Source organism: Juglans microcarpa x Juglans regia, chromosome 3D (genome assembly GCF_004785595.1).
Source record: "Juglans microcarpa x Juglans regia isolate MS1-56 chromosome 3D, Jm3101_v1.0, whole genome shotgun sequence".
In the NCBI taxonomy this organism is placed as follows: Eukaryota; Viridiplantae; Streptophyta; class Magnoliopsida; order Fagales; family Juglandaceae; genus Juglans; species Juglans microcarpa x Juglans regia.
Window position 1 is genome coordinate 3,365,118 of NC_054598.1, and position 141,852 is coordinate 3,506,969.

At 36.0% G+C, this 141,852-nt stretch overlaps 17 protein-coding genes, 1 long non-coding RNA gene and 3 pseudogenes across 25 annotated transcripts; 9 read left to right on the forward strand and 12 right to left on the reverse strand.

The window, feature by feature from the left end:
• Positions 1-6,557: 6,557 nt before the first annotated feature.
• LOC121255383 (phosphatidylserine decarboxylase proenzyme 2-like) lies at positions 6,558-39,349 on the forward strand. The gene is made up of 21 exons (XM_041155678.1): positions 6,558-6,845; positions 6,940-7,019; positions 8,631-8,655; positions 16,438-16,497; positions 17,787-17,855; positions 18,962-19,054; positions 19,137-19,187; positions 24,566-24,649; positions 25,049-25,140; positions 25,721-25,876; positions 26,093-26,177; positions 27,467-27,578; positions 28,391-28,491; positions 29,011-29,058; positions 30,361-30,507; positions 32,037-32,132; positions 32,233-32,307; positions 32,405-32,497; positions 33,233-33,319; positions 33,415-33,465; positions 39,082-39,349. Exons 1-21 carry the CDS (start codon positions 6,639-6,641, stop codon positions 39,229-39,231), a joined length of 1,962 nt encoding a protein of 653 aa, XP_041011612.1. The 5' UTR covers positions 6,558-6,638; the 3' UTR covers positions 39,232-39,349.
• A 536-nt stretch (positions 39,350-39,885) lies between these two features.
• On the reverse strand, positions 39,886-42,336 carry LOC121255519 (putative clathrin assembly protein At4g02650). Its single transcript, XM_041155884.1, has 2 exons — positions 41,682-42,336; positions 39,886-41,520 (listed from the first exon to the last, which is right to left on the reverse strand). Exons 1-2 carry the CDS (start codon positions 42,334-42,336, stop codon positions 40,406-40,408), a joined length of 1,770 nt encoding a protein of 589 aa, XP_041011818.1. The 3' UTR covers positions 39,886-40,405.
• Positions 42,337-44,681: 2,345 nt separating this feature from the next.
• LOC121255465 (peroxidase 43) lies at positions 44,682-48,273 on the reverse strand. Its single transcript, XM_041155811.1, has 4 exons — positions 47,935-48,273; positions 47,659-47,841; positions 47,397-47,559; positions 44,682-45,205 (listed from the first exon to the last, which is right to left on the reverse strand). The coding sequence occupies exons 1-4, from the start codon at positions 48,127-48,129 to the stop codon at positions 44,781-44,783; spliced, it is 966 nt and encodes a 321-aa protein (XP_041011745.1). The 5' UTR covers positions 48,130-48,273; the 3' UTR covers positions 44,682-44,780.
• Positions 48,274-49,449: 1,176 nt separating this feature from the next.
• Positions 49,450-52,137, forward strand: LOC121255471 (glycine-rich RNA-binding protein RZ1A-like). Of its 3 annotated transcripts, none has more exons than XM_041155817.1 (4): positions 49,450-49,673; positions 50,804-50,930; positions 51,260-51,804; positions 51,882-52,137. In XM_041155817.1, the coding sequence occupies exons 1-3, from the start codon at positions 49,456-49,458 to the stop codon at positions 51,782-51,784; spliced, it is 870 nt and encodes a 289-aa protein (XP_041011751.1). In that variant the 5' UTR covers positions 49,450-49,455; the 3' UTR covers positions 51,785-51,804; positions 51,882-52,137. The 3 variants fall into 3 exon arrangements, with proteins under 3 accessions (XP_041011751.1, XP_041011752.1, XP_041011753.1); XM_041155818.1 differs by having other exon boundaries at positions 50,807-50,930; XM_041155819.1 differs by having other exon boundaries at positions 49,534-49,673; positions 50,812-50,930.
• A 2,644-nt stretch (positions 52,138-54,781) lies between these two features.
• Positions 54,782-55,524, reverse strand: LOC121254195 (vacuolar iron transporter homolog 4-like). Its single transcript, XM_041154153.1, has one exon. The coding sequence runs from the start codon at positions 55,522-55,524 to the stop codon at positions 54,820-54,822; it is 705 nt and encodes a 234-aa protein (XP_041010087.1). The 3' UTR covers positions 54,782-54,819.
• A 1,772-nt stretch (positions 55,525-57,296) lies between these two features.
• LOC121255497 (vacuolar iron transporter homolog 2-like) lies at positions 57,297-58,364 on the reverse strand. The gene has a single exon (XM_041155857.1). The coding sequence runs from the start codon at positions 58,266-58,268 to the stop codon at positions 57,618-57,620; it is 651 nt and encodes a 216-aa protein (XP_041011791.1). The 5' UTR covers positions 58,269-58,364; the 3' UTR covers positions 57,297-57,617.
• A 2,065-nt stretch (positions 58,365-60,429) lies between these two features.
• LOC121254196 (SKP1-like protein 1A) lies at positions 60,430-61,016 on the forward strand. The gene is given in 2 exon segments (XM_041154154.1): positions 60,430-60,903; positions 60,906-61,016. Coding segments are annotated over 2 exon segments (477 nt in total). The 5' UTR covers positions 60,430-60,537.
• A 1,953-nt stretch (positions 61,017-62,969) lies between these two features.
• LOC121255419 lies at positions 62,970-67,620 on the reverse strand. Its single transcript, XM_041155723.1, has 2 exons — positions 66,005-67,620; positions 62,970-63,256 (listed from the first exon to the last, which is right to left on the reverse strand). The coding sequence occupies exon 1, from the start codon at positions 67,478-67,480 to the stop codon at positions 66,146-66,148; it is 1,335 nt and encodes a 444-aa protein (XP_041011657.1). The 5' UTR covers positions 67,481-67,620; the 3' UTR covers positions 62,970-63,256; positions 66,005-66,145.
• Positions 67,621-67,734: 114 nt separating this feature from the next.
• LOC121255522 lies at positions 67,735-72,154 on the forward strand (annotated as a pseudogene).
• Positions 72,155-75,051: 2,897 nt separating this feature from the next.
• On the reverse strand, positions 75,052-76,036 carry LOC121255493 (vacuolar iron transporter homolog 1-like). Its single transcript, XM_041155854.1, has one exon. It carries the CDS (start codon positions 75,924-75,926, stop codon positions 75,252-75,254), a length of 675 nt encoding a protein of 224 aa, XP_041011788.1. The 5' UTR covers positions 75,927-76,036; the 3' UTR covers positions 75,052-75,251.
• A 2,358-nt stretch (positions 76,037-78,394) lies between these two features.
• LOC121255518 (cytochrome b-c1 complex subunit 6-1, mitochondrial) lies at positions 78,395-81,903 on the reverse strand. Its single transcript, XM_041155883.1, has 5 exons — positions 81,757-81,903; positions 81,133-81,188; positions 80,496-80,580; positions 78,681-78,770; positions 78,395-78,590 (listed from the first exon to the last, which is right to left on the reverse strand). Coding segments are annotated over exons 2-5 (210 nt in total). The 5' UTR covers positions 81,135-81,188; positions 81,757-81,903; the 3' UTR covers positions 78,395-78,557.
• Positions 81,904-86,336: 4,433 nt separating this feature from the next.
• LOC121255437 (actin-7-like) lies at positions 86,337-89,492 on the forward strand. The gene is made up of 5 exons (XM_041155754.1): positions 86,337-86,490; positions 87,242-87,309; positions 87,469-87,862; positions 88,217-88,830; positions 88,990-89,492. The coding sequence occupies exons 2-5, from the start codon at positions 87,253-87,255 to the stop codon at positions 89,053-89,055; spliced, it is 1,131 nt and encodes a 376-aa protein (XP_041011688.1). The 5' UTR covers positions 86,337-86,490; positions 87,242-87,252; the 3' UTR covers positions 89,056-89,492.
• Positions 89,493-91,044: 1,552 nt separating this feature from the next.
• Positions 91,045-99,678, forward strand: LOC121255445 (fructose-1,6-bisphosphatase, cytosolic-like). 6 transcript variants are annotated; one of them, XM_041155782.1, is made up of 13 exons: positions 91,045-91,349; positions 91,443-91,677; positions 91,965-92,012; positions 92,120-92,194; positions 92,472-92,533; positions 92,650-92,716; positions 92,836-92,949; positions 93,170-93,256; positions 93,475-93,545; positions 93,616-93,681; positions 98,497-98,628; positions 98,802-98,877; positions 99,327-99,678. In XM_041155782.1, exons 2-13 carry the CDS (start codon positions 91,519-91,521, stop codon positions 99,432-99,434), a joined length of 1,065 nt encoding a protein of 354 aa, XP_041011716.1. In that variant the 5' UTR covers positions 91,045-91,349; positions 91,443-91,518; the 3' UTR covers positions 99,435-99,678. The 6 variants fall into 6 exon arrangements, with proteins under 6 accessions (XP_041011716.1, XP_041011715.1, XP_041011714.1 ...); XM_041155781.1 differs by having other exon boundaries at positions 91,466-91,677; XM_041155780.1 differs by having other exon boundaries at positions 91,046-91,349; positions 91,496-91,677.
• Positions 99,679-99,963: 285 nt separating this feature from the next.
• Positions 99,964-104,221, forward strand: LOC121255390 (kinetochore protein NDC80 homolog). Its single transcript, XM_041155689.1, has 4 exons — positions 99,964-101,422; positions 102,835-103,081; positions 103,263-103,409; positions 103,656-104,221. The coding sequence occupies exons 1-4, from the start codon at positions 100,302-100,304 to the stop codon at positions 103,884-103,886; spliced, it is 1,746 nt and encodes a 581-aa protein (XP_041011623.1). The 5' UTR covers positions 99,964-100,301; the 3' UTR covers positions 103,887-104,221.
• Positions 104,222-104,498: 277 nt separating this feature from the next.
• On the reverse strand, positions 104,499-106,761 carry LOC121255412 (2-(3-amino-3-carboxypropyl)histidine synthase subunit 1). The gene is made up of 2 exons (XM_041155716.1): positions 105,299-106,761; positions 104,499-104,960 (listed from the first exon to the last, which is right to left on the reverse strand). The coding sequence occupies exon 1, from the start codon at positions 106,691-106,693 to the stop codon at positions 105,320-105,322; it is 1,374 nt and encodes a 457-aa protein (XP_041011650.1). The 5' UTR covers positions 106,694-106,761; the 3' UTR covers positions 104,499-104,960; positions 105,299-105,319.
• Positions 106,762-108,662: 1,901 nt separating this feature from the next.
• Positions 108,663-110,107, forward strand: LOC121255421 (annotated as a pseudogene).
• A 148-nt stretch (positions 110,108-110,255) lies between these two features.
• LOC121255511 (midasin-like) lies at positions 110,256-112,473 on the forward strand. The gene is made up of 2 exons (XM_041155874.1): positions 110,256-111,929; positions 111,999-112,473. Exons 1-2 carry the CDS (start codon positions 111,714-111,716, stop codon positions 112,242-112,244), a joined length of 462 nt encoding a protein of 153 aa, XP_041011808.1. The 5' UTR covers positions 110,256-111,713; the 3' UTR covers positions 112,245-112,473.
• A 5,757-nt stretch (positions 112,474-118,230) lies between these two features.
• LOC121254197 lies at positions 118,231-120,237 on the reverse strand (annotated as a pseudogene).
• Positions 120,238-120,444: 207 nt separating this feature from the next.
• LOC121255530 lies at positions 120,445-131,710 on the reverse strand. The gene is made up of 3 exons (XR_005938788.1): positions 131,699-131,710; positions 121,348-121,357; positions 120,445-120,830 (listed from the first exon to the last, which is right to left on the reverse strand). It is a non-coding gene; the product is annotated as an uncharacterized LOC121255530 (long non-coding RNA).
• On the reverse strand, positions 123,654-129,020 carry LOC121255423 (tubby-like F-box protein 8). The gene is made up of 6 exons (XM_041155726.1): positions 128,778-129,020; positions 128,512-128,592; positions 127,326-127,799; positions 127,042-127,129; positions 126,063-126,195; positions 123,654-124,670 (listed from the first exon to the last, which is right to left on the reverse strand). Exons 3-6 carry the CDS (start codon positions 127,671-127,673, stop codon positions 123,962-123,964), a joined length of 1,278 nt encoding a protein of 425 aa, XP_041011660.1. The 5' UTR covers positions 127,674-127,799; positions 128,512-128,592; positions 128,778-129,020; the 3' UTR covers positions 123,654-123,961.
• Positions 131,711-133,800: 2,090 nt separating the features above from the next.
• On the reverse strand, positions 133,801-138,070 carry LOC121255469 (bZIP transcription factor 12-like). Its single transcript, XM_041155815.1, has 4 exons — positions 137,169-138,070; positions 136,093-136,164; positions 135,690-135,719; positions 133,801-134,361 (listed from the first exon to the last, which is right to left on the reverse strand). Exons 1-4 carry the CDS (start codon positions 137,868-137,870, stop codon positions 134,281-134,283), a joined length of 885 nt encoding a protein of 294 aa, XP_041011749.1. The 5' UTR covers positions 137,871-138,070; the 3' UTR covers positions 133,801-134,280.
• Between the last annotated feature and the right edge of the window lie 3,782 nt (positions 138,071-141,852).

Here is a 141,852-nt window from a genome sequence, read left to right on the forward strand (position 1 = left end):
TTTGGTAGTTGTCTTGTGTCACGAAGCTAAGGAACGATTTCTTTATGGGTGCCTGCTTAGGGAAGCAATGACTCACATGTGATGCAAGCATCCACACGAGTTCTAAGAATATGTTCACACGAGTACTTATCTATTTCTTTCTTTTTTTTTGTTTTTTTTCGCATCAATACATATAATATATATATATATATTTATATTTATTGCAGTTACTCTACAACTATTCTTTTAACTCTATTTAAATATTTTTGAATGAAATAGTACAATTACACTAAATTACAATTGCCTTTTCTAAATTTCTACATTTGTGGAGGCAGGCAAATAAATCCAAGGGTTGGCATCCTCAATCTCGATTTTTGTTGACTCGAGGCCGAACTTGATCAAGTCTAATTAACTTAAATAATTAAAGTATAATTAGTAATATTATAGGGGTCAAATCAGCAGCCTATACTTTAGCTTGGAGATAGGCCCAAAATCAAGCTAACAGATAAATCCAATAAGAGATAGGACAAGTTGACTCAGGCCTGGTTTGCTTTCAAGAATGAAACCCAAAACATTGAAAATTTTGAAAATATTTCATCTTATCATTACAACTTTATCAAATTTTCACACAAAATAAAATAAACAATTCAACATTTTTAAATCTCAAAACAAAAATAATATTAAAAAATATATTTTAACAATATTTTATTTAACTTTTTAACTTTAATCTTAACTCATCTCATTTCTAAAAAGAAACGAGGCTTCAGACTCCTAAGAGAAACAAAACACAAACAATCTCTTAGAAGGAAAAAATTCAGACTTTTAAAAGGAAAATGTTTCACAAGGCAATTTGGACCTCTATATATATGAGGAGATTTCCTACAAAACAGGCGAACTCTCAACAAGCTCTATACACATAAGATCTCTTCATAGAAGTTCCCTACGTGCAAACTTTACCACATATAGTGACTTCAAAAGATCTTTCTTAAATTCCTTTATTGTATTGCGAGATATGTGAGGCCATTAGAAATTGTAAAATCACATATTCAAGTGGATTTAGTCTCCAAACAATCCGTAGACGTAGACATTATACCGAACCACGTAAATCATTGTATCTCTCTTTATTTATACTTATTTATTATTTATCATATGTATGTATGCGAACGTATCGAAACCCGAATCATCTCGTGGGCTGGAAATAATTCTTTCTTCCCTTACAATCTTTTGTGTAAATTAAGGCATTAACAAACATAATTGGAGTATCATTGAAATGTTTATATAAAATAAGATAGTTCAGTTAAACAAAATGCTTAATTTACATTTTATTTGAATGATAGTTTTTCTCCTTACAAAGAAATTCTCCCAACATTTTAGAATAAGAGTCTTTCATTGCTCATGAATAATCTCGGAATTAAGCAAGGCCCAATCATCCTACCCATACTTAATTTGTTTTCCTTTAAAAAAAAAAAAAAAATTGGGTGGGGTGGTGGTAGAGGATGCTGCACATATACTCCGTACTCGATCGAAATTAAAAACAATATATATATATATATATATATATATATATATATATATTGGTGTTGCATGGCCTGAATTAAAGAGATCGATCTGAGAGGTGCCAAGTGTTGTTGGCAAATGGCAACGTCTTAATTGGGAGCAAACTATACTTTGCTTGAAAGTCGAGGTGGCGGAATAATATATATACTGGAGGTGGTCATTATGATAGCCAAGTCATGCACCCCACATCCAATGGGTTCATGTCAAAGCTGTTTGGTTATTGATAAAATACAAACACGCCATAAAAAGTAAAAAGGTGACATGTACGCATCCCAAACTTTTTTGGCCCTTGCTTGCTTTTGTTTCTGTGCACGATGATGATTTTAAATTTGCACAACAGATCAAACCAAGAAGAATGATTATGCGGCCAATAATATAAAAAGTCCATTGCTTACACACTAAAGTTCGTGGAGGATTTAATGGTTTCGGAATAGAACAATAAAAGAAAAGAGAAACAAAAGGTATTTCTATGTGGAAAAAGAAGTAAAAGGTTTTCTCCCACTAGAGAACAAAAAGGAAGCCTACATATATAACTATGGTTGTATAATGAATTTGAAGGTTTAAAGTTTACGAATAAATATATTTGTAAGTTTGTTTATTAATACATTTAATATATCTTTTATATGGGTTCTTGCCACATTTATTTACATGATAAAAAGTATTCGTATTTTAACTATTACATATATTCGAATTCTCTTGGATGTAAACAATCTCTGTGTATCATCGAATTTGAAGAAGTTTATGCTCCTAACTCATCTCATAAAACCTATTCAACAAGAGATGATTGCTCATTCCTTATAAACATGCCCAAGACCTTGTCCACAGGTAATATGAGATTATTCTTCAACACCCTCCCTCATGTGCAGACCAGTATTTTTCCTGATCTTTTCACAGGATAAGTAGTGTGGACTCTCATTCGTCCTGTGACATGCTCTGATACTATGAAGAAATTCATAGACCTAACTCGTCTCATAAAGCCAGTTCAACAAGAGAGAATTGCTCATTCTTTATAAACATGCACAAGACTTTATCCACATGTATTAATGCATGTGAGATTATTCCTTAATAGAATTGAAAGGTTTTTTTTTTCTTGAATTACCCAATATGTATTTGGGGAAAACTTCTTACTGAGGGTCTATACACTCTCAAAATTAGTTGAGACGGTGTACTCAGACACCGGATACTAATAATTTTTTTATTGTTATACATTAGACTTATAAAAAGTATAACTTATAGAGTACTGCTACATCCATAAAATGATTACATAAAATAATCTCATTAACTGACGTGGTTTCATCTGATTTGTTATATATACTTTATAATAAAAGTAACTTTATAACATAACGAACTACATCAAGTCATATTATTTTGTGGTATTACTTTTGTATAATCCTTTTATGACTAGAGCATTTCCCTTACTATTAGCTTAGCAAGTGATCCAATTAAAGACACGTTTAAAATACTTGTAATCAAGTTTGTTTCGAGAGAACTCAAAATTATGAACAAGACGAATACAACTAAAAACTGGAACATTAATATAAAAGATAGGATCATACTAGGGGTGAGTTCAAGTGTCTAACACTTCAATCGAACATGAGATTTACGACTTCGATTGATTAAGTTATAAACAACATGCAATTAAAACAGCTATTTACTACTATTGGCTACCTTCGTCTTGGTCGTGAGAAGATGGAAAGAAAACAACAGCAAACATAATAATAAATGATTTAAAAAATAAATGGGGAGGGGGAACCAACTAATTGATACCTACCGGAGCCTAAACAAAAAAGAAAGGGAATTCAGCCCCTAACAGTAACTCCAACCACAAATTAACACCCTGCCATTTGATGAAGACAGACGCGTTTTACACCTTTCGATTTCCAGCAATGTATACTAGATTACTAACTCACAGATATAGCATCTTAATCAATAACCATGGGATCTTCTCTCCTGCATGTTCATGGGATTTCGTTTCCAATGAAAGAACTGAAAGATAAAGAGAACTTTCCCTCTGCTTTAAGGGAAATCGAAGAAGGCACTGAATGAGATAGTGAAACTGGGGTAAGAAGAACTGATCAAGGTTCAAAAGATTTAATGATTGCTGCTGGTAGTCGGTCTGCCCGTCGATAAGTGAAAGGGGTTCTAAAGTGAACCAGCTTATTCCATTTCTAAGTCAGAAGAAAGGGCAAAGACAGAATGAGACTCATCAGGAAGAACTGGATTGGATAAAACATCGAGTTCGCGAATTATCTGTTGAAGCATACCCGGCCTGAAGCTAGAGCCAAAGAATATGAATATAAGATGGTGGGTAAGTCTCCTTTACTGGACCGGTTCCCGGGGATGAAGTCAACTTGCTATTGATCGAGCATGAAGAGAATCTGCTTTGAACATGAATGAGACGTGCTATCAGAGAAGGGATAAATACACATATATATAAATAATTAAACAAAAACTAAAAATAGGATTGAGAAATATTGTACAGGATGAGAGCGAGTATCGGTAATTCAAATATTATTAGAATATCTTATTATTATTTATTATTTTATTATTATTTTTTACATAATTTTTAATACTATTTACTATTATTTAATATTTTATAATTACTTTTTTATTACTTTTTTGTTATTATTTATAAAATAATTGAGAATATATCACTACATAAGAGCACTAGCATTGGTTTCTTTAGCATCTTCAAAATCACATCTTTTGAAGATTGATTTTACAAATCAAGAAAAACTCTCATATTGAATTATGCATTTTTGAATCAAATAATAAAATATTATTATTTTTAATTTTTTTCTTAAAATTATTATTTTTTATATATTTTACAATTAGTACCATGTGCTAAAAAAATACAAAATTCATATATCTAAATATTACTAATTTTATATATCAAAATGATCAATTTTATCAATAAATATTAATATGTACACAAAAATATTTTGTATCATCAACTTCATACAAATTTCATATATCAAAATCATCTTAATATAAATTCTATAAAGTTGATTTTAATGAGTAGGAGAGAAAAAAAATATTTAAAATAATGTTTGAAAAGTGAATAATATTTTTTCAAACTCGAAGAAGTACTATTCATAATTATGTAAAAATTTAGATATATATAAGATAGATGAATTTAAAGACATATTACATAAATATAAAGATAAGATAAAAGATGAAGAAAGTCCTCTAAATGATTGGAAGAGAAACGAGAATTCCTGACTGAAAATCGAAAATGAAAAGATAAAGCATTGTTTTGATGTTTTTTTATTTATTTATTTTTGGATAATTTGAAATAAAAATGTATAGCCACAAGAGTAAAAGTGTGAAGACAAGAAGAACAATCCATTTATTTTTTATTTCAGAGAATATTCAGCAATTGACACAGACAAGCAGCATTATCCCGTCGTACCGTCGTAGAGTACTCGATAAAAAAGTGGAGGAAAGAGAAGTGCGCAGAAATCATTTTTGAGATTTCTTTCGCAGAAGTTTCAAGATGATTGTAAAAATAAATAATTATTCGGACGAATTTCTTGGACTAATTAATTATTTACATAATCTTTATTCCAATTATTACTTGGCAGAGAAAACCCATTATATAATTGTTCAATCCTTCACTCACAGTCTCTTTGAAAAATGAAAGAGGGTCTACATGATATGAAGGGACTCGTTAATGGGTAAACTTTTCCTACTTCCAACATAATAGACGCGACTTGTAGTGGTCCCATGACTCCCATTACATACTTCATATTTCATAAAGAACCTGTTAATCAAATTTAAATATTTTTTAGATGTAATTTTTATTGGAGTATATAAAAATAAGTAGTTAGAATTAGGGATGTAACCGGTTCGGTTTTGAAAAAAATTTAGAATCGAACCGGTATATATCGATTCTACATTTTTAAAAACTGATTACGCTCTGGTTACCCTTCTAAACCGGTACCTTTAATTTTTTCGATTTTCAGTCTGGTTTTCTAGTTTTTTTAAAATGTAAAAAACATATAGTAAAATGTTATTTCTTATGTCAAAATGTTATTAATAATTTAATATATATATTATGTTTAAAGTATATGATCAATTAAATTTTTATTTTTAAGATTAAACTTTTATTTTATAAATTATAATAACATTATCTTATATATAATTATATTAATAACATACGAGTAAATAAATTATAAATGTTCATATTTAATATTAACATTTTATATTATAATTTATAAATTATAATATGAAATTATTTTATATATGATATATAATTATATATAAAAATTAAATATATAATTATATGACTAGAATTTGTTTTTCAATTAGAAGTGGTGCATATTGTGGTTGTTTCGGTACTTCTGTAAGCCTTGCACTTCTATTGAGTATATTATATATAAAATTTATCTATATAAATATTTTATATAATATATAAAATTAATTTTTATATACATATATTTTTCAACCGGTCTGGTTCGGTCCGGTCCGGTTCTGGAAACTATAGAACCGAAACCGGACCAAATCCGACCGGTTTTCATAATATAGGAACCGGTTTTGAATCGGACCGATTCAAAACCGGATCACGATTTTTTGATTTATCGGTTTAAATTTACACCCCTAGTTAGAATTGAAGAAGTAATTTGAATTTTTTTTTGAGTTTTTGTAAAAATGTGATTTATTTGTGTATGTTTTTCAGAAAAAGAGTAAATGATAATATAAGAAAGTTTTAGAAATGAGCTTTGCTACTCATTATTTTCACATATCATACTTATTTTTAATTTTTTTTCTTAAATTAATTAAATTCCTCTATATATATCATTTATATACATATATTTGATAAGAAAAAAATAAAAGAAAAAGATAAAAAATAGAAGGTTGTAACGGTCGCACGGGGTTTTGCAAAAGGTCGCACGGGTGAGGCGAGGGGACGACTGGACATACGCCCTTTAAAAATTCAAGAAGATGCCATAAAAGTTTTGTTGACTCTAGCTTTTTGCAAAGAGTAATAGTGTAATACCACGCTGTCCAAATAGAATTTTCCTTTCCTTCGCTTAAATAAATAAATTACATGGCGGCCAATTAGAACTGGTCACAGAGAGCGAGGGACAGAGAGGGAGAAAATGGGGCATGGAAGCTCGAAAGAGGAAGCAACGTCTGATGCTAAAGAGGAAGGATCATCGCGTTCATCTCGGCTGAAACAGAGACTTCACCACCATCGTCATGGCCGTCATAGTCGACATGGCAATGTCTCCAGCGCCTCCTCTCCTAATCCCAAACTACTCGCTGCTGATAGTTTCGCCGGAGTTGCTCTTCTCACCCTCATGCGTGTGCGTTTCTTCTTCTTCTTCTTCTTTTTTTCCTTTCATTTGAATTCGTGTTTTCTTTTTCTTTTCCTTTATTTGAATTTCTCGGGGGTTGTAGGCGGAGATGAAGTTCAAGGACAAGTGGTTCGCCTGTGTTACTCTTGGAGAGCAGACCTTTCGTAGTGAGATCTCCGACCAGTTAAGCACCACCAAACTTCGCATACATATATTTTCTTTCTTCCAAATACGCTCTCGTCATTATCGATTGATGCCATAGGATTTGAGTTTCATATTTCTTGAATAATTGCTTCATATTATCTTTATGACTAATTTAGAAGACTTACAAAAATGCCATAAGAACTGTGTATTACATTATAACTTTTTAACATGAAAAGCAATTTCGTACTGCTGTCATTGCACAACTAAATACGTTATTAAGATTAAAACCAAAAATCGGAAAATTTTCCAGCGTTCAATCACCGAATTCAGAACCCTCGTTTCCATACTTCGTTTGCTTTTGGCCCTCTTTTCTGGAATTATTGGTCAATTTTTTTCTACTGACCTCAGATCACGAATGTAGACCGGCATGTTTGGAAACAAAAAGGGTTTTATCTCATGTCATTATTACAATTTTTTCAAATTTCTACACAAAATATAATAAACAATTCAACTTTTTTAAATCTCAAAATAATAATATTAAAAAAAAAAACATTCTAACAATATTTTATTCAACTTTTAACTTTAATCTAAAACCATCTCATCTCATCTCACTGTCCAAACGGCGCCTAGTGGACGAGATCATCTTGATTTGACAAAAATGGAAAAACTGAACTTGGGAAGGGTGCTCAGCAAAAAGTTTCTTAGGAAGGGTGCTCGCTTCTTGTTGCTGAAAACCGCGCTTTCCAGTCTGCACCTACTTCATGCTTCTGTTCACTCTTCTGGAGATATGGCTAAACACTTGGAGCTTTAGAGGGGTGTGTTATGGACAGCAACTATTAACACGATGATCCATAGGTTGATCTAACCAGCATAGGCTTATGATGATTAAAACTCGGGGATGATCTACAGATATCCATTTCAATTTCTCAAAATCATAATGAAATATTTTTATTAGAGAGCGACTGCCTAATTGTCCATCCTTCATTTGCCACACTCTTTTTGGCTTTATTGAGATTCTGATTAGCGCATTGCATGTTCTCAGTTTTTCCCCCTACATACTTCAACCTTGTGGTCAAGTTTGGAATCTGGATGCCTTTGAAGAAATGCTTGTTTGCTGAGATATGATCGTGTACATAACCCTGGATTGAGATGCTTTGCCTCCAAACTTTAGATTGCAGATTGTAAACCTCTATATTCTTGGTCCTCAAGCAAAATTGGTGATCCCAAAGTTAATTAGTTCTCAGCTCACCATAATGATTTGGAATACTGAAGCTAGTAGATCAACCAAAAACAAATACAGCTTAGAAGGAGAGAATATACTAGAGTTGTTGGCTGGACTGTAAACTAGACAGGGTGACTGAAACAAGGACTCGTTTATTGCAATTCAATTTGCACTTTTACCCTAACTGTTTTGGCAATGTGAATACTCCTTTCACTTGGTAGTACACTTTGGATTGGAAACCTGTTATAGAAAATGGTCTCTAAACACCATATAATACGTTTATCTATAAAAAAAAGTTATTTACCATCTTGCTGTACTTGTTGAATAATCATTTGACAAAAGATGATATTATCTTTTTGCAGTCTGAGAAACATTTTACTTTGTTTTTGACTTTTATATGTGCTGATTTTGTCTTACTGGTGGCGCAGCACAGACAGCCCCGTTTGGAACTCTGTGAGTTTATACCCCAAATTATATCTTTTTAGAACAATAAGCAAGGCTTTCCACTTATTGTGTTTTAGTTAATTCCTCCATTGCCAAGCATATCTAAGTGGAAATTTACTCTGTATGGCACCATGTTGCTTCTACTATTATTTTCTTAAGCAACTTACTGAGCATCTTTAGGTGTAGTAATCTTGATATCCATAACTTACTAGCTTTAAATTCTTTTTGATGTTTCTTCATCATCTCTTTTTGGGAACACCAGTCTGTGGTGCCATCATGCCAACCAAGGATCTTCTGTTCTCATACTGGATTGATGTATGCAAAACCCACTAAGTACTAGAGATATTTCTAGATCAAAGAGAAAGTAATAGAGATCAAACTCACAAACCAAAGAGCCGAGAGACTAGAGAACTAGGGAAAAAGAATAAAATAACTTTCTTTGCAGGAAAGTAATCAAATATTTTTCTTTGATAAGTAAATGATAATATTATTAATAGAGATAGACAAAGCCCAAGGACACAAGATGGTATACAAGAGATAAGACCTATCTAGGTCGAAGTATTGGAAACTAGAAAGTCATGAATATTCAGGCCATTAAAATCTAAAGCTATGGCCCATAGAAATAAAGTACGGAAAAATAAAGTTTGGAGTTCCTCTGGAGACCGCTCCTTGTTTTTGAAAGTCCGATCGTTGTGCTCTTGACGTATACACCACATAATGCAGATCGATATCATCTTCCACACAACCTTGATTTGTAGGACTCCTCTCGGAAGTGTCCATCTAGCCAATAGATCAATCACAGTTGCAGACATTACAAAGGATAACTCTACTCGGCTAAACACTTCAATCCACAAGGCTCTAGTTGTCTCACAATGTAACAAAAGGTGTTTCACTGTCTTGCCGAATCTCTTGCACATGCAACACCAGTCTAGAATAACTATTTGGCGCTTCCTCAGGTTGTTGATAGTCAGGATCTTCCCCAAAACTGCTGTCCATTTAAAGAAGACCGCTTTCAGAGGCGTTGTATTCCTCCAAATGATCCTCCTTGGGAACTGAATATTTGAAGCTTGGGTAAGGGACTTAAAGAAAGATCGAACCGAAAAAATGCCCTTACCCACGAGAGTTCACCATAGCCAATCAGCTTGCTGTCTATTCGGCTTCACATGATATAATAGGCTGAAAAAAGCCTCAAAGTTGTTTGTTTGGACCAAAGCATGAGGTCCGCTACTGAAGCTTCTTGATTACGGGCCACTCGGAAAACAACTAGGAAAGAATCTTTTAAAGCCTCATTCCCACACCATATGTCCCTCCAAAACTTAATTTGGGACCCTCTTCCTCCAACACCAATTTAGAATGGCTATTAAAATCCCCCTACCACGTCTAATGTATTTCGAAACCCCCACACCATTAGCTCCATTTACCTCTTCAGTACACCAGCCACCCTACAAGTTTCCATATTTGCAATAAACCACCAGTTTCCATATGGCTTCTTGTTCCATGTTATACCTCCATAGCCACTTCCCAAGTAGAGCCCGGTTGAAGGTTCTATATTTTTTATACCCAACCCACCTGACGAGATTGGTTTACACACCTTGTCCCAGCTAACTAGGTGAAATTTGAATTCAACCCTTATCCCACTTCATAAGAAATCACGATACAATTTTTCAATCCGAGCCGCCACATGGGTAGGAATTGGAAACAAAGACAAAAAGTAGGTAGGTAAGTTAGAAAGGGTACTCTTAATTATAGTCAAACGGCCACCCTTCGACAAATACAATTTCTTCCACCTTGCCAATCTTTTTCCTATCTTTTCAATAATAGAATCCCAAATGGATGAGGCCCTTGCAGTAGCCCCCAAAGGTAGTCCCAAATAGGTAATGGGAAGAAAGGTTACCTTACACATATTACTGACGTTCCCCATTGGCACTAACTTTGACTTGTCGAAATTCACTTTCAAGCCTGATGCTGCTTCAAAGCATAATAAGAGAACCTTCAATGCCTTCAATTGGTTTCGATCTGCCTCACAGAATAAGAGTGTCATTTGCAAAAAGTAAATGAGACAAAATAATAATGCCCCCATTAGGGTTACCAATCGGAAATCCAGCCACAAACTCGTGCATAAACACCGCCGATATCATCCTACTCAAGGCCTTTATGATGATAACAAAGAGAAGTGGAGACAATGGATCTCCTTGCCTTAGACCTTGAAAGCTGTTGAAGAAACCCATAGGGCAACCATTAATCAAGACTTAGAATCTTGCCGTGGAGATGCACCAACTGATCCAATTACACCATCTAACCCCAAAGCCGCATCTCCCTAGCAAATATAGAACGAAGTTCCAGTTTACATGGTCGTATGCCTCTCCATATCTAATTTGCAAATAATCCCTGTGGAGCTAGCCTTTAATCTACTATCCAGGCCCTCATTCACTATAAGGACTAAATCAAGAATTTGTCGATTCCTAACAAACGCATTTTGTGGCTTCGTAATGATCTTGTCCAAAACCTCCCCTAATCTATTGGCAAGCACCTTGGAGATAATTTTATACACCCCATTCACAATGCTAATTGGTCGAAAATCCTTAATCTCCGATGCTCCAATCTTCTTCGGGATCAGCGCAATAAAGGTAGCATTTAGGTTTTTTTCAAACATTCTAGCTAAGGATACTTCCTGAAACACATTCATGATGTCCTCATTCACAACCTCCCAGCATGATTGGAAAAAGCCCATCGAGAAGCCATCTGGACCTAGAGCTTTATCTTTACTCATGCGTCTCACTAGATCATAAACTTCCTCTTCTTCAAAAGGCCGCTCCAACCGAGACGCTGCCTGAGGCTCAATAGTATCAAAACCGAGTCCATTCAACTTTGTCCTCCATCCCTCTCGTTCTGTAAGCAGTTGTTCATAGAAATCCACCACATGATCCCGAATCATAGGGGCCTCCTTGCACTCCATACCATTAATATTTGACATTTCAATGGTATTATTTCTTCTATGAGAGTTGGCAACTCTATGGAAGAACTTTGTACTCTGGTCTCCTTCTTTCAACCATAATGCTCTTGACTTCTGGTGCCAAGAAATCTCCTCCAAAGATAATACTTTCTCCGATTTAGAAACCAACTCTGCTTTCCGCAATAGCTCTTCCGGTGAAAGGACTCTAGTCTCAAGTATCCTCTCAAACTGTTGCAACTCCTCCACCATGAATTTCTTTCGCTCCCCTATATCTCCAAAGGAATGAGAATTCCAAAACTTAAGATCATGCTTCAAGGCTTTTAATTTACTGGCTAGGATGTATGAGGGGGCTTATCGATGGATTGGTGTTATCTATGTAAAAAGTAGGGAGAATCAGTGGATCATTTACTATTGCACTGTGAGGTGGCAAGGGTGCTGTGGGATGAGATTTTCAGAAGAGTTGATGTCGCGTGGGTAATGCCATTGAGGGTGATAGATCTACTGGCTTGCTAGAAGGAGATTCAATGTTGTACTCAAGTGGTGGCAGTGTGGAAGATGATCTCGTTGTGTATTATGTGGTGTATTTGGTCGGAAAGGAATGAGCAATGCTTTGAAGATGGAGAACACACATTGGGGGAGCTTCAGAATTTTTTTGTACACACGTTATTGTCTTGGTTTTCAGCTATTGTGCTTCATGGAAACAATGTTCATGATTTCTTGTCTTTAATTTATCGTTCCTAGAATGTTTTTAGGTGTTATTTTGTATACTCTCTGTGTACACGGGCTATGGCTATTTCATTCGTATCAATAATATTTACTTCTTACATATAAAAAGTAAAAAAAGGATGTGTGAAGGGTTACCATAAAACTGGTATGAAGATCACCATTGCCCAACCTTATCCACAAAATCTTCACTTTTCAGCCACATGTTTTCAAACTTGAAGTATCGGCGCCTGCTTTGGATGCCACCACAATCCAACAAGATGAGAAAATGATCTGAGCAAAGATGTGGTAGCCTCTTTTGGCACACCTCCTAATAGTGCACCTCCCACTCCGGTGAGATTAGAAATCTGTCCAGCTGGAACCACGTCTGATTATTTGACCAAGTAAAAGAGCCCTTATGAGAGGAATGTCTAACAGATTTAAGTCAAAGATACATTCTGAAAACTCTGTCATTGCTAGGCGCGTCCTATTGTCTCCAGATCGTTCACTAGGGAATCTGATGACATTGAAATCCCGCCCTATATGCCAAGGAAACTCACACTAGGTATGTAACCCAACAAGTTCCTCCCATAAGAGTCTTCTATCGTTGTCTACGTTTGGATAATATAAACCTACAAAAGCCCACACAAAATTATCTGCCATGTTCGTAAGAAAACATGCCACAGTATACTCTTCCACAAACTCCTCCATTTTCTCCACAGTTTTTTTATCTCACATCACTAGGATGCCACCCGAAACCCCATTCGATGCAAGATAAACCCAATCTGCATAAGTACAACTCCAAACACTTCGCACTATCCTCCTAGAAACACATTTCAGCTTGGTTTCTTGTAAACATACTATGTTCACCCTCCATTCTCGAAGCAAATTTTTAATACGAAGTCATTTATTTGCCTCATTCAACCCGCAGATATTCCAAAGACACAATTTTCGGCTTCATAATGGAGAGGCAAGCCCTTTCCCCTTGGATCTCTCACAGCTTGAACTTCCCTCATAATTCATCGACCAAGTTAGACGCTTGATCTCCCGCTGTTTTTTAGACCCTGATTTCTTAGACTGTGAATGACCCACTTCAATGGCAGTGAGTAGGCCATAAACTGCTTTTCAAAACCCACACACTCCATTCCCACACAATATTGTATTTCTTTCACCTTTCGGAGCACCCCATCCGACACATGGGATTCATTTGGTAACATACGATTCAACGGAATAGGCTCCTCCTCACTGGGAACCTACTGCAAATTAGATGTCACCCTTCTCTCTTACTCCTTGAATAAATTTCTGCCCTCCCATTCAACCACAATGCTATTAGTGGAAAACTGAGTTTCAAGGACCATCGTTTTATCACAGCCAAGCCTCTGAGAGGGTCCAACATCAACCAGCTCCATCCAAACCACCACAACCCCTCGTTCGACCCCCCCACAAGCTTCAAAGAAATCCCTTCTCGTCGAAATAAGCTCGAGATGCTCCTCAAGTTGAGTAGGGGCCTTCGTCTGGTGGTGCTTCCATCATGATCATCGGCAGTTTCTAGCCACATGGAGCTGAGGTAATGGCACATAGTGGCGAGATCTCATCTGTTTGCACATTACGCAGCCCTGCCGCTTGGTCTTCCTCCATCGCTGACACCATCTGGACCTTCGTTGGTGGATCTACAATAGGTCGCAGTGCTGCCGAAGCTGCCGTCGGCACGGTGGCTGGGCTGCCATCAGTCATGGGCCGTTGATCTCCATCCTTTCGAATCCTCCACACGGGATGGGGCCCAATAGGCTGAACTCCACCTCTAGCCCCTGTAATTCCTGCGGGCTTGGGCCCATTGGCATTAGGCCCACTAGGCCTTGACGGGCCATCTGTTGGGCCATCCTTAATGTTAAGGTTTATGGGCCCATTCACCCCCTTATAACACCTTTTTTATTCGGGCTTGCCTTCCCTGAGCCTGGGCCACCCCTGAAGTGAAGCTTAGCCTGTTCCTTAAGCTCAACATCAAGCCCGACCTTTTCCGCCATGCCCCTTTCCCCTTTAGGCTTGACACACTTTAAAAGCCACTCCACCTGGTTCTGCAGTGTGCACAACTGTACCTTCACGTCCAGCAATGCTTTATGGACATCCCCCTCTGCCACGTCACCTGCAGGTCTGCTCCCACCACCCTGCCTCTAGTCACGCCGAAAGAGACTGTCATTGTCAGTGTCATAGTTGTGGTCTTCTCTCTGCTGTACCTTGTCACCACCTCTCTGCCATGGCCACCTTGCTAGGGGCTGATGCGGATGCTCCACCAACAACACCTCATTGTAAGAGAAAAATGGTGCCTTTATCGCCGATGGTCTTGGAGCTCCCTCACTGACTGAGGTTTTCCTTTCTTGGAGAAACTCCCATAGTGCCTCCCCTAGCCGTTTCCACTTCTGCCTTCCTTCTCTTCAAGTACAAAGAGGAGGTTTCTTCTACCACCACCCCCATATTCCACCACTGCAATATAATGTCCACGACCATTCGAGCAACGCTGAGCAATGAAGCTACGATTGCCCTCCCTAATAGTGGTGAAAAAATCACTTTTCTCTTCATTCAAACAATCTGTCATAGCCTTTGCCAACCAGTGCACTGTTGAAGGACCCAGTGACAATTTCGAACTCACCCTCCAACTTCTCTCAGTGATGACTAGTAGACCCCCATCCTTAGCAAGTGAGAAAAACTTGAACTCTATCGCAATATCCTTATAAAATCCCATCCACCCTTCTTCACAAACCACCCACACTCAATGAAGAACTACGAAACATCAGATACAGAGAGATGTACGGAGAGAAAATGTTGTCCCAACTGCATTTAGACCTATCTGAATCAAAATTGGAAATTAATCAAATATGAAGATCAATATGAGTACAACCCTTGAGATGCAGGAATTTTAGAAATTAAGCACCAGATTAGGTTTCTTGGTAAATTCTTGAAGGTTTCTTGGATGTGGTATAATATTTAAGAACATGGTTAGGGTATGAAAAATGATTGAATCTTCAAGGAATGTTCATAGTAAAGTACTGAGTTGAAGGATAACAAAAGCAAAAGAAATCCTAGATAATCACCCTTGATTTCCAAGCAATCACATTGAGGTTTCCTAAGCATCTACACCAAGTAAGAAAAAGACAATCATATCTTAAAAACTTCTAATAGAAGCTGAATATTTTATTGAATTCCTCTTTGAATTTTGACCTATGAAAAAGCAAAAAAACATATTACATAAAAACCTATGCATCACTATTTCTAATTGTTTTCCAAAAAAGACTAGGATTCTTGATTATTTTGAAAATAAAACTGTAAATCAAGTAGATAAAAGAAAATAGAGAAGGACTAATAAATACAAACTAAAACTGCTGGGCCTCTTTTACAGCCCATTCCAGACAATCTTGCTTTTCTCTTGGTTTAGTAAGATTTATGTAAAGTGGAAGCAGCAAACAACTTTACCTAGTAAAAAACAAAAATAATACCTACTTTAAGTAAGACTAGCTCAGTAAAATTGCAACAGACTCCATCATTTGGAGCATTTGAATTACAGCATGGGCATTATAATTAGCTTTTCCTTACCCCTGATATATCTTTCAAGGGGAAGTCTGCGATGTTTCCTATGTCTTCCATGCAATAGAAACTTTAATCAAATTAAAATCCTTACCTTAGAAGTTAGAAAGTTGAAGCCATTTAGAATAATTTAGATAAAGGAGTGAAAAAGACACAAGGACCCCTAAATATTAAGTTGTTAAGGTCTACAATGGTGTCAACTGTACATCTACAGTGTAATGCACAGTAAAAATTGGCCTTTCTTCCATGCTTGCATCACTCTCTCGTCCTCTCTACATCATACATGCATGCTCACATACACGTACGTACGTACACATGCCCTTGGGCATGTGTCTGCACTCACATTCATTCTCTCACACATAATGAATGTGCCCTTCTGTTCACACATGCGTGCATACTTTTGCTGTCTTAATAGATTCATATTGTGAAAATGTGTTGCAATATTCTGCATACTTAGAAATTCCAGGAAGTTCCCTACAGTTTCTATCATTTATGGTATCATCAAACTGTATTTCGGAGCTTATTATTGCTGTATAACTTTTACCTTTTTTCCACAGGAAAAAAAACTTCTTTTGGAAACAGCTGGGCCACATGTTGCAAGGATTTCTGTGTTTGAGGTGCGTAATAAATTTGCTTTGATCTTACAATTTGGCTTGATATTGCAGTGTTATGCATGGCATTGCAATGAGCAAGAACTTTAGTCAATGAAGTGTCTTCATTTCATAAATTTCAGTTTATAAACAAGAAAAAGTTCCATTTATGCAGTTATGTGTAGTAATTACTGAAGAGGAAGAAGCTTGGTGCTTTCTGAAACAAGGATGAGGACATAGGTGTCCTTATCATGATAAGGGTGAATGTTGTTTCACATAAAAATGGGTGTTACCCTATGTCATGGAAGAAATGAAAATAACAATTAGTTTCACATAAAACAAGTGTCACTCAATGTCATGGGAGAAAAAGGCAAATACCAAGGCGACACAATTCTCACATTTTGGTTTGAACTTATTCAATTCATAGGATTAGCTTGTTTTTCCTATTTGATCTAAATTTAGGGGATGCTGATAAGAAATCTTTGAATAGTAGTGAAATGGTTTGTCAATAGTAGTGAAAGAGTTCATTGGTTTGAGTTATGATGTTTTATTGGGTTTTGGGAAATGAGAGAAAAAGTTGAATAAAAATATTATAAAGTTAAAATATTGTTAGAATATAATTTTTTAATATTATTTTTGTTTTGGGATTTACAAAAGTTGATTTGTTTTTTTTTTTAAGTTTGGGAAAATTGTAATGATTAGGTAATGACTAGATGAAAAAGTTGAACATTTGAACTTGAAAAGTATTTGTGTTTGAGTGATGTTTGGGAAGGAAATGAGGTGAGATGGGATGAGACGAAACCTATTCCCAAACAACCCCGTTTTATTTTAATTTTTATAGTTTTTCATTTTGTGGGTCTAAGGCCGGGTTAGTGATTCAAACACTTAGCTTGCTGTATAGGTTATGTGGACAGTTATGCAAAGGATTTTGTGTGTTGGAATTGTGTTTTCCAATTTACTGATATTCAATTTTTTGAAATCCCACTAAAAGTAGTTGTTCTTTTCATTTTTCATTTTTTCATTTTCTTCACATTTTTTTATAGGAAAATGTAACTCATGCACCCTCAAGGATTGAAATTTGTAACCTTTTCCTCCAGCTCGCATGGGTGGAGATGCCCTTTTTTCTAAAATCTGTTGGCCTTTTCTTTTGGCTTTTGAAAATAATCTCTCATTTTTGTATGCTTTCTCACAGAGATTTAAGTTTAATTTCACTCATTCCTCTTTGATTTTTATGTTAAAAGTTTAGAACTGATTTAAGTTTTGGTATCATGTCTGTATATTGTGATGTATTTAATCAATTTTTCCATATTATGCAGACCAATAGATTGTCCCGCAACAATATAATCGGATATTGTGAGATTGATCTACTTGAATTTATTACTCGGGTGAGTAACCTTCATCATATTCCTTTTAACTAGTTTACAATAATTTATTTGTAACAAACTTTGAATCAATATTTTACTGCATCATGAAACACCTTTTTTTCTCATTTTACACTGTGCATCTGATCGAGTCCTGCCAGGATCAATGGAACTGAAAGCATATAAAGGGAGAACTTTTTAGAAAACCTATTTGAAATATGACAACTAGTTGCTCCACCCTCTCAAGGCAGTGTTTTCAGACGTCATGCAACTCAGACTTTTCACTGCTTGTGTAGAAAAATTAGGAAAGCTATGTGGCTATTGTGTGGGAAAACCACTAAGGTTTTTCTAGTGAGATTATTGTGGAAATAAATGATCTCCCTTATCTTTCTGGTTGACACTCACAAAGTACTTGAAAAGATCTAGCATTTAGTCTCCCTAATTCTCTCTACGAGACATTCTCTCTCAAGGAGTTACTATTTTCTCTCAATGAACAGCTCTCTTAATTGTCAGAGAAGAAATGTCGCTGTCATGGGCAGTTGTAAATATCTTCTAGGCATGCCATTCTTTCTGCGTAATTGACCCGATTAGAGGTTCTAAATTTTCTAATTGCATCACCACCGTCAACCTCTTCATTTTTCATCTTCAGGCATTCCCTAAGGTCCCATCACTTGACGAGCTTTGAAGTTATATTATCTACTGACATTTGTGTAGAATAAACTCTTTCCATCAAATTTGAATGTGTAATAAAATTCTTATTCATCAGAAAAAAGATTATGATTTAATGAAGCTAAAGAAGAGGTCTAAGCTGGCCTACAATGGTCATTAGTTCAGGATTATACGTGATTTCAACCTTTAGTACTCTTATCACATCATAATATGAAGGTTATGCTTAGGCATGTGCATAAAATCAAGCATATAAATTTACTATCATGTTATTCTTCTATTTCTTTCTTCATTATCCTTTATTTATTTATCACTCGTATGTGTAAATTGAGATGGTCGTTCAAATACGGTTTAATTTAATTGCTTGATGCTTTTGTTTCAGATTTACATGATTTGTATCGTAGGCATGGCAGAAAATTTATTGGTCTATTCATTTGGATGGTTTTATTTTCATGGTGTTGCAGGAGGCAGATTCAGAAGTTGAGAAATATGACTTGTTAGATCCATCATCATCTGACACAGTGGTTGGAAAAATTTCTCTTTCATGTTCAGTCGAGGTGTGCAGCACGTAACAAGAATCTTATTGGTTTGTTGATTCTATGGTAAAGATTTGTGACATTTCATTGAATAAATTGACAGGATCCAATTGAAACAGAGAAGAGATTTGCAAGACGCATCTTGTCTATAGTGGTATGTTCTATATGATTTTCTGTTTTCTGCATGTATGATATTCATATCAACTCATTTTTGTTTCTGGACCCTTCTAGTTACGTTGATGTAACCCTTTTTTTGGCTGATTGGGAATGTTAAAAGGTCATTGAAAGAGCTAAATTGAAGTGAAGCTTGTGGAAAAGTGGTGAGGTTTCAAGGATAGTGAATCTTGGGAATTCTCTAGCTAAGATTTTACGAGTATGGGTATGTAGGAAACAATGCTAGAAAAGGCTTTAGATACAAGGACCTTTTTGCAACTCTTACCAGGGTATTTTGGTGTTCTTGGATTTGGGCTACCTGTTGCTTAGTTGGCCTTAGTGTTCTGGTTTGGGTCTGTCAGGAATTTATTTTTTGGACTGTCAGGGGTCCAAATTCAAATTGATTTGTTTTTCAAGCTTGCTTAGGCTGTAAATACTTGTAATATGTAGGTTCTATGCTGTCTGCGGTGAGGAAGAAAATTAGAGATCATCTCTTGATATTACTAGTTTTATTTATCTTTCTTTTCTTCTTTCACTGTTAAACAAATTATCTTTCTTTTCTTCTTTCAATTATTTTTATTTGATGTCTCCTGTATTTGAGCTTTTATTCATAACTTCTCCAACTACAAAGCACTAGTTTCTCTGGCCTAAATATGGCATAAGCATCATACCTTTTGCAGATCTACCTTATAGCTGTTGTTTTTCCTTCGAAGGACCAATCCCTAGAGTCTTAGGTATTAGCTGCTGATATGCATCAATTATAAACTTTCAAACTATTTTCTGTCCACTTGAATTAATAATTTCATGACTGCTGAGGATAGCTTAGAAATTGGATAAATGAGTTCAAATTTCTTAGTCCTAAGGATCATACACAGATTCATGCATGCATACATACATACATCGTGTTTATATATGTGTTGTCTTTGTTGGCACACACGCCATGTGTGTTTGTGCATTTCATAAAGTTTCTATGAAAGTAACTGTAAAGGGATATCGTAAGTACACAAAGGCTACTGATTAGCAATATTGCTACACCCCATATTATGATTCTATGAAAAAAAATGATCCTTGTCCACCTGTAGGGCTAGACTTTGGCTATTTATGATGCCTTATATTCTAGTTATCTTTCTTTCCATGTACAAGGCCAAAAGGAAAGAAGTTGACGGTCTGATCCTTGTACATTGAAAATCAGAAGTAGTTGACAAACATTTTCATCCTTCTGCCATTCTTTAGTACTTGGAACCCATTCAAAACTTTGTTCCCTATCACCATATTGGGGAAACACCTCTTTGAATTGACGTGCAAAATCCAACATTAAATATGTACTGTTCCATCTAGTAGGCACATCTAAAATTAGTTTCTTTGAGGGCATTGCAACCATTTCGCAATTTCACTATACTGTTTAACCTACACTTTGATGCTACCAAATATTTTATACCATCCATCACACAATCAATAATCTCCCTAATCTCCCCAAGTCCGTACTGCACAAACAAATTATTAATATGCGCACAACAACATACATGAAACAATTTTCCTCCAACAGACTATTTTTTTCAATCTAAAATCATATTTCAAGATCCTAATGGCAACATCATTAGTCTACAGTAATTGAATTAATTTTATTCTCAATTCACCAATTTTGAAAACACTTTTGTAAAGCATTAGCAATGGTAGCCCAATATGTGGCGGTGACACATTACAAAAGTTCAACACATGCCTTTGAAGATGCCAATCAATATCTATAAAATGACATGTTATTACCATATATGAAAGTTTTTGACAAGAAGTCCACATGTCAGTTGTGATATGAATGTTGTTAACAACTTTAAGCAAACCTTTTAACTTCATCTTTTTGATCTAGATGCTTTGAACAAGGTTTTGCACAATTTGCATTGAGGTTGTTTAGTACCATCTCGTTCAATTTCAACAAAATCCTTCTATACAATAGAAGTCTTATTTCTCTTCTTTCTTTTATAGGCAATTGTTTGCACTTCAGTTGAGCCCTCATTAGTGACAATATTGACAACCTTAGTATCTGCAATGTCTCCATCATCATTAGACATGAGCTCTTCTGAGCTAATCCCACTAGAGTCTTCATTTTCATACTCTTCGACCGGATCATTTTCATTCAAACCATCATCCATATTTGCTAACATAAATCATTTGTAAACTAAATAGCGGATAACAAAAGGGAAAGCTAACATAAACAAAAACTAATCAACCAACAAAATACTGTAAACAGAAATAAGTTTATAGTTAATAATGTAGCATAAACAAATAGATGTTAATAAAGAATGCTATTAATCATAGCAAAAAGCTATTTCTCAAAGCAAACAAACCGAGAGAAGTAGATAGTTGAATGGAAAAAATTAAAATCTATAAGACAAAAATATAAATGGAAAATCGAGGAGGATAAAGAACCACGGCATTGTGGACTGGAAAATTTGGATGAAGCACAAATTTGGGGCTTTTCTTTCTTCAAATGGTTCTTCTTCAATATTTTCAGTATGAATAATAAGTAACTCGTGTGTGCAAAATATAGTGCAAAGAATAGCAAGATCAAGAAAGGAAAAGACCATTTTTTGCCATTACAAAATAAAAGAAGTATTTTCATATCAATCAAAGTGATAGATAGAAGCATGGTGAGTCGCAACTCTTGAGGTAAGACAACACGGGGGCAACTAAATTTGCAAAATGAACTGCACCACCTTGGCCTACTTGGGTACAAAGAGTTACGAGAGAACCAGAGGTGATAACTGGTTCAAAATCTCCCTACCAAATGCCTAGAAACCGGTAAACAAAAGGGCGACTGAGGCCGACATTGCCCTCAAAATCTTCCACCATGTTAGATGAAAGAGGAAGAATCAGCTAAGAGACGGAAGAACGACGAAACTAGTGATTGAGTTGGTTGAGACTTATAAATTCTAGCATTTAATCTACCATCTGACCCATCTACCATCTCTGAGAGGCTTGACAATGTAAGGAACCAACTAGGGTTTCTAACTTTCTCAATCCCTCGGGTTCTAGGGGTTGTAAGTTCTAGGGCTGTCTTATAAGTTTGTAACTTGTATGTTGAGCTTCCTCAACGGCGAGATCCAAGGGCTAGCATTTGACAAATAAAAGTAATGGGTAAGCAAGTAGCAACTTAGTGTAGGAAAAAAATTTTTGAAGAAAAAGTAAAGGGTTCGGGGTTAGTGGCTGACATGTAACATGTTCACGTGTAACATTATATTTTATCTAACATTGTTACTCATAATATAATATTATAGTTATATACTGTATATTTTCTACAAACTTAGTACATTAATGTTAATACCCTGCAATCTTAAATTTGAATAACATAATATTATTATTTATGCTTATATTTATAATGTATATGTAAGAATTAATACTAGACTAACTTATCAAAAAAAAAATAATAATAATAATACTAGACTACTAGTATGAGCTTAATAATTATTAACAATGCATATGAATACTAAATATGCATACTACTTATATAAAATAATAAGATACTAGTAATAGTACTTGATAAGTGATAACTATAGGTAAGAATAAATACTTTTGTACTAATACTGTCTATATGTAAGCATAAATTTTTGTATGACATTTGATAAGTTATAGTTAATATTGTATATATATTTATATATATACACATATATCATACGTACATAACATATGTATTCATCGTAAATTCTATATGATATATATAGTATATGTAGTGGGCTATATAAATAATACATGTATAATATAATGTATATATAATTATGTATATATGTATAAATATATACGAGTCGAGCTTTATACGAGTTTGTTTACATTAAACGAGTCGGGCAAGCTTTATACGAGTTTGTATCATTTAATAATCGAGTCAATTCATAGTTCGTGAATGGCCCATTTAGTAATTGACTTGAATCCAATTCGAGCTTAATCGAGTTGAGTTCGATCTGCTTGTTGTTTAGCCGTGTTCACTTACAGCCCTAGTTGGAGAGGGCTTCAGGGTAAACCCCATATTGTTGCCATGTGGAATATGATTCATGTATGCCTTATGTGGTGCATTTAGTTGAAAGGAATGGCCGGAGTTTTGAAGGCTGGGAACACTCTCCAGAAGAACTTAGATTTTTATTTTTACATGCTTTATTTCTATGGGCTTCCGCTTTTGTTCTCAATAGGGGTAGTTTTCATGGCTTCCTTGTATCCATTTCTAGTTTACAACTTGTAATTAGGCATTATGTTATGCATACTTCCCTGTGTACTTGGAATATGCGTAGTTACGTGATTCAATGAAGCTTTATTCCTTTTAGCTAGTCGGGCTTACCAGAAGCCTTAAGTTACTTAGAGGTAGCTAATATTTGTCATTCACAAGAGCCTATACTTTAGGATGTTTTTTGATGACATGGAACCTCACCAAGTGACCCCTCCGACACACCCATGGAGAATAAATCTTGGATACATAATCCCACCCACCAAAACCGTGTATCAGGTAATCCAAGCTAATTAACTCCTAGTGTGGAATTGAACTCAAGATTTCTAAGTCTAGAGCTCATCCTAAGCCCGCTCTTTAACCACCAGGCTGCACCCTAACAAATAAATATACTTTAGGAACTTAATGCCATGTGGAAAAAATCTACAGAGGAGAGGTAGCTAGAATTTGTAACTAGAATTTCTCATTTTCAAGAGCCTATACCGTAGGAATCATTAATGGGATATTGTTCCTCTTCCAACCAGTAATTGAAACTTGAGTTTGGCCAAGCAAATCTTGTTTATTCACAGCCCTTATCCGATCCTTTGCAATATCTCAAACATTTCAGCATTCGTATCAGAAGTGCAATATATTTCATTCAGTTACAGTTTCTATATATCCAATATTTTCAGACTTTTTTCAAGCATTCTCTATGTTTCAGGCTACAATGTTGATTTGCTTGCTAGAAAACACCCAATAATGTCTTGTGGGTTGAAAAGGGCATAATTCAGGAAAAAAATGCAAGACAACTTACTATCATAAGAGTCCAATCTTTAGATTTTCATTCAAATGGTGTGGAAACAACAGGCTTGGTGCTCACTCAATGTCTTTGTATTCTCTCGATGGTTATAGATACACTTTTACATATCATTCAACGGTCTATTTTCCTTATTTTGTAAACTCCTTTCTTTGTACTAGTTTTTACATAAGCTCCTAGGCATCTAATCAAGCGTCTAGTAAACCTGGTTGATTAAGATAAATTTACTACAACGTCCCAGGCTTGGACATAATTATTAATAACTCCAACTTGCTAGGCCACGTAGATATTAATCTGTCCTGGAACTATTGAAGCAGCTGGATGCAGCACTCTATTAGGTAACATTGCAAATTCTGATCCCTTGTACTCTATGCAGGACTACAATGAAGATGGGAAACTTTCCTTCTCTGAATTTTCTGACTTAATTAATGCTTTTGGCAATCAACTAGCTGCTGACAAGGTTTGGACTTGATTATTTATTTTCGTGTTTTAATCCTATGTGACTTGATTATTTATTTTCGTGTTTTAATCCTATGTTATATTATCTCTATAAATTGGGATGCAGAATGCTGATTTTAGAGCAATATATTGTTTTTGGTTTTCTGTAGTGACAACCTTGTATTGTTCTTGTATGAGGCCAGAAAAGGAACTATTGGCTTCTGATAATACTAATTCTCATCCAGAAGTTCTGAATTGATACTTTTTGGGCAATTAACAGACTTGGGTTGTTTTTTCCCCTCCAAGTCCTCAAAGTCAAATTGCTACCTTATAATCTTTGTTTCTTAAAATAGCACTTCTAAAAAAAACTTTGTTTCTTAAAATCTTATCCATCTTACTAATATATTTTTTGGCTCACTAGAAAGAGGAGCTCTTTAAAGTGGCTGACAAGAATGGTGACGATGTTGTCAGCATGGATGAGTTGGCTGCCCTTCTTGCTATTCAACAAGAAAAGTAATGATTCATTTATAGGCAATAAGATTAAAACATAACTTTTTTACCTTTTCCCCTTTGATACCTATAGCTTTCATCTCTTTGTATGTATGTCATTTCTCATGGGGATATGAGGTAATTTGGTTATTGTTCATGATTTTCTCTACAAAAATGATCATTTCTCAGAAATACAATACCATGACTATCTTCTCTCTCCCTCTCTTTTTATTCTTCTTTGTTATTCTTCTTTTATAACACGGACTAGGATTCCATCTTAACCATTGGTGGGGTTAGCAACTTAGCATTGCCATCTCTCTGTTGGTTTTTGTCACTTTCTGTTCAGATGTTGTTACCATTACAGCTCATGCATCTTGTTTATTGTTTCAAAATGCCCCTTGTATTATTGACAATTTTACATTGTCCTCGTCAAGCCCAATTTCTTAGTTATCTAGAGTATTGGATCTTCTAAAGTTTTGATACAACTACAGAGGCCTATTTTTCAGCAGTGCATATGTATGAAGCATGCAGCCTTCTTAAGTTCATAACTTCCAGTTATTAGTCATAGATTCTGAATTTTGTATTCCATTTTCTTGCATTTCAGGGAACCACTAATGAATTGTTGTCCTGTTTGTGGTGAGATTTTTGGAGTTTCCGATAAGCTGAACACTATGGTTCATTTGGCTCTCTGTTTCGATGAAGGAACTGGGAACCAGGTCATGACTGGTGGTTTTTTGACTGAAAAGCAGGCTTCATACGGGTGAGAACCTTGTTATATACTGCTTTATCTAGCAGGGCTTTGTCAATGTTTACCCTGTAAAGTTGATTTTCAATACCTGAGAGTCGGGGGGAAGGAGGGAGGGGAAACTTTGTCAATGTTGACCTTATGAAATGTCTAATCATGCTTTATTTTGGTATGATGCCATGATTATGACTGGCAAGGTTGAATTAAAAAAATCAATTTATTTCTCTGTAGGTGGATGTTTAAACTAAGTGAATGGGCTCATTTTTCATCATATGACATTGGCTTAAACTCTGGATCAAGCGCTTCCCATATTCTGGTATGCTTTCTTTTATAGTCTTGGTTTTTCTCTGTGCAGTCTATTAATGTTTAGGGTGTGCTTATTTCATAGAGTTAAATTGGTTTTTCATACCAGTGTTGCGAGAAGAAATTTCTTGTGGCAACATTGTCTTATCTTCCCCCTTATTTTATGAACCCCCATCTCCACTAGGAAGAAAGATAATGAAACAAATATTTTCTACTAATTACTATGCTTGTCGTATCGGTTAGCTTGGTTATTGCATATGCTAGAAATTCACAGGGAAGAAAGAGATTGATTTAGAAGAGAGTGTATGTTTAGAAGAGATCTCTTGGAGGAATCACTTTAGAAGAAAGCGTATGTTTATAAGAGAACCGGGATGTGGTTTTTTTGGACCAGACTGGACCGAAACTAACTGAATCACTTACATATAAACTTTTTAAATATTTTTTTTATATATTTAATATATTATTTTATATAGTAGTTGTATAAGTTAATTATGTAATTTTCTCTAATCTATCACCATTGACTATATAAAATGTAAAATAATGTGTTATCAATTAACTACTATATCATACGATAAATCATATGATAATATATGTTATTATATGTTTATATATACTCTACTAAAGTACTAAGTTAGTAGCTATTAAAGTCATAAATATATTTATAATTAATTATTTTTTTAATGAGTTAGTTACATAATTCACTTTAAAGAGCTTACTTTATTTTGATTTTACTAATTTAATTAATTAATTTTTATTAATTTATCTACCAAAAAATGAAAAGAGGAAAAAAAATGTTCTTAGCTCATATGGACTGAATTGGACCGACCGGACCAACAGCTAATGGTCTGGTCCGGTCCAAAAAAAGGTGGACCAAAATTTTCGGTCTGTGACCCCAAATATTATGGTAAGAAACCCAAATAGAACCATAATATTTTCTTTTTACTTGTAAAAAAAAAAACCCAAATAGAACAACTTTTTTGATAAGTAAGATAAGTCTTATTGACAAGCATAACAAGGAAGTAAATGGGAGTATACATCAAAGCTCCTAGTTAGAGAAATAGAAAGGAGCGAAAGTCCTGGAAACTTAAACTAGAGGGGGCATAGAGTGGCTGACATCCAATGGGACAGTGGATTAATAACAAAAGGCTAGAATTCCTCAATAGTGGGTAAGTTGTAATATTTTGTTGTGTATCATAATTCTTTCAGCATCTACACTGTTGATATCATTTCATCACATCTCCATAATTCTGGACTCGTAGTTTACATTTTTTTTTTAATCAATTAATACTCTATTGCCTTTAGGTTTTTGATAGGAAGACAAAGAGGCTCGTGGAAGAGTTAATTGATGGAAAGATTGTTTTGTCGATGAGAGCTATCTACCAGTCAAAATTTGGTCTTGGCCTAATTAACACAGGTATTGTGTGAAGCCTGAAAATGTCATAACGAAAATCAAGTTGTGGAATATGTATTAGGATTATCTGCACCTGCCTCCAGAACTCAATGAAACCGTACCTGGATTGTTGAGGATCCCTATGCTATTATCTGCCTGCTAGTTTGCTTTAGTTGCTCCCTAAATTCTATGAAATCGCTGCCGTTAATCATCTAATTAACTCGACTAAGCTTTTATCTTAACTGCTTGGAGGTGATAGTCTTTTTGTCTTGCAATTTTTATCTCGTGCACTAGCATGACTTCTTCCTTTCAGATGCTGTCTGATCTAGTTGATGTTTCTAATCCTGTCCTTTTGCTACCTTTAATTTCTCAAAATTTTTTTTCTTCTCGTTCTTTCCAGTCTTGCCAGTCAAAATGCATGGCTTGTTATGTGGTTAAATCACTCTAGCATCTTCTTTTTTTATAGGTTGAATCACTCTTCACATCTTACTACTATCTTTTGCATTCTTGTTTGATTCTTGGCTGATAGTGGGTACTTCTTTAATTATATGTGCATAACAAAACTATATCTGCTCAGACTATGACATAAATCCATTTTTGTAAATGCCTTTTGCTATTTCAAGAGCCAACAGAAAACCACATTATATACACAATAGTTAATCTGTTGGCCTTGTAATTTATGTTTGATTGGGATTGGCCTCAATCAGATGTAAGGCTAGTTCAGCCTTGTTTTACAATCTTCTTGTTCTTTCTGGTTTTTTTTTGACATTTTCACCCTTTCTCGCATAAAAATATTTGTTGTTTGCAAATTTCCTTGAAGCGTCATTTGTTCACAGGGGCAAAGGAGCTCTTACAGAGGATCTCTGAAAAGCAGGGGAAGAAAATGAATTCTGCCGAATCTGCTAAAGATATACCGAAGTTTCTTGAGTTTTTTAAGGCATGATAATATCTATCACTCAATGAAATGTTATGATTCTTTCCTCTTTGGGAACACTACAATTTGGTTTTGTCCGCATTAAGTTTATAATTGATGCAGCCACACTTGATTCAATAACACGAGCATCCATAGTGGAGGCTGTGCTCGGTGGGGATTCCTTATGGATGCTTAAGCTTTTAAAAATCAGAGTTTACCTTTAGAGTGTTTGGTTACTGCTTCCTTTGTGGTTTTAAGGAAATGGCTTGTATGAACCATATATGAAAAAGGGTGCCTTTTGCTCTTATTGATGAAATTTCTTATCCAAGAAAAAAAGCATGAAAAAGGAAATGCCTCATTGTGGACTGAAGGCTTTAAGTGTTTTGCCTTGGCATGTATATCCTTCAACATTTTCTTTGATACATCCTTATATCAAACCTGTCACTTGCCTGGATAAATTCATTGAGCTATGGCTTGCTTAGAAGTGATTGAATTTAACTACACACTTCTTATAAACGATAGGATTTAACCATGATGTTGCAGGATCAAATAAATCGGGCTGAAATCAAGCACCCAGTGGAGTATTTCAAGGTAGGTTTGGACTTCAAAACAAATGGACTTCATTTTATTTTCACACAGTAATAAAGCCTCTGCTTCTTTCTTCACCACTAATTGAATTTTAACCTTATTTTTTTCACTTGGATTTTGTGCTGATTTCTTGGGTGAGATGTGTTAATGGATGACAGTTACGTATGAGATGTAACTTTTGTCTCTTAGCTTTTCATCGATAAACATTGATACCAAGTTTCGTCTCTTCACGACTAATATCTGTGTTGGAACCTGTTACCAATTTTTTAGAGGCAAAATAAGAGCTATTTATTTGTTCTGAGTTTTCGACAGTAACATAAGGCTGCTATTAGTACTAATTATGTTAAGCTTCTGTAAAAGGGTTTTGGCATTTGAATCTTGGATATTTTAAAGTACGTGACCACGGTGCAGAATTTGTTGATGTGTTTAGTCCATTGGCATTCTGTTGATCACATTCTACATGATCCATTTGGAGTCTTTTGAAGATTGCTTCTATTGTCTTTGTAGATGAAGTTTCCTTTGTGTTTATCTTATTTGTCAAGTCTCAATTATAGAGGATCAAGCGAGTTGGCCTCTGTTTTTTGTTTGTCATATAATAAAAGAATGCTGTTGTAAATACTCCATTCCTAAACTAAAAAATGGAGCTCCTCCTCTCTGGTGAGATCTATGTCAACCTTTTCAGAGCAGTCTTGATTGTCTGTGTTGAGAAGTCCCACATGGCTTAAGAACAAACTCAACCTAGTCTTTATAAGGAGTTACCCCACTTCTCCTATGAGGCATTTTATGGGGAGAAATTGGTGTTTCTATATGGTGTTAGAGATAGGTTAACCTATGACCGATGATGGACTTCTGCGATCTACCCACGATGATGGTACCGGAAATATTGGTCCACACGTGAGGGGGCGTGTTGAGAAGTCCCATACAGCTTAGGAACAAACTCATCCTGGTATTTATAAGGAGTTATCTCACTCCTCCTATAAGGCATTTTATGGGGAGAAATGAGTGTTTCTATAGTCTGCAACTAAATTCAATTAGTTTGGATCATTATTTTCTTGCCAGTTTTTTTCAATCCACGACTTGTTCTGCATCATCCCTTATTAACTGTATAAATCATTTTTTAAAACTGGAAACGGAATAAACTGGTGGAAAGAGAATAAGTCTTGATTTTTCCTCAGCTGCCATTGAAAGAGAATCAGCCTGTTTCTTTTTATCTAGCAGTTGAACGGTGATTTCGTAATCAGCTTTTTTAGCAGCTTTGAAATTTCAGTCTGTTGACCAACATAAATTATTGAACATTTCTTGTAGACTTTTAATGAATTTTTCATAAGAGAGTTAAAGCCTGGTGCAAGACCAATTGCCTGTGTCGGACGCGATGATATTGCAATATGTGCGGCTGATAGTCGTTTAATGGCGTTTAAATCTGCCGATGACAGTCTAAGATTTTGGATTAAGGTACTTACTACCACTTGGCATCGAAGATTTTTGCATCTAGAGGATTTATGAAGGTTATTGAGTACTTCTTGGTTCTCACATTTGGTAACAGATATTGTAGTCCATTTTTAAAAGGTTGACAATTTCTAATATTCGCGACAAAGACCAGTTTTATTAGATATATAATTTTTACCCACTTCATATTAGCTTAAATTTTTGGAATAAGTGCTAATTTATCATGTTATTAAAGTGGAACTTATAAAAAAATAGATATATCATATTTATAGATTGGATGTTCTTGAACCTTATCTTTGCTCCAATTTGAACTTTTCCAGCAAATGGTAATTTGGTTATTGTATTGGAGCTTAGCATTCCAGGTTGAAGCATTTGAGCTTCCTGATACAATGCAACACCCAGTATTATATCTAAAAATGAACAGTTAACAAAGGGTCACGTGAGGAGCCACCCAAAGTAAGTCATTTTCCAGTAAATTCAAATTATTGGGGATGGTTATAATTTATCATAATAAAAAAGAAGCTTCCTGAATATTTAGGGCCTGTTTGGGTTGCGTTAGTAGGCTTAAAAAAATGCTTAAATAGCCTTAAAATCACTTTAATAATAAAATCAAGTTGTTTGGTTGACACATATTAAAGTACTTTTTAATATAAAAAAGCAAAAAAACTACATTCCAGGAAAAATCATACACACTTTTACGGATATTGCGGAGCACAGTTACACTTTTAAAAAAATGTCAATGGGCAAAAATACCCATATAACTTTTACATAATTACAACTTTGCCCTTATCTTATGCATAATTGTATTATTGTTTTATTTATGCATCGTTGAAGAAATTTGTTCATTATACTTACTGAAAATTCTATTAGATTACTTTTGTTGTTTTTTTATTATAAAATTTGATTTCTATCAAGGATATGGTCATGATCTTTAAAAAATGAAATGATCTTTTATGTCATTTCTACATCAAAAAACACTTTTTTAAATTTGTTTCCAAACAAATATAACATGTTTGAAAGTGCTTTAGAAATATGGTTTTCAAACAGTAAATAACTTTTTAATAGTAATGCTTATTACTTGGGTTCTGCAACTATAAGCCTTAAGCTAAAAGCTAAATTATCCACCACAATCCCAAACATGCACTTAAACTCAACATGTTTTGTCCAAAAAACTTGTTTGAATGAAAGAGTTCTGCCATCTGAGGATTGGAACTACACATTTCAATGAGGCTGTATCATCGTGCTTGCAATTTTCATCATTAGGTTCCAGCATCTAATCCAGACATCTAGCCACACTTCATCTCTCCCAGCTACTTGTTATATAAATCACCAAGGAAAGTCTGGATGTTGCTTCACTAATGTGTAACTTGCATTGAGGGAGCGGGAAAACTTGTTATATACGTCACTAAGAAACTGTAACTGTAACTTGTTTATGTTCTTCAAATTGCCATACTCCATGCACTTATTCTTAATATATTTCTTGTTTAATTTGATGTCTGGGGTAATTTTGTTCTCATGTCATTGGTTAATATTAGGGTCGTAAGTTTTCAATTCAAGGCCTTTTGGGACAAGATGTATCTTCTGGTTCTTTTATTGATGGAGCCTTAGTGATATTTCGTTTGGCACCCCAGGTATTTCTCAAAATCTTTCCTTATTTACATTGTACTGTGAATGTTTCTTAAACTCAATCCAAATCAACTTTTAAACTTCAACACCTATCAATTGTTTCAGGATTATCATCGCTTTCATTTTCCAGTCTCTGGAACTGTTGAGCAATTTGTAAACATACCTGGATGCTTATATACGGTACATGGACAAATCTATACTATAAAAGCCACATTCTATTTGTATTTGTTTTCTTGTTTGTCGTCAGAAATCCTGGCTTACATTTCTTTTTACCCAGGTTAACCCCATTGCTGTGAATAGCAAGTATTGTAATGTCTTCACTGAGAACAAGCGAGTGGTATCAGTTATTTCAACCACGGATTTTGGAAAGGTTTGTCGATGCAATCATCTGTCTTTGAATTTTTTTAAATATTCTCTCATTTATGATGATAAAACCAAGTCCTACTTGAGTGTCTCCCATGTATACGTCTTGTGTGCATGGGCCATGCCTATTGACTTCATCAATAAAGTAATGATAAAACCAAGTGACTCATCAGATATAATTTCTGGTCATGTTCTATGTTATTTAAATTATTTCAACTGTAACATTGCCTTGCACATCACTTTCTTATGATCAGTTTCTAGCATTGTTTCTGCTCATCTGGTTTCAAGTTTGACCACACCCTTGTAATGTTGGTTTCATTTCCCTCAGAACTTGTTATGCTCAAGTTCTCAAAATTTGAATTGAACGTGATAAATTGGGTGGCTGCCAAGGCATTTTCCTGATACCCATGTTTGGTCACATTCTTCTGTCAATCTTATAGTTCATGGGTCTTCTCCCCTTTCATGTTCACATTTTTTTAAGCTGTGTTTGCTTGGAGAAATAAGTTGTCACCTCTACTTCAGAAGTAATTTTGAAATTGAAGGCAACTGCAGAAGTGGCAGTTCAAGCTTCATGTAGAGTTAAAGAAAGCGAACGGGTGGCAGGATCGGCTTGTGCTTTCTATATTTTTTATTACTTACAAAGAAATATAGTTATTGTTTATATAGGAGAGAAATGATCAGTTTATTCCTTGCAAATCCTGGAGAGATATATTAGAATATCAGTATCGAATTTTGGCTACAGGTGGCATTCATTGCAATAGGAGCAACTATGGTTGGCAGCATCACCTTTTCAAAGAAGGAGGGCGACCATGTCAAGAAGGGAGACGAGGTTTATGATTCATAATTTGATCCTGTTTATTTATTATTTTTGCATTGAAGTATATCATCTTGGTTTTCTGATTGGTATTTTATTGTCTTGTACAGTTCGGATATTTCTCATTTGGTGGAAGCACTGTTATTTGCGTTTTCGAGAAGGTTGGTAAAAGAATGCTTGAGTTTTAATTTTAAAGTTTATAAGTGGTATAAGTTCTATTTACTTTCATTTTTATATCCTAAGAAGAACAAATACAATTTTTTGAGACATTTGACATATTAGTCATTGATACTAACTTATAAAAAAAAAGTCATCGATACTAAGTTTTTCATTATTAGAACCATACTCAGGTTAGTACGTAAATGGGCAAAACAAAAAAAAAAAAAAAAAAAGAAAAGAAATATGCATTATGATCAGGTAGCACTCGTTTGTATTCATGAACTTGATATGTATCTCAGTTTTAATTTTTCAGCATTTGACCGAAGTTTTTGCACTTGGAGTATTGTTCTCGGTTTACAGAAATGATATTAATTTTCAATTTTATTTGCACACGTGATAAATATTTTCTCCAAAACTAATGATTTTGTTAAGTAAGCCAGATTGTAATTGGCTGAGTTTTCATAATTTTATTGTATCTTTTTCCTATTTTTCAATCAAGTGTTATATGTTATGTGTACTTGGGCTATGCTTTTCGTGTTTCTAACAATAAAATTTTCTACTACTAAAAAACAACAAGGCTGTTCTGAGGAATTATATTATTGACTACATTTTGTTGTCCCATCCCTCGTAAATGTATTTGTAGAATCCTGTGCAAATCGCAATCATCTTCATATGTTCTCGCTGTCTTGCCAAAATATGCCTCCCATACATTATTATGATTTAGTTTTAAAGATATTAATATGTCTCATTTTCTTTATATGATACTTTATATGTTAGTTTCAAAACCTAGAGCATTCATTTATATATGTGTATATATATTTTTTTTTCTTTTTTAATTTTCCTTTTTCATTTGTTATGGTGATTCTCTCAACACATTTTATTGAAGAATTAATTGCACAAAGTAAGAGTGGTTGAAGAATAGATTTAAACTGAAATGTAGAATCCTTTACTCGTCACCCTACAAGACAATGTTGATTCAAGAATGGCCTTGTATTAGGAAACTTAGGAAAAGAATACTGTGTTCCCTTTAATTTTAGAGTACAATATTTATAATGGAATTTATAGCTTTCTAGGTGAAACTTCTGCGATATCGGGAACTTAATAAATAACTTTTGTGTAATAATGGTGATGACTTATGGCGTCTATTTAATGTTAAAATAGAAATTGTTAAAACTTTCTTCTCGTCTTCCTATCAAAAACTTTCTTCTTGTCTTGAATTTTGTCATAGTTCAGTTTACAGTGACAGTAGAGGGTCGAAGCCCTGGTGGGCTTGGGTAGGTTGCTGGAGTCGGCCTGTGGCCTTTAGTATGTAATTAGCTTGATAAGTGGGGGTTGGGACATGGCCCACTTTCTACTTATTACGTCTGTTATGCTTATGTCCTTTTTTTTTTTTTTTCTTTTTTAGTGTGTTGGCCCTTGGCCCATGAGTTTGTTAAGGGTTCTTTCTAGTGGAACATCTCTCTTGTAATGGCATGCAAAAATTGAATCAAAGTTATTTTCTCTTTCCTCATTTTCTTCTTCTTCTTTTTTCTGGAGGTGCTCCCCTCGAAGTGAGCTTTCCTTTGTGTATTTTTGCCAAACACTTGGGGTGTGTTACAAATTGATATCAGAGAGACACCGGTCTCCATGCTATCAAGAATTTACAAAAATATGCAAGAAATTCTTGCATCACTCTAGAAAATCATGGAACTAGTAGAGCAAACAGTGTTATGGCGGATGGAGATCTAGGGACGATCTAGAAGTAGAGTAGCGGAAACAGACAACAACAAATTCGACAATTACATGAAGAACACCAAGATATAAGTGGTTCAGCTTGAACAATAGCCTACGTCCATTGGCGGATTTGATCACAAGGAATTCACTAACACAAAAATGGAGTACAAGAGAGAAATTACTCCTCAATCCTAAAACCCCAATACACCTAATGAGCTCTCAAATCTCACAAAAGGAGTTCTCTCTCTTTTCTCTCTGTTTTGGCCACAGCTCTCACATCTCTCTCTTTTCCTAAAGGTAATAACATTACATATATATAGTGGGCGGCGTGAGAAGACCTAATTTCCATAAGTTCTCTTGAACGGAGTGTCGAGCGTGCATCGAGCAAACATTCTATTTGACCTTTGCTCAAGCCCACTTTTCGCTCTTGCATCGAGCGAACTCTTTGTTTGAGACTAGCTCGAGTGACAATTGAGCGAACTTTTGTTATGGCATTTTTTCTACTGGAAATCAAGACACCATCCCAACACAGGAAGGCCACAAAGAATTCCAGCAACATTTAAAGGAATTTGCGAACAACTTTATAGAAAATTCTAGCAAGTTGCAGGACCAGATGTGTGCAATACAGGAAGAAGGAGAACCTGCATCTACGGTTGAAATCTCTATGGTTGAAATAGCTGGAATTGTGGAGTCTGTCAGATCAGCTATTATGGCGGAGGAGTCCAAAGTAGGGGTGTTGGCTCCTGGGACAGCGGTGATGACGACATACGCCAGCAATGGCAGTGCTGAGCCAATGTACATTCACGCGTCGCCGTGGCCGCTACGTTTAAGAAAGGGAAGAGCTCGTCACGGGGGAAAGTGTTGTTGAGGCCCAGCCTCAACCGTAACCTCGACAGTGAGGCCCAGGCAGAGGTAAAGGCCTTGAAGTTCTACGAATGACTTAGAGAAAAGGCCGTTGAAGTGCTTATTGAAGAGCTGTCAAAGGTTGAGGAGAAGCTGAAGTTAATAGAATCTCTTCTTGAAAGCAAGGATATGGAAATAAAGAAAATCAACGATGAGAAGAAAGCTTCCATGGCAATTCAATTTGCTGTTGAAGCCACTCTTCGAAGGGTTCATGTAATCTTTGGTGGAGAACAATGGAAAAGCTTCTTAGATTTGCAAGTTTTGGTAGATAAGAGTTTCACCCCTCGGTTGCTCGATGTATTGCCACCTCATTGCCCTTTGATAGAGAAAGAGAAAATAGAAATGGCCCTGAGATTCCCTCCTCGCCTGCCACTTGTCGTGCTCTGCTTTTGCTCTTCTGTGATCGTGGCTCACAAGGATGAAGAACCAACAGCCAAAACCATGGAGGATTTCCCTGGGTATGTCAAGGACTTGATGGGACTCTCTAGTCTCTCTGACAGAGAGGATGCCGTTGGTAACATATATGCAGTGACTTTATCGGCTATTGGCCAGTGTGAACTCAGGGGCCCTGCAAATTGGGGCATGCATACGTGACCAGGTTATAAAAATGGGTTTGGAGGAGAATGTATTTGTGGGTACCTCTATTGTTGACATGTATAGCAAATGTGGGAGAGTTGAAGTGGCGAGAAATGCATTTGATTGCATGAAGGAGAAGAATGTAAAGTCATGGACTGCCATGATTGTTGGTTATGGAATGCATGGCCGAGCCATAGAAGCTCTGGAAGTCTTCTATAAGATGATTACCACTGAGGTCAAACCAAATCGTGTCACTTTTACCTCGGTTCTAGCTGCTTGCAGCCATGCTGGTCTTTTGGCATAGACCATGAATTTGGCATAGAACCTGGGGTAGAGCATTACGCATGTTTGGTTGATCTTCTTGGGCATGCTGGCCATCTCAACATGGCTTATGACTTGATTAAGGAAATGAAGGTGAGGCCTGACTCTGTGGTCTGGAGTTCCCTTCTTGGGGCTTGAATTCACAAAAACATTGAGCTCGGTGAGGTTTCTGCTAGAAAATTGTTTGAATTAGACCCAATTAATTATGGAGTTCTGGGGGCTTTAGGGGATAGAATTTTGGAACAAGATGCTGTGATTGTGAAACCAAATAGTGAAGTGATTCTTGATCAGAAGCCCAGAAGTATAAGGATTTGGTGAGAGAAGAGAATCTGTTTGATGAAATGCTTGAGGAGGGTTAAAATCTGATAATGTCACATTCTTGACATGCATTAAAGCCTATGGGGTGTTAGGAAACTTTGACGGGTGCTTGAATGTTTTTGAAGGGATGAAGGCTCTTGATGCGAAGCCTAACTTGGTTATATATAATACTTTGTCGGATGCTATGGAAAGACCTAAAAGGCCTCAGCAGGCGAAAGCCATTTACAAGGAAATGATCAACAATGGATTTTTCCCGAGTTGGGCAACATATCATCTCTTTTAAGGGCCTATGGTAGAGCGCAATATGGTGAGGATGTGCTTAGTGTGTACAAGGATGCCAAGAAGAAGAAGAAGAAGAAGAAGAAGGTGAGCTTCATCACTAAGGTCATGCGGAGAAATATTATCGTTGAAGTATTAATCAGCTTGCTGTGCCAGCAGTTCTTCTTAATTGTGATGGGAGGCAGCTATTAAAACTTAGTGGTTCTGATGCAAATGTTGAAGTTCCAGTTGCATGCATCATATTGATAGGCCTGTTTGCCCTTCAACATTATGACACTCCCAGTATGGGGTTCTTGTTTGCTCCTCTAGTTTTGACATGGCTTTTGTGCATTAGTGGCATGGGGATATATAACATATTTCGTTGGAACCCTCATGTCTATCGGGAATTTTCTCCATGTTACATGTCTCAATTTTTAAGGAACACTGAAGGCAAAGGTTGGATGTCCCCGGGTGGAATTCTTTTGTGCATAACAGGTTCGGAAGCCATGTTTGCAGATTTTGGACACTTTTCACATATATCAATCAAGATTGCTTTCACGTCTGTTTATTCAGATTTGATTCTTGCATATATGGGGCAGGCTGCATATCTATCTGAGAATCATTTAATTGAGAATGTTGGATTTTATGTGTCTGTACCTGGGAACTTAAGATGGCCTGTTTTGGTAATAGCCGTCCTTGCTGTTCTCATTGCGACAATGGCAGTCTCAATTGCTTGGATGTTTGGCAGAGCAAAGTCCAGCGGCATAGAACTTCTTCTTGGTATTTTAATTCCGAAACTGAGCTTCAAAACAAGACAGCAGGGTGTTGAAGTTGTGGGTTGCACTATTATGCCTCAATTTTTTCTTGCACTCGGCTCCTGTGCAATCAAGGGAGATTGACCATAGCAAGAAAGGCTTAATCCAAAAAGTAATAGAAAGTTCAGTTTACCCACACAACTCAAACAAGCATACCCGCACCCACAAGGTGCTTTGAAGTGAGAGGGTTTATTACAGTTCAATTTACAGTGACAGTAGTTGGCCGAAGCCATGGTGGGCTTGGGCAGGTTGCTGGAGTCGGCCTGTGGCCTTTAGTGTGTAATTGGCTTGATAAGTTGGGGTTGGGCTGTGGCCCACTTTTCTACATATTACCCCTGTTATGCTTATGTCTTTTTCTTTTGTTTTAGTGTGTTGGCCCTGCCCGTGAGTTTGTTAAGGGTTCTGTCGGTATATGTAGTGGAACGTCCGTCTTGTAATGGCATGCAAAAACTGAATCAAAGTTATTCTCTTTCATCATTTTCTTCTTCCTCTTTATTCTGGAGGGGTGCTCTCCTCGAAGTGGGCTTTTCTTTGTGTATTTTTGCCAAACACTTGGGGTGTGTTACAAATTTTGCATTTCTCCAATATAGAAAAAGAAAAATGCCTCGAGAATTTGGGGTTTTTTGCGCATTGCATTGAGATGCATATGCGGAAGTTTTTCTGAATATAGCCATCTTGTAAAGTATGTAGCTTAATCCGTGCGGCTTTCTGCAGGATGCAATTGAGATAGACGAGGACCTCCTATCAAATAGTGCCAGAGCACTGGAGACATTGGTTTCTGTTGGAATGAAGTTGGGTGTCTCTAAAAAGAGGCTCTCAGAATTTGCGTTGCCGAATTTGCAAAGCTGTAATTTAGGGGAGTGAGATCATTCATTCTTCTATGGGATACCTGTTGAGTAAATTTAAATTTGTATATTTTTACTTGGACTGAATTCAAGCCAGAATCTTCTTTGCAATTAATCGCATGCGTGTTACTTTTTAAGGATACGGTACTTGCATTATTATTTCTGTTTTTTCCTTGACGTAATAATTAATTGAAATGGAATAGTAGTTTTTTACAAAAAAAAAAAAAATTACAAGAAGAAAATTCTTGTATATTACACATTTATTTTATTTACATTTTACTGTGTTGGTGTGACATCATTCATCAAACTTTAAATTTATTATTTTGAAAAACAAGAATTTATCTAACATAATTAATAGTCAATATCACATCAGTATATTGTAACAAGAATGAGGCTAGATAACAGTATATAGCAGAACACTATAAGTTATATTTGATTTAGTGCTAATTATTAGATAATCTCAAAATGAAGATGATATGGCATTACTCTCATCTTATTAGACGATGTCATTATTATAATTACTTGTATAATTATAAAATTTTAATAATATGGAATTGGTTACATGTTGGCATATACGCTTGGAGGTAGATTTTGAACTTTAATGAGGAAACTAATTAATGTACCCACAACATATATGTACGCGTATATACGTATTAATGGTTATGCCACCTATAAGTTGGTATGTAAATCCATCATTTAGTATTTGACTCGTTACATTTATAAAATTAAGTACAAAACATTATTAATATATTTTTTTATGGCTGTAAGGCTTCTATATTAATTGAGTTAGGTGTATTAGTAAAACATTTCAAATATTTACTCGAATTTGAGAGCTTCAAGTGATAAAAAGATATACATATAAAATGAATCTTATATATTGTTCATTTAATGCTACTTGAATATTTGTGCAGATAGAAATAAATATTGTAAGGTTTACTTGATGCATTTATTTTTTCTTATTTGAGGAGGGTGTAGTAAGATGGAAATATTTTTATGTTTTCTTAAGAGTAATGTACTAATGGCAATGGCACTATTAATTACAAAGATATATTTTCCCCTTATCATACCGAATGCCTATCTATACACGAAACAAAAAAAGAAGAGGAAAGACAAGTGGCCGGAGAAGAGATAAAGGATCAAACACAAAGGTGAACTGTTACAAGCAATTAACAGAGAAATTAGCCTCAGTACTACTAGCTGTGTGTGTAACCTCCCATGTTGTAAGGATTGTGGGGCTGTATCTTTGTCATTCCAATCTGCCCTTGCATCCCATCCCTTGCGTACTGCTGCCACATCAACTGTTCTTCCACCAACAGTTTCTGCTTTTTCTCCATCTCCGACATTTGCACATACGCCGGGGCTGGCACTGCTAGTGACGCCGCAAATGGATCTGCACTTGTCGTAGAAGTTGAACCACCCTCTGGTGTTGGCGGTGCCGGCAATGCCAGCATTGCTGGTTTTCCGGTTGATCCAAGTGCCACGCTACTCGCACTCCCAGTACTCGTCCCATAATCTGGCCCGGCCATGGCTGCAGTTGTGGCCGACTGTTTATACATGCCGTCAAGCAACAACATGTCAAAACCGCCGCCAAGTGTCGCCTTCTGACCTGAGAGATTGCTTGCTGATTGAACCAACGTTGTCTCCCAGTCTGTTTTCTCGTCATTGAAGGCCTCCCAGGTAAGAGCTGGCGCTTCGTTTGTTGCCGGTGGCGCAACGCCATCAAATAAGGCTAAGGCTAGTTTGTCTGCATGTTCTTCGCTTGTTATTGCGTCATCTCCTAGGTTCAACAGATCACCCTCTTGTTGTGTAACTTTGGCTTCCTCGCACTCTTCTTTCGTTTCTTCCTTTTTCTCTTCCTCAACTGAGGCTTCAGTGAAACCCTCTGGTGGTGGTAGAGCCTTTATAGCGTTCATATCTTCTTCATTTTTTTCTGCAGCCTCTTGATCAGTCTCTTCCTTTTTCTCTTCTTGAGACTTTGGTTTTATGCTTTGCGCCAAAGCCGACTTCTCTCGGATGAACTCATCCATGAGCTCAAGTTTCTTTGCGGTAATTTTCTCAAGTTCAGGGAATTCAGAAGAACGCCCAATTCCGGTACTGTTGCACCAGGCGTAGAACATTTCAAGCTCGTCAAACTGCTTGCCGACACGGCAGAAGACCTCGTAGACCCTCACGCAATCGATGACCTCTAGCTCCATGAAACGGTCGACTAAGATACCCAATATTTCTGTTATGTCGTAATATATGTGGAAACTCTCTTTCACAATAGGGTAGAGAGCCACAATCACAACCCGGTTGGTCTTTGCGACACCTGTTTCAATCCAAAATTGATATTATTAGTTAATCTGAATGCTTTAAAAGATTTCGATTCTTGAATGAAAAGCTCAAACAATGATATGGTTTGTCGATCAATTGGTCGTATATCATGACAGTAAAGACGCAAATATATATCATGTGGTAAATAATACAGACCTGCTGGGCGACATGCTAAGAAGCGTTCGAGGAGCTGTTGCAAATGTTGTACCCTAGAAAATATAAGCTCAGTCCTCATCTCACACACCGGTGTGGCTCTTGGACCAGCATGGTTGGCCATGGCCTCCTGATCATGATCATGATCTTCGTGATCAGAACAGTGCCCACCGCGTTTCCCCCGCCGGCTTTGCATCCTAAACTCAAGCCGTTCGTCGAGGTAAAGTGCATATGTGCGAACAAACGAGGAATAGTCCCATGAATTGGATTGGGAAGAGTCGCGAAAATCTGACATGTTGAGAAGACGAGTCCCCTGTCTGGTTGCGAAAAATACTTCTTGCTCATATGCAGGATCTCCCTCTAATAGTAGGCGTTGAATCACCATGAGCGTCTTAAGTGCGACGATCCAATTCCTGGTCTTGTTGAGGCGCCTGGAGAGGGTGTTGACGCAAGCACTGATGAAGGCACGCGAGTAGCATGTCAAGCTGAGTATCTCACGAATATGCCTCTCCTCAGCCGGGTATTCATCGTGTCTGGTTGCCTTCACAATGGCAATGTCAAGGTCGGCCAGGGAAGCGCTGCTTCCTACTTTTGCAAGGCCTATGCTGGTTGTGTCCTTCACTGCTCCTAGAGCTTTTCTGATCTTGCTCGCTCCCATGGATTTATTTCACAATTGTTTGTTTTGACTCGGTGAGGATGATCTGATCAGAAAGGGGGGAAAACAGATAAATACACCTATCAAGTGATTCGAAATTTGTTAAAAGCCATGTATGTAGGAAATAGCTAGGATCGATGATCATCACATCAATTAAACAAGCATTTTTTATTCAATTCTCTGCTTCTCTTGCAGGTGTGATACTCCTGTGGGTTTTCACCCTAAAGAGAAAGCCATCAAAGTACATATATATATGTACATATACATATCTTAAACAAGTTGATCAGAAAATATCCTACACATGATATATTGTACATACATGTATCTTTTACCTGCCGGCATACACTCAATATCAATTCATATTATTTTACAATGATAGTTGGGTATCATGCATAATCAGTCGCTAGATAGGGATAAAGAGGCAACGTATTTATACAGAATTGATTATTTTTTAGGATGAATGTTCATGTGTATCATATATATATATATATATATATATATATATATAGATATATATAGTCTGTGGCTTATCCAGTCCAGGGACACCGCTAATGCATGTGATGAGCTATACAAAGGGAATTGATTTCTTATATGATTGAAATACTGTTTAAAAAGCACATGAGATTGAAAACTATTGGTGTACATGATGAATATTCCATCAAAATAAATATATATGCATGCTTTGTACCTAAAGGCCGAGAGATTTATAAATTTCTTACCCAGCGGTCAAAAGATTGTTCAATGGATGCTTAGAAGAAAGAGATCAACAGGCCGGAAGAAAAGTAAATCTGTAGCTATATATCTTCTCCTCTTTAATTTGTGTCTGTCTCCAGCTTAGCTAACCTTTCCATTCACCATGTATTAGCCGTGATTGGAGCATAAAACTTCGGGGACTCTGGGGGAGGTAATCATCCATGTGGCGTGTAAGTATTCCATTTGCTAATTCAAGGTCCTTCATTGTTATACTAGTCTTAGAAACTCGTACTTTTCAAATATAAGCTATATTAATTAGAATATACTACAGATATATCTACATGTTTGTTTATGGATTAATAATATTCCCGCTAGCAGCTTTAACAATTATCACATCTATGCCGTTGGGCATCATAAACGTACGAGAGCATCCATGCACAGAAAAACCTAGCTCGAAAAATGGTGAATGACTTTTCCTAAACCAACAACTTGTGGTTAATGGTTTCGATCAATGGTACATATATGAGACGCATAGAAATCATTAATGGTACGTCGTCACTGCTAGCTAGGTTTTGCATTGATAACGTGATTGTCTATCCAGCAGTTGCTTTATTTGTTCGGATAGAGAAATGATATACCTACATCAAGTTACACAACATTTTACAGTGGCATTAATTTTTTCCTTTTTCTCACACAAGGGGCTTGCGTTGGGGGAGACTAAAGTTTAAAATTGTACAAGAAAAAAATTGGAAATATGCTCAAACCCACGTCGCACCTCACCTCGTCTCTCCCAAATTTTAAATCCAAAATCTGGCCACCACCGTCCACATCGGTATTGTAGAGAGTTTTCTCTCTGAATAAGGCCTTCGATGAGCTCCAATCTCACTACTCTCTCTCATGGGCCGACTTGGAGTTGTTGGAGTCACGAGAACAAACTCATCCCCATGCATGCCATCGAGTCCCCAGACAAACTCCACAACATACCCATCTTCTAAAAGGGAAAAAAAATAACTACTTTACACGCACTAAAGGGTCCAAAAAAATTTCTTGCCGTTCCCTAAGAGAGAATCATAGTTACACTCACGTAATCTTAACCCAACCTATCGGATAGATACAAGCAGTGCTTGTCTCTAACACATACCCTCTCTAGGTTTTTTTTTTTTTTTTATCATTTGATTTTTGAGAACTTGTTTAGCATAATTTATATAAGGATAATAAAGATGTTTAGTGTAAGCTCTGTTGAGCGCACTATGTGGTTATGTTTTGTCATGGAAGCTTTGGCAACGGAGATTATTTAGTATGAACTCTGTTGAGCGCACCATTGTGGATGGTGGTGGCCCGATTTGGGTTTGAAATTTTTGGGAGAGACGAGGTGAGCTCTCGTGTGGTATGGGGTTTGAAATTCTGGATCTTGCCCCTTCTTACAACTTTAGCCCCTTGTGTGAGAAAAAGAAAAAAAGAAAAAAGAGAGAACTAATGGCACCTAGGACTCTTGTGCAAACTGTTGTGCAAATTGACGTGGGAATTTCATTTCTCGTTCGGATAATTACAGCCGCTTAATTTCTTGTAATAATTACTTTAATAGCAATCATGTGATGTGATCTCCATGATAATATTAAGGATATAAAGTAAATTAAAAAACTAACCTGTTTCAACAAACAAAATATATAATTAAAGGCATATGCAAGCTAATCTCCCCGGCCATGGAGAATTCAATAATTGTATGTTGGCCTTTAAATTAAGCTCGTATACATTCAATTAAAAGCTGCACATACATGCCTAATTCCCCCGCGGAAACCAGTCTTGACGCCAATCTGCCCCATCTTCACGATGGATTCCACAAAATCTGCCTCAAAAGATGGTCCAAATAATGGATTGAGGAAACCAAAGTAGGAGTCTATTATACTCTTGGTTGTCTCATCGTCATTAAGTCTAGCATCAGATTCTAGCACAGCAAACCCGTCCTTTATGTTCTGCAAAATATGCTTATCAAATGTTTGCTCGCTCCCACGATCGATTGGCAATCGCGAATTAACATCTCCATTTTGGGGGCACCTGGCCCTCAACTCTGGAAGAAAAGCAGGGTTGATAGCTGGATCTGCTCCTCCACCTGCTGGGAAAAAGTTGTAAAGCCGTCTTGTCATGAAGAAGCATGCTGTTGTTCCCACCGTATGTGCAGCTGAGAGTTAGTTTCAGTATGAATTAATGGGGTTATTAATGTGATAATCATTGATATATATCAGGTAGGAAACCAGTTAATTAAAGTTATGTGATGGATACTGTTGAAGAAAATTGTAAGAATACATTAATCTGAAAATAAATATAATTTTGAGATGTGGAGAATACTATTTTTAAAGTAATAATTACCTTCACTCAAAAAAATTTGCTACAAGATTATAAGTAATTCTCTTTCAGAATATAATAAAATCACCAACTGCAGATAACAATTCTAAAATTTTTTTCAAAATTTTTCTATAAAATTATGTAAGTGGCTGAAAATATGGAAGAATGGAATGAATAAATTTATGGGTCTCACTCTCATTCCCTATTTATAGATAATGAAGTGGAACCATATGAAAGATCACAATGCTTAACTTGTGACTTTTCAACTGGTAGTTACTGGTTTAAAGGTCATAATATTTCACTTAAAGATCAAAGAGCATGCCTAACTTAGTGGTCAGGTGCCTCTCTTGGAAAATAGAGGGCATTAGTTCGAGTCTCCAAAAGTGTCTCTTACATTATTAATAAATAGTTTAAGGTTTAATGAGTAATAACAAATTACAGTATGTAATTGAGGTAACACTGAAATTTATTTTAATGTGAGAAATCCTTCCACGATGGTCAATGCCGGTTGTTATGCTAAATGTAGGATGAATATTATACTCTTAATGAAGTTCAATAGTTGTACAAGTGTCTAAAGTAACAGAGACACAAAAATGAAATTTACCTTCGTGAACATAAGAGGTGGAGACAACTTGTAGCAAAACTTTAAGGGTTACTTTTGTAAATGTTCATGAATGTCAGGATGGAGCACGTGGATTACTGCAAATAATTTGTGAGTTATATTGCTAAAATTAGATAGAATCACGTGTATGGTATTTTCGTTCTTAACGTATAGAGTCTTGGTTTAAGCTTAGGTCACTATTGACTTTATTAAAAATTTGAGATACTTACACTAATTAAATGTTTAAGTCGAGCGATACCTTCTTGTATACATAAGAATATCAGTATTTGATTGAAAATTTAATATTGCAATCTAAGTGAGAGATCATTATATTTATTATAGATTATGATATTAAATATGTAAAATTTATTGAATGTGGGTTACTATTTATTTATATGAATCAGTATCTCAAAAATATGCATTGGTTTAGTGGTAATGATGTATTGTTTCAAATGAAATGGTAGAAGTTTGAAACTCCACAAGTGCAATTTGATTTATTTTGTGAAGTGTTGGACTTGGACAGACACAATGTTTGGGTTGGTCAAGCCTTGCACTTGAGTCAAACAGTCAAAACACTTGAGTGCTTGCACATTGATCAAGACACTTTAATATGGTGCAATGCTTCAAAAATCAATTTAATTGTACTTGTAGAGTTTCAAATTCCTATCCTTTCACTTGAAACAACACATCATTACCATTGAACCAATAGATCTCTTTGAAATAGTAGTTCACGTAAATAAATAATAACCCAATAAATTTACATATTTAATATCACAATATGCAACGTATACTTCTATCGATCGAACATATCCAGAAAGAGTAAATCCGTAAACTACTAACATTTTAGTTCTATCCATCAAATGTATCCAAAAAGACTAACCTAGAAATAAATTAAACTCAACCCAGATGGCTAGATCGATGCTTTGCATGCTAGCTATGGACCACGTGGCCGGGGACCAGCAGGCAGAAACCGATAAAGATCGGGAGGCATTATTATGTACATTTATCGAAGTGCATTCTGAGGCGACATCTATAACAAAATTTATTTCCATATGCAGCTAGGCTTGGGTTTTTTTGCCGTATTTCCACCTAAAATGAATGAAAATATAATTTATATATATATATGTATATGTATATCTGTGTGTGTATTTTTAGCATTTATACATATCATTGATGATCTTGATTAATTGAAGTTACAAACTAAAGACTGATCAAGATGGTTATATATTTCATGTTTTTCTAGACAGGGTACTCATGTCTTTTGCAAGATTACTTCATTGATCATATATATGGTATCCCAAAAAAAAAAAAAAAAAAAAAAAAAGCTTTTATTCATTTCCCTTCCACGTTTCACCAACCATAAGTTCATCCAAGCTGCATGTGAGAGAGAGAGAGAGAGAGAGAGAGAGAGAGAGAGGCATAATACCACTGAGAAGCACTAGGTCTTTCTCCGTTAGTCCCTTCTGCAAAAACTTGGCCTTAAGTTGCTGAATTGTATCACTAACATCCGGCATTTCAGCTGCCAATGTGACGTTGGAAACCCGGCCATCTCTGCGGCCAGTTGGAACCTGGTAAGCTGGTCCATTTGCCTGTAGTTGTACAACATGCACGTGATATCACTTACAACAGAAACAAGTAATATATAATATTAAATTAAAGCATAAAAAAATGGCCGGGAAAACAAGTACCAAGGCTATGGCGTCTCGAGCTGCTAAGGCCACGATGTCTGCGCAAGAAACCACGCCTCGACATACTGTTTCCAACTCTGCTTTGGCTTTCTCTATCACTTCAAACCCTACAACGCCTTGATGTCCAAATGCATGTCTCTCGGCGTTTGGACCATTTTCGATCAAGATTGAACCATCACAGCCCTAAAGATGCCATAAAAAATCCCACCGATCAATACTTGCATATGAATGTGCCGAGCGCAAGTGTGTTTGAGAGAGAGAGAGAGAGAGAGAGACCTCAACAAAGCAGTCATGGAAGTGGAGCCTGAGCAAGGCGGCGGCTGTGTTAGCTTTAGAGAGAATGGCATCCTGGACAACAGCACGGACTATGGACTCGGCTTCCGGGCATGTTTCAGCGTAGAAACCGATTCTGAGTTGACCCTTAGAAATCCCAATAAAAAGTGCAAGTACGAGAACCAAATGAATCGACATGATTGCCGTATATCGTCCGCCGGCCCCTGGTTATGAATTAAACGGATGGGCTTAAGAAAGATACGAATATCGAAGGCGGAGAGAGTACTGATCAAAGCGAATCATGAGGGGGAAAGTTAGGTTAGAGACGGAATCTCGGTGGCTCTTAATATGCTGACAGAATGAGGATATGTTGGCGCATGCAATGTGTCGACTAGACTGCATGCTGCATGCGCTGTCACCTTGCATAACTACACCATTTAATTTAATTTAAAGCAATGTCTCAAATAAATAAATTTTGTATAAAAAAAATGAGCGATATTCCTCTACCATCACACTTACCGCTAATTACTTTTGTAATTTTTTTTATTTTTCTATTCATATTTTTTAATATATTTAAATATTTTTTAAAAAAAATACATCAATATACTTAAAATTATTTCTTTAATCACTAAAAAAAATATTTATCAAATAATACATTTGAGTGGTACAATTGGGAAGGCAAAATAACTTTTCTCAAAAAAAAAAAAAAAAAAGTCTCACTAATAAATAACTTAAAGTATAATCTACTTTTTTGCAAAGTCCACATAATTTGTCTATTTAAAATTTACACAAATCATTTTTCTTTAATTTATACATTTTCATTTTTGAATAATTCTAAGCATAAGTTTACTTCTTGCGAATTTTGTAGAAGTCTTTTAAGAACAATGAGACTCATCCATCATAAAATAATAATAATAATAATTTTTTATAAATTTTCAAAAGAGAACTTAAACAAATCATGATGATTTTATTTCATCTTTTATTTTATAAAATATTTCTGTATATTTTGTCATGATTAAAAAAAAAAAAAAAAGATCTCTACCTATAAATTTGTGTAAAAAAAATATCTTCTACATTATCGATATAACAAAATTTTATTTATAAAAAAATATAATTTTAAATTTATCTTATAGACTAAATTCTATCAAATCGGCAATATAAAAACTAGAGCATTTTAAATATATTTCATTTTAAACTTATCTTATGAACTAAATTCTATCAAATCAGCAATATAAAACTAGAGCATTTTAAATATATTTCAAATAAAATGAATCTTTAAATAAATTGTTCAAACTATTGAATATATTTCATTTTAAATTTTAAAATACAAAGTGTTTTAATCTCTACACTCTTAATAAAATATAATTGTTCACATGATTATATAACTTTTCTATGTCCTATTCATATTAAATTATTAATAGTTAAATCTCGAACGAGACCGTAAAACATTTATAATTTGGGATATAAATTGATTATTAATAATGTGGGGTGAAAAATGAAAAATGTCATAGTTTAAGGGTTGTAATGAAAAGTGAATTCTCCAATTCCCACCACGATGGAATAAAAGGAGTAAAAGTTACCCATTGCCCGTGGCCCGTGCGTCTCCACCCTATTCTGCTAAGTGCGATATTGCTACTGCAAATTCCACACCCTATTCATCTTCCGCCGCACTCTCCCTCTTTCGGAATATCGCAAGCGAACCCTCGTATTCTCTCTTTCAGATCTGAATCTCGCGTCGATCGGTACGCCCATTCATCTTTGTTTAGCTTTTACTAATTTAGATTTTACTTTCTTTCGAAGAGCCTAATTGGATTTTCTTGAATCATAATTATTGCGATCATAATATAAAATTTCCCTTGAATTACCTATTCATGCCATCTTCTTTTGCGTTTCTGAGATTAATGTTTTCTTCTTTCATTCTATATCAAGTTTCCGAGAAGGAAAGGTTCTCCTTTTGGCTGCTTTTGGATAATTAAGATTTATTTGTCAAAGGCTATAATTATCCGAGAAAAAGGGTTTTGGGTTAATTTTAAAGTAATTTTTACGGTCTATAGTCGGGTAAAGAGGTAAATCTAGTGCAGCTTTCTTTCTCCTTGGGAATTTTGTGGACAATTAGGGGTTGCGTTTCTTTGGGGCATTTTTCTATTCTACCATGCTAATTATGGCATATAAGAAATATGCGTCCCGCTTCCTTTGATTTATAATGATTTAGTTTTTACATCTTTAAGCTACGAAAGTTGATAGGTTTCCTAATGGGAACAGAATTGCTTGAGTTCGTGTGTTGTGATTAAGTATGCTTGGCCATCTTCTTTTTCCCCGTTGATTTCTATTATATTTCTTGTTTCATTTTATATATTGAACCGTGTAAAAATTGAAGTGTTTCAAGATGTGGGCAATTTACCAGATCTGGTAATGATCTGTTGGAGATGAATTTAGCCATCAGAATTTGGAAGAGATTGACCGGTATTTTATCCTGTCATTCTATGCTTCGCTCATGATACATAATTACTATATAAAACCAGAGTATGATTATATTTGCTAATATTATTTTCTTGCTAAGTAAACACCATTTGCAAACAGGATACCTTACAAACAACACAGATATCAATTGATATGCTGATTTTCGTTACCATGGATTGTCTCTGTGGATGTTGTTTGTATATCACTTGCATTTTCCAACCAATGTGCAGCTGTTTATTTGTAAAAATTAAAAATAAAATAAGCGTCTTGTAGTTATGAATTTTAATTATTTTCCATATTCTTCTTACTAGAAATGGTTGGTTGTGTTGTATGGTTATGATTGGTTGTCTCAGACAACTTCTGTTTATTTATATAAGTAATTGTAATCATGAGCCTATTTTGTAATTGGAAGAAGTGCAGTTTTAATTATGTCTGAAGAGGTGGAATATCGCTGCTTTATCGGTGGCCTTTCATGGTCAACATCTGACAGAGCTCTGAAAGATGCATTTGAAAAGTTTGGAAAGCTTCTTGAGGCAAAGGTAATGATCCTTTAATGTTTATGAATATGTTTCAATTTGAAACTAGTTTCCCTTTGCGTTTGCCCTGGAGTTGGTTTCTGCTGCAGTGATGGTGGAGAGACTTCCTAAGCTCAACTATGAGTTATTTTGGATGACTTCATTTCCGTGAGGTTTTGTTGATTTGAAGGAGAATCTGTAATGCCCATCAAAGACATGTTTTGATGGTTGGAAATTATAAAATGTATTTTGTGGTGTAATTGAAACTCATTTAACTGTTCAAATTTTTTCACGTGAATTGAACTCAAGGTTTAATGGTTATTCTGATGTATAAGATGGTTTTCTCTATATAGGTAGTTGTTGACAAGTTCTCTGGGCGTTCTCGTGGATTTGGGTTTGTCACTTTTGATGATAAGAATGCAATGGATGATGCTATTGAGGCGATGAATGGAATGGATTTAGATGGGCGGACTATTACTGTTGATAAAGCTCAGCCTCACCAAGGTTCAAGTAGAGATCATGACAGTGACCGCAGCCGTGACCGTGGTCGTGATCGTGACCGTAACCGTGACTATGGAGGTGGAGGTGGGCGTGGATCTAATGGTGGAGAGTGCTTCAAGTGTGGGAAGCCTGGACATTTTGCTAGGGAGTGTCCAAGTGAAGGGGCAAGAGGGGGCAAGTATGGTGGAAGGGATGATAGATCTGGTGGCGGGGGTGGTGGTGGGGGTGGCCGTTATGGTCCTGATCGAAATGGAGATCGATTTGGTGGGCGCAACAGGGATTCTGGTAGTCGTGGAAGTTCTGGATCTGATCGGTACAATCGTGACCGCAGTGGACCTTATGAACGTCGTAGTGGTGGGGGCTTTCGCTCTGGATAGAATGGTTGCTTCTGATTGTGGTATGCAGCATGTACTGAACTTTGCATGTCCTTTGTGGTTACTTTGGCTGTGACTGAATTATGTCGTGCCATTGCAGATACGGAATTGGACGTGCTGCAGTTGCTGTTTTCAGAAGCGTTCAAGTTTATTTGCTGGATACATTCTTATGAATATTGTCAGGGTGGATCATTCTAGTCTATCAGTAGTTTGAAGTGCAAAAACTGGCACGATACTCACCTGCTTTGTGTTCCAAAAATGCTCATTTCGATGTTTTGGTCCGGGATATTATGCTTGCTTGACATGGACTTTCGAAATTGGTCTTGTAGTCTAAGAATGCCATTATTGCTGCTGGATATCTTGTGACTTTCATGCATAGAATTCCACATATCATTATTGCTGCCCGATCTTCATTGAGTAATTCTCATAGGCAATTGCAAAATCAGAAGCTTGTTGGTTGGATGGGGTATTTGGAGGACCAATTCATGGGTATATGTCCTTGGGAAGTTTGCTTCTTTTCACTTGGGAAGTAGAAGTGGTTGTAGAAGTAGAATGCCCATTTTGGCTACCCTGTTTCAGTATTCTACTAAAAACAGGAGTCAAGCGGGTAATATATCTTTCTTATACGTGCATGGTACATGATGGTAGTTCTGAATTTATTCCTTACGCAATATTAATGTTATTAACCTTTTGGCAGGATGCTTCGCTATTTATGGTCTTTATGGATACGTGATTGGGTTTCTTTGTTGCTAATTGGACATGTGTGGTTTTAGTTTTAAAATTGTGAAAAAGTGTTTTCGACTGCAACAAGCCATCTGCACTTAAATTCAACATAAGCCACCCTCATCTTCTGCATGGCGCCCTGTTGGAGAGATCCATTTTGTGGAAACATATGGCAGGTTGTGTTGAGGTTCTTGATGAATGCAATGACTGCTGCCCGTTGTTTTTTTTATTCCTTGTTCCTTCTTATGGACCCATGTTCTGCAATGCTCTTGTTGGATGGAAGATTTTTGCTCTCTCGTTTTTCCGATACCCGTGAATGATCTTTTGGTCTTGTTTCCTGAGATTCAGATAAATGGTTAAAGTTTCTTTCACGTCAGATAGTGCTTCCTGAGTCAGTAATGGGGTCACATATTGATTCTATTTGACCCTTGAGCCCGAGGTTGGGCTTCTGGTCAGATTCCCCATCGAGGATTTGCTGCCAGCTTTGCCCCTAGTCCTTTGTTAAACCTTTTAAGAGTTTAAACAGGGAACATTATTATTTCGATTGTCGTAGATTTTTCGTTTTGCCATGTTGCTCATGAAATGTTGGCCCTTTTAAATTTGAGCAAATTTTGATTTATGAGAAGCTCTTATTAAATTATGCATGTGTAATATAGATGTGTGAACATCTGTATGGTTCTGTTTTATGCTGTATTGTTTTTTATGTTTTTATTCATATGCAACCTGTATCGTTCTTTTATCAAGAATCTCATCAAATGCATTTAGAAATTGTTGTTATTCATTTCCTTGCCCCTGTGTGATGGATGTTAATTTCGGCTAAAAATTCGTGCTTTGGCAATCAAAAAGATGGATGAACTGATAATTATTAATTGGGGATCTTATACTTCGGCATTGATTATGAAAAAACAGAAAAAAGGGTTCAATCCAAACAATTACGAAGTTTTCATTTTCTGTTGTTTATTTGTGTGTGTGTCATGTCGCTCAAATTCCAATAGACTTTCCACTTTTTTTTACCTGTATCTCCCAGTGAGTTTCACACCAAAAAATAAATTTGGGATGTTGGACTCTTGATTTTTATATTGATTCGTATGTGTAATCTATTTGAAAAGACGATTGAAATGTCAGTCGAGCCTTTAGATGGTTGGGTGAAATGAGCAATTCTACGAATCACTTGCTAAATAATAGCTGAATAGTGGAGCAAGGGAAAACTTGCTAACCCGAAATCACGGGGCGGAATGGGCCTATAACAATAAAGGCCCAAACCAAAACCAACAAGACTACAACATGTGGATGGATTTGTTCAGTGATGTTGGGAGATAATGAAAAGATGATGAATATGAATTTTACTTGGATTGATTCGGATGGATAATTTCGCAAACTAGTTATTTCTTATTGGAAAAGAGGTGGATGCTAATGAGAAAGATGTGGCATAATTTTCTTGCTCAAAAGGAATATTTTTTAAAATAAAGATAATTCATGAAAAAAGGATTCTTAAAGAGAAAAATGGTGATTGTTCGTTACATGATCCTTTGGGTTAGCAGCCTAGCTAGCCTCCATTACTGTCTCTCTTAAGTGGACAACATTATGGAAGGGAATAACAATACAAAAACACGTGGAAAAGAGCAAGGACAAGTACAAATGGCCAACCTTGCAGTTCCCCGCAAAATACGTATTGCAGATTAATCGCACGAGTTCTGAAACTCATTCTCTGACAAAAGCTCAAACACAAGCTCCAAAAAAAAGGGACTCCTTCGGCACTGCTAATTAAATGCTTCACACCAACGGCCTTTTCGCTTCTTAATCGATGTCCGCACGTTAACAAGGAATAAATTTAGAGCACATAGATGTATATATATATATATATATATGCAACTGATCATGTCCCTCATTGAAACAGATCGAACAATGTGCCTTTTTTCCCATCTGCATGCTTAAATATTTCATATTCATGATCTACAGATCAATTAAAACACGTTCCAAATCATTGTTCAATGGAAGAAAACACTTGCAGATCATAGTCCTGATCATATGCCATAGTAGCATGATATGACTGATCATGTGATGAGCAATCCAGATTTGGAAAACGAAAATCTTAAGTACTGGACATATAAAAACTGAAGATCAGAAGAAGATGATGAAGAATAAAGACCATGCGATCTTCAGACCGACAACCTTATTCAATTGATCACTTCACCAAAACCACTTTATAACAATAACCCATGCAGATAGAGTAACATGATATATGATAGCAAAAGGAAAATGGGAGAGAGAAGGATAGGAAAAGATCAGAAGAAAGAGAAAAGACCAGCTGGGAATCACAATTCCAATCCACCGGATCCAATAAACTTGGTCATCCCAAAAGTAATAGCCATAGCCATCCATCCTCCAACAAGCAGCCTGGCACAGGACCTTCCCACAGCAGTCCTCCCAAACTTTGCTCCTATCACTCCGAATACAATTAATGTCAAGCTGGCCACCCCGACCACCAACTCAAGCCTCACTTTATGATCCTTTACAACCACAGCGGCCAGCAGTGGCACCAATCCTCCCACCGAAAATGAAAGTGCCGACGCAAAAGCAGCTTGCACCGGATTCGGGAGCTTCTCCTTGTCCATATCTTCTTTAATATCCTGCACTTCGACGTCTCCGGTCTTTCTTCTTTTCTTCTCTCTTTTCAACTGAGCCATCTCTATGTCATATTGAGTGGAAACGGAGACAAATTCTCCTATTGCCATACTGCATGCCCCAGCAACTAACCCTGCGAATCCAGCAAGCAGCATGGCTCTGAATTCTTTTTTAACAGCTCCCACGCCCATCATTAACGATGCAATAGAAACTAGCCCATCTGTGGCTCCCAAAACAGCAGCACGAAGCCACTGTGCTCTTTGGTAGTAGTCAAAACTCTCATCTTCAGCCCCTAGGCATTGTTTTTTCTCCATATCTTTTGCATCATGAACTGCAATTCCGACATGGTCAAGCGACAGTACTTGGTCATTATCTGCTCGAGCGGTGGCAGCCATTACTGATCACAGATGGTGGCAAAAATGTTTATTATAGAAATCTAAAGAGAGCGAGTTAGCAGAAGACTTCAAACAGTGATCAACCTGTGGTGATAAGGAAGAGGAAATATCGTGCGATTCTAGGGATGATCAGGAATGACCTTAATAATTTATTAATCTATTTATTATGAGATTCCAATGCTGTCTTTGGCATCTGGCACATAAAATATAAACAAAGGAAGAAATAAAGAAGCAAATTAAAGAAAAAAAGAAAAGAGTGTAGTTTGGCGTGTGGCTCATGAATTCTGTCTAGTTTTACTATGGGGGCGGCTACTATGCCGCCCCATTTTGACCGCTGGGCATACCGCCCAGCGTAAATTTTTTTTTTTTTTTTTTTCTTTTCATATTTTTTTAACATATTTAAATATATTTAAAAAATAAAAAAAATACACTAATACACTTAAAATCACTACCTTAATCACTAAGTAAAAAAATAAAAATAAAAAAAATAAATTTTGACTAGAGGTCAAATAGAGGTGTTAAATTGGAAAGGTAAAGTAGACTTTCTCTTTTACTATTAAGTGGATGAATATATCGATACGGTGAAGATATATATATATATATATATAGAGAGAGAGAGAGAGAGAGAGAGAGAGAGAATGTCAGCACATTATGAGGAAGTAGTGATCACTAATTACATATAAATAAACTAATTAATGGTATCTTTCACCGTATGACAGCCTAAGATATATACTTTCTGAGAGGGTACTGATGAAGGATCGTAGTACTCTTTAAAGTTTTCTTAATCAACATTGATTGGTCCGACTTTTTTTATTTTATATGGAAAACTAGAGAGACCACGCGGCCTACTTGATCCATATTAATCTTGCATTTTCATATCATATATGTGTAGCTATATATATATATATATATTTAAATTATATATGTGAAAGCAAATATATTCATTTTATGCACAACAGTGTAATTTGCGACTGCACACAACAAGCTGCTTAGTAGCAAATTACTTGGATTATCTCTCTACTCTGTATTCATTCAAGGGGCAAGGAGAATGATCTGTGCATGCCGTACGAAGCAGAAGAAGATCAAAGAGGTACTGCAGCCAGTACTGTACAGCATGAAAAGGCATTTGCATGGTGATAATATATATATATATATATATATATATATATATATATATATATATAACAGTATTGGGATCGAATAACCGCAGGCTTTTTTTTTATATATAATGGAAGAGAATTTCACATTTTTTTCAGTTTCATAAATTTCGCAAAATATGGATCGGAACTGTTTCTTCATTTTCTATTAATTAGAAATGTACAACTTATAATTAATTCACTTTTGATATTTGGCTGTATCCTTTAGAATTCTTATCATACTTTTAAATGACTACTATTATCGGCATCCAACAATATTACTGTCTGAAACTTGTTCGAATTTGAATTGGTTTTAATTTAGGATTAGAACAGAATTGAACTGAACCAGTTTTTGTGATGGGCCAACATGCTCTTTAACTACACGTAAAAGTTTAAACTGATAGAAAGATATTGTTTTATTATTTAATTTATATCTTAATATTCTCCCTCACGTGTGGGTCAAACTCCTCCTCAACGAATGAACTCAACACATGGAATACTTAATTAATTGCAGTAGAGTGTAGAGTTAGAATTCAAACTTAAGCCTCTGGTCTGTTACTATGTAAAATTTAATTTATATCTTAAGACATAGTAAAACTAATTTTGCAGTTATTGATTTAAATAATTCTCTCCTTCAATTCAAGCAACCCATTATTATTCATTCCAATTACATGTAGAAAACTGATCAACACATAAATAGAGGGTAGCTCTTCCCCTTACATAACTCCACAACTGAGGTGATTTGGTGGTATTCGACCTCATTGGGAGATGGAGATGGAGGTGATTTAGATGTTAAGACATGTTATTGACCAAATTGTCTCAACTGACACCTTCAGTACTACATACACTTAGAAAACACACGACTTGGACATTTAGTACGTTAAAAGCTGAATCGAAAGTACGAGGAAATTAAGGAATCGAAGATCGAAGGAGAAAGCTGGCAAAGCCAAGAAATGATCACATTTGCAGTCCATTGGAGCCAATCAATCTGGTGAGCCCAAACGTGATGGCCATTGCCATCCAGCCTCCAAACAGCACCCTGGCACAAGACTTCACCATGGGAGTCCTCCCAAACGCTGCTCCTACCCCTCCAAAAACAACCAGAGCCAAGCTAGCCACTATTACCACCACAGCCAACCTCACTTTATGCACCCTTATGAATGCAGCCGCCAGTAGTGGTAGCACTGCCCCTACTGAAAATGCAAGTGCTGATGCAAAAGCAGCCTGCATCGGATTTGGGAGCTGCTCTCTCTCACCGGCAACTTGTTGAGTCCTTGTCTTCTCTCTCTTTATCTGTGCTATCTCTATGTCTCTCTGAGTGTACACAGACACGAACTCCCCTATTGCCATGCTGCACGCCCCTGCAAATAACCCTGCACAACCAGCAAGGAGCATGGGTTCGATCCCTTCTTTAACAGACCCAACACCCATCATTAATGATGCTACAGAAACCAGCCCATCATTGGCTCCCAATACAGCAGCTCGAAGCCACTGTGCCCTTTGAAAATAGTCAACATCGTTATCGTCAACCTCCCGGCGCAATTGTTTCTGCACCGCATCATCACCCACGTGAATCGAGAGTTGGTTCTGAGTTCCAGGAGCAGCCATGATCAGGAAAAGGAAGAAAATTGGCAATTATAATATTATATACCAGAAAGGTAGATCAATATGATCAGTCGATTATAGTACTTGTGGAGAGCACAAGCCTCTTTGTAGTGTATTTATAGAGAGAGGATCTCCAACTAAAGCTGTCGCTGACGGATTTTAGTGGCAGAAGAAACGATAAGGGAGTCATGTGGAAGACATGCTCCAAAAGGTTATTATATTCATCGTATTCTTTTTAAAAGCAAAACTGATATGCAGGTTTCGTATACGATTGGACAATGAAACACTCGCGAAGATGGATGCTGAATAGGCCGGCACTTGAAGATCAGAAAGAAAGACAATGGGAAAACATTTTCTTAAAGCTGGAATTAAATTAATTGAAGGGAGTGTGCACTCCACATTAATATTAAAGATGTATATATTTTCCACTACACGTACGGGAAGATATAATATATATCACTAGTAATAGTACTTAATTGGAAGGAGTGTGGAGTCCATGCGAAAGCCACGGGCTCGACCCATCCTGTACTAATTAATGGAAGAAAGTGGTATTTTATTTCAAGCTTTGTCCTTTAATAATATGCATTAATACTACTCCTTTAGCTAGCCATTTCCGCTCCTCGATCACTTAAGGCTAGTTTTGTACCGATCAGGCAGATCAGGTCATTCTTCCTAAATGAGAAGACGATCATGTATATATATATATATATATATATATATATATATATATATATATATATATATATATAGGAGAAAACAGGGCAAACTGCAAATAATTACAAACTGCAAACACTAGGGCTACCTTTGTCCTCTTTTAGAAATTTAGGCGTCCAAAAACCTAACGAGATGCCCAGACATGTACAGACATGATTTTTTTTTTTTTTTTTTTTGTGACTAAAATAAGTAGAACTTCTTACACTTTTGAAGTCATTAATTAGCCATTCAAGTATAAATTAAAGAGGATTTGAAATACCAGATTATTCAACAAATCAAGATGTTGCATTTACTTATAAGATTACGCAGACAGCTAGAATTTGTCTTCACAACCTCTGTGACTACGTATAGAAAGATCTTTTATGCCAAAAAAAAAAAAAAAACTTTGCAGGATGGGCCGGTAGTTCTTATGCGCTAGAAGAAAATTAAGTATTTGTGATGAATTATTTGCGACGAAAATAGACTACTTTTAATTGAAAATAACTTGTCACAAATAAACAGTTTTGTTGTAGAATGACAAACCATTTATCTTCCTTCATTTTAACCATGCATGCGTATGCTAACATTCACCAATAAATTAGAATAATTGCATTTTTCATTTTCTATCATCCTTTTCGATTCAGTTAATTATAAGAGAAAAGTGTTACGTTTGTATATAAATTAATTTACAAGAAAGTCTATATGTTAATATGATTCAATATGATCCATCAGATCTACTTCACAATTAAAAAAAAAACTTAATTTACAATTTGAGAACTCGTTAAGTTATGCTAGTATGTAAACATTCTTATGTATAGACTAAGTATTTATCTCATTATAATCATTTATCAAGTCAAGTTATTTATATTAATGACCTATACGTGAAAAACGACGAGTCAGTAGAACAATTAATTAAAATTTCTCTAAATTATTTGGACGTTAACTTTAAGAATCTTCTCGTTCCTGATAATGCGAGGTTTGTCAAATTCTCATTCACCACTTTGGGTTCTCTTATAAATGTTGTGGCTAGCTAGTCGCGCTTACACAATGAAATATCAAAGGCCACTGCTGCCATAACCGTCCACGTACGTCAATAAATTTATTTGTTTTAAACCATACTCAGATCATGCCTTTATAATTCCATTCCAAGCCTTTATTTTTTAAAAAAATAGTAGAAATTACAAGTTGTTTGAATCAAAGTAAAACACTACAGACTGGTGATTACCTCAATAAAGAAACTCCTTCTGCCAATAAACCACCAAAAACTTAAGACTTTTACGAGCATTGAACTATTGAAAGATAACGATAATAATCAGTTATGGATGGATCAACTCCAAAAGTCCAACTGACATCTGCTTTCCCAGGCCAACTTGCTTAATTCTCGGCTACTGCACGTCGATCTTTACACCATAAATATCATTGCGATAAAGGGAAAATCTAACTTCTTGATTTTTAGCAGCAAAAGGAGAGGACCTGGAAGTCGAGGGTTTTGATCCCTTTGCGCGCTGGCTTTTATTTTTTGCTTGTTCGCTTGCAGGACAGCACAGCAAAAAGCCCGCGTGGTTTCGAAATTGAAACAATGTCTTCATCGAAGATGATCACCCTGATAAGCTCCGATGGCGAGACCTTCGAGGTCAACGAGGCCGTGGCTATCGAGTCCCAGACTATTAAGAACGGGATCGAGGACACTTGCACAGACGACGGCATCCCGCTCCCCAAAGTGACGGGCCAGATCTTGGCCAAGGTCCTCGAGTACTGCAAGAAGCACGTCGAGCAGGCCATCTCCGACGATGATCTCGCGATCAAGGACTGGGACGCCGAGTTCGTCGAGGTTGACCAGGCAACTCTATTCGGTCTCATCATGGCTGCAGACTACTTGAACATCAAGAGCCTTCTGGAGCTGACATGCCAAACAGTGGCAGACATGTTCAAGGGAAAGACCCCAGAGGAGAGGAGATCCGCAAGACCTTTAACATCAAGAATGACTATTCCCCAGAGGAAGAAGAAGAGGCTCGTCAGGAGAACCGGTGGGCATTTGACCGATGTCATAATGGGTAACAATTTGAAGTGGGTAACAATTGAAGTGGGTAACAATTTGAAGTGGGATTTAGAAACAAAAATTTGGTTTACAAATAACAACGTGGTTTAAGGTTTTACCGTTTGAGTTTATTGGTAGTTATTTTGGCTCCATCTTTCCTCTGATTTAAATCGTTATAAAATTTCTTTGTTACCAGAGCACTTCTCTTGATATTTTATTAAGGTTACATTTAGATGTTAAAGTGAGTTGAATTAAGACGATAAAATATTATTAAAATATTATTATTTTAAAATTTGAAAAAGTTAAATTTTTTATTATATTTTGTATTAAAATTTAAAAAAATTATAATGATGAATTAAGCATCCAAACTAATCCACATGTCGTTCTTGCGCCCCATCACTTTCGGTTTGTAGCCAATAAGTATATCTCCAATTTGCAGACACGTCTCTGTGTTTTTAAACATATATCTGTTACGTCCAGATAATAAAAGTAATTCAGGTATTCTGTCAATAATAATAAAAAAATAATAATATAATATTAAATAATAGTAAAAAAGGATAAATAATAATAAAATAATAAATAATAGTGAGATATCTTGAGTGTACCTGAAGAAGAGTACTTTAAATTTTTTCTTAATTAAAACAACTCCCAAATATTCTTCGAAGTTGGATTGCTGAATAACATTTGGGAAAAAAAAAAAAAAGAGGAAAGATTACGATCGACAACACATAAGCGAGAATGCGAGAATGTGCAAACCACACGACTCGAAATATAAAATAGATAGTAGTGGCATATATTCAATGGAGTGCGATATCCACACGAAAGCCACCGCCTCGGAGCGAACCCAGATACGAACCCAGATATGGTGCTTTTCCAATCAAATATATGCTACTAATCATTGTAATCAAATAGAGTGAGTGTGCATTCCACACGAAAGCCGGCCACTGTTTCCTCCTCACTTTGATAAGGAACAAAGCCTGTACTTTCGGCATCCTTTCAACACTTGGGTAATCACTTCAAAGTTCAAACGTTTTTGGCATTTCTGAGGTGCTTTCGTTTGGATTCTTCCTAGTCGGTTTGGAATGAGAGATGGGTTGAGATCATTACTATTTACTATTATTCATATCAACTCATCTCACTACTATTCACTTGTATTCACAAATTATCTCAACTCATCTCATCTCTCAATCCAAACAGAATCTTTTAAGATGCATATATATATATATATATATATAAATATTATATATATATATATATAAGAATCGTTTTATTCGATAGCATCGTTTTTTTAAGAAGTCTTGTGTAGATGTTTCTTTAAACATATATGATTGAATTTTATAATATATATATATATATATATATATATATATATATATGATTGGGTTTGAATATAAATGAAAGGAACTTTATGCCCACTAAAACCTCATATGCTTCAATGATGCTGTTTCGGGAGAATCCTGATGAAATGAAAGTAGTGCAGATTCACGAGCAAGACCCCATGCCTCCAACATTTGCCAGCGTTCTTCATCAACTGTCTGCGTTTGCCGTTTTGCTCTTCCTGTTAGTTTCCCTTTTGTAAAGAAAAGGGCACAGCCATCCTCATAACATGTATGACACGTATGCACTTGAATCTCTTAAACTCTGTATATATCACTGGCCCAAGTTCAACCAGATGATGACTTATATTTTTTTCTATTAGAAATATAAATAAATAAATAAATAAAAGAATATAGTTAGCCCAAATGACTCTCCAAATAAACGATCAGGAAACAACTTGAGATATAAAAAGGAGAAAAAAACAATCTGATAAATAGTAGCATCATCTAAAATGAGTAATGCTACTCATCATCCCTTTTACCATCATCCTCTCATCATCCCATGATGTGATATTAAATGATTAGAGACTATTTATTATGTTTCACTTGTAGACCTATCATTTAATACCACATCAAGAGATGTTGAGAAGATGATGATAAGAAAGATAATAAATAAATTTTTCCCATCTAAAAATACAAAAATTGGTGTGTGTGGAAGCAATTGGCTAGTCACTATAATGATGAAAAGAAAGCAAAGAAAAGATACTAGCTAACCATACCAGCTTACTGATTTAAGTCTAGTTGTAGTCTGGGTGTGCACCTTAAATTTGAGTAGCTGGAGTATCGTAATCCAGGAACATGACCACAAACCCATTATGGTGTAACAATAACATGCCTCTTAGCCCCTGTAAGGCCCACTCACTATTCAGAATGTTTCGATTAACCTGCAAATGTCAATTTGGACAGAATTAGCTGAACAGAGAAAAGAAAAGTCTCAGCTGTTACACTTTCGTGAATTCTAAAGCCTCAAGAATGACTTGGGCTTGTTTGGAAATAGATCTCATCTCAAAATTCTCATCTCATCTCATTTCATCTCCTTCCCAAACATAATTTGAATACAAACATTTTCAAACTAATCATTACAATTTTTTCAAACTAATCATTACAACTTCTCGATCTGGTCAGTATTATAATCTGCCGCAATCTAAACAATAAATTATTTGCCAGTCCAAGCCCGAAGAAGCATTTGCATAACCATGCTCCAGATCAGAAAATATCAGACCCTTTACTTTTTGTAAGTACAGATTAAAATTACACAAAAACGAAACATTATGGTTTTGAATTGCTTGATGAGAAACTCCAAATAAATCAGAGGAATGGACAATCCAGTGCATCCATTAGGATTGGATCCATATCAGCGGACTTCAAAATTTGTTTTGATATAAACCTGTTGAAGACTAGTTAATGATCTAGTAGCTTCATAAGTTGTCAAATATCCTCTTCAAAATGCCAAAATTATAGGAGAGGAGAAAAAAGGTGATTCGGGGAAGCCAGTCTCACTGATGACTACAACAGAAAAAAAAAAGAAAAAGAAAAAACAGAGAGGAGAGCTATAGATGAAAGAATCAAAGAAGTATACTTCACTGTGCATATATACAGGGTCAATGAGAAAATGTCATTTACCGTATGGAAGAGAGATTAAATGGCTAAAGAAAAACGAAAGATTCGGAAACCAAAAGTAAACAAGAGAAAACTGAGCTTCTGGCTCTCCTGACTTCTCAGCAGACCAACCTAGGAGCTTCCATATTTTCACCACTAAACCGTATGCCTGAAAACAAGTGCTAGCAAAATCTTCAAACCTCATGGGTAGCCCAAGTGGTAAGGGTGAACTTGTGTGCATGAGCCTTGTGTCACAGGTTCGATTCCCCTTGGGATCAAACTGCGATTTAAGTGGGAGGTCATGGCAATGGGTTGCTATACTAGTCTCTCCGGGGGTTTAGGTTCCATGGGTGAGTCTTAAGGGCTCTGCCATGGGGTGGTTCCCTCGTCATTAAAAATATATATATATATATATATATATATATCTTCAAAACTCCGCATATATCATACAGGCAAATAAAGTACTCAATTCTTAATTGGAATTCAATTTATATGATACAAATAACTTCAATATGGATGCTCAATGTGACTAACACGTAAGAAAACATTAATTAAATATTACAGCTTTTGAAGTTGCATACTGAAGAAAAAAAATCCCCTTTTCACTTATGCTAGAGAAAATACAACTAAATAACCAACCATCTCCTGTATGAAAGTGTATTAGGATGACCAAACTTTCAGTTCCTTGTACAAATCTCTTCAAATTCCAATTTCATACGGTGTGACAACCAAGAGAAATCAGGCCACTCCACGATGTGAGTTCTCACATATCAGCTCTTCTATTCCACAACACTCTCTCTCTCTCTCTCTCTCTCTATATATATATATATATATATATATTTGATAAGTATACAAAAAAAAAATCTTAATAAATTTCATGGCCGTCCTGTATTATTAACAACATAAAATTTGAGACAAAAAAGCCTCTCATGCAATCAGAAGTTCAGAAGGACTGCAAGAGCAAGAATCCAATAGGGCAGAAAGAATTCGGCTGTACAAACAACATGAGAAAACCAAGCCGTACAACCTATAGTAAAATTCTATATCCATTTCTATAGGAAACCAAAAAAATGTTTGTCTTATGGATACATTTTTTTTTTTTGATAAATATTGTCTTATGGATACATCATGCTTACTATTTACAAATATTTAGTACATGATTCCTTTATTTGTTGTTCACTATTTTTATATATCACAAAATGTTTGATATACGATTCCAGCAGTCAATATCTCCCTTATAATAGGGTTATGATAAAATTATTGTTTACTGACCTATCAAAAAGAATTTACTGAAAAAATATAAAAAACAGTCAATATCAAGTCACAACAATGGTTACCCAAGAAACAACGAAGAGTCATCCACTAGAAAAGCAGCTATACTCGCAAAAGCATGAATGGACATCATGGACTTAAATCAGGTATTCGTTAAGGAAGTAGAGATTTGCTGTATTCTCTCATGAATTGAAACTCTCTTCACTCCACTAAATTGCAACTGCCAAAAAATTTTAGAATTGAAATAAGACAATGACCTTTTTTTCATAAGCACGAAATACTAACAAATTACTTCAACCCACCGTTGGAAGACTGATACAAAGAGGGCCTTCAAAAAATCATGGTAAATCACTATATTCCAAACAAGAGCAACATATTGACTAAGAGTATGGTTACAATATCGTTAACCACTCATTCTAAATGTCCAAGATTAAAAAATTAAAAAAAAAAAAAAAGAAAAGAAAAAGTGAAGAACTCGAGAACTCAACTCGGTCTCTGGAACATCACAAGCAACAAAATTTTTGTTTTTTTTATTTTGATTAGTCACAAGCAACAGAAAATACATCCTACAGACATTGTCAGAACAACATGCAACAAAGAAATTGATCGCTAGGGTAAACAATGCTACATCCGTGTCCTATAAGTCCATTAACAAGCCAGGGAAACATGTGTGGCTAATTACAATGGAAGCACATTTAGGATTTTAAACTAAAAACCAAACAGTGCTATTAAAGGGGGGGTGGTACGGTGTTTTCTCCTACCTATTGACTTCCGGACTGGCCTCGAAATTATCTATTCCCACAACCAGAAGCTTGAAGAAGAACAGCACAGCACTGAAATGTAGTGGAGATTGTCCTTGACTAGGAGCAACTTATAAGTAGAGTCCAGCAGCCCAGGATTGATTAACCATCACAAGAGATTGCTTTTGATTTCCTGTTTCTCCTACAATACTTTAACGGATATCTATCAGGCTCTCCGTTGTATCGTTTATCCTTGGGCATAGTCAGTTTGTATTGTTGATGAGAAGATCGGTTTGCAGAGTCCATACTATTATCATCTCCATTTGAGTTTGAAACCTTAATGGAACAGCTCCCCTCTCCCTCCATTCGCACACCCAGAATCCCAAACTCAGAGTCACACCTCATTTGGCATTCACCATCCTTGACACCACTCGTCTCAATCTTTCCAACTGACTTTAGACAATTGACATTCATGGAAGAACCACCGTCCAAAGACCCGGCACATACCACAGGTTCCAAAACACTTCTATCAGGTTCAAGCTTCCCACAAACACTAGGATACCCCGAGCGTGACCCTCCAACCAACGAATCACCTTTGTTCTCCCATAAGTTCCTTGAAATCCTAGGCGAGCTATTCATCGCCCGGTGCAACTGAAACGCCAGTTCTGCATCATCAACATTCTGCACCTTCTCCCCATTCTCATCTCTACTGGCAACAAAATCCAGAGCATTAGTCGCCAACTCTACCGCTCTCCTCGCCACTACTGCTTTCCTCACAGCCTCCACTCTGGCCTTAGCAGCCTCTTCAATCTTCTTCTTAGCCACGCTATTTGCATTTTCCGCCACATCTTTCAACGACTTCGCACCGTCCAAAATCCTAGAATCTCTCGCTTTCCCACCACTCCTGTCCCTCCTCCTAATCTTCCTACTCCCCAAAAGCGCTCTGGACAAAGCTATCGGCTTGGGCACCCAACAGTCCACACAAACCGAAAACTCCTCGCCGGAACACGAATACGACCACGGCGCCACGCTTCGATATTTTTTAAAACAATCTCTATGAACTCGTCGGTTGCATTCGCCGCAACAGAAACACTCGGCAGCCAAGGTTTCTTGGAAACAATAGGAGCAAATTTTGGAGGATTCCACACGGACTGCGCATTTCTTGCAAAGAAGAACGATGCGCCATTCGCTGTATAGGGTTTGGAGTCTTTGCTTACCATTACCGGTGTCGGTTCTGAAGCCACAGGCGTGGCACTGGGACAGATTGGGTAGGTCCCTGGTTTTCTTTAGGGCCGGGTGAGGGTGATCGGAGATCGTGGGGCTTCGGCTTCTGCTTCTGCTTCGGCAAGGGGCCGGGGCGTTGTTTGGCTTGGGGGAGCCAGAGAGGAGGCGCTTGCGGGGAGAGAGAGCAAAAGAAGAAGTGGAAGAGGAGGTGGAAGAGGAGGAAGGTTTGTTAATATTGTCGGAGGTTTCTTGATGCTGTTTCCTGATCTTCATTGCGTTGGGAAACCCGGGGACTTTTGAGTTGAAGTACAAGAGGGGGGCAATCTTAGGGTTCTACATAGGAGTACATAGGAGAATTGGGGCAGGTTGAGATTTTGGGCCCTTACGATTCCTATAACCTAATGTCTAAATTTCTAATATATAAACAATATATATATATATATATCAGCCTTCTAAAAAAAATTGAATTAGACCATCTGATTAAATTTTAATAGATAGTAAAGAAAAAATCTCTTTTGAAGCACGCGAGCAGCCAAATCAGAACGCGCATGCTAGTGATAGGGCCCCCCAGTGTCGACTAGCGCCTACTCCTATAAATACAGATTAGAACCAATTTCTTGCATCGCCGCCTCCCCGACGTCTCTACCAACGTACTCGTTCCTCGTTCCGAGCGTTTCCACTAACAACTCCTAGCAATGGTTAGTGGTGTTGAGGCTTTTTTCGGTGATCTTAACAATGAGAATATCGAGCCGCTGCCTGAGGACTTCGATCCGACGGGTTTGATCGAGGAGCATGTGCCTCCGGTTGTGGAAGCTAAGAGTGAAGACAAGGACAAGAAAAGGGAGATTGTGCTTGGGAGGAATGTGCACACCATGTGCCTGGCCATCACGGAGCCTGATGCCGACGATGATGTTACTGGGAGAGAGGGAGGTTTATATGGCTAGCTTCTTAGCTCGTTATAGGAAGTCACTCATCGAGAGAACCAAGCACCATTTGGGTATTTCACAAACTTGCCCGTTTCGACTTCGTCGACTTTAACTTGTTTGTTTTTACGATTGAATAAAATACTATTAAAATATATTTTTTTAATATTATTTTTATTTTAAGATTAAAAAAAATAAATTATTTGTTTATTTTATTTTATGTAAAAATTTTAAAAAATTATAATGATGAGATAAGTTGAGAAGAGTAGTGAAAATAATTCAGGCCTTAGGCTTGTTTGGGACCTAATATGAGACACAAAATTATCATTTCATTTCATCATATCTTATTTTTAAACATAATTCAAATACAAAATTTTCAAATAAATCATTACAATTTTTTCAACCTAATCATTACAAATTTTTTAAATTTTTAAATAAAAAATAATTGTAATTTTTTCAAATTTATAAATAAAAATAATATTATAAAACTATATTCTTATAATATTTTAATTTTATAATATTTTTTATTTAATTTTTTCTCTCTTCTTTTTCAAAACTTAAAAAATACTTAATTCAAACTATCCCATTACTATTTACAAACTATCTTACTTTTATTCACAAAAATCTATATATTTCTAAAGCAATGCTATGTACAGTTTCTAAATAGAGATTACATTGCAAGCTTAGTTAATTTTATTCTTAAATTTTTTTAAAATTACAATAATATTCTTATCAAAATAATATTTTTTTCTATTTAATAAAAGATTTGTACATATAATCTCTATTTAAAGATTACAAATATAATTTCTCATATTTCTATACTGTATAATGTGTGTATGCCTGACCACCAATTGTGAATAGTGGTCTTTTTGGCTGCTTGCACCCTTTATCAGGAAAAGAAATCAATTTCTATGTACTGTGCCTGCACCTGGAATAAGTATGTTGATGTTGAGTAGTGCGTCCAAGTTGATCGGTTATTTCAATTAAATAGGTTGGAGAGCGGGGCTGCGGGTTCAAAACCATAGGGTGGTTGTGTAAATTGCCAATAAAATAAGAGTAAACATCGACATCTATCCTTTGGATGGTTGAAAGATTTGGCTTCAAGTTATTTCGTTTTGGTGTGTGGTTATTATCATATCTTGTTTAGACTGCGAACCTGTATATACATTTTATTTTCATAAAGCAGATTGTTTGCCTATGTAAAGCAGAGGCCGAAAGCTATGTGCTGAGCCTCTTATTGTTACCTCATTTGTATGCATATCATATTATGCTTCATGTACATAGGATATTTGGAAGTTCTTGTTACTAGAAGTTCATGATGGTTCAAGTGGTAAATGTCTTGGTCTTGATGGTATGCTCCCTCTAGGTATATGGTCCAAATCCTCTTGGGTGCAAACAGGAAATCTTCCCCTTAAATTATCCAATGTGCACTTGCGAAAAACTCATTTTCGAGAGCTTGCATCTCAAGACTAGTCAGGACTCTCTTCTCGGACACCCAGTAACAATTAAAAAAAAAAAATCATGATGGCATAGATGAAGACTCTTTATACTGATCTCATTATCTTACTTTTTCTTGTAATTTGGTTACTGCACAATTCCTAAGAACTCTGCACTTCTACTGCATGAGCGAATGGTAGTCCGGAAATATCTTTCATTTGCAGGGGCAAAAATTCTGACACTCTTCACTGAATGAAAATCTCTAATAGGTTACCCTTATAACTTGGACTTCGATTATGGTGCTCTCGGACAGCTGCAACACTTTGCCATTAACAACCTTGGGGATCCATTTATAGAGACCAACTAAGGTGTCCACTCGACAATTTGAAGTGGGTGTTTTGGACTGGTTTGCCCGTCTATGGGAACTAGAGAAGAATGAATACTGGGGCTGCATCACTAATTGTGGCACAGAAGGGAATCTTCATGGTATCCTAGTTGGGTTAGCACGACAAACTTCAGCCTTCTGAGCTTTTATTTTGAGATTGTAAAATCTAAGTTGATGCCCAGAAAAGAATCTAAGCACATTGACTCATGTTGCAGGAGAGAGGTGTTTCCTGACGGGATTTTGTATGCCTCACGTGAGTCGCATTATTCAGTTTTTAAAGCAGCAGAATGTACAGGATGGAATGCGTAAAGGTCGACACTCTTGTCTCAGGTGAGATTGATTGTGAAGATTTCAAAGACAAACTTATTGGTCACAAGGACAAACCAGCCATCAGAAATGTTAACATAGGTAATGCTCTCTCTCTCTCTCTCTCTCTCTCCACACAATTTTTTTTCCCTGTGGCTTGCTTATTATTTTAAGGTTCACTCTATGAAATTTCACAGGAACAACTGTTAAAGGAGCTGTTGATGATCTTGATCTGGTTATACAGAAACTTGAAGAAGCAGGATTCACACGTGACAGGTTCTACATCCACTGCGATGGGGCTTTATTTGGACTCATGATGCCTTTTGTCAAACGTGTAAGGAGCATTCCATGCCTTTCTGACAACTGCAAGCTTCCAGGTTAGAATATTGAAAATGAACATTCTCTCGAACGCGGTGCTTATACTAAATAAAAAACAATGCTTATACAGCACAAGTTGGAATTATCTGTGCGGTTCAGTATTTATTTGGTGGTCATGTAATGCAATGCATGCACATGATGCTGTCTTTTTAGCATTTTTCCTTCTATCATTCGCAATCTTTGTTTTCAAGAATGAAATTTCAAAACCATTCTACATTTTCTGCTGTGCCTGTGCTCACTTATATTGTTAATCGTCAGGCCCCAAAAGTTTCTTTCAAGAAGCCTATTGGAAGCGTGAGTGTTTCGGGTCACAAGTTTGTGGGTTGCCCAATGCCATGTGGTGTGCAAATCACAAGACGGGAGCCCATTAATGCTCTCTCAAGAAATGTGGAGTTCCTTGCTTCTAGGGATGCAACAATTATGGGCAGTCGAAATGGCCATGCTCCTATCTTCCTGTGGTACACCTTAAACCGGAAAGGATACAGGGGATTCTAGAAAGAAGTTCAGAAATGCTTAGAAATGCTCACTACCTAAAAGATCGTTTAAGAGCTGCAGGCATAGGTGCAATGCTGAACGATCTTAGTAGCACTGTTGTATTTGAGCGTCCACAAGATGAGGAATTCGTTCGAATGTGGCAGCTTGCTTGCCAGGGCAACATTGCTCATGTTGTGGTAATGCCCAACGTCACTGTAGAGAAGCTTGACCATTTCTTGGATGAGCTCGTTCAGAAACGTGCTACATGGTTTCAGGATGGAAATCCTCAGCCTATTTGTATTGCATCAGATGTAGGTGGAGAAAATTGTATTTGTGCATTGCACAAGACCCATTACCATATGAGAAATGATACTTGTAGTCGTGAGTATACAAGTATTGTGCAATCACTTTGAAAAAAAGAATAAATATGGAACCTATGTGAAAAAATAATAATTTTTTAATAGTGAACCCTACTCTTTTTTAAAACGACTGCATAACACTTGCACATTCTACAACTGCATATAGCATTACTCTTACCATATTAAAGCATTAGAACTATATGCCATTTGTTGTTAATAGGGACCGTGGCTGTTTATTTTCGAAACAAAGATGAGGGAGAAAATTAGCAAAGGATACTGAAATCTATTCTCTCTTGACTCCTCAAAACGTAATAAATATGTATTGTTATGATAATTGTTACAGTCACAAAAAGATCTTTATTATAAAAATAAACTTTGTAAATTGATCGTGTGGCTTTTATGTAATATATTATATTTAATTTACACTAAAAATAACTTTATAATCTGACATACCACATTAGTTTAGAAATTTAATTTTATAAAATTATTTTGTGGCTAAACCAATCATCTATTGCTATCAATCGAGTTTCCCTATCAACGTGAGAGCCTGCCCAAGTGTGTGCTAGAAGTTAAGAACATTTAAGTAAAATAATCAAGATTATCTGTTTAAGATAAACCATAGAGTATAATTTTGACCATTGTATTTATCAACGGAATTATATTAAATAATTAGGATGATTTGTTTCTGGTAAAATGAAGAGGACTGAATTAATGGGTAAACCATCACCAGTACTAGTATATGGCCCAAGCAATTTTGAAGTACTTACTTATATTGCTAGTAAATGATCTCTAATTGGGTACTTTGTGCCTAGCTAGGTAGCTAGCTACCGACTATTATTAATCAAAACAAATGTTTTAGCAATAAAAGTATTATATAAAATAAATTCACTCGTGATTTGATATGATACGTCAGATTGTAAAATTATTTTTATTATAAAATAGATGATCTTACGAAATTGCATTTTGTAAAATTTTTTTTTTATATAATTTTTTTATATCTATAATAATTATAATCAATAATACGAGGGTAGGGGCTAGGTTATTGTCCCACCATTTCTCTCATGGGCTTATAATTTAAGATGATACTAAACGGGCCCGGGGAGTACCATTAGTTACTATTTATGCTTATTATTATTATTTTATGAATAATGCTATTATATTTTTTCAATTTATTTTCTCATTTTAAGTATTTATATATTTAATTTTCTTAAAACTATTTTAATAGTTAAGGAAGTAACTATTAGTTTATTTATATTTTTTTAAAAAAAAAATTAATTATGTTTAAAAAATGTTTAAAAAAAATGTAATTTACACTAAACGGTATACAGTGTGGACACATGCAGGCAATAGAGTAACACCACTATTATTTTATAATGGAAGTCAAATTACAAGATGGTACATCTACCATGATTATATCTTATCTTAGTGGATATGGATAGATAAAAGATCAAGTGGGTGCAATATATATTTTCACGAGCTTTCCATGACGCACGTACGTACACAATTTATTAACTAATTCTCCAGTAGCTTATAAATTCCTATATATCAAATTAAGAAGATATATATATATATATATATTAAGACAATTAAAGATATTAATATTGATGGATCGCAAGCCCATGATGATGACATAAATATATATCCCTTTTGAAACATTAATAATATTATAATTACTGAGATCGAAATTGACAGGATTGGAATGCAAGACTTCATGCATGATATTCTGTTGGTTTCGTGTGGCGGCCACACTTCTTCCTTTCTGCAGCTTTATCTTTATTAAGTTATATGTGTTGTTTTTTATGAATAACGTCGATAGGTACGTAACCATCGAATATTATTGAATATTATATATAGCAGGTGGATTTGTTTCCTAGCTTTTTCTAGGGTTCGCAAACAAAATTAATCTGTGCTCCATAACTATATATGGACTTGGTCAATATATATTAATTCCTAAACCTTGGATTAATATATATATATATATAGGTAGGTAGTACTGCCAAACCACATTTTAGAGTCGGTCCGATCGATATTAATTCATCATAAAGAAATCTTTTAATTTTTCGGTGCAGCGCGCGCATCAGTAGTATGATTGGTTTTAAAGTCATATCCAACCAAAAAAGGTACGTAGAGAAATCTGTAATTAAGCTGCATATATATATATATATATATATATAATTGCCATTTTGCCTTATGCTACAAATTAAAGTTAGTAATTTCTGATCTGTCGTAGTTGTTGAGTAGTACTCTCTATATATACATTTATATATATATATGAAAAATTCTATATAATATACTATCATCTCATTTTCATCTCACTATGTAAGTTGTGACATATTTATCATCATTGAATGATCATTTATTAATAGATGATTATTTATCATTTAATAATAATAAATGTCACATCTTATATAGCGGGATGAAAATCATGAGATGAGAGTGCGGTATATAACATTAATTACTATATATATATATAGAGAGAGAGAGAGAGAGAGAGAGAGGGGTCCTAGTAGTACTTCAGATGATCCTTGCCTCCGAAAACACTCTATCCGACCGTTAAAAGAAAGTTCATGCATCTAATCCCACCCATTTTTTAATTTTCTGTTTTTCTTTTTTAGGTTCTCTTCATTATTCTGGCAACTTTTTCTTTAGAACGTCTATGTATATATATGTATGTATGTGTGTATATATATATTCTGCATTATATGTGTTTCACGGGATCGATATTATATATATACAGTATATATACGTAAATGTCTGGCATCTATTAAAAAAGAAAGTTTCTCGTATGTACGTATACGTAGTAGTATATATCGTAGCTAGAACCAAATTAAAAATACGGCCGATGCCGGCAACATTCATACAGCAATTCTGAAATCAGCTGGGATTATATAAATAAGCGAATACGCACGCTCTGCACGGTCCCCATGATCTGATAATTCGTACAAAGAATATAACTGCTAGCTTATTGTTCAATGCGAAATCAATAATTCGCACACAACTTTGAATTAGTTATACCATGCACATGAAGTCCGAAACTTGGGTCTTATAACATCTTTAGTTTTCAAGAGTCCCATGCAGCTAGCTGTTGTTCACTCTATATGATACATGAGTATATATAGGCAGTACGTAGGCAAGCCAACAGATATACATATATTAATATATATCTTGAAGATCGCAATATATATATATATATATATATATATATAGGATATTGATCACTGGAACGACGGAAAAAAAATGCGTGGTTTTGAAGGGAGGAATTACTAGCTAAGCTCAACCGAGTGAGTACTCAATTGCTAATTGCTCTAAAGCCAACCGATTATTTTAATTGGGACCCCCGTACGTAGTACTTAAGTCCACAAGTTGACGGTAATTAATAAACTGCAGGCTATACATATAAGGTAGAAATATGTTGAAGATAATCTGGGGAAGAATCTTAGGATCGATGAGTCTCAACAGCTAATTTATTTGACGTTCCAGAAGAAAATAGTTCTGTTAAATTAACAAGTATTCATTTCATGTTCACAAAAAAAAAAAAAAAACTCTTTTGTTTGGAACTTTTGGATTATATATATATATATATATATGATCGATGATCAGCATTTGGCAGAAAGATTTATTAGCCATTTGTACATCTCGTTGGACCAGCAAATACATGAGATAGTTCATCAAGATCCGATCGAAAGAGCTAGCTGGAAAGAAATAAAAAAAAAAAAGTAAAAAGCAGACAACGTACATGATGAGAAAATTAAGAGCATATATCAGAAAAAGTGTTAAATTGGTTACAGTCCCGTAGAACCAACAAGCTTGGTTAAGCCAAAAGTAACTCCCATGGCAAGCCATCCCCCAGCCAACACCCTCAAAGACGACTTCACCACAGGTGCTTTCCCTAGCACTGCACCTAACCATCCAAACCCTAACAAGGCAATGCTCACAACCCCTATCACCACCCCCACCCTAACTCCATAATCCTTAACAAAGGCAGCCCCGAGTAGAGGAACCAACGCCCCCACCGCAAATGCAAGTGCAGACGCTCCTGCTGCCTGCCACGGGTTTGGCAATTTCTCCTTCTCGGCATCCAGCTCCTCGGCTCCCATGTTTTGAGTCCGACTCTCTCTCTTCATTTGAGCCATTTCGATGTCATATTGTGAGTAAACGGAGACGAGTTCTCCGATGGCCATACTACAAGCTCCAGCAACCAAGCCTGCAATCCCAGTGAGGACCATGGTCTTAGCGTCCCTTTTGACGGCTCCAACTCCCATCATTAGAGATGCTGTGGAGAGCAACCCATCATTGGCGCCCAAGACGGCAGCTCTGAGCCACTGTGCTCTTTTCGCATAATCTAAAACCTTGATTACCTGTTCTTCTGCATGTTCTTGGGTTTGTCCCAGCTCGACGTCGAAAGGCATGGCTTCCTTAACAGATGGTTCGTGATCGGGGTCTTGTCTGGTTGCCATGGAAGAAATGAAGCAAAGAAAACAAAGATAAACAAGGACTCGGAGTACTCAGGAAATGGTACTGTTGGCTATGGCCTGGGGGAGTTCAGAGGATGGATTAATGGCTATGAGGGAGTGTGGAGAGCACACGCCCCAGGGACAACTATATACATAGGAAGGAATTGTCGTAAGACGTAATCGTACAGGTGGGATGTGGTGGAGGCCACTTGGGATAGGCTGAAAGTGGAGCCGCGTCACGAATCTACGTGTTCACACTTGCAAAATAAAAGCTACGTTACCTGTAAAGGTTTATTTGCGGAATAACGATAGATTATTATCTTATTACTATTTTTTATTATTTTTTTATTTGATTTTTTTAATTTTTTATTTTACTTAATAATTAAAGAAGTGAGCATTAGTAAAGTTATATATTTTTTTAATTTTTTTTTAATGATTAAAGATGTTAAAAAAATACTTTAAAAAAATAATAAAAAAACTTTGAAATATACTTGGGTTGTAGATAGGTAGTAATAAAGGAGTAAGCCTATCACTACCCTTATTTATGAGTATGAAAAATATTTGGATTATGAAAAATAATCTCATCTCATTTTATTTTATCATTATAATTTTTACAAATTTTTATATAAAATATAATAAACAATTCAACTTTTTCAAATCTCAAAATAATAATAATATTAAAAAATAACATTCTAATAATATTTTCTTTAACTTATCTAAAATTATCTCGTCTCATCTCACTATCCGATAGTCTTAAATTTTTTTATAATTAAAGTAATTTCGCAATAAATAACGTTTCAATTTATGGATATATAAATGAATAATAGTAAATACAATTATAAAATATATAAGTTTGCATATTCTTTTTGAAAATAAAAAATAAAGTTTATTATTAAAAAAATAATTTTTTATTCAAATTTTAAATTTATTTACTTTTTTAAAAAGAGTGTGCATAGTTTATACATTTTAGGACTGCAAACTCTACATATTTCTTTTAAAAAAATAGATACATCTAAAACTCATATAAAAAATTATTTTTTTAACAGTAAATCTCACTTTAAAAAAAATAAAAAAAACATTACGCACATAACTTATACTCTTAAACTGTACGTAACATCAATCGGTAAAACTCATTATATATATATAACCTTTTACACACTCTAGAACTGGTTTTTCTTTATCTTTTCTGAAATAATTTACAACGTTGTCACGAAAAGCAGGCAACGCTATTTTCGGTAAACAAAAAAAAAAAAAAAAAAAAAAAAAAAAAAAAAAAAGGAGGTTATAATCATAAAAAGATTTTATAAAAATAATTCTACAAATTTACATGATTTAATATAATACGTTAGATATATTTTATATTAAAAATAATTTTATAATCTAACGTAACACACTAAATCACATCAATTTATATTTATTTTTGTGCCTAACAAATTTCTAAGAAAAAAGCGAATATCCTCAGTTCTGAAATTTTTCGTATTAACTTTAGGAAACACTTTAATTTATAAGAAGAAATATTACCATAAAATGACAAAACCATTAAGGCCTTGTTTATTTTTAGAAAACTTTTTAACTTATCTCAGCTCATCTAATTATTACAATTTTTTTAAATTTTTATATAAAATAAAATAAACAATTCAATTTTTTAAAATTCTAAAATAAAAATAATATTAAAAAATATATATTTTAATAATATTTTATTTAACTTTTAATTTTAATCTCAATATATCTCATCTCTTAAGACGTTTCACTCGATCGTACTGGACCCTATATATAAATTACCAAATTAGTATATATTATCTTTTTCCTTGCTTACAATGGGCTTCCACGATTCCTTTCAAACTCTGTTGCGTGAGAACATTAAACATATATAAATAGGATAAATAATAGTTACAATCTTGAATTTATAAGCACTGTATAATCATTTTAAAAAAATAAATAAATATAAAATTTATATGAAAAAAATAATAAAATTTTAATAATAAATTTCACTTTTTTTCAAAATAACTATATGATACTTACACACTCTACGACTATATGTAACATTACTTTATAAATATATATACAGTATTTGAGTGCATGCATGGACATGTGGAGCTGCTTTTAGTAAAGCGTTGTCGCTATAAATAACCTGCCCGAGGGCACGTGCCATTCACACTACATACTAAATATCACTATCTTATTTCTTTTTTTTTTTTTTTTTCTAAAATACCACCATCCAAACACCTTCACCATGTAATGTAATTGGATCTAGTCTCCCGTATTGCACATTTTGGAACGGTATACAAACTTCACATATTGAAGAATATTATGCATCAACCACTATTTACTCTCACTTCCCACTTATAATTTCTTTTGTTTTCATAAGGTATGAGGATTTTTTTTATAGAATGTGGAGTGTGAAGTAGTGAATAGTAACTGATAAAGAAGAATTTTTCTTTGGATAAAATATAAAATTGATTGGCCAAATCAACACCAAGGATTCTATCTTTATTGACCGTAACTCAAGGTCCCATGGTTCGAAATATGCATAGTGCTGTGGAAGGCAGCCAAACAGGCATTCCCAGTTCACCAAACAACAATAAATGTTCAGCAGTTACTGAATTTTTAAAGTAGAACAAAATCATCTAGCCATTACTTCACTTTATGGAAAAGCTTTGGCGCCACCTGCATTGCAAAATGGAAATTTTTTAGAAGATGCAGATCAATGTAAACGACATCAGTCTCCTTATAATTGGAGAATGCTACTTTACTTACACATTTGTCAACACATGACCAGTAATCAAAATATTGTCCAGTGCAGTGCTTCTGCCCAGTTTCATCTCCTTGGATCCTCTTAACGCATGCCTGTAACAAGAGATCGATTACAACTGTGACTCACTTCTCTTCCCAACTATTTAGGTCATTTAGAGGCTTTTCACTCAGAACCTATCAGATATTTTTTGAATAAATGCTTTCACATGAATATTACCCAGGTGAATACACACCCCATACGAGCATGTTGACAAATGAGAGAGTTGTTGGTAAATCTAAAACATAAAGGAAGCAGGCAAGCCCCAAATAGGAGAAAATAACACCAGCTTGCTCATTCCTGAGATTAAAAAAAAAAAATAGTTCTTGCCTAACTTTTCCGTTTCTGTCTTTCACCTATCACATCATTCAAACCAATATTATCCAGTTTCCACTGACCATCAGAGCACCCTGTTAGCAGAAGTTCCACTCGTGACAAAAAGAAATACTCTCTCCACCACCAAGTGTTCGTCTAATATACAATTTTCAAGGTCTCAAAATGTTTTTCCACTGTGAAGAGTCAACGATCACATTTTTTAATATCTTGTAAGCATGTCCCTTGCTTGATTTGAAAACTTTGTATTGTGCCCTTTGCTTTTTGTGATTTTAAACTAGAGAGGGTGCTTTGAAAACTTACAAATTTTGTCTCCAAATTCAACACATTAAATGTGATAGCCTAGATTAGGGAAGCTTCTATTAATTACCACATCAGGTGTGTGGGTCAATGTCAGTATGAAATTTTAGAATCCCTACAATGGTTTCAATCTTGCTAAACCTTATGATCAATTCCAATTTTAATTTTAACATCAATAAACAGTCCACTTTATTTATTGAAGTCCTAGAAGATTAAAGAAAAGTTAAATGACCTTCAAGAGTTTTCCCACATTCATTAGCTGGATTCAAGTCTAACATAGGAAGTTCATATTTGGTGAAAAGGCTTGGATCTCCACAAAATTATTTGTCTATCCCCATATGAGAGATACTTTGGAAATCAAATAGATAAAGTGATGGAAGTAGATGGCACACAGTGCACCGAAAATATCCTATCCTAGTATACAGGCTCCACTAAATACCCCACTGAAAAAAAAAAATAAATAAATAAATAATTGATCAGTCACTAAACAAAAAAAATTGGTCCGGCAATAGCATGAAAATCAGCCTAAGAATCATCCAACCAGAGTATCCAAAATATAAGTCTTTCAAAGGACCAGCGGTATAACTGACAAACCGTCAAACGCCATTTAAAAGATACAATGCCTTTTTTGGTGGGCGAGGGAGGTCTTTTGACACACAAGCTAGTCTAGTTAAGTGATTTCACCATAAACTCCACATATCCATATATTCTGCATTCTGCATGACCAATATAAAGCACGCAAGCTAAGTTAAAGCAAGAGCTCATTGGAAGATACAGACCTAATTACTACTAGAAAATGGGGTACAAAAGCCTCTCCTTGAGCACACCCCTCCCCCAACCCAAAAAACAAAAGGAATGGGAGAAAGGACTTGGAACTAATGAGTAATAGAGAAAGGCAAAACAAATTTGAGTAATAAGGTAAGGGATCTACGAGAATAGCACGAGGACTTAAAATGTGCATCCATATTCTACAGACAAAGCCTTCTTTATCCAAAAAAAATATTTTTTGGAAATTTTACCACACCTCTTATATATTACCACCCTTCTCCACTTAAAACCTTCCCCTAAACCATATCCATCCAAACACTCTCCACCGGAAGAGATGGGTGGGAACAAAAATAATTGAAAGAAACAATAATGCAATATACCTGATATTCAAGTAATGGTTTCACACACTTTGGCTTGCAAGACTCTTCAAGATATTTCTTCGGATCAACAGGTTCATCATCCGCCCTAAGGATACAAAAACACATAAAAGTACACAAAGTAAAGTACAAGCCAAACATCACAGAATTAGAGAGGCCTAATACCAAAAGAACAGGGAATTTAAATAAAATGAATGCATGGTCTCAACTATGGTAGATTTTCAAATAACCAAAAGAACAGGGAATTTAAATAAAATGAATGCATGGTCTCAATTGTGGTAGATTTTGTTATCGATAGTGATTGTGAAGGGATAGAACCACAAGGGAAACTAGTGTTCGACATATTTATAAGAGGATAGTAGTCAATCTTCTTGCATTAGGGAAAACACGATAGTGTATTCGTTCATATATAATGAATATGACAAAAGAGATGGAGGAAGAAAAACTAAATTTTCTTTATGGACTCTAGGTGAAGGTAGATGAGTGATATTCATAGAACAAATATCCAATGGCACCTTCCTGAGTGGTAGAAAGTAAAAAATCATGAGACCAAAAGATGGGCAGGGTGAAGATAAAATGTTCAAAATATGATGCAACAAAAACCCTGAGGGCGAAGGGATTATGTTAAGACAGTACTTACATAGCAATATAAGGGCAATACAAACAACTCAGAGCAAGGAGAAGCCGGCTGGGTCACTTGGGGTCGCTAAAAAAGACAAAGGCAACGGTCAGCATTTCTTAAAGCATAAAAACAAGACTATTGAATAGAGTTCATTCAAGCACAGGAAATAATAGTTGAAAACACAAGCCACAAATTTCAACTACCTTATGTCCATATTAACAATTTCGAAACATAATTTCTCAGCACATACGCTAAGGCCTCGAAATACAGATGACGAACAAACCCCCCAAAACAGCGTAAACCAAAGCATTTTATGAAATTAGAAAGGAATCAAACGATAGAGTCAATCGTTTGTGGAAATTATTTGGATGATTGGATCAAACCTCTATTCTTTCTTAAACATTTCTAAATATTCACTTCAGAACTTTCTTGAACAGCGATCTTTTCTGATTCTTCTTTTTTTTTCCTTCTCAAGACCATTTTATAAGGAACTTACGAAACCTAAAACCTAGGTTTGTAGATCAAATACGTGCAGGAGATTCTCGAAAATCCAGAAAATTAACATTGGAAAATAGAATAACAGATCTGACTAATAAAAATAAATCAGACAGAGAAAGATATAGAAAGCGCAATGACCCTTACCTTGAGAAGTCTAACCTCGGTGTGTGCTGTGAATGTGTTCGAGAGAGGCGTCAGGAGTATAAAAGACTGCGACCTGCGTAGTTGGGCTACTCTTTTTATTTTTAGCCTTTTAGGCTTCCTTCCAGCTTGTGGGTGCCCGATGCGTGCCCACTGCCTATCCTTTTGTGCTGAATGCCGGCCTTAAAATCGCGTGCCAAAGCCCATCTCTGTGTCTAATTTTTTTCAGTTAACATTTTGCTGAACTTACTTTTTAGACGTCCCTATCCAGATGAACGTAATTGATTTTATTTGAAAATCTTGCACGGTCTCTACATGGTGTAAACGCATTCAAATTTAATTATTCTATTATATTATTTGTATATGAGAACATTTTAGTCAGATTATATAAAATTAATCTTACAAATTAATATAACTTTATGTGATTGGTCAGATTATAAAATTACTTTAATTATAAAAAAATTAATAGATCACATAAAACCGTATTAGTTTGTAGAATTATTTTTTATATTCTCTTTATAGTTATAGCAATTCTCTTGGCATATTTTGGTGTGATAGAACAATCACGTCTATCTTATATATTAATTAATAGTAAAATAAACTCATATTAAACACACTTATGGACGAGTATGGATAAGGGTTTATTTGGAAATAGATCTCATCTTAAAATTCTCATATCATCATATCTCCTTCCCAAACATAATTCAAATATAAATATTTTCAAACTAATCATTATAACTTTTTCAAATTAATTATTACAACTTTCACAACTTTTCAAACAAAAAATAAAAAATAATTCAATTTTTTCAAATCTCCAAACAAAAATAATATTATAAAACTATATTATAACAATATTTTAATTTTATAATATTTTTTATTCAACTTTTTTTTTCTCTTTTTTTAAAACCTAAAAGATATTCAACTCAGACTATCTCATTATTATTCATAAGTTATCTTATTATTATTTATAAAATTCTTATTTTATCTCACTTTCTATATAAGCCCAAATGATCATAAAAATGATACAATGATGCGTAGGAAGATATATTGCGTTTTGAGATTACTATCGTTTATAGAAGGGAAACGGTCTTTCAAATGGCCTAACTAATTTGGAGCTCAAAGCTCAAGTAACATTACTACAATCAATGAAACTTTGGCGCTCAACACTTAATTTATTTTTCTAGAATGCGACTCTCAACTTGTACACAAAGTTATCAGTGATAGTCATGAAGACATTGATTGGTCTATCCAAAATATCATTGAGGATTATCGACATAAACTCAGTTAGTTCACAGATTGGAGATCCTTACATGCCCCCATAAGTGCCAACCATAAGGCACATAAGCTTGCTCAAAGAGTTGCTAACTCATTACGCATTACCCAAGATCCTATTACTCATGACTTTCTCTATTGGACTTATACTGGATTTAACGCCCCATAACTTTTATTTATGTTGTTTATGTTCTGTAATAACTCTATAATTCTGTATTCCCTTTTATTTAATATATAGTTGGTTTGAGTAAAAAAAAAAAAATTGGCCTGACTAATTATGGTCATCCGGTTTATGATTTTTTGGGTCTAAATCACTCCTTTCAAAGCATATAGTAGGTCGTTCTGTTCTTGATAGATAACGTCCCTCTGACCTTCAACCCTACCAATAAATATTTCTTATCGTACTCACAAAAGGGTTGTGCTTATTTGCTTGCTTAGTTTTGGTGCAATTTTTGTTACATAGTCTCTCTCTGTGTTTTTCAAAAGACACTTATAATTTAATAGTAATATATTCCTCTTTTATTTAATACAATAATATTATTTTATAACATTTACGCATCATTCATATTAGATTATATTAACGACGTCTATCTTTTTTTCCACGTGAAGATGACGCATTTATTGGGTTAAAACTTAAAATTCACAACCTCGTACTTCGTCTTCTTGCATAGTCTCTTTGATATGGCATTTTAAAGTCCTATATATAAATTCAAAAATTATATGTACAGTTACTTTTGTATATTCTTTGTACCTTCTATTGATGTAATTGATTGCATCAATTTTTTTAATATAAAATAACTGTTTTAGTCAATCACATTAATAAAATGTATAAAAAATACATAAAAGTGATTATACATAACTTTAAGATTTCTAGAAGTATTATGTTTAAGATTTGTCGTAATCACCAGACATTTTCTTTGCAGTATCTCATTATTCTGTCATAAGTAAAGGTATACTCAAAAAATCTGGTGCTTACTTTAAAAAATATATATATAAGTGATGTTTTGACGATAACAGACAACCATCACTTAATATGGAAAAATTTGCACTTTGGGGTGAATATTGATTCGTGGTTCGTGATTTACACTAAAAACATGTTTAACATATATATTGAGAAGAATTATACATACAAGTTTGTCTATTGACATACTAATTACATAATGGATCTAAGAACTTTTATTTTTTTGAATCAGGATCTAAGAACTTACTACCTCAATTTATATATATATATATATATATATATACACAAACACACATACACACATGTAATAGAAGTATTATAGTCACAAAGAACTCTTATAAAATTAGTTCTACAAATTGACATGACTTCAGTGGTAGAACCATGAGGCCCCTCTATTTTTTTTTTTTTATTCAAGATTTCTGCTCTTTTTTTTTTTCATAATTCTATATACATATTTTATCTATATATATATGAAATCCACCCCCCCACCCGCAATATATATATATATATATATATATATATATATATATATATATATATAATTCTCATATGCTGTCCAAGATCTCCTAAAATTTCTGTATACATATAAATCTCTTTTCAATTTTTTTCCTATAGTCTCAACATTTTGTACAATTTTTATATATTATCTATATTCTATGATATGGTCCCTTCAAAATTAAATTAAATTAAAGTTAGGTTTATGAGAAATAATAAATGCATTAATTTATATCCCAAAATCTTTTATTAAACAACATTAGGCTTTTTAATATGAAATCCAAAGTGAAATAAATTCAATAAATTATTTAGTTTTGATGATCTCTAAGAAAAATAATTAAGAAGTTTTTTCTATCGAGCAAGAAAATATTTATTTTAGATCTTAATTGTAGTATTATACGCTTAATGTGACACCGAATTAATATCTAGATTTTCTACTAAACTTGATAAACTAGCTTACTGACTAGAATAAAAGATAGGTTTTTAAAAGATCACTTGACATTTTTTATTAAAAAAATAAATTCTAAATATTTCATTACAAAAGTAATAATAGATGAATATATATCTATGAAATATTGTCGTCAGAAATATGAAATACATGTTAAGTTGTATTTTTTATAATTTTATCTTTGCATATATATAACAAATTATTGAGACCTGACTTTTTATGTGTTAAATAGGATTAAATCAAATTATCTCAACGAGCGGAATTCCTACAAAGTCGAATCTTTGCTCGTCTTACAACTCACGTCACTTAGTTGTTTGCACTTCTACGTCGTTTAGGAGGCTACTAGAGTCTCTTAAAAAATTTTACGCTTCAAGATCAAAAGATCTAGATGGTTTCTTTAGAAAAATGATGAGAGAGAGAGAGAGAGGAGAGTTTTTGTCTTTTTGTAGTATTTTTTTTTCACACATTTCACAAATAATGTATATCCTCTTATATTAAAAGAGTTTACATGTGGAAGTTAATTAACTTATCTAAATATGTCGATCCCTTAAGTTGTGATAGTGGTGGGGAGTTAACAAATCACTTTCTCACTTAAGTGGACATTACTTGGTCATGGGATTTACCCATTACCAACAATACGTAGTTATGTTTTTATGTTTTTTCATGAAATTAAGAATAAGATTTGTTTTTTTATTTATTTTACATACACGTGTCATAAGTTAGAAAAATCAGCCCCTCCTTGAAAAAATTTCTAGTTCCACCACTGCATCCTTTTATATAATACGATAGATTTATTTTATAATAAAAATAATTATTAACTCCACATCAAAACAAGTCAATATAAATGCAACTTCAACTTGAGAATAAATATAGTTCTACTGGGTCTAGACCGATTTATTGCTTTACCATAATAATATATTCGTCTTGAAATTTCAAAAAGAAAAGCGTAAAAACGGAGTGGGCCTTTGCCAACTCAAATCTACCAAAATTTCCAAGTGGTCGGCACTCAGCATGCCCAAACCGCCCACCCACCCACCCACCGAAAATAGCCGCCCTGCTGACGTGGAAAATACACTCACATAGATATAAACGACCAAAAATTCAGACAAGATTCTTGTCCCATTAAAAAGTTATAATGAAATTATATAAAAATAAATTTATAAATTAGAATAATTTTATTAGATTTATTTTATAATAAAAATAATTTTATAATTTAATATATCATAAAAAATTACGTTAATTATAAATTTATTTTTATGTAATTTTTTTGTGATTAAATTATTTTTTAAAAATAAAAACAGAAGTCACGCTCACACGTCACCACCACATTCATCCGTTTGGCAACCAGAAAAGTATTTTAGATTCCACAATTTATTCTCCGTCCCGAATAACTTTCCCTTCGAAACCAAACTGACCCGATGTCGTGAATTTGGGTTTATAAAACCAAGCAAGCTCACTCACCTGCCACCCATTTAGCTTCCAGTTTTCAGCTTCCCTACCATTTTCCAAGCTCTCTCACTCCGAATCTCTTCCCTAAAGCCAAAGCTTCTCTGTAAACGAGGTTGGTGTAGATCTACATCGTTATTGATTAATTTGTTTTATATGATTTCCATGACTCCGTTAGGTTTGCGTATTTGGAATCCGATTCTCCGAAAATTGCTTTTCAGCACAGTACTTTTCTAACTGATCTAGATCATTCTTGCTGTTTCCCAACCAGGATATTTTATAGTTCTTGATATCTTGAAGTTTATATTGGTTTCTCTGTATGTATGCATTTGTGTGTAGGGGCATCCTTGTATATGCTGGTGTAGTTGAAAAACTTATAGCATCTATGTCGTGATTTGATTTTCTAGAGTAATTAAATTCCATCTGTACTTGGAAGAAATCTAAATCAGTGATTTATAGAAGTTTATATATCTGAGAACTCGGACCATCTGTGAGTTGGTACAGGAAATGAAGCGTGTCTTTTATTGAACTACTCTCTGGAACAGTGTTGAACATGCCACGTTTTGACTTTGAGAGTTCGGATTTTTTTTTTTTCATTTTTTTACACCTGCTAATATTGTTTAAGAAAACTAATGTAGTAGAGAATGGAAATGTTTATTCCCTGAATTGTGGCTTCTCCAAATTCCAAATTTCAAGATTAACTTCATTGAAGGGAAGAAGCTTGCTTTTATGGTGCCGCAAGAACGCCACCCCCCCACCCCAAAAAAATAAATAAATAAATAAACCATGGCTCGTATAATTCGTATAGCTATTAATATTAGTCAGAACTTTCGTGGGCTCTACTTTATACCGTTTTCCTTGTGCAGGGTTATAAAAGATGGCCGAGGAGGATATTCAACCTCTTGTCTGTGACAATGGAACTGGCATGGTCAAGGTTAGCGAATTATTCCTATTTAGTTAATTAGTTATTTATAATTTCCTCCATGTTTAATCAAATGAGGGTCTTTTGCTCGAATATTGTGCTATGTAACAATTTTGGATACTTCTGCTTTAACAACACGAATATCTTTCTTCTGCCTCCTGACATGTGCAGGCTGGGTTTGCTGGTGATGATGCTCCAAGGGCAGTGTTCCCAAGTATTGTTGGGCGACCTCGCCATACTGGTGTCATGGTTGGAATGGGTCAGAAAGATGCCTATGTAGGTGATGAAGCCCAGTCTAAAAGAGGTATTCTCACCTTGAAGTATCCTATAGAGCATGGCATAGTCAGCAATTGGGATGACATGGAGAAGATTTGGCATCACACTTTCTACAATGAGCTTCGTGTCTCCCCTGAAGAGCACCCGGTACTTCTTACAGAGGCACCACTCAACCCTAAGGCCAACAGGGAGAAGATGACCCAGATCATGTTTGAGACTTTCAATGTGCCTGCTATGTATGTTGCCATCCAGGCTGTTCTGTCCCTTTATGCCAGTGGGCGTACAACAGGTTAGCATCAGTAGTCATTGATTTCTGGTTCTGACATCTATTTTGGAATCATGAACTTTGGAAAGCTCAATTTAACTTACTCTCAAGACAAACATACGGATTGGCTTGTAACAGTTTTTTAGTTTGCTCAATCCGGTGCAATTTGTGTCCATGAAAGTGAAATATGATGCGACATGAAATGGAATTTTAAGAAACTGTTGGTGAGATAGACACGTAGAACTAGGAGGTGAATTTTACTATAATTACAGTTTTGGGAGATACCTCGAGTTCTTTCTTACAGAGTTTGTGATTTTTTTCCTTCTTCCAATAGCTCTATTCATACTTGTACACTCACTGACTTTGTGGCTTGGATAGGTATTGTCTTGGATTCCGGTGATGGAGTGAGCCACACGGTGCCAATTTACGAAGGATATGCCCTCCCCCATGCAATACTTCGGTTGGACCTTGCTGGTCGTGATCTGACTGACTCCTTGATGAAAATCCTCACTGAGAGAGGGTACTCTTTCACCACCACTGCAGAGCGGGAAATTGTTCGTGACATAAAGGAGAAGCTTGCTTATGTTGCTGTGGATTATGAGCAAGAGTTGGAGACCGCAAAGAGCAGCTCTGCAGTTGAGAAGAGCTATGAGTTACCTGATGGACAGGTTATCACGATTGGAGCTGAGAGGTTCCGTTGTCCAGAAGTACTCTTCCAGCCATCTCTCATTGGTATGGAAACTCCCGGAATCCACGAAACTACTTTCAACTCCATTATGAAGTGTGATGTGGATATCAGGAAGGATTTATATGGAAATATCGTGCTTAGTGGTGGATCGACCATGTTCCCTGGAATTGCTGATCGGATGAGCAAGGAAATTTCGGCTCTTGCTCCCAGCAGCATGAAGATCAAGGTGGTTGCTCCTCCTGAGAGAAAGTACAGTGTTTGGATTGGAGGATCAATCCTAGCATCTCTAAGTACTTTCCAACAGGTAACTCCCATGTATCACGTTTTTGCTCTTTAAAAGAACTTTTAAGGAATTTCTGATTACTTCATTCGATTTCTGGTGGATGGACTAGCATGTGGGTGTTTGTGGATCTTGCTTGGTTGTTTTGTTGATATTTTTTTTTTTCCTTTTCCTATGTTTCAGATGTGGATATCCAAAGGTGAATATGATGAATCTGGTCCGGCTATTGTCCACCGGAAATGCTTCTGAGTTATTGAGGAAGAGATCGGTGGTGAATCAAGAGTCTTCTTCACTTTAGTCTTGTGTCACATGTGAGTTAAGCTTAGTTGATTTTTGAAGCTCTGGCTTTACCAATGGAGAAGAGATATGATTAGAGTTTTGGATGCTTGGGGTTGTAAGCTATAAACATGTTGTATGCTGTCTCGGTGAGTCTTAGAAGCCAACATACATTGGCAATAGTTTAGCTAGGCCTGGAACCTAGCTGGTAGCTGTCTTGTTTCCTATGGTACATCGTTTCTTATCTTTTGTGCATGAACTTAGGTGCATTGAGTTAAGAGACAGGTAAGTTTCGTTGCCTTTTTTCTCCCATGCCGGGATTCTTATCTGTTTATACCTTTGTATGTGTAACTAAATTTTCGTGTCAGTTTGTAGTGGACATTTCTAGAGAACAATTGAAGTCTTTCCTTCCTTCTGAGTATTGGTTTGAGTTTCTTCTTTGTTAAGAGGCATTTGTTCTTTTAATTCTTTCTAGCATATTTGTTTCGGATGGGATTATGTGAGGAATGAGGAATAGACTTGATGCTGCAGCCGTATTCAGCAAGTAACGATATTTCAAGACAAGGTGTAATTGGAGGTGTTAGTCGAACAATGCTATTTCTAGGGAGTGTAGCTCCTGTGGAACTCCAAATTTTTAAGAATCAAACTGAGAAATAACCCGAGGAATTTAGTGTATTATTGGATGAGCCTCAGTCTCTCAAGAATTCATATGCTTGTCGTTCTAAAAATTATGGAAAGTGTTGTCCTCTATCTAGAATGAGTCATAGAACCACCATCGATGCCATTAGAGGCCCACAAACATTTCCAGTATCACTTCTGGCTCGAAAGTTTTGGGCATGTGCTAGTGCTTGATATAGGCGATAGGGGAAATTTGGGTAGAAGACTAGAAGATTACGGTACATTGAGTTTGTAAGAGAAAAAGTAAAATAAAATATAGAATTAATCGCACACAATACAAGATTTACATAATTCGGTAATATGCTTACATTTACGAAGTTGTAGAGAATTTTATTCATATAAAAATTTAAGATATAGTGCGGCCGTACAAGAGTTTAATATAATATATAATAAATTTTAATTAGCGGTTCGGGAACTTTGCTCCCAAACCCGCCACATTGAAAATTCACCAAAAAATTCGTAATAAAATTCTTATCGGATTGGGACATTAGCACACAAATAGAACTAGGCTCTATACAGAGAAGCTCGATAAAGAGTAGAATTGCTTATTAAAGAAAGAAAAATTAAGGGTTGCTGATTATTTACATTTTGAGCAGAGATTACTTCATTTATAATCGAACACATCGGAGAAAGTATGATAGTTCGGTATGAATATTGTAATTATCCTTTTTCCTTCGAATACAAGGATAAATTCTGAATGCATGAATTAATCATCATATTAACGCTTAAGAGGATATAGACATATCTTCCATATGATCAATTCCAGTTAGAAGATTAAACTCTCAACTAACAACATGAAGAACGTACATAATTTCCAGTTGATAGTGATAGAGACATCTAATTGTTTATAAAAATCCTTAAGCACCCTCCTAGCTATTATCCAGGGTTTTGATTTTTTTTTTTTTTACATGAATTTTTTTCAAAATTGGACGTTGGGGATTCGTTAGCTAATAACTCGGCAGATAAAAATCCTTGAGCGCCATGTTGTCCTGGTTTTGACCCTTTTTTTTTTTTTACCTGAAATTTTCAAAGTTGTCTGTTGGAGATGCAGTGCTGGGCAATGTTGTCTCTTGATTTTCTTATATCTGGAAATTATTGTCCTAAAAAGGAAAAGAATACTCTTATCCAAGTAGGGAATAATTTATAGACATTTGGCAGAATGATTACCATTTAAGACAGAAATTCTGGTATACGTAAATGTGAAGAGCTAGGTCCCCCTTAATAAATGCCCTGAAAACACCCCCCACCCGTTGTCCCTTCCAACCTCCGTATCAAACGACAAGGAACATTTAACGGCTACGCAGCGAGAGAGAAAGGGAGAGAGAGACACAGAAGGGAAGAAGGAGCCGAAAGACATTATCTTGAATCTTTGATTCATCATCCGCTGCCTCAAGAAGCGTCCGTCATGGCTTGGCCACCACGTGTCATCCTTCCAATCACATCCATAATACCCATCTCTCCTCTCTCCTTCTCTCTTCTCTGACTCTCAACATCACCTCTGCGACTGTATATTATACCATATTCCTCTCCGTGTTGTCTTTCTTTCCTTTTTTTTGCGGATAATTTACGAGCGAGTTGTCAACCTAGTGGTGCCGGTGCGGAATTTATTATATTCCTTTCACCTTTCGATTTTTATACCATATATGCTTCATCTCCCTTCCCTGTTTCTGATATTTTGCTAGAACTGGTCTCGTATATCTATCAGATATTTATAGAACGAGAGTCGCACGTTCAGGTTTTTGGGATCGTTAGCGCAAAATGGATCACGCGGCGGAAGCTCATAGAACCGATTTGATGACCATCACCCGTCACGTTCTGAACGAGCAGTCCAAGCACCCCGAGTCGCGTGGTGATTTCACCATCTTGCTCAGTCACATTGTTCTCGGCTGCAAATTCGTCTGCTCCGCAGTTAGCAAGGTTTCTTTCTTTCTTTCTTTCTTTTCTTTTGCTCAATCTTTTACGTATATCTTCGCGCATGGTTTAGTATATTGACTTACCTCTGTTCTTTTCCCCCCAATACTTTTCTGAGACAGCGGTGCTTTTATTACCCTTCTGAGTTTCTTTTATACTACATGAATTGGAGATTACGACAGCCACTTGTTGTTCGCGATTTTTATTGAGAATTTCGCATGGAAGAACAATGATTGTCAGATAGCGTATTAGCTAGGCGTGTTATGTGCAGTGAAAAACTTTCCCTTTTGCAGGCAGGTCTTGCCAAACTCATTGGACTTGCTGGAGAGACCAATGTTCAGGTGAGTTCTTTGTGGCCTTTTCCCATATAAATTGGTTTAGTGTCTCCATTCATCCTCTGAGTTGCTTAAATCCTTTCTATGAACATGTTTGCCTGTTTCATTCTCAGGGTGAAGAACAGAAAAAACTGGATGTGCTTTCAAATGAAGTTTTTGTCAAGGCTTTAGTTAGCAGTGGGCGAACAGTAAGTCCATCCAAGTTTTCTGTCAGTGTACTAGAATCTGCTCCAACTATATATCCAGAAAGAGAAATGATATTTGCACGGATAAAATCATTGAATAATGCATGGAATTTTTTACTGTTCATGCAACACGCAGTGCTCAATCTGTACCATCCAAGAAACAATTATTTTCACAAATTTAGTACATCTTAAGTGTCACAAAGTTCAATTTATAAGCATATTTGAGGAATTTTCCGTTTGGGAATTGTTCCATTTTATAGTTTATTCAATATTGTTTCAGTGCATCCTAGTATCTGAAGAGGATGAAGAGGCTACATTTGTCGAGCCATCAACTCGTGGAAGGTTTCTGCAAAAGTTCTTCACTGTCCACTGCTTTTATTCAATGGTCATTGGACTCCCTTTTACTAGAACTATAGGAAATCTAACTCAAGTGTTCAAAATTCTTGTTGAATGTGCAGATATATTGTTGCTTTTGACCCATTGGATGGATCCTCAAACATTGACTGTGGTGTTTCCATAGGAACAGTATGGCTTCTTATCCTCTAGCATTTTGATACTTCGGCTTTTCTTTTTGCACAGATTTTTACATTTCAGCAGTGATTTGGTATGAGCGTGGTAAATTGTATGCCTTCTCTTTCCTGTAGATTTTTGGGATCTACCTGGTGAAAGACAAGGATAACCCAACTCTTGATGATGTTCTGCAACCTGGAAAGCATATGTTAGCAGCTGGTTATTGCATGTACGGAAGCTCTTGCACGGTAGGAACAATCCTTACTCTGCATCCTAGCGCGTCAGATTAATCCTTTTTGTAATTCTTGGCTAAAACTGCTGGTAGCTTTATTCTCTTTTTTCAAATGAAGAGATTCCTTTGGAGATTAGTTTTTAAAAGTCAAGATTTTTCCTACCTTGTCTGGTTCGATTTTGTTACTGCTCGTCACTTAAATCACGACGATAATTGCATAGTATTTGGAACTGCAGCTAGTGCTTAGCACCGGAAATGGTGTCAATGGGTTCACTCTCGATCCATCTCTTGGGGAGTTCATATTAACTCACCCTGACATCAAGGTATCCTTCATTTTCAGCTGCTATTGCTAGGTTTTCTTTTCTTCTCTTCGATGAAAACAGAAGTTAGATGCAGTAAAACCATTTACTCTATCCCTAGAGCCCGTAGGATACCCCATTTCGTAGTTCTGGTTATATATTATGTATGAAGCCCATGGCATTTGGAGGTTGCACACAAGGAACGAGATTTGCCTTAAATTTCTGTTAATTATTTTAAACAGATTCCCAAGAAAGGAAAGATTTACTCGGTAAATGAAGGAAATGCCAAAAACTGGGATGAGGCAACTGCCAAGTACGTGCTTTTCATTTACCCTGTCATTTAATTTCTAAATGTCAAAGTGATTGACATTCTTATTTCTCAGGTATGTAGAAAACTGCAAGTTTCCTAAAGATGGTTCGTCACCCAAGTCTCTTAGATACATTGGAAGGTATTTGGAACCTGGAATGAATTTTCTTTGATCTACTTCACTGGCATATACATTAAATCTCCTTAATCGATTAGCTTCTTCTCCCTCTGCTTTTTTTGTAAAGAACATAAATGGAAATAGAAATAGAAAACAGAAATGGAAATGAGAAACAGAGGTGAAAAATACAATCTGTATTTCCGTAGTCTTAAAGTATTACAAAACGTGGCCTTATATACACTTTAATAAAGGCGGGAAAAATAGTTATAAGGTTAAAAATGTATTTTAACTCTAATACACCCTCCTCAAGCTAGAGCATGAATGTCAATGAGGCTCAGCTTGGACATCATAGCAGAAAACAGTGGATTGCCTAGAGCTTTGGTGAAGCAGTCAGCTAATTGATTCTTTGAAGAAACATGCATTGTATGCAGAAAACCATCTTGAAGCTTATCACGAATAAAATGGCAATCGATTTCGATGTGCTTGGTACGTCCGTGAAATACGGGGTTTGAAGCAATATGCAACGCAGCTTTACTATCACAATATAAAGAAACAATTCTTGGAGGTACTTGCAGATCGGAAAGCAGTGAGGATAACCAAACTAATTCACAAACTGTGGAAGCCATTGCCCGGTATTCGGCTTCTACAGAGGATCTTGATACTATAGCTTGCTTCTTGGATTTCCATGACACAAGAGAATTGCCAAGGAAAATACAAAAACCAGTGAGGGATCGTCTGCTGTCTTGACATCCAGCCCAATCTGAGTCAGTAAAAGCACTCAGTTTGAGTGAAGAATTAGTAGAGAAGAAGAGTCCTTAGCCAGGAGCAGATTTCAAGTATTGTAAGACACGATATGCAGTATTTAGATGAGGCTGCCGAGGTGAATCCATAAACTGACTAAGGACATGCACAGCAAAGGTAATATTGGGTCTAGTGATGGTAAGATAAAGCAAACGACCAACCAAACGTCTATAAACTTTGGCATCCTCAAGAAGAACACCTTCACTTCAAGACAACTTCAAGTTTTGTTCCATGGGAGTCTTAACTGGTTTACTTCCCAAATATCCAGTGTCGGATAGTATCTCCAATGTGTATTTCCTTTGAGAAAGGGATATGCCTTTGGAGCTGCGAGCAACTTCAAGGCCCAAAAAAAATTTCAATGGACCAAGATCTTTCAATTTAAATTTATCATCAAGGAACTTCTTGAGAGTGTCCACTGCAGCAATATCATTACTAGCAATTAATATGTCATCGACATATACTAGTAAGGCAACAAAAGAAGAACCTTGTGACCGAGTGAAGAGTGAGTAATCAGCTCTTGATTGGACAAAACCATATTGAATAATAGTGGAGGAAAACTTTGCAAACTACTGCCGGGATGCTTGCTTTAATCCATACAAGGATTTATTGAGCTTGCTAACTCTAGTGTCGCCTTTTTCACCAAATCCAGGAGGTATAGACATATACACCTCTTCTTTCAAGTCACCATGTAAAAAAGCATTGTTGATATCTAATTGAATAAGGTGCCAACCTTTAGTAGCAGCAATGGCTAATAAAGACTTGACTGTAACCATTTTTGCAACTGGTGAAAAAGTATCGAAAAAATCAATCCCTTCTTGTTGAGTAAAACCTTTAGCTACCAGCCTAGCCTTATACCTTTCAAGGCTTCCATCAGACTTAAGTTTGACCTTATATACCCATTTGCATCCAATTGGATGTTTTCCAGGTGGTAGAGTTGTCAATGTCCAAGTCTGATTTTGCTGAAGTGCAGTAATCTCTTCTGCCATAGCAGTTCTCCAATGGAGATGTTTTACCACTTGATGATAGAATTTTGGCTCAAAAAGTGATGAAATGGCTAGAGAATATGCTCGGTGTGGTGAAGATAATCGAGAATAAGAAATAACAGAGGAAATGGAGTATTGCTTACCTGATTCAGGACCAATAAATGGATGTGAAGATGGGATGGAACAAGCATTAGAAGTTGCCAAATGACAGTGGTAATCCTGCAAGTAGCCAGGTGGTTTGCGTGTTCTCAATGATCTTCTACATGGAGGTGATGAATCTGGTATAGTGGGGACAGGTATAGAGTCGAGAGAGAAAGAAAAAGAAGCATCAAGAGAATGATTATGATTAGAAATATCAGGAATTGGACTAGGAAGGACAACAGACGAGGATGGATTCATAAAAGAGAAGTGATCAATATTATGTGGAACAGATTTGAAAAGAAAAATCTGTTCATGGAATGTAACATCTCTGGAAACAAAAATGGAATGATCATCAAGGTCATACAATTTGTAACCCTTAGAAGCAAATGGATATCCAAGAAAAATACATCTATGAGCTCGAGGGGCAAATTTAGATCTGTTATGCGCAAGAGTGGAAGCATAACACAGTGAACCAAATACTCTTAAATGAGTATATGATGAGGATTTATGAAAGAGCAACTCATAAGGAGTTTTATTGGAAATAATTGGAGAATGAGTTCTATTGATTAGATACACGGCAGTGAGAATACAATCACTCAAAAAAATCAATGGAACATTTGATTGAAAAAAGAAAGCTCGAGCAACATTTAAAATGTGTTGATGCTTTCTTTCAACCACTGAACTTTGTTGGGGAGTAGCTACACAGGACAATTGATGGATAATGCCTTTGCTAGAAAAGAAATTATCCATAGCAAACTCATTTCCATTATCAGATCGAATAATTTTAATAGTAGAGGCAAACTGATTTTCAACCATAGCAGTAAAATATTGTAAATGACTTCGAGCATCAGATTTTGATTTGAGCATATAAAGCCATGTACTGCGAGAATAGTCATCCACTACAGTTAAAAAATAACGAAAACCTTCTATGGATGGAGGAGAAAAAGGTCCCCAAATATCAACATGAACAAGATCAAATAGATGTAAAAAAGTGTGTTCACTGTCAGAAAATGGTAACCTCTTGTGTTTGGCAAGAGGACAAACACTACAATGTTTGGGATTATTATGAGAGGTGATAGAAGAGAACTGAGGCAGCAGTTTCATTCGAGAGAAAGATGGATGTCCCATCCTTTGATGCCAAATAGAAACAAATGCATTATTACAAGAATTAGAAACAGAACTGACAATTTGTGGTTTAACACTAAAAGAATCAGCATGAGAAGATACATTTTGAGACACAAAACCATGAACTAGTGGAGGTTGTAGCAGATATAACCGTTCTTTAGCTTGTCCCCTCCCAATCGTCTTCCAATGTATGAGGTCCTGAATAAAGCATTCATGATGAAGGAAAACAAGACAGCAAGATGAACTGGTTAGCTTACTGACAAAGATGAGGTTAAAGGTAAAAGAAGGCACATATAGAACATCATGTAAGATGAGGTTCGTTGATAAGAAAATAGAACCTATATGACTTACATGAGCAGAAGTTCCATTAGGAAGCTTCACAACAGTGTTGTGTACAAGTTGATATGAAGTGAATAAAGAGATTGAGTGGACCATATGATTAGTCGCACCAGTATCAATTATCCAGTCATGATCAGAAAATTGTTTGGAAGTTTTATTGATGGAGGAAAAAACAGAATGATTAAAGGAAAATTTACCTGAGAGATGGTCAGGAGGAGATGAGGTAATTGTATTTGCTGCCTGATGAGTAGGAGCAGGATTGAGAAGTGCCAAGAGTTGTTGGCACTGTGTATGAGAAAGAGGTAGAGATAAATTGGAATCATTGGAGACTGCTTGGTTAGCATAAGAAGCTGGAGATCTGGCTTTAACATGATATCCTGTTGGATATCCATGAAGTTTAAAGCATTTGTCAACAATGTGACCTTGTAATCCACAATGAGAACATAGAGGTCTATCATTTCGAATAGAAACCTTATTGCCAGCAGAGGATTTGCCAATACTGCTTGAAGACAAAGCAGCAGAAGGAATAGAAGGGATCATGAAAGATCCGATGTCTCTTTGTCTTTCTTCTTGAAGAATAAGAGAAAAGACTTTGTTAATTGGAGGAAGAGGATCAATTAACAGAATCTGACCTCGAATGTGAGAGTATCGATCATTTAATCCCATAAGAAAACGCATAACGTAATCTTGCTATTGGAGATCAGATAGAGATTGTAGAGCACCACATGAACAGGATGGCAATGGTCTGTAGTTGAGTAACTCATCCCATAATTCTTTCATTTGTGTAAAATATGCACTAACCGTGAGGTTATCTTGAGTAAGAGAAGCAATAGCCTTCTGTAATTGGAAGATACGAGGTCCGTTGGCTTGAGAAAAACGATCTTTGAGATCGCACCACATTGCCATTGCAGAATCTTCATAGATCACACTAGCGGCAATTTCTTTAGATAAAGAATTAAGTAGCCGGGATAAGACCATATTATTACACCGAATCCAAGAGGAAAACTGAGAAGAAGAAGCGGAAGGTTTCAAGATAGAGCCATCAACAAATCCGATTTTGTTCTTCGCAGTTAACGCCATTGACATTGATCGACGCCAGGTATGATAGTTCTCACCATTGAGAACTTGTGTTACGAGCAATGTACCTGGACTGTCACCGTGATGAAGGAAGAAAGGACTTGAAGAATCTTCATGAGGAGGAGGAGTAGGAGTCGAAGAAACAGATGAATCAGACATTATTCTATTTTGCGGAAAAAATTTTCTGATACGATGTAAAGAACAGAAATGGAAATGGAAAACGGAAATGGAAATAAGAAACAGAGGTGAAAAATACAATCTGTATTTCTGTAGTCTTAAAGTATTACAAAACGTGGCCTTATATACACTTTAATAAAGGCGGGAAAAACAGTTATAAGGTTAAAAATGTATTTTAACTCTAATACTTTTACAGAGCATTAGTGTGTTCTAAAGCAGTGACTGTTCTATGTAAATGCAGCATGGTTGCTGATGTTCACCGAACATTGCTTTACGGAGGCATATTTATGTACCCTGCCGACAAGAAAAGCCCAAATGGAAAACTACGGTATGTTTTGCCAACTGGTTACAGTACCCACAAGAAAATCGTAGCAGATATATGCTATCTTAACTATAACAAGTTACCACAAGTGGTAGTCTGCATCTTTTGTTTTGGTTTTTGATGTATTCTTGAAGTCAATGCTAGTTTGCAAATAACAAGGTTTGGCTTCTATAAAACAGTGTTCTCTACGAAGTCTTTCCAATGTCATACTTGATGGAGCAGGCAGGAGGTCAAGCTTTTACTGGCAAGCAACGGGTGGGTTCTAGCAGATCACCTTTGAACAGCACTTTTTTTTTTTTTTTGGTTATTCCATATCTCTACAACCTTTCTATGAATTATAAAGCTTAAATACAGCCTGTTTGCACTTGTACCACCTGAACTAAAGCCAAGGGGCCGCTAATGAATTTCAAAGCAGTTCCAAGAACTCATTTAGAACAACAAAATGTGTAAATCTTAAGAGAGCAGGAGACTCAAAAGCGAATTACAACCCGTCCTCTTAAAATTCTCTTATATTTTCTGTTGAAATGTCAGAAGCTAATCTTTCTAAAACCTGAAGCAATGAAGAATTATTCTCATACATGTTTTGCTTTTGAAGGAGAAAGTTGACTCACTCAATCATAACATTGGATATGCCAAGTAACCAATTTCAACTTCTGCTTTTCCTGTTGTTGCTGGTTAACTCACAGAAGATGTTACCACTGCAGGCGCTTGACTTGGTTCCAAACAAGATACACGAAAGGTCCCCTGTATTCCTTGGCAGCTATGATGATGTCCAGGAAATTAAAGAGCTCTATGCTGCTGGCAGCTGCTGAAGAAAAGAGTACTTAAACCTGCATAGTCCATGACCCATCAATTACTCTTCCTCATGTATCGTTTTAATTTATCAAATCCTTTGACCTACAAAGGTTTCTTTAACATTTGAGAAACATACTTCACTAATCAAAGCTGGTTTAGATTCTCATTTTTCTGGTTGAAACTTTTTTCCCAGAAGATGATTTAAAAATTCCTGGATATTGGGACAAAAAAATATATATTTATCGTTTATTCTTTTGAAAATATTGTCATCTTTTGGAGGTATTTGACACAAAATTACTCCCATTGATCTCCTGGACAGGTGTACGGCCCCATTTGGATAGTGAGATGAAATTAGATAGTTTTAGATGAAAGTTAGATAAAATATTGTTAGAATATTATTTTTTAATATTATTATTGTTTTAGGATTTGAAAAAATTAAATTATTTATTATATTTCGTGTAGGAATTTAAAAAAATTGTAATAATGAGATGAGATGAGATGAAACCGTTTCTATATCCAAACGGGACCTAAGCGGGAAATCAGGTTGTACTTGGATTCTTGAAGAAGATTATTAAACAAGTGTGATCTTGACCGTTCAAGATGTTTCTTTAAGGTTAATTAGGGTGGGTGATTTGATTTGAACTTGTTTTCAAATAAAGAGACATTATTCAATATTCATTAAACAAACTTCTCGTTTGAAAGACTGGGCTGGGCTCGTCAATATACCGAAAGAATGAAGATAGCAGCCCAAACCGAAACTCAACTCTGAACAGAGCTTGGTCCTGGTTAAGCCCTAATCCAATCCCACAAAGCGGGAAAAACTCACTCAAAATGAAGTACACGCGCAGGTTCGAGAACCTTAATCCAACCCCCCAAATCGAAACATGATGAGAGGTACAGGCGGTCGCCGGCGGCGGCCGAAGGAGTCCTTTAAACCAGTGCCGACGCCGACCCAATCGGAGCACCTACGTCAATTCGGACGAGACTCCGATGCCAGCTTCGCCAGCAACCGGCCCTCTTCCTCCGTCGGAATCGGTCGGGCCGCCTCATCTAATACCTTCGAGCTCTACAAGGATCGCTCAATTCAACAATCTGCCTTCTCCACCATCAACTCCTATCTCTCCTCCCACTCCTTCGCTCCCCTCAAAACCCCCTTGCCGTCCGCCAAAGAAATCACCACCACCCTCCATTTCCTCCTCGCTCGTCTCGACTTCCCTTTCTCCAAACTCGATGAAGACCTACCCTTTTTGCTCAAGTCCCTGAATTACCCGTTCAAATTCAACAAGTCTATCCTCAAATCTCCCGGTACTCCACACCAGTGGCCCGCTTTTCTCGCCTTGATCCACTGGCTCGTCCAGATTGCTCTCTTCAACGATTATCTCTCGTCGTCGTCGCCTTCGACGCCCGACAACGACAATGATGAGATGAAGGCGTACGTCTTGGAGAGTTACTTGCATTACATACGCGGCGATGACGACGCGGTGGACTCGTTGGACGGTGTTTTTGTGGAGAGACTGGAGCGGAAGAAGGAGGATTTGAGGGAGAATGTTGGGGTTTTGGGCGTCAATGTGGTGGAGCTGGAGGCGAAGGCTGAGGCGTTGAGGTCGGGCCCTTCTCAGAAGGAGGTGCTTGAGAAGGATAAAGGGCTGTTGGAGGAGGACGTGAACAAGTTCCACACCATTATTTCTGAGTTCTCCGACAGAACAGCGGCGACGGAGAAGGTGTTGGAGGAGAAAGAGAGGGAATTGGAGGCCAAGGTGGAGGAGAGGAAGAGGATTTGCGAAGAAAATGAGGAGTTGAAGAGGAGGGCGGAGACGCAGACAATGAGTTCAAGGGACGTAGAGAGGATGAGGAGGGAGTTGCAGGCCATGGAGAGGGATATTGGGGAGGCAGAGTTGGCCAGGAACACGTGGGACGAGAAGTCCTGGGATCTTGACGCCACGCTTGGCCACAAGTTTAAGGAGCTAGAGGCGCTTGCCATGGAATGCAACCAGGCTATGAGAAGGTTATTCAATTCCCACTTAATTGTCCATTTATTGATATAAACTCGATGTGCGTGTGAGATTTACGTGATTTATCGTTCATCGTCTGTAATGAGTAATCAACAGAACGCTATCTATTTGTTTTTGTTTTTGTTTTTTCCCCTTCTACATAAACTAATCAGAATCTAATCTATAATGTGTAGTTCATGTAATGGTTGATATCCAACCATGTGTAGCGTTTCAAATGTTTTGACCTCTCAGTCAGGTTTTATGGTTGAATGAGATGTGGGATTCCTTCCAAATGTTGCAATTTTTCTTACGCGGTTCATTAAGATAGATGTTGGTGATTATTTTTTTTCCAATCTTGATCAATCATCCCCAAGCTTTAGTAGATATTTCAATTGTTCATTACATTGAGAGCAGTGAATTCTTTTGTAAGAGCCTAGAGGTTGCCTCAAGTGGTAAGTGCTTAGTCCAGGTCTAAGGTTCAAACCTTTGGGTGCAAGCACTTTCTAGAAGCCATCAGACTGAGTGAGTTTCTTCTTGAATTACCTAAGGTACACTTGCGGAGAAAACTTCTTATTGAGAGCCTGTGGACCCTGGAATTAGTTGGGGCATTGTCTCCGAACACCTGGTGCCAATAAAAAAACTTTATTTATTATTTTTTAAGGTTTTGTTCAATGCTTTACACATATTTAATAGGCTTTTAATACACTATCTATAATGCTTTAATAGAAGGCCCAAGTCACATGACCTATACTTCAAAAGGACTAGTCAATGATACAATTGGAGATCCAATTGGAACATTATAAAGAGCAAGAACTTCTCATTTCCAAGTAATATGGGATCTCATGCACCACCTACCCTTATCACTTATCAGAATGGGGTATCACAATCTCTCCCTTTTATATTCCTGACGTTTTTGTCGTGCCAATCCGTTGTAGGTGGCAAGACTCAAGTCCCACATTTCTGGTCGGAATAAATCTTTAATGTCATTTGTAATGCCCTCAATGGAAGGCTCAACCACTTAACCTATACTCCAAAAGGGCTAGTCAGTGATACAATTGAAGCCCCATTAGAACATTATAAAGAACAACAAAAATTTATCATTCTCAAGTAATGTGAGAATACTGAGAAGTACTTGGGTGAGGAGGTGCTATTTGAGATCTAGCTTTTATGTAGAATCATGGACTATTACTCAAGTTGTGCATTTCATACTGATGCAGATCATGCTAATCTAGTGAATTCTTACTGGTGCATATCATTCTTGTAGGGATCTATAAACATCTGAAAGTGTTTTATGGTGTAGTGATCGTTTCTTTGTTTTTTTTTTTCTTCTTGTTTTTACATTTATTGATACCTTTGCAAACTACCACCAGGTATGGTAGCGTGTTTATAAACTCTGAAACAGCTGCTCTTTTTGTGGTGGTTTTAGGTTAAAGATTGGTGACCATTTTCAGTATGTATTGAATGCCAAAGGGTCTACACCTGCTGAAATAATGGGTATTGATTACAAATCAAAACTTAAGCCTGCACTTGATTCCTATGCTGATGACATACAGAAGAGTTCCATGGAAAAATTAGAAGACTTGATTTCACTTCAGCAACTGTCAAAGGAAAATGCTGCTAAGATTGAGGAGAAAAAAAATCACATAGTGGCACTTCAATCCCGCATTGATGATGTAAGTGCTTCAAGACTAAGGTTTTGCACTATGATAAAAAATGATTGGCTTGACTGCCTGACATGTCAATGGTATTAAATCTCTTTGTTGAAGTTTCATAGAGGGATTGGCAAGACGATTAGATAATGAAGATTTATAGTTGGATGTTCAGCTTTTGCTAGTTAAATTACTTGACTTGCAGTTGGAAGCTCAGCTGAACTTGCTGAAGAAGGAAATACAGGACTACACATACCGACGTGCAGCAGAAGCAAAGACGATGATAGAGGAAGTTCAAAGGGAGGCCCATGACTTAGATGTTGTGGAAAGAGAAGCAGCAGAGGTTCTGAAGGTATTGCCTTCTTTCGTACTTAGTCAAACAGCTAGAGCATTTACATTGCGGAGGATGAATAAAAAATCCGAGGGAAAAGACAATTATCTGACCTACTATGTTGTTTTTGCAAAGGCTACCTCATAAGTGAATAGTTTTCTCCCTTTGGTATTATTGGTGTATTTATCTATAAACAGTTGTTCGATTTAGGCCTTGGGGAGTATTGCACGCTGGATATGTCCTAATTAACTTCATGTTACTTCGCAGACGTCCAAGTTGAGGTTGCGGGAAGCAATCAATCAAAGTGAAGAAGAAATTCAGATCCGTGCCTATGACCTCTTTACATTGGTTGACTCAGTCTCAAGATACAAAGAACACGTGGAGTCAAATATATCAGAAATGAAGACCAATCTTGCAGAAGCTGCTGTCGCTGTATCAGATGCTTACAAGGGTTCCTTGCCTGCACGATTTGCTACTGTTTTGAACACAAATCTCTAACTTAAGAAAAACAGTAAGTTTGTAACAAGTTCGACCTTTTTCTCATTCTCATACCACTTTTTTGCTCCCTAGTGCCGTAATTATTGGAGGGATACATCAGATTTCAGCAGTATGGAAGATGATTCTAATGTGCGGATGTTTGAGGACAAGGATAGATTGTTAGAGGAACTTATAGCTTTATTTTATTGCACGTTATGTACTTGGTCCAATGCTGTTGATTTAAATGGAATGGCCCTTCATGATTTCCTTATTTCTCTTGCACCCTCCTAGTCAGGTTTGTCTCTTGTATATACTGGGCTAGGCCTATTCTTGAAGTAATATAATTTGTTTACTTACCAAAAAAAAAATCCTCATGTAAACATCTCTGTGAATTCGTTCTCCTTGTTAAAAGTGTGATTTCAAACATCTCTTCCATCTTATCGTGCATTTCCTATTTAGAGTTGGGGATGGCATTTCAATGAAGCATGAGGATCCATTTGAATCCACAAGGATAGAGAGCACTCGTTTGGAGATCCCTGACCGTGGGATTATAATTTATGACTGCGTCATGACAGTGTCAAACTCGAAGGAGCAACATTTTCCTGCTGTTGATCATAACCTAATAGCCACAGATTTCCAAATTTAAGTTCTCAAGATTTCTCTCTCGATCCCAGTCTTCAATAATAGTCTCTTTAATTAAGTGGCAACAAACACACTGAAACATCAATCTCCCCACTTAAACAGCAGCCATTGAACAAAATAAAAAGTTGCACAGGGGCAATATCCCTTAAGGCATTACGCTAATCAAAACAGCTTTCCCAGCTAACAAACTAAAATTTAAAAGGACCCAATACAAAGAAGTCAAGTCCAGAACAGATCAAGCTCAAGTATGAAGCCTATCCCTGGCACAGCAAATCATTTCACCTAACAGCATCAAGGTCGGGGATTCAAAAGGTAACAAAGAGCTGGTTCTTTCTTGCCTCGCACAATTTTCTTCCTTTGACTGAAAGTAGCAAGTTACTCCACTACTGGCATAAGGGCCGAAGGTTTCCTTCTCCATGTTTCTCTTCACCAAGACTTTCACACGTTTGGCATCTATATATTAATGAGAGAAAAAATACGCTCATTTCATATAATAGCAACTACTTGTATGCTTTTCCAACATATTATAAACAGCTCTCAGAAGAAGAATATCATTGGTGCCAGGATCAAAACCATTGGTGAAGAACGGTTCTTCACCAATTTGGCTTTGTAACAGTACAATCACAGTTTTAAGCACGGTCCTTTTCATCTTAAAAATTACACGATCAAAACCATTTTACACACACACATGAATCAAAACGTTACAAAAATGGGGATCCCAATAGAGTTTATAAAGAAAGCGATGAAGAATACAAGAAGACTAACGTTACGCTACGAGTAGGAAAAAAAACTTCCGTTGAAATGATCCGATGTTAAGAAACAGCAACATGAGTAGAAGACACAATATTTCTCCGCACGGGGAGGGACGACTTCTTGTTTTTCGCATAAGATGAGTTCCAGTCTCCACCATCCTGAGCATAATAATCCATGGGATAGTCCTCATTTCCACATTCATTGCAAGACTCATTCTTGGCGCAGCATCCCGTACCTGAACCCACTGCAACACTCTTCTCCCACCAACCAGGTATAAAGCCGAGCGCAATCTCGGCCTCAAATGAAGTCAGGAGCGGCTTCTCAAACGCCTCACCCCAATCAATGGACAACCTAGGACACGCAATCTGAATCCAAGCATCTATGGTGTCCCCGAACAATGCCATCCTCTGTGGACTAATCTCTGACATCAAGACGACCGTATAATCGAAACCCTTTTCTTCCATTCTCCGCTCCAACCTCTCGAGAATCCTGGGATTCCCTTGCCTCCCCAACGTCCCCAACACGATGCCCCAACTCTTGGCCTCTGTACTCGCCTTCAAAATTGCAGTTTTCCTCGACTCCTTCATTCCCTTATGATCATACTCCTCCAGAAACAGCTTCCCCATATAAGGGTCGTACCGAAACGCCCTTATTCCCGGGTTCGCTATCATCATTGCTTCCAAGTGAAACCTACCATCCGCCACAAACACTATGACTCTCTCCTCCTCCAACCCCCCAACATCCTTCGGAATCTTCGGCGCGGTGCAACCGAGCACCTCGCCCGCCGATAACGGCTTCGACTGCGGGATTGAGACCCGGTAACCGTGCTTTTCTAATTCAGGCTTGATGGATCGGATCGCCGAAGCGAATTGGATGGTTCCGGCAAGGACGATACTTTTGGTAGCGGTGGAGGGGAGATTAAGCGTTAGGGTTTGGAGGAGGCGTTGGGTGTCGACTTGGATGTCCACGAAGACGTAGAGGCAGGGAATGGAGGTGGAGTCGATGGGGACCAAGCAGCTGTGCCCGTAGTGAATGAGAAGTTCGGCGCCGAGGGCCGACGCCGAGAGGTCGTCAACGCAGCAACCGCCATAGGTGACGTCGCCAAGGACGAAGCACTGGGAGACGGAGGCGAATGAGGTGAGGATATCGGAGAGGACGAGGGAGTACATGAGGAGGCCCTCCGGAAGCTGGAGGGCGACACGCTTGGCTTTGGCGGAGAGCACTCGCCAGACGCACTTGTGGACCTCGAAGTTGTAGTTGGAAGGAAGGAGAGCGATGGCGGCGTTGAGGGCTGGGTCGTTGAGGATGGAATCCGGGATTTGGCTCTTAACGAAACGCTTCGGTGCGGTTCTTACTCTTGCCGATATGGGTTTCTCACTGACTGATGATAGCTCTCTGGCGGCTTCCTCCTGCTTCTGCTGCCGCTGCTCCATGACCGAGATGACTCGAGACGATCTTCCGTCTAGAATTCCCTTTTTCCACCCTTTGTTATATTTTTGAGAAAATTGTTTTCAGTACACATTTCTTCTAATCTCATCTCACTTTATCATTACAATTTTTTTAAATTCTTATATAAAATAAAATAAACAATTTAATTTTTTTAAATTCTAAAATAAAAATAATATTAAAAAATATATTCTAACAATATTTTATTTAACTTTTTAACTTTAATCTCATCTCATCTCTAAATATAAACCAACCTTATTAACTCTCCTGAGTTTTGTTTTTATTTATTTATTATTATATCTTAAATTATTAAAATTACCGCATTATATTTTTATATTTTTAACGACAAAAATTTATTTTTTGTTCTATTATTTAATTCTATCGTAATGGGTAGATCTTAACAAATATATTATAATGTTTTAATATAAAAAATTTTATTTATCCTCTTTATACACAACACATCATATTTTATTTTATTTTTTTCTTATTAAATATGTAGTATATAGAAGATGAGTATAAGAATTCAACAAGTTTAAAAAGAATAAAATTAAAAAACTAATTTAGAAATAAGTCTAATGTATGGTGTATAAGAATGATGAGTTCAAAATAGGTAGATCAAATATTGAGGGAACACTAGCCAAACAATTATTACAATCATCACATAAAACGCCAACTAGAACAAGTTATTAAGTGATATAAATTATTGAGTGTAACACGTTATAATATATATTAAAAAAATTTGAATTTTCAAGATGGAAATATGAGACAAGTATACTCTTATATAGTATGTTTTTAATTGGAATTTCTCTTTATCTTGTTGGGAATAGAGATTTTTCCAATTTTCATTGCTTCTATATTATATAATTTTGAAACACGAATGAAATAATTGTCACACCTTATTTCAAGAATTTATACAATTAAAATTCAATCGAAGAATGGCATGATAATTCTAGAAGAACAGTTTAGAGTTAAGCTCAAAAGTTTCGAAGGCTAACTCAACAAAATGATACTCTTACTACTCATAACTGTTGCTCATTTTTACCGTTATTATTTTTAATTTTTTTTATTTAATAATTAAGTAAGTATTTTTTTAATAATATTATAATTTTTTTATTTTTTTAAAAATATTTAAAAGTATTAAAAAATACATGAATATTAAAAAAAATCCTATAACTGACTGTACTACCAGCGTGGTTGTTGTGCCACTCCTCAACATTTCCCACTTGTCGGACCCCGCGAACTTTACCGGATCAGAAAATGCAGTTGCACGTGAGCACATAGAGAGGTCTTCACACCGAACGAAAGACGGCATCAACGCTCCATTACAGGACAACTAGACGGAAAGGCCCACTTTTTCCTAGTGCTCGAAGTTTTCGGGGCCGGGTTGCCTCGGTTCTGATTTCCGAATTGCCCCAACTACTAGTTAGCACATCAAATTGATCACCCCCGACTCAGTGCAGCTCCGTTGGAGACTGGGATTGTCTAATGGTGAAACGGGTATTTGCTCTTGTCCCAGATAAGTCCCTTTTTTCTATTATTGAACTGTTTCTGTTGGTCTATCATTCAGTTTTTGAAGTCCCAGTAAATTCTTAAAAGTGGTATCTGGTTGCGACTTATTTGGATGAATTATTGGGTTCTGAGTTGCATTCGTTACTTGCATGCCTTTTGTTTGTTGTTTGTCTGGTTAAATCTTCCCTATTATATCGGCAATCTAAGAGTGTCGTTTGCTTTAATTTATAAAATCCATATAGATGAAGTTCTTTAAGTATGTTTCTGGTCATAGCAGCAGTTGGCTCCTTGTTGCGTCGGTTAAAGTTCAGAACTGGTTTTGATTCCTTTGGCCTTTATGAATTGCACTTCAAAGTTGTGCTATGAAGGATGAAAGACAGTTAGGATTATGCTTTAAATGGTAACTTTTCCATAGGTTTGGTTTTAAACCTTCTTGTGTGACCAACAATGGAAGGAAAGCCATCATCAGGACCTCATATGATGCCGGGTAGGCCGTATGGTTTTCAAAACTTGCAAGGATCATTGCAGCTTCGTCGTCAACAAAACCCTCATTTATATCATCAAGGATCTTCAGTTCGACCACAAACTCAAGATGTTTTCCCTCTTCAGTTACTTAACTTGCAAGAACACGACCGGCTGGGTACTTGCAGTCACAACAAGGACGAGAGAGGGAAGAACTTGGCAAATGACAACAACGAGATGAATTGCGTGGAAGAAGGCATTGATGGGCATGATGATTTTGGTAAAGAGAAAAAAGGGTCCCCATGGCACCGTATGAAATGGACAGAGAAAATTGTGAAACTTTTGATCACCATTGTATCCTACATTGGGGAGGATTCTTCCTCTGATTGTATCACCAGGGGGAGAAGGAAGTCTTCACTTTTACAGAAAGGGAAATGGAAGTGTGTATCAGAGGTCATGGCTGAGAGGGGTCATCATATATCTCCTCAGCAATGTGAGGACAAGTTTAATGATCTGAATAAGAGGTATAAGAGACTTAATGACATTCTGGGAAGAGGCACTTCTTGCAAGGTAGTTGAGAACCCAAAGCTTTTGGATGTGATGGATTTACCTGAGAAGGCAAAAGAGGATGTGAAAAAGATATTAAGCTCGAGACATCTTTTTATGAGGAGATGTGTTCCTATCACAATGGGAATCGATTATATCTTCCTCATGATCTGGGTGTGCAGCAGTCTTTGCAGTTAGCTCTTAGCAGAAAAGACAGTTGTGAGCCTCATGATTTGATTCTGCAAAAAACAGACGATGAAGATGATAAAGATTGGGATGCAGAAGCTGATGGTCAGGGTGAAGAATATAGGGATAATGGCAGAACATTTGTTAGGTTTGAAGAGGTCTCTACAAAGAGGTTGAAACGAAGGGACAGAACTGAAGACATGGGTTTTTATAATCCCGTGAAGTTTCTGGAAAATAACAGAGGATTAGGCTCTCATCCCCAAAAAGATTATACCGATTTGAACCATGTTTGCACTGGTAGTGGCAAGGCAAATGAGCTAAGGGAGCAGTGGATGAAATTTCGCTCACTACAGTTGGAAGAACAGAAGTTACAAATTAAGGCCCAGATGCTTGGGTTGGAGAAGCAGCATTTTGAATGGCAGAGGATGAGCTGGAAACATGACAGAGAGCTGGAAAAGCTGAGGTTGGAAAATGAACGTATGAAGCTTGAGAACGAGCACGTGCAATTAGAACTTAAGCACAAGAAAATTTTAGATGATTAGAGCTGAGTTTACACTAAGTGCATTGGTACCTATGGTTTATGATATTGCCTCAAGTTCTATTAAATTATGGCAAGAGTTCTATTATCATCTTGGTGTATCTTTACTCTTTAGTTTTATTAGTATTATTATCTATAAATGTCAAAGGTCGTTATTGCTCTTTTCCTTGGATCAGTTTAATTACTTTTGTTTATCTGCAATCTAATTTCTCAAATTCTTTCTAAAGTCAGGTTGGTCATGAGATAGTGTGCACCGAAGTAATCTAACATGACAACAATGCTTGATGATGATATGGAAAAAAAAACACGGTGAATAAATTGTCCTATGGGCATTAGAAACCATGCAATTTTGTTTTGGAACCCATTATGCATATTTGTGCTATATTTGGCAATGTTTTTCCTTTGTCATTTCAACAAGCTCTGTGTGCACGTGCTATGCATGCTTGTATGTGGTTTTGGGTGATAACCTTTTTGCTAAAGTTATGTGGAAAATTGAAATGAAGAAATCATCCGTGTAATAATGGTTCATAATGTATTGGGATTTCTTAGTCTATCTGCTAGCAAGAAAATTGGGTTAGAACATGGAATTCTGGGTCCATTTTTTTATTTGATGGAAGATTTAAAAAGGTTATGGAGTTGAGTGATGGATGGGTAAAGGATCACAAGCATTGGGTGACAATGTTTGAAATGAATTGGGTAACATTGGAATAATCTCCATGGGAAAGATATAACTGGTTAATATGCCCATATGATGAGTATTATGATTGGTTTTCAGGTTCAGTATGTCCCTGATCTATGCTCTTATATAAACATGAAGACTTTGATTTTTTTTATATAGTTTGTCTGGGTGCAAATCTTGACTTTTGGGGTAAGTACGCGTGACTGAAAGTCGGTGAGGAGCTCATACTTCATCCTCTTTCTTCCCTTGTCCTTGTGTTTTTCTTTGTTTCTCATACTTATTTTTTATCATTTGGAGATAATTCTATATATCAAGATGCGAGAGGAGTGCTAGAGATAAACATGAGGGGCCTTTAACAACTATGTCTTGAAGGTGATATTGTGTGCAACTGGTACAAATATGTCAAGGAGGTGGGGGATATATTACCAAAGGAAAGGGAAAGCTGATGGCAATGCTAAGTTGCTAAGTTGAGCAGTATCTGATCTTTCAGTACCTTCTGCAGGTTACTTGGGCATGAATACGACTGTGTTTCTTCTTTTGACTTTATTTCTTAGTTGTATTTAGTATGTGGGCAGTTTGGTAAGCAATTTAAGAATTCTTGATGTACGTGACAATCTTGTTCACGAGCCAAAAAACATATGATCAAGCATTTAGGCAAATCCATAGAGGCACTATGGGGGAATATTCCAATTGCCCACAAAGACGCTAAAAAAAGATAGGTTTTTCTATATTTAGATGCACAATATGGGTAGTTTTCATTTGAGAAAACAAAGCTGGTTGGCAAATAAAACAACCAGCTGGAGTTGTTAAGAATCTATGTTTGATTCATACAACTCATCGATAACTGCTAAATATACATAAAATTCAACCAATGGCAACCGTTCGTTGGACTCCTCAAATCTTTCTTGGCCATGGAAAGTCTGGCACCTGAAATCAAAAACACCCTTTATAAAACCCATCCTACATTCCCTATGTTGCTCACATCATTTTCTTCTTTTCTTATCTTGTTGATCTTCGAGAGACCTTTCTCTCACTAACAGAGAGGTAGCGAGGAAGAAAGGTTCTTGCTGTTTCTCGAGCATTAAACATGGGTAATTGTGGTAGTGCACCGAAAACCCAGGGCGAGGCTGATCTTGTGCCTGAGCCTGCCAAGGAGGACTTGGTGGAGACCCAAGAGGAGGTTAAGGTTCAACAAGAAGAGAAGGAGAATGATGGAAATGACGAAAAGCATAATGCTGTTGATGAGAAGCCTGCCAATGATCAGGACAACGCGGCTCCGGCTGCCACCGCCTTGGTCAGTGAGGTAATTCCTTCTTCTTCTTCTTTTGTGATGAAACGTCTATTTATCTAAATGAATTTATCAAATCGGCAGGCTGAAGAAAAGAAAGAAGCTAAGGAGGATGAGAAGACCACCGAAATTATATCTGAAGAGACAAAAGAAGCAGAAAACCCAAAGACTGAAGATCAGGTAAATGCTGCACCAGAGAAAGTATCCGAGGCTGCAGTTTCAGATGCTGCAGAAGCTCCAGAAGCCAATAAAATGGAGGAGAAGACAGCAGAAAAAACTGCTACAGATTCGGAAGCCGAGAAACTTGAAAAGAAGACAGCAGATATATAAGAGAGAAGTCACAATGAGAGCGAGTCCATATATGTTATTCATCAATAGTACTCGTAATTCTATATTGGTAGAAAGAAAATACGATTATTGTTTCCGTTTGGTTTCGAAGATCGAAGGCATGCATGCATGCATTTGTGTTGGCTATGGAAATTGAGTCTTGATGATCAGTTTGTGGTGGTTCATAATTATCTTTTCATTCAGAATAATAGTTTTGTAAAAGGATTGTTTCTGTTGCTTCTCAATTGATTATTTCTAATTAAATCGTGTGCGAGAAAATGCATCAAGATTTTCCCAGAATTCGTGTTCCAGATTTGGGGACTTCGTAGTGCAATCCAACAATAGATAGAGAGCATATATATATATATATATATATATATATATAGCAAGTTCCATGAATGCAGGTCGTCAAAACACTAGCTAGCACGGTTATGCAGGGAGAAACCCTAGCTGATAAATTCTGGCCATATATTTTAAACGTAGTACTTCAACAATTAAATTGTTTGGATCTTGGAATCAAGATCATGCATGCATGGTACATTAACAGAATTTTTTAAAGAGCCTTGTACAAGCGCACACCAAACCGCGTACCGATGCTAATATGACTTTTTTTTATTGAAAAGAAAAATAAAATATGCTGTCTCACGAAACTCATTTCCGTCTCAATTCATACCGTTTCTTTAAACAGATGTCTTACATATCAGCATTGGTTCGCAGTTTGGTACACGAATTCGCTTGCAAGAAGCTTTTTTTTTTTTAAACGGGGGTTTGAGCTAAATTTAGTAATTTTCTAATAATTACGTTCTATATAGGGCGTTGAGGAACAAAAAAGGTTCTCCAAGTTAAAATTTAAAAAGATATTGCAACTCAACCAATTAAGTCAAAGAAGAACAAAAACAGAGTCGTTTTACACACAACATATTAAAAAAATATACCAGTCAAAAGATGCCGTTCAATATAAAACCAAACAGCGTCGTTTGATTTTACCTCGTCTCTTTCCTCCTCCCCTATTCTTCTCTGATTTCTCTCATTCTCTCTCTCCTCTCTCAGACTACAACTCTCTCTCTCTCTCTCTCCTCAGAGACTGTTAAGGAAACTTCCACTGACAACTAGCATTGGCAGCAAGTTGCCTCCCATGCAACGTGATTATAGGAATTTAACTCACGTAGTGATAGAGGCTGCACTCTATTTTTAAAATACCTATAAATCAGTGCTAATGTATACAATCTCTGCATGATCCTAGGCTAATTTACTTTATACCTACTTCATGTAACTTTGTCTATATAATTGTAATGCATTGCCATATAACACACGACAGTTTCAACCCAAAGGTTATTCTCTGTTTAATGGTATTAGAGCCTACCACAGGACGAATGGGAGCCCACACTACTTATCCCGTGACAAGGACCATAAAAAATATTGGCCTGCACGTGAGGGAGGGTGTTGAGAAATAATCTCATTGCCTGTGGACAAGGTCTTGAGTATGTTTATAAAGAATGAACAATCATCTCTTGTAGAATTGGTTTTATAAGATAAGTTCTCATCTCAGTTTCGGACTCATACTTCCCATAATCCTCTGCCACAACTCTCACCTCTAGAAATGAGAACTTTACCTGTGCCTATCCCTTTAAATGACACTCATCTATTTCCCATCACGCCGTCGTTCATTCATACAAAAAATTCCCCTCTAGAAACGACGTCACTTTCTTTGTCTTTTTCATCCTCATGTCCCATGCAATCTTCACTGCCAAAAAATTCATTGTTAGAAAATCCCACGTCCCTCTCCCTCTCCCTAACTTGTCATCTCCATCCACCAATCCCCTTCCATCACTTGAAATTGCCGTTGTCGCATAATCCCCAGTGCCTCGTGCTCATCCAATGACGACAAGAGCCCAGAACCACATTGTCAAACCCAAAAATTACACAGATGGTACTGTGAGATACCCTCTTCCTCGACATATCTCGCCACCTGTGTTTTCCCCAAAACACCTTCTTGCTAGTCAGAGGCTTCCAAATATAATGAGTGGCGTGCAGCTATGGATGCCGAATTCTCTACTCTCATGAAAAATGGCATCTCATTGTTAGTACCTGTGCAACATGGTATGAACATCGTCGGCTCAATGTGGATTTCTAAATCCAAACACAAGTCTGACAGGACTCTGGAATGATGCAAGGCCCAGCTGGTCACTAAGGGGTATCACAGCAAGAAGGTATCGATTTTTTCGATATCTTCAATCCAGTGGTTAAACCCACGACAATCCAGTTGGTACTTAGCCTTGTTGTCTTTCATTAGTGGTCTATCTGACAAATTGATATCCAAAATACATTTCTCCATGAGAATTTGTCTGAAGAGGTTTATATGAACCAACCCATTGGCTATGTCCATCCAAGCTTCCTTAACCATGTATGCCGACTACATAAAGCTCTTTATAGGCTTAAGCAAGCCCCCAGGGCTCGGTATGCTCAACTTCATGAACACATTTGCACACTTAGCTTCACCAACTCTGCCTCGGATTCCTCCTTGTTCATTTCTCGCCATGCACAATCACCTTGTTTGTTTTAGTTTACGTGGATGACATCTTAATTACTGGGTCCAACTCCTATACAATTACCAAGCTTATATCTAATCTTAGCATTGAATTTCTTGTGAAGGATCTTGGTGGCTTAAGCTATTTTTCGGGTGTTGAAGCTCTCCACGCCGCAGATGGTCTTCTTCTATCTCAAAGTCGCTACATCACCAACCTGCTCCAGCGCACTAATATGCATGCCGCAAAGCCAGTTTCTTCACCTATGTCTTCATCGCAACAATTATCTCTATTCTCTGGTTCCCCATGTGCCGATCCGTCCTTATACAGGAGTGTTGTTGGTGCATTACAATATCTCTCTCTAACCCATCTTGACATTTCATTTGTCGTAAACAAAGCATGACAGTTTATGCACAAGCCAACCAATGCGCACTGGACAACGGTAAAACGCATTATAAGATACCTCAAGTTTACACTTGACTTTGGTTTACTACTTCGACCAAACTCTTCAAATTAGCTGTCCATCTACTCGTATGCCGATTGGGCAAGGTGCCCAGACCATAACAAATTGACTTCAGGTTTTTGCACATTTTTTGGACAAAATTTGGTGTCTTGGAACTCCAAAAAGCAATCCACAGTGGCTCGTTCTAGTACCGAAGGTGAATACAAAGCTGTCGCGCATGCCACTATAGAATCTTTCTAGTTACAATCCTTGTTACGTGAACTTGGTATTTATCTCCCTCAGTGTCATGTTCTCTAGTGTGATAATATCGATGCTACATATCTCACCGCCAACCCAGTCTTTCATGCTCGCACCAAACACGTCGAAATTGACTACCACTTCGTCCAAAAAAAAGTTCAACAAAAAGCACTTGAAGTTAAGTTCATATCTAGCAAAGATAAGTTGGCCAATGGGCTCACTAAACCACTGGTTTCTACATGATTTTCACTTCTACGAACCAAGTTCAACGTTGTCCCTTCCATGTTGCGCTTGCAGGGGCGTATTAAGGAAACTTCCACTGACAGCCAACAATGCCAGCAAGCTGCCTCCCATGCAACGTAATTATAGGAGCTTAACTCATGCAATGATAGAGGCTGCACTTTTTTTTTAGAATCCCTGTAAATCAGTACTTATGTATACAATCTCTGCATGATCCTAGGCAAATTTACTTTATATCCACTGCATGTAGCTTTGACTATGTATTTGTAATGCATTGCCATATAACACGTGACAGTTTCTACCCAAAGGTTATTCTCTATTTTACAAACGAATAGATCAGCCACTGAAAATTAATCGAGAATTGCCATAATCGGTACGGCCAGTATTTTTCCTCCCCATCGGCCAGTCCGACTAGTTCTTCTATGAAAGTGACCTCATCGATTGACGGTAATTTTTGTCAAAAACTGCGTCGATATAGTCGATTTTCACCCTAGATATGATAATTATTCCTTTCAAAATTTTTATCTTGATCAATTCAAGAATAAAAAGATATTTCAAAAGCAAATAACTCAACAAAATGTATAATGGCAGTGGATTTGAAACTCATCAATCTGATCAAGGCAACTTTTTTTTCTTTTTAAATAAAAGGAACTGGACCGGGCTAGGCCGATCATAGTCAAGTCCAGGCCTGATTATATTTCCCATGTCGACAAGCCATGTGCCTTGTGTTTTGTGAAACGGAAACCTGTCAGCCTAGTATCTAAGCACGTGTAAACATAAGATTGCCTTCACTTTTCAAATCCAATGGCCATAATAATTATATTGTCCGGATAGATTCAAAGGTGGCGGCTGCCTGCATCCTGCAATAACGCTTTAAAAAAGAAAGGGCTATGGGTTTGACCGGTCTCAATCGCATGGCATTGCTGAAGTTCATGCAAAGTAAATCGTCATTGAAAAATGCTATTTTACTCACTTTATTTGTCCCTTTTGATATTTCATATATTTTAATTTTTTTATTTAATTAATTAAGAAAATAATTATTGATATATTAATATTTTTTTATATTTTTTAAAAATATTTTTAAATGATAAAAAAATAAAAATAAAAATTTAAAAAAATAAAAAACACAATTTTAAACTAGCGATCTAACTTAGTGGTGCTATTCAAATGGTAGAGTACACCGCTCAATGGCCATTTTCTGGTAATGATACAATGATAGTGTTACCCTTCATTTACTTCATACTCAATTATTATTATTATTGTTTTTTTAAATTTAGATTAAAAATCTTATAAAATAATATTTTTACATAGAATAAAATAAATTCAATCAACTAACATAATTATGTAATTTAATTAAAAATTAATTTAATTTTATAAAAATTCACAATTTTAATCTAAATTCAAATAGTAAAAATAAAAAATAAAAACTATTAAATAACAAAAATAATTTGATTTAATTTAATTTAATAATAATAATTTTAGAGTAAATAATAATTTAATTTTAGAATATGGAGGTCAAATAAAAAATAATAAGAGATGTAAGAATATTAATTATACAGATGATGAGAAGATTAAGGGTGCGTTTGGTTACCAAATTCACCTCAATTCATCTCAATTCATCATTATAACTTTTTCAAATTTCAATACAAAATATAATAAATAATTCAACTTTTTCAAATTTTAAAATAATAATAATATTAAAAAATAATATTCTAATAATATTTTATCATCACAATTCAACTCAACTCAACTCACTTCAACATCCACACATACCCTTAAAAGAAAAAAAAAAAAAGATGTTAGTAGATCTATAAAATGGGCGAGAGATAACTAGGTAAGGCATCTTTCTGGGTAAGGCGAGACAGAAACGAAAACAAGATCAAAAAGGGAGAGAAAGGTGGTACGGTGGTGGTGATGATGAAGAAGATTGTAGTTGCGATGTTGGTTCTCTGTGTTTTCATTTCACATATGGACGGTGTTGAGCCCTCGGCTTTCGACTGCGAGGATGCTTGCTCCACCGGCTGCGTTCAAAGCAATTGTAACTGCTTTTGGCTTCTTCTTCTTCTTCTATTTTTCTCAGTATTTTCTTGGCACTAAAAACTATGGTTTTATTTGGGTGAGATGGGATTTTTGTGTTATTCCCAACCGATTTTACTTCTGCTTTTTTTTTTTTTTTTTTTTGTTGGGGTGCAAGGATTTTAATTAGAAGATCAAGATCTAGTGCTATGGACTTCTTAGAATGGTTGTTCGGAAACGTATAATTTATGCCCTACTTTGTGTCTTATGCAGCAAGACTAATGGCGCGTTGTGAACGCAAGTGCCTGATTAAATGCAGTCCAGGTAACATCAGAATCTCCTGGGTACCTTTGGCCCTTTGCTTAATTTTGTCGTAATTTTGAACGCAAATATTATCCAAAAAAAGAAAAGGATGGAAACATATTTGGTATTTCTTATGTGGTAATGTGCAGATTCCAGTACTGATCAGGCCAATCTTGGATAAAATCTCCAAAGAAAAGGAAGCTGATCAAGGCTGTGTGGGCGCAGATTGATGATCAGCGCGAGTGTTGGTTCTGTGTTTTGTCCACTCGTTTTCTATGTATGAATAAAATAAGTCCCTTATGATGATTAATGAGCAAAATAAATTTCATCATGAACTAGTATACTCCCATATCTTTGAATGGTTTGATTCTATATATACCAGCAATTTTGATTGAAAGGGTACTTGGAATACAGATATCCAATTGTTTGACCAAAATGGATGGTCCAATTCTGAAGAAAAATAGACACGTGAATGCATCAACATTTTAATCTTGTCTCTTGGAAACCGGAGAATGTTCAAGAATCCATATACATAATTACACTTAAGCCATGTGTGACACTAGATGGATACAACTTACCATGAGAAGCGATATAGAAGAAATTATATCAAAACAAGCCGCAGAGAGCACTACCATATGGCCAAAAAAATCTCCGGACCTACAAATATCACGTTCTTTACATATGGTATAGAAGGAATTCAATACAAGAAGGCCACCTGCTTGTCGTTTATCGTTGCTGGCCACAACCAGCCGTTCTTCCTCCTTGCGAAAGGCAGGCAATATCTAAACAAGTAAGATATGTGCAAAAATGAACATTTCAAGATCCCAGCTGGCCATTCACCAGTCTGGAGCTACTCCAAACTGTTTGCTTTACCCAAGAATTCGAGACCCTCAGTTCTGCAATTCATAATACTACGGAAAACTTGGCTCACTTGGCGCTCCAATGGATCCAATCCCTCTTTTAAGAGCTTCGCAAATCAGTGCTGCACCCCTTGCTCAACCTCCATTTCATGTTCTTTCGTCAATGGAAACTGAACCGTATCTACCAAGTCAGTCATGTGGCGTGCACATCTCTCGACTTGACAAATCTCATTCAACAAACCATTAGAGTTCCGGTGCTCCCGCCTCCTTGATACCTCTAGAATGCGCTCATGAAGAGAGTGCAATGGAGTTCCCCATGAGAATTGCCGGCGGATTGAAAAATGAGTATTCAGACCCCTATCCTGACAGGGAATTGCAGCAACAAGAACCCATAAAACAAACATGAGCAAGAGCTCATGGTGAAAATGGGGACCGCGAGTCCACTTGTAGCCGCAATCTCATTCCCACGAGGTGGGATCAAGTTGTTGGCAATCGATTGGAGTGGCTTAGCTGCAGACCAAGAACGAGACACGCTCCATGAAAGAGACCGAGAATGCCCCCCCGGAGGAGGAGGAGAAGTGACGACGATGATGACCCCCGCTTGTATTATGACGCCCAGATGACCGATTTCTGTGTGAAAACACCGAACCAGAGTTTTTCTCGTCCAGCATTGCGAGTGCCAGATCCATCAAAGCCTTTCTTGCACGCCTAACTGGCCTTCACCCAATGCCCTCTGGCGAGATCCAAAGCGCACACAACTATCTCCAAATGCTTCTGCCACAAACGAACATTCTCAATCCCATTACGAGTTGCATTACAGATATCAAGCGACTTCACACTCCTTTCAAAGAATTCAGCAACCAATCTGTCCAAAGGCGGCTTTGAGACCCATACTCTGTTTTTCACCAACATAATTCTATATTCCTCCTGGCAGCAGACAAGGACGTCCAAAAGCTTCCGTATCCACGCAATTGAGAGCAACTCATCGGCACTAACTTCTGAAAGGTCATGAAAGTGGTCTCTAACCTGTTTCTGGAACAATTCAATCTCAGATTACTGGGCACTGAGTTCGTGACTTGATTCCATGGAGGAAACCTGTTCTCGCCTTATACTCCAAATCGAATCTAAAAAAGGCGAATCTAAAAATCCAAAACCAAAATCTACCAACTTTCAAAACCTATCAATATAATTCAATTGACAATCCGAACGCAGAAGGTTATTGGTAAATCTCAGCATAATTACGTCAACCAAATCAAGATTTTTAACCAATTTTATCTGAGCCAAATCCCATAGACAAGAAATCTCAAAAACCTAGCTTTACTTACGACCGGATGAATCGGACCGAAACCCATTAACTCCTACCACTGAGATCGAAAAAATCTTGACGCTCAGATCAAGAAGTTTGAGAAACCGGATGGTACGAGAACTCAATACTCAAAACAGATGCGACAAGGGCTCAGCCCAAGCTATCACATTAGGACTAAATTGATTAATAATTTTTCTCAACCTCTTATAAGAAGTGTCTACTACCCTAAGATTTCAAAAGATAATAAGACTGATCATAATTTAAATTTGGAAGGACGAATTACCACCCTGGTAGAGCCCCTTTTCTGGCCTGTTTTTCCCGGATTGCTGGACCCTCAGAATCTGTACAGTATTTCTTGTGCATATCATCCTTTAATTTGCCTCTCTCACTCTCGTGATCTGAATGGGAAAAGAGTATCCCATCCGTTCTTTTCTCTTCATCTGCAACCATAAATTTCTCATTAACACTGACTGCTAGGGTCCTTGCCTTTTTCTTCTTCGATTTCCTCTTTAGGCTTCTCAGAGGATTCTCCCATTCTTCACCCAACTCTGTTACTTTGTTCACAACTAGATTAATGGCTTCTGTGCTAACCTCTTGTGGGTCTGGTAGAGGATAGGTAGATTTAACGATTTGCAGGCTCTCTTCGATTCATGGGGGGGGGGGGGGGGGGGGGGGGGGGGGGTCGGGCCAGGAGACTTCTCTAGTTGATCATCATTCAGCTGGGCCACAATACTGGTGCTATCCTGTCCTTGATTTGTAGCTTCAGTGGGCCTTATTGTTCCACTAAGTTCCTGGCTATTTACGCTATGCGACCCTTTAGGCTCTCTACATTTTTCTTCTTCTTCTTCTTCATGTATGTCGTGGGTGGCATACTGCACTTCTTCTTGTTCGACTCCCTTCAGCTGAAAAGCTAGTTGGCCTCCTGTTTCCTTGTCTGTATTATTCTCATTTTTCGAATACCCTCCTGCTTCATTCTCATCCGTATGATTTTTCCCAGCTTCTAATTCTATCTTGGATTTTGCTGAAGACCCTTTCTTGACCCAACTTGGTTCACAGTCCCTTTCCTAGTATGGTCTTTACCACTACGGCATGTTTTAGAATTATGGCCCTGTTGGTAACAGTTGCAGCAGTAAGCAGTTAATGTTTCATAGACCACCTCTTGTCTCCTACTGTGAGGCAACCCGGGACATGCAAGCCAGAAATGAGTGATCGGATCTCAGGAGGCATCGACCTATAAACAAATCCTTGCTCCATCAGTTCTTGTAGCTCATGTAGTTGGGTTGTCTCTCCGGATAAACTTCCTAATCGGCGCCGTTATCATTTTCAATATCGAAGCATGGTAAAAATGAGAGGAAGCCTGGGTAAGAAAACCCACACAGGCACACATGGTGACTCATAGATGTCACGCGCTTGGGTTTTATCGTGTTCAAATAGAGACTGACTCTCAACTAGTGGTTAATTGAATTGTTAAGAATAAGTGCCCCATTTGGTATTTAGAAGACTTCTGGGATGATTTACAATAACATCTTAATAGCCTGGAATATACAGTGAATCACATTTTTCGTGAAGGTAATGCTGTGGCTGACTTTCTAGCTAAGTGTGGGGCTGAGGGTTTGAACTCGGATTGGTCTGATATTCATATGCTGCCTAGCCTGTTGAGGGGTCTTCTCCGCATAGACAAATTGGGTATGCCCTACCTGAGGATCTCATAAGTTTCCTGCCTGGTAAGTTTTACGTTATTTGCTTGCCTTTCATTGCTTTCGCGCTATTTGCGTGTCCCTTTTTCTTGTGTGCTTGGCTTTTTGCAGGTTCCTTTCTTTGGCTTGTTCGGATGTAGGTTATGTATCTTTCTTAAGGCGGTGTACTCTATATGGTTATAATGGTTTTGATGCCTGGGTTTTCTTTTTCTAGTTTTAGTTTATATGTACCTCCTAGGTGTCGTATTTGTAACTACGGTTTTCCTCCGCCACAAGTGAGAGCAATCAATAAAATTGGGGTTCCGTCCTCTTCTTAAAAAAAAAAAAAAAAAAAAAAAAAAGTTAACAAAATGCAAACTAAGTACCTCATAATCAAATTACTCGGGATAAAACATATATGTATAGAGATTCCAACAGAGAGTGACAGCGTATTGTGATCTTCGTATGAGGACAAAAAGGTGTAACCACGTCCATTTCACAAATGGTGGATCTTGAAAACCAAGCAAAGCGAAGGACCTGAGCCCCTCGCCTTGGTCGACCATCAAGACCGGAGGATTGTAATAATTTATAAAAATAAAAATAAAAATAAAAATAAAAATAATAAAAAATAATAAAATAATAAAATGAGTGAGAGATATTCAATTTCATTGAATAATGAGAATATTTAGAAAAAAAGTAAAAAGAAAAATGGTCTTCGTTTGAATTTTTGCGTTCAGGCGCAAACATTCGCAACATTTTGTACTTGTTTTTTTAAAAATAAAAATAAAATAAAAAATTAATTTTTTAATTTGTTTTTGTGATACTTACCCAACTCATACTGTACATGATAATTATTTAAAAGTAATTTTATATATAATTGTGAAATACGTAAACGTCGCGTAATTATTTTGAAAAATAGTGAAATCTATTATTAAAAAATTAATTTTTTTATACGAATCTCATGTTTTATTCATTTTTTTCAAAATGATTATACGGTAATTATACAAATCATAATTATAAATATATTTTCTCATAACTTGACGGTATTACCGTATTGTAATTCGCCGTGTGATTGCATGGGATATAAATTCCACGTATGATATTAACATTAATATTAATGACTCATTTAAGCCTCGAGCATTCGTTAATCTCTTTATATGTGTTATGAATAGTCGAACCCGACAACATGTTATTTAATAGAAAACACTACCTCCTGAGCTGTCTTTTCAAAGTTTGGTAAGCTTATCATCCCCTTCCGTGCATGAGATATATAACAAAAAGAAGAAAAAAAAAAGAGAAGAGAATGAAATAGTGGAATTCAAAACCCAATTGTCGAGAAAATTTGCCAATATAATTAAGAGAATGTTTGACAAAATTGATAAGAGTAAATGGTTCAGTTTTAGTCTGAGAGCAATCCAAAAGAATGAATTTCCGTGGTTGCTGAAGACCCCAAGAATTTTCAATCATGGTTCAGGCTAGGTCTTTGATCGTTGTAGATAGAAACAGATGAACCACCACCATTATTTTGCCATCAAATCGACGTATCACAGTCAATGCCACTGCCATGTTAACTACGTCCGTCATTTCTGTTGTAATCCAAGGCTACACAAGCATGTTCTCGCGATTTCATGTCTTTATACTTGGGCCCTCTATTTACTTTGCAGGGAGGAAACGAAAGCAGATTGATATTTTCTTCCTAGTTTTGAGACCTATCCCGAAAAGTACAAGAGAGAGGCTTCATTCCTCGAGAAGCATCTTCAAGTAGTGCATAAGAAGGCACCAAAAGTAATAAGATGAATGTCCAACATCATTATGCAGTTGATATTCGTACCTGAATGGAGCTGACACATTGGAAGGAAGGAAGGTACAGAGAGTTTTAGTCCACAATGCTGTAAGCCCAATTAGCAGGACAGCAACACAATTACGAATGAGTTTTACAACAACAGAGTAACATTGACAACAGCAATTTCCTATCCTAGTGACAATAGAAGGAAAGACAGAAGAACGAGAAAAGAGCGGAGGATATATAACAAGGAGAAAAAGATCGTCATTATAGTGTTATGCTTTTTTCACCACCCTCAGTCTATGCTTTTTCTATTCACAAGCCAATTTGGTATCAAAGCTGCTCAAGCAAATTGCAAAAGCCTGAAACGCAGATAGAGGATAACGATAATCCATGGTGAACATGTCTTTACCAACTTTACCAAACTGCAGAATTATCTTATCATGCTCTGGTGGGGCTGGCTGAGATGGTGTAGGTGCACCAGCAGCAGGCTGTGTAGCAGCAATCAACTGGAAGTTTTTAACAGATGCAACAGTTACCCGCCCACGGAAATTCAAGCACCAACACTGTAATTGTTCATGCCATCTAGGGGGCTTGTTTTTCAGAACCAGTGGTCTAAGTTTGCCATCTTCTTCATCATCGTGGGGCCCACCAATTTCAGAAAATCGTGAGCTGCTGAAATCAACAGAGTGATCAAGGGACTTTGAGAAGGAAATGCTCCGGAATGAGTCCTCAAGTGAGCGGGGAAGCAGCTCTGGTTGGCCAGGGACAGTGCCACCCGCATCGAGTGCTGAGGCCGGGATTGAATGCATGACGCAATGCATCCTTCGTGGGCCCCGTGTTCCCAGCACATTTAACTCGTATGTTACCTGGGCAATGTTGTAGCTTCCTGTTGGAACCTTTGGGGAGACTTTTTTAGAATAAAATCTACGGCTTGTCCGCCCAGGTGGGGGAATGTGAGCGGAAGTGAATGGCAGTTGCGTATCATATATTATGAATTTTGTGCCAAGAAAGTTTGATCTGGAAAATGAATCAAAGTTTACCTAATGTCTTCAAGTAAATATTGTAATTCAAAGAAAAAGAAAGAAATATTTTATAAGAACCGATTAAAGCCTCTTGTAAATATACAAGGGAATAGTTCAATTGTGCATCAACAAGCAAAGAATTATTTTTCAGATTAAAAAACAAAGAAAATTTTTTTTAATAAGTAAAAAACAAAGAAAACATAACAGCTATCATTTGGAATATATATAGCCTAAGAATCCTCACATGAGGATATGCACATACAAACACATACACGAGGAACACAGAGTCATTGCGAAGATTTCTAAATAATAAAACCACCATCATATTCCATTGTATCCCCATATCCTTCATGCTAGCTAAATATCAAGATGATCATAAATTAAGAACGATCTCACCTATAAAATGTTTGACTTTTTTTTTTTTAATTTGAACAAAAAAATATTTAGAAAACATCAGTTTATGGACTGGATTAGATATCATCCAAACCAAAATTGAAGTTTTGTGTGTGATTACCATGAAGAAGGAAAAAAATGTCACCATTTTATTACACGATCTCTTCATGGTAATCATGATGCTGACCTTTGATAAAATGGTGACATTATCCTGATGCTGATCTCATTAAAAGTTATTGAGTTGTGTATGAACCAGCCACATCAACTAGAACTCAAACCTTTCACAAGTTATTGTGTTTTAAAAAATCGTGAAATATCCTACTCATACTCTGACATCGCAACCACTAAGCATTCTCAGAACTACACTACAGCTGAACATGCATCATATTTCTTTTCATGTCTTTATTTACACTTTAATTCCCGTTCATTACTTGAACGCTTGTATCTTAGGGGTATTTGATAGTTGGTCAACGGTAACCAAGAAATTAGGATACATTTGATAAATAAGCGATCTTTTTCCATAGTTTTGATACGTTATTCTTTCTTCTTCTTTTTTTATAAGTAATACGTTATTGTTTCTATATGGACATAGATCTATTAATGAAGGGTCTCCCTACTGACTACATACAAGCATGGTCTGACTGTTAACTCTAGAATAACCTTCCCTTTAACTCTTCAAAGAAGATTTACTATATTAGGATGCAGTTAATATTCTCCCAATGGATGAATGTTTATGGCAAGTCATTAGCAAAATGCTAATCTTTCCTAGTGGAAAAAATAAAGACTTCTTAGTTCAGCTTAGTTCAGAATGCAGCCATCATCCAGTTTGTTTGAAGAGACAACTAATGCCATGCTTAAAGAGGCATCAAATTGAACATCCGTTATTTCCTCTTCAGGGATTGAAAGATGGTCCTAGATGCATAAGGTGCACATTCATGAGTATTTTATGAACATAATAATAAATAGTTTTGAACCTTTCCACACCATTTCTTACCTCAGCTTCCCAATATAAGTGCTACTTGATCTTGAAATATTATCAGCATCCATAGAGATAACATACTCTGTGCATGTAGTTCTTCGAGTCCTCTTTGCTGATAGAAGGAATTTACCATTTTCAACCAGCAAAGCTGCAAGAACAGAGTAATGGTATTAAGTTGCCAGTTTATACAAGGAAAAGAGTGTATACGTGCTAATTTGAACCATTCAAGCAAGCTAATCCATGAGAACCAATAAATAAAGAGAAATGCTAAAACCTATATCCTCATCCTGCTCTCATCTCACTATGCTGACATGGCATTGCCTATCAGCTATTGAATTTTTTTCTTTTTTAAAACAAGTGCAGGTCCAAAGGCTAATGAGCAGTGCCACATCAGCAAAACAGGATGATCATGGAACACGGCTGCCGTCTACAAGACCATAACAAAACGCATGAATAAATATACAAAAAAATGGAATCAACTTATAAACAATTAATAATTAATAATTAATAATGGCATTAGTTCTATGGACTAACTGAAGAAACATTATAAAAATCTGAAGTCAATCTCAATCTTCTCAACTCATTTGTTCTTGAAAAATTTGTTATAATCCACATTTCCAAGTTATGGTCAACACATCTGCACTGAACCTCAGTAGAACGCAAGTTAAGAAAGCACAAATCCTCAATGAGGCATATTTGTTATGTTCCTTCTGTTGTTACTATAAGTAACATTATTCAACCATTGTTTACCTTTCATGACAAGCGTTATGTGTCATCATGTACACACAGCCCATAAAATTCTTGATAATAATATGATCGCGACTATGCAATCCAACTGGAAATAAACAACCAAATCAATGATCTTAATTTAACTGGAAGACTTTAAAAGCATTTGTTCTTTTCGCCAAATGTATACATAATCAAATAGGTATCAATGAATTAACAAATCCAATGAGAAATTGCAGGCAACTTAACTATTAGTAAGGGTGCTTACCTGGGCTAAGACAGAGAAAAAGGTGATATGTTAAGTTAGATTTATCCCTTTTTATGAAACACTGAACAGCTCCATCACGCGGCCCTGGCTGAAAATTCAAACAAAGAAGAATCAGTCAGTGGCACCCTAGATATTCATTTGTTTCAATGAACTCATATTCCAAACATAGATGCTACAAACATAGAATCCTGGTAACATATGTTCCATCTGCCACTTGAGTTAAAAAGAAAAACCACTAATAATGAAGTCACTGTGCAAAATAATATATAACACATAGAACCAACCTGCTTCAGGGACACTGGGAAGGTAAGTTTCCCACAGAACTCAGGACTCTTGACAATATCTTTGCACATAACCCTCCAAGATCGGCAAACTGCTGCACATGCGACAACATGCTTACGAGATGGCCATGTACTCTCACTCTCCTCCAACCTCCTAATTACATCATATAGTAGCTCGGGGGGTAGGCTAGCCCAACGGCTGTTCTGAACCATGACGGGGTGGTCATGCAAATCATGTAATGAACCATGAGATTTGCCTCTGTGATGGCCGGCTAGCCGGACTTCAAAACCTCGCCTAGATAAGCTCCCAAAACCATCTCTCACATCACGAACTATACTACGGAACGACATTCTACAGGTGGATCACACTATGAAATAATATCAAATCTCTCAAGAAACTCTGTGATAGATTATATTCCAGTTATCATGTCAAAACAGCTGCTTAAAAGAAGAGTGTGTCAGTTCCCGCCAGAAATCCTGTCAAAAAGGGAGCAGGTAGCTATAAATTAGGAAAGGCACCAAAAGAGAAAAGAAAAGGGAAAGCAGTAAAAATAAAGGCAGCTTCACATGGGTTATAAAGTCTTCCAAATAGCAAAGCTTTGCTTGGTAGCAACCTTTTGACGTTCTTAAACATCATGTTCCACCATAAAGCTAACCGAGTTTCATAAAAAAAAAAAAAAAAAAATGAAAAAAAAAGGACCTAGACTTGCTTTCTAACGATATATAGAATATAATTGATCCAGTACATTGCATTATGTAAAAGTAAGTAAAATCCTTCTTAAGAAAAATAAATCTAAGCCGAAACCAAGCAATAAACGATTTTTAAAGGCAAAATCGTTCATTGACGGCACAAGAAAACTCCAAATCAAGAAAAAGAAACAGAAAACATTCCTTTGTAAAATTAATCTCACGTTACAAACCCACACCCAAAAAGAAATATTACTGAAAAGTGAAAACAATAACATGTTCATCAAGATAACAAACTTTGGAATTTAAATCTCAGATCATACTGTATACCTATATCTAATAACAGCGAGTGGCGTAATGGACACAAATTCCTAATTACATGCAAAAAAGAAAGAAAAGAAAAATAAGTAAAAGCAGCTCACAAATCCCAGAAGTAAAGATTTGCCCTTTGCTTCTATATATACGAAAAGGACAAGCTGAGAGAGAGAGAGAGAGCGCTAACCCGCTGGGGAATCACAGACAAGTAGAAAACTAAGACCGATCAAAGCAGAGCTCCCTAACTTAATTACACGCCATCAAAGATCTGCAAGGCACAACACGTTACGCAAAAAAAAAATTAAAAAAAAAAATCTTATAGTAGATAAAAGAAGACGCCCAAGACCCAAATTTTATCTGGCACTTTCCTGAGAAAACCGAGTGGAAAATCTGAAAGCAAAGCAGTAGTTGAGATTTGAAAGTGGATAGAACCGAAATGGCAGAGATCTGTACCTAAAAGCACAAGCATCTCCACGAAGATCTAAAAAAACGTATAAACTTTTTTCTCTCTGGTTCTATATCAGCGATCCACCAGACCACAAGAAGGGAAAATTGCAAGTCAATTAATGCAACACCACCCCTCTTTCCTCAGACTCGACCACTTTTAGGTCTCCATCTCTCTCTCTCTCTCTCTCTCACATCCGGACTCCAAGCCCACATTAAATTTAGTTCACGACACGACCCACCGATTAAAAAACTTCATGGTATGAATTTAATGTATTTTGTTTTTCTGAAGATGGGTTTCTCTAAGAGTAATATTAAATTATTAATTCATTTCGGGGTTAATGACTCGTATATTTGGCAGAGAATTTTATAATATATTTAATTTAGGAGAGCGTTAACAGCAACAACTCCAGATGATGACCAAACAGCCTTTTTGACCTTTTCGCGTGTCTTTACACTGTTATCCTCTCACTGACGGAAGTTGCAGCGCAACTACTGCTCAGACTTTGCACTACGCTGTGTTTATTCCCCTCTCTCTCTCTCTCTCTCTCTCTCTCTCTCTCTCCGCTCTTGACTTCTTATTCCTTCGTTTTTTTTTTTCTACCGATGAATATCTCTTAATTTTATTTTATTGTTAACCTTTCAACTAAATACAAAATTATATCATTATCGTGTCATTACTTCACTCGTTGCTATATAATTCATCTTTGTTAAAGATATAAATACAGTGAGACAAATTAGACAATTTAAAAAAAAAATGCTGTGCATAATAGATACGTATTACCATATTAGAGATAATATTAACCGATTTGACTTTCAATATTATTAAAATAATAAAAATGCATCCTTTAATTTTTTAAAAAAAATTATGAATTTTTTCTACTAATAAGAGCAATCTCATTAGATTAGCTAAAAGCTAAATTCAATGAGTATTTAACTATTAGAGAGTAAAATATGCTCAAATTGGATTAGCCAAATTCCAAATAGCTGCAATGGCTTTCAAAAAATTTTCTAAATTTAAAGGTTACTGTACATACATCAAATACATATTTTATTAATTATTTCTTTCTTTCTTTCTTTCTATTACATATTTTATTACAATTGATATATTAATTTGAATTAGTGATATATTAATTTAATAAGAATGTGATTATTAATTAATATATATAATAGGTAGAATAGTAAAATATGATAAAATAAAATAAATTAATAATTAAAAAAATTAAATATTTTTGAAATTATAAATGTATAATCTAATGTGGAGATTTGATGTGAATAATTAAAACTAAATTCATCTTATATTATTTTGTTATTATATAATGAAAAATAGTTATTCTAATGTGGAGATTTATATGAATGGAATAGCTAAAAGTCAAATTTCTCTTATATTCATAAAAAATGTCCTTTAACTTTAGATAATCCAATAAGAATGCTCTAAGTAATCATTTACCACATATATATATTTTTTTCACAACAGGTATGTAATGTAAAGCTGCTAAGTATAATTTTTCATCATATTATATTCTAAATTTTGATCTCTCGAGTTTAATTTTTATTGCATTTTAAATTCCACCGTATTGTTAGTATTTCTATATTTGCTGTAAAATTGAAATTAAAATAGATTGAAATAATAGAAAGGGATGGTAATGGTGTGAATTGCCCAACAGATATCTTATGAACCTTACTAGCGAGTTGTGTAGTGGGGAAGGTGGAGTTTGGTGTTGGAATTTGGTATGCAAGACAGGAAATGGTGCTTCCTCCATCTTCATTTACGGTCAAGCTCCACTCAATCCTAGTGCTCCATTCTCCTGTTCCCTTCAATAGATAATGTCATGTTCTTTCCACTATTATTTTAATTATTTAATCCTACTAAATTTGTCTTCTTTATTTCAGCATATCTGATCTGTTCAGTTTTTTTATTTTGAAGGAAAATAAGTGAAAAACCATATTCTTAAACTGGTGGGTAGAACACACAAACTAAAGTATTTAGGTTGTGTTTGGGTAGTAGGCTATTGTAAGGTATTATGTGAATAATAGTAAAAAAATAATGATAGTATATTGAAAAATAGTTAAAAGTATGTAAAAATTAATAATATAATAATGAATAATAGTGAGGCAGTGCCCAAACTAGGCTTAAAGGACATAATTATTTTTGAAAATAAATTTTAAAATTTAAATCTTACAAATCAAAACTTACCATTTAAGTAATATAAATAATGTGCTCTACACATTAACTTGACAATAGAATAAATCTAAATAAATAGTATCCGTCTGTTTTATAAAATTCTACCCTTTTGTATTAAGAAAAAAAATGCACCTATTAAAAAGTTAGAAAAAATATATATTTGATTCACTCAAACCACTAATATGATCACTGAAATAATAAAATTGATACTTTTGCTCATAAATTATTATTCATTTTGTAACTATTTTTTTTTTTTTTTTGTAAGGGGGTGGGAGGTTTGAACCTATATTTTTCATTTAAAAAACGGAATTATATGTCATCATGCCATTAGACTCTTGACAAACTATTTTATTATTAAAAGTGATGATAAATAGGTAACACAATACAATCTTAACAATTAGATATTAAAGGAGTATATAATTACAACATAAATAGAAGCTTAGGGTTAAGGTGATTATTGTAATAATTTGGTCATCATATTTTAAGATGAGTAATAATTTAAGTTGATAAGATTTTTTTTTTTTTTTTAAATAACCATTTTGCTTCGATTAAACTCACGCAAACATCAAGTTTTTGTCTGGCTTGGTTTCAAATAGCCATCGGCCTTTTTTTATTAATGATTAATTAATAAATCTCTCAATCTCATTTTATCTAATCTCATTTTATTTTTAAACATAATTTAAATATAAAATTTTCAAATTAATCATTACAATTTTTTCAAATTTTTAAATAAAAAACAAAAAACAATTCAAACTTTGTTAAATATCAAACAAAAATTATATTATAAAATTATATTCTTACAATGTTTTAACTTTATAAGATTTCTTATTCAACTTTTTATCTCTCATTTTCCAAAACTTAAAAAATACTGAACTCAAACTATCTCACTACTATTCATAAAATTATATCTCATTTCACTCTCCAAACCAACCCTATTCGTTTGGTAACTAAAATCATCTCATCTCAACTCATTATTACAACTTTTTCAAATCCCAATACAAAATATAATAAACAATTCAAAATTTTCAAATTCCAAAATAATAATAATATTAAAAAAATAATATTCTAACAATATTTTATCATCTCAACTCAACTTAACTCAACTCAGTTCAACATCCAAACGCAACTTAAATCTCAAATTTTTATTTTCCAAAAATAAATCATTATATATTGTTAGCTTTTGACAAAAGACAACCTATAAATTTATTTTTTCTTTCTTTTCGGTTACGTTTTATTTTTATTTTTATTTTTTAAAAAATTTATGATACATATAATCATTCTTACATATTCTTCACTCCACTAATATGATTGGTTAAAAGAGTTATTTTATATTTAAAAAATAATACAATCAATCACATTAGTAGAACACATAAAAAATATATAAAAATGAATGTACATAAATTTTTTATTTTTTATTTTAAAAAAAAGCTACCCAAAAGTCCACTCACTCATGTGAACGCTGTACAATCAAAGCTTTGTTTTTTTGTTTAATAAATAGAAACCATGAAAGTCAAATATAACCGGCCCAGGAACAAGTGAAGTCCTGTCGCGTAGGAATGGCGGCAATAATATAAGGCTTCCCCAGAATACCGAATTACATGGCAAAATGAAGGTATCGTTTGTTTTTAAAAATATCTTATATCATCTTATTTTATTTTATTTAATTATTATAATTTTTTTAACTTTTAATATAAAATAAAATAAATAATTTAATTTTTTCAAATTTTAAAATAAAATAATATTAAAAAATATATTCTAATAATATTTTATTTAATTTTTTAATTTTAATCTAAATTCATCTCATTTATAAAAATAAACTATCCTAATTTACAAAATAATTGGAGATCGGTTTTGAAATTAATATGCCTGTCAGCCTGTGGTAGGAAGCTAGAGTAGCCACCGGAAAAGAGGACGACGTTGTCGTTCCCAAAGTCGAAACGGAGGAGGCTTTTTTGTTTTGTCTTTTTAGTTACTTTATAGTCGTTGACTTCGACTACGCCCTCAAGACCGGAGACTGGAGATTGGGATTTACCTCAGGCCCACCTACGGCCAGCCCACATCATTTATCTCTACGCGTAAAGAATGTATCTGTATCTACGTATTTCTAAAATAAACACTAGACGGTATAACTTTCAGACCATTACGCAATTCAAATAAAAAGAAATGAGTAATATAATTTTTTACTATAATTTTTATTTTAAAAATTAAAAAAATTAAATTATTTACTGTATTTTATATAAAAATTATAATATTTATATAAGATAAAATAATTAAATTTAATTTTATATAACCAAATCAGCCCTCCCTCTTTCCACCAATGCCGTTTGGAGTTAATTATTTTAATCAACGGATAGCGTGACTGGTTAGGCATATCGGAGGGTGGGCGTTTGTTTCTTGACTTTTATAATGAAAGAGGTGTAGGTGGGGCCCTCTCTCACGCCGTTGCAGATCTTCAGCCTTACAGAGTCCAGAGTGTGGGGTTCAGGTGGTGGAAAATTTGTGTCTCAATTGGACCGAAGCATTAAATAGGGCCGTTTATTTTAAAAAGGCTTGCGTAAGTCATGGAATTATGTATACGACTGAGGACGGTAGCTGCTATGTCGTTTTCAGTTTAGGTTTCTATTTTTATTTTCTGGGCCTTCAACCTCGGCCCCGAAGTGTCCCCATTTGATCGATATTCAGCCCATTTGTAGACAAAGGATTAACCTAGGGCCAGATTCCTTACCCATTCCATGGAAGTTTTATCTCTAGGTTTCTGACCTTTTGATATCTGCAAGGTGATGATCAATGCACCTATTATTATGCAGATATAAAGAAATAAAAGAGGTAACAGATGGTGGATAATCATGGCTATAAACATCTCATCTCATGCAACATTAGTATAAATTAGTCCAGGTCCATCATCAGGGTGGGTGAGGGAAACTAAATGGAAGGTTTTTCTTTCTTTCTTTTCTTAGTTTCTCTTTTACAATCTAACTAGCAAATCCACCACATATTTGTCAGGATATCTATTAATGGCATTAATCTTCCTATCACATGTCACCAAACCACTTCAGGCCTCCAGCTGCTCACAGCTTCGCTTTACAAATCAACTCCCAACTGCTTTCTACAAGATAACCAACAAAATAACCCAAGTTTTTCTTTCTTTTCAGTGAATAAATAACCTCTGACACTTTTTTTTTCCCCTCTCTTTTGGAAGTTCTCCTTATCATAGTAAAGTGGTCTTCTTGCTCCGTTCATTCCGTCTGAAACTTCAATAACAGGCCGCAGACGCCACTCTCTCCGTTTCCCCCATGTTATTACGGACCATAAATTAGAAAAGTATATCTACCAGTGCACAGAATGGACTCTCCGAAGAGTGCGTGGCGGTCTTCGCTCCTCCACAACTGGAATGAGGTTCTGCATGAGCTGCATGTGGATTTTGTTTAAGATAAAAAAAAGGATAGACGAACAAACCAACACGAGAAGCAGCTTTATTACTTATATCATTAGAGTTAGAGCCATCCCCAAACAAAACCAGATACCGATATCACACATGCAAAATCTTGAATAATATCATATATTAATATTACGAGAGTTGCAGCTTTTCTATGCGTAATAGACATTTTACTCCCTGGACACAAATCGACCAAAGCAGGTTTTTTTTTTTTTTTTTTTTTTTAAGTCAGTAAATAAGAATTTTATAGATGATAATAGGCATAGCCCAAGCCCACGGGACAATTCCTCCAGAACAGTTGATCCAGGTTTTCTACTTCTTTTGTTTTTGATAAAAACGAGTTGATTCCTAGTTATCTATCATTGTGAGCCATTATAGCCCAAGTAGAGACTGCAAGTCACCTGCTAAAAATAAGTAACATGGATTATATCAAACCAGCACCACACAATTACACTCTATATGGAAAAGAACGGACTTGCAAACAACTACCATTTTTTTATGGGAGTTCAATCATTGACTGATTTCAAATCTTATTCACACAAGTTTCTGATTTCTTACCATAAAAATATTGTTTTGGTTTCTAATTTTATTCATTCATCTATCAACGTCACAGTGCCACCAGCTGTGATACACTGATGATACGGCATGGCTTTGTAACTGTAAAATTGGTCAGTTCCTAGAAATGATTAAGATATAACCTTTTGTAATAGGGATGAGAAGGGAGAAAGATGCTATAGTTATAGATAACTGTAATTCAACATCCTATAGTTATTCACGTGTGTTTTGGGGAGAGTGGTTCACTCACTGTATGATGTAAAATAGAACCAAAGGACAAGAAAATAAATACCATTAAATAATAGAGTTAATTAACTTACACTATATGTGAGCAGATGAGGTGCCAAACCAGTACAAATAACTCCATAAAAGGCCCACAAAGTGCATTCTTGCCAATTAATTGTGTAATAAATAAATTGCATTATTGTCGGACTATTATGAGATTACTTGGTACGCAATTCAGCTTGATTACCAACTTTTGAATACTACCACATTTGCAGGTTATGGGTGGAGAAAATAATATCTAGATATCAGACTTGAGATTTTTTCATACTAGGCTTTGATTGGGATACTTATGCTACTTGTTTTGAACCCCATCCGTAGTTTTCAAATCTGATAATCAATCTTTGTTATGTTAGAACATTAATAAATTTTGCTATCAACACTTCTAGTAATCTTTCGCAATATCAAACAACCTTTTATGGTACCCATATGTGAAAACAAATACGAAGTGAAAAATGCATACCTGCTTGAATCTCTCCTTGTTTTGGTAAGCCTGCATTCAAAACTGTGATGTCAGAAACTTCAGAACAGATGAAAGTCTAGCTAATAGACAGAGATATCAATGTCACTAAGCAGGCAGTTTGATTATCATTAACACAAGAACAAACATATAGTTAAGGCGTCCAAACATGAAAGAAAAGGAAAAGGGACAACTGGCACTTGAAGCCTAGTGCCAGACCTCCTCTAAGAAAAGGCAGTATAGGGGTAGAGAGGTAGAGGTGGGGGGAGAAAAAGAAAGAAAAGGGACAATGTGAATATAAGCCCATTTCTAATGAAAATATTAGCCAATAATTTTACAGGTATTATGGATTTACCACATTAAATCCATGAAAATAGGTTTATATGGCAAGGATTCGTAAGTGTACCTCTTCTCTTAAAAGCCGTGCATTCTCCTCCTCCAGCTGGGTCACCAGAGATTCTAACTCAACTGTGTAAGCCTGAAATTGAATGGATACACACTTTAGAATAATCCGCTCATAGAACAAATAGGAAAGAGATCAAGCGGCGAGTTTTCAGGATCTAAACAGCAGGTAGCATAAAACAAGAGTACTCATTACTCGCAAGAACCAAGCAAAAGAAAATATTTAAGTTCGAAGAAAAATTACATCTGAGAAGCACATAACAAGAAAAGAAATCAAGTTTAACCTAGGATCGTTAGTCATTCAAAACGCATGAAGATAAAAAGTTCCGCCAACCTTCTTAGCCTTGTTCGACAAATTAGCTGGTGAGTTTTTCATCTTTAAGAAAATAGAGTAAACAAGTTAAATTAAACAAAGAAAATCTCTTCTTTACTCGACTTCCTTAGAAAATCAGCCGCTTGAAAAAAAAATATTAATCGATATATTTTTTTTTCATCGTTTAGGACTTGAGAAGAACAGAAAACCCCAGGTCCCCAAACATTAAAAAGCCAATTCACCACTTAAATCCACAATCCACAGAGGTGGAATGCTATTTTCCGAACAGCAGTACAACTTATTTATAAGAAAAGATCAAAATTTTCATCCGTATGTTTTTTTGCGCCATTATCTTAACAACCAAACAATGAGAAACTAGATAAATAATTTAATTTTTTTTTTTTAAAAACACCTTTTTTTATAGGTAAGAAAAACACCAAAACTTGGCGTGGTTTGCTTCAAAATCAGATAACATAAAAAGTTTGACACCAATGTCATCTGTGTTTCCTCACCAGCCAAACACAGAAGGATAAAACGATGGCAATAGCAACCAACCCTCTATATAACATAGAAGAAAATGATTATTAAAGAAATACTAGAATAAATTAACAGCAATGTAAATCTATTTGGCATCCGAGAATAAAAAAAGCAAAGAGAGAGAAAGGGTTCATTAGTAGTAAAGGCCCAGTTTTCTCCTCCCCAATCTTCACTAGTTTTCTTAGTAACTAAAAGCCATACATAAAATAAAATAAAGTTTAAACACCGACCTGCTTGCGTTCCCTGGACCTGGCAGCTGACTCTCGGTTCTTGATCATCCGTCTCTGCCTCTGCTGCGTGGCCTTATCGACCACCGGCTCTTCAACTGCCCTTCTCTTTCCCCTTCCCCCTCCTACTGCTCCTCCAACAACAACTCTACCGTCAAACGGCACCAGTGCATGCCCCACCTCCACCCCCTGCAGAGCGAACTGACCACCGTTCATGGCCACTGAGGCGGAAGAGTCAACACCATAACCCCCAGGGCCCGGAACAACCGCTCCGCTTCTGACGTCCTCCTCCCTTACCGCCCCGGCTTTGGTCAAAAAGTCCTCCAGAGTCATCTCCTCCAGCTGACCAGAAGCAGCGTCGTTCCCTGCTTCCTCTGCATCCGCTTGCCTCTGATTATCGTTGCCGGCCACGATCTCTTTCCAGACGTCGTCCACTGTCTTGTCTCCGAGCTCCTTAGGCTGGGAGAAGCTCCGCTGAGGAGAGATCGAAGAAGAGCCATCGAGTGGGAGCTGGTTTGGGGTCTCGGAGTAAAGGTTCTTCAAGAGGTCGTCCATGCTCATGGAAGCGACAAGGGCCTTGGAGGATGATGAGGGGTTTTGTTGATGTTGTTGTTGTTGAAGATCGGCGAGGATGGTAGAGAGGGAACAAATAGAGGACTGGCGTGGCAGATCGGGATTGGTGGTTACCAGCTTCGACGAGGCCATGCTCGGATTTCTAGGGCTTCCCAGATTCCCTGTATCTTTTTTTTTCCCAATCTGAGAGAGATTTCTTCGGACACTCCTTTCTTCTGCAACACCTCTCTCTCTTCTCTCGCTGTCTTCCGTGTGTGTGTGTGAATTCAGGGAGGCGTTGTGGATTGTGGCGCTTTTCTTGGGGTGTATTCTCTAGGATCAGCTATACTAATTATGTATACTAATTATTTTATTTTATACTTTTTATTATTTCTTTCAGAGAGAGAGAGAAGACAGAGACAGCGTAGGACTCGTAAAACAGTTGAAACTCGGCAACTTTTTTTTTAAAAAAAAAAAACAAAGTACGAGAGATATAGAGAGAAAGACCGGCTTCAGTCCGGAGAAGGACATTTCGTGAGATTTAGGGGCATTATCGTAAAAAAAGCAGTGCAGGCAGCAAGTGCGGTGTTTCACTGTTTTGTTTGGTATTTTGATTTGGACGCACTCTTTTGTTATTGTTTTAGCGTATAAAAATGAGGATAAACATTTTGATAAGCTCATGATTGAGTACGTATAGCTTTCGGAAGCAGTCCCCAACAATGACACTTTTATGGGATTGGGTCACTCCGTTTAGATATCAATATTATGATCTTTGCATTAAACTTAGGTGGTCTGACATAATTCATAATTTTTAAAATAAAAATTTGGAATTCAAAACTCCAATCTCTCAATTTAAAAAAAAAAAAAATTACGTGCACTACTTTTTTATTATCCTCAATTAAATTATAGTTATATAAATAGTTTTAACTATACCATGTTAATGTTATGTGATATAAATTATAGAACCAAAATAATACACCTGTATTTCAAAAATACCTATTAATTTTTTTTTTTTTTGTAAATAACTATGCTAATAGGTTCAGTAGAGATCCCTTTCCTATGCCTATGGACTCGACCAACCAACAATCTAGGCCATGACAACAAAATAATAATAATAATAATAACAGTATTTCATAAAGAAAAGTCATTCCAGATTTATTTGGCGAAATTTAAGTTTGCTTTGATTCATGATAAATTATCAGCGAAAACAATATAATTTGTATAAATTCAAATAATTTATTAATCATTATTTTCGGTAGTACTATTTATCTTAAGTTTTTGTACCTAAATCTAATACTATACGCGTTATTTGAATTAGTATGGATATTAATATGTGCGAATATAAATTGAATATATTTATTGAAAAGATTAATGTTTTTATTAATAAAAAAATTATAAATAAAGTTATAGAATATATCGTACACAGTCAAATCGGCAGGGCGGTGCAGCTCTGAATGGCAGTAGCAGCGGGATATTTTTGGCGGTTACAAACCACGCGCACCAGTAGCGGCGGGTTTAAGATGTCAGTTCCGGTTCACCTTACATACCCGAAATAGCAACAAAAAATCCCTCCCAAAAGGTTTTGTTGCCTCTTAAAACTACTGGATCTTGCCGTTTATGGTTCCCAAGACCATACTGTTTCGGATTTTTGATTGAAAATGGAGCGACATTTTTATTTCCTCCCCTACCCCCGTTTTACTACTTCCAACGGATTCCTTTTGACCGTTTCAGGCATGATATTTATTCCTTCACGGCAAGAGTTTTCGTGGAAAAAGCAGTAATCTCTTGCACAGAGATGTAGCATAACAATTTTTGCATTGTATTGTGTCTGTCGGAGGGGAAGGGTAAGGAAAGGAGGGGCTTTTTTGACATTTTAAAGTTGATGCGGCAGAGCACAACTTTACGTGTACGACTTGTCTTCTTCGTTTCTTTCTTTAATACCTCATGCATTGCATCTTCTTTTTTCTTTTTTAAATTGCCTTTTTCATTGCTTCAACTTCTGGTATTTCTTTTGGCCTCTTCTGCAATATCTTTATTTATTGCTTTCATCCCTTTGTTTGATTTAATTAAGAGTGAACCAAGTTGTTGGCAATATTGATTATCTAAACATCACCCCCAACCTAACGCCATGAGTTCATCATCATGATATTTTAGAAAATCGGATATTTGTGACTTTTTTTTTATAATAAAAATAATTATTTACGATGAAAATATACTTATTTTTACAGATGATGCAAGTGTTTGTATTTTCTCATCATCTACAAAAATAAGTAGAGGAGAACTAATTGGCTTATGGTTTCAACGGTGATTGCTCTCTTATGCAAGAGCAATGATTATTAATTCCGGGTTTGTCTCATGAGTAATTAGAGTTGTTTGGTATTAATCCATTTAGTTTGGTCGATCCTGCTTGGCTTGCTCCCAATTTAATTTGTTGTTATTTTACTTGCCATCGCTAATTGCACACCTTCAACCCATTAAAAAGGCTGCATCTTTGGTGTTATACATACGTTAACTTCTTATATGTCAATCCTCCAAACTAGTCAAACCAGCAATGAAAAAGAGTCGAGGGCGCGCGGCGTACTCATCCTCTTCCTCATGACTAATTATATATCATAGTTAGGCAGCTTCGAGTTTTTTTTATTTTATTTTATTTTATTTTTTACCGAAATAGCATGGGGCTTTAAGGTGATCGTGATTGCATTTTCAGTCTTCGTTTGCATTCAAAATCCATCTTAACTCATATCATCTCATCATTACAATTTTTTCAAATTTCTACACAAAATATAATAAATAATTCAATTTTTTTAAATCTCAAAACAACTTTATCAAATTTTCACACAAAATATAATAAATAATTCAATTTTTATTCTACTATTTACAAACCATCTCAATTCATATCTAATCCACTTATCTATCCCAACCCCTTGCGCATACTTCAATTCATGTCACTAATGACTTTGTTTTGACAAAATAGTTTAACGTAGAAATTTGGTATCTTTCACGTGCCGATGGATCATAACATATATTCGAGTGGAAGGAAAATGGTGCATATATGGTCATATAGGAAGGGTGATTTCTTCGATCGACAAGTCTCACAAGTCATACAGGGATTCATTTGGTTCCTATTTGGAGTTTGTTGTACTTTTATTGTTGTGGGATTCCCTCAATTGCACTTTTTTTTTTTTTTTTTACGCTCTGATTAATAAAATGCAAAATTCAATATGTGGGGAAAAAAAGAGAGAGAGAGAGAGAGAGACAAATTGGAATGCCTAAAATCTGAGAACAATATCAGGATATATGCTTCCTGGCCAAATATATTCACAAAAACTCCTACTTTTCGTAATGTGGATCTTCAAAGTTGACGATGCGGACACTACGTTCGCTTTTTCATTACTACTGAGTTAGTTGTGTCCATATTCTTAAATTTCGTTCTATTTTCTCGTATAGTATCCAGTATGTAAGGAATAAAATATAACAAGCACGTGGTACTTCTTAGGCCCAACCCATTAGGGGGGTTCATCAGGAGGGAAGAATGAAAAAGTGACATAAAGTAAATGAGAAGTAACATAAAGAATGGGTGAAGAGACGTAAAGCAAAGGAACAGAAGATAAAAGAAGAGATAACTAGACGATTTGGGGAGACTTTTGGCCAGGCTTCTTTGAGACTTCACATTCTTCAACCTCACCACAGAGACTCTAGCGAGAGGATGAAAACTAGAGGATAGAACTCATATCTCTATTATACAGTAAGGACGAGAGACCATGAGAGATTGTAAACAAGCATATTATAGTAGATTCTCTCATTTCCGAATCATCGTGAACGTAAGACTAGTATCAAACTACGTAAATCTGTATATCTCCCTCTATTTATTTCTCTACATTTATTTATTATTTATCGCCATGGTGTCTGCATGGATACCGTATAGCCTCACAGAACCATTGCCAGTAGCTCCATACAACACCAATTGAGGCCCAGAACAACCCCAGCGGGACCATGAATGGATATTTCTCCCTTTTCTGAACTATTGCGCTATTTTCAGGTATTAACAGTTTGTGTCGGCAATGAAATTGGAATTACTTTATATACCGGAAGTGGGAGAATGACGACTTTTCCGCACACTAAATAATCATTGAAG

Bases quoted from the DNA above. Each gene is read 5' to 3' on its own strand.
- LOC121255383 (XM_041155678.1), top strand. From the start codon at position 6,639: ATGGGGCATGGAAGCTCGAAAGAGGAAGCAACGTCTGATGCTAAAGAG. The intron at 8,656-16,437 runs GTGAGTTTATAC...TTTTTTCCACAG, and splicing joins ACAGCCCCGTTTGGAACTCT to GAAAAAAAACTTCTTTTGGA. The intron at 26,178-27,466 runs GTATGCTTTCTT...TATTGCCTTTAG, and splicing joins CAAGCGCTTCCCATATTCTG to GTTTTTGATAGGAAGACAAA.
- LOC121255519 (XM_041155884.1), bottom strand. From the start codon at position 42,336: ATGGGAGCGAGCAAGATCAGAAAAGCTCTAGGAGCAGTGAAGGACACA. The intron at 41,521-41,681 runs GTCTGTATTATT...GGATTGAAACAG, and splicing joins CTTAGCATGTCGCCCAGCAG to GTGTCGCAAAGACCAACCGG.
- LOC121255465 (XM_041155811.1), bottom strand. From the start codon at position 48,129: ATGTCGATTCATTTGGTTCTCGTACTTGCACTTTTTATTGGGATTTCT. The intron at 47,560-47,658 runs GTACTTGTTTTC...GTACAACTACAG, and splicing joins CTCGAGACGCCATAGCCTTG to GCAAATGGACCAGCTTACCA. The intron at 45,206-47,396 runs GTATTATGCCTC...ACTAACTCTCAG, and splicing joins AGACCTAGTGCTTCTCAGTG to CTGCACATACGGTGGGAACA.
- LOC121255471 (XM_041155817.1), top strand. From the start codon at position 49,456: ATGAAAAGTGAATTCTCCAATTCCCACCACGATGGAATAAAAGGAGTA. The intron at 49,674-50,803 runs GTACGCCCATTC...TGTAATTGGAAG, and splicing joins TCTGAATCTCGCGTCGATCG to AAGTGCAGTTTTAATTATGT. The intron at 50,931-51,259 runs GTAATGATCCTT...TTCTCTATATAG, and splicing joins GAAAGCTTCTTGAGGCAAAG to GTAGTTGTTGACAAGTTCTC.
- LOC121254195 (XM_041154153.1), bottom strand. From the start codon at position 55,524: ATGGCTGCCACCGCTCGAGCAGATAATGACCAAGTACTGTCGCTTGAC.
- LOC121255497 (XM_041155857.1), bottom strand. From the start codon at position 58,268: ATGGCTGCTCCTGGAACTCAGAACCAACTCTCGATTCACGTGGGTGAT.
- LOC121255419 (XM_041155723.1), bottom strand. From the start codon at position 67,480: ATGAAGATCAGGAAACAGCATCAAGAAACCTCCGACAATATTAACAAA.
- LOC121255493 (XM_041155854.1), bottom strand. From the start codon at position 75,926: ATGGCAACCAGACAAGACCCCGATCACGAACCATCTGTTAAGGAAGCC.
- LOC121255518 (XM_041155883.1), bottom strand. The intron at 78,771-80,495 runs GTATATTGCATT...CTCTTGTTACAG, and splicing joins AACCATTACTTGAATATCAG to GCATGCGTTAAGAGGATCCA. The intron at 78,591-78,680 runs GTAAGTAAAGTA...TTTGCAATGCAG, and splicing joins GGTCATGTGTTGACAAATGT to GTGGCGCCAAAGCTTTTCCA.
- LOC121255437 (XM_041155754.1), top strand. From the start codon at position 87,253: ATGGCCGAGGAGGATATTCAACCTCTTGTCTGTGACAATGGAACTGGC. The intron at 87,310-87,468 runs GTTAGCGAATTA...TGACATGTGCAG, and splicing joins ATGGAACTGGCATGGTCAAG to GCTGGGTTTGCTGGTGATGA. The intron at 87,863-88,216 runs GTTAGCATCAGT...TGGCTTGGATAG, and splicing joins TGCCAGTGGGCGTACAACAG to GTATTGTCTTGGATTCCGGT.
- LOC121255445 (XM_041155782.1), top strand. From the start codon at position 91,519: ATGGATCACGCGGCGGAAGCTCATAGAACCGATTTGATGACCATCACC. The intron at 91,678-91,964 runs GTTTCTTTCTTT...TCCCTTTTGCAG, and splicing joins TCTGCTCCGCAGTTAGCAAG to GCAGGTCTTGCCAAACTCAT. The intron at 92,013-92,119 runs GTGAGTTCTTTG...TTTCATTCTCAG, and splicing joins CTGGAGAGACCAATGTTCAG to GGTGAAGAACAGAAAAAACT.
- LOC121255390 (XM_041155689.1), top strand. From the start codon at position 100,302: ATGATGAGAGGTACAGGCGGTCGCCGGCGGCGGCCGAAGGAGTCCTTT. The intron at 101,423-102,834 runs GTTATTCAATTC...TGGTGGTTTTAG, and splicing joins TGCAACCAGGCTATGAGAAG to GTTAAAGATTGGTGACCATT. The intron at 103,410-103,655 runs GTATTGCCTTCT...GTTACTTCGCAG, and splicing joins AAGCAGCAGAGGTTCTGAAG to ACGTCCAAGTTGAGGTTGCG.
- LOC121255412 (XM_041155716.1), bottom strand. From the start codon at position 106,693: ATGGAGCAGCGGCAGCAGAAGCAGGAGGAAGCCGCCAGAGAGCTATCA.
- LOC121255511 (XM_041155874.1), top strand. From the start codon at position 111,714: ATGGGTAATTGTGGTAGTGCACCGAAAACCCAGGGCGAGGCTGATCTT. The intron at 111,930-111,998 runs GTAATTCCTTCT...TCAAATCGGCAG, and splicing joins CCACCGCCTTGGTCAGTGAG to GCTGAAGAAAAGAAAGAAGC.
- LOC121255423 (XM_041155726.1), bottom strand. From the start codon at position 127,673: ATGTCGTTCCGTAGTATAGTTCGTGATGTGAGAGATGGTTTTGGGAGC. The intron at 127,130-127,325 runs GTTGGTTCTATG...TTGAATTTTCAG, and splicing joins TCCCAGTGTCCCTGAAGCAG to CCAGGGCCGCGTGATGGAGC. The intron at 126,196-127,041 runs GTAAGCACCCTT...CTGTTCTTGCAG, and splicing joins TTTTCTCTGTCTTAGCCCAG to CTTTGCTGGTTGAAAATGGT.
- LOC121255469 (XM_041155815.1), bottom strand. From the start codon at position 137,870: ATGGCCTCGTCGAAGCTGGTAACCACCAATCCCGATCTGCCACGCCAG. The intron at 136,165-137,168 runs GTCGGTGTTTAA...ATTCAATTTCAG, and splicing joins GGTCCAGGGAACGCAAGCAG to GCTTACACAGTTGAGTTAGA. The intron at 134,362-135,689 runs GTATGCATTTTT...ATCCACATGCAG, and splicing joins ACAAGGAGAGATTCAAGCAG to CTCATGCAGAACCTCATTCC.